Here is a 110,177-nt window from a genome sequence, read left to right on the forward strand (position 1 = left end):
GGGGCTGCTCACCAGGACAGGTTCCTGCCTCTCTTCTGCACTGGCTCATGCTTGGGAAAAACAAGGATGCCCACGGAGCAGCACCAGGGGAGAGGAAAGGGGGAGCAAACACCTGCAGGTGCTGCTGCTGCTGCTGTGGCAGAGATGTCTTGACCTCAGAGAGGAACCTGCTGCATCCCTACAGGGTCTGGAACGAAAACAAAAGCTACAACTTGAAATCAGCTCCAGGGCCAGCTGTGCCTTTACATCACCATGGCTCACAAGTTTCCATCCCATGGCTGTGACTGCCTTTGGTGGTGTAGGTAGACCCTCAGAAAAGCAACAAGGGGTCGAATCCCCTTTGTTCTCCTCACTAAGACTGTCTCTTTTCCTTACCCCCTGCCTCCAGCCAGATGTGCTCACTGCCTCTCTTCTGCCAGCCTTTGCGTTCACCCTGGTGTTCATTCAGCAATTCAATTCAGGAAGCTGATCCAGATGAAATCCTCAGCAAGAAAAAAAAAAAAAGAAGTTTCCAACCAGAATATAAGCACTGTCTTTGAAAACACACACAAAAATACCCTTTCTAATTTGTTTTTTTTTTTTTTTAAATAGAAGAAAGAAAGTGATTGAAGTGTCTTCATAAAAATTTCCTTTTAAGTTGAAGAGAAGTGCCATAAAAATACCAACCTTCTAACACCATAAATTGAGTTGTAGAGAAGATGGTGCCTTTACCAAAAGAGGCTGTATGGAATTCATCACTGGTTTACTCTTTTAAAATAAATCCGCTGGCAAAGTTGTGATGTGACCTACTTAATTTGTTGTCTTGAAACTTGATGAGCATTTAAGATTTGTTCCCAAAGCCTGGAAAATGAGAGAAGGGGGAAAAATGCAGGCACCATATCCAAACCCCTGCATTGAGATGCTGCCTTCTTTCAGACCCTACAGGAGGCAGTGGCTGCAGCAGTGCTGCTCATGAGAGGAAAGCTGGGCTCCAGTGGCTCTCCCTCACAAGGGGGTCCAGTCCATCATCCTGCCTAAAGCAGATCGGACACTGTTTCTAGCAGAGATTTGTTCCATATATTTTGAAAGGTTTCCACCGATGGAGGTTTTACCCCACACCTGAGCAAGCCATCTTTCTCACCGCTAAGTTTTTGCAGAAGCCTCCTCCCTTTCTGCTTCCAAGGCAGCCTTTTCTACAGATGACAGACACAGTGAGCAAAACCTTCCCTGTCTCCTTGCAGACGTCACTGATAGAGCTGAATGTTTTCACTATTCCAAGCCCTTAATCTTGTAGCTCCTTGCACTTTCTCTCTTGCTCTCTTCTCACTTTCTCATTTTTATTCACTTTCCACAAAATGTGGAGCCCAAATCCACGGGGCTTTCTCTGCTAGGGTACACTTTTGTGGACACCTTTTTGTTCCAATGCACCACAGCTCCAACACACTCCTGCACTTGTTTCAGGTTCAGTGCACATCCTCATGCTGTCAACCCACCCTTTGGAAAACTATCCACAACTCACTTAGAATCCATTTGCCTCTGTTATTATTTTCATAAAGTAAGACTATATTGACTGCCATATCCAAAACAACAACAAAAAAAAACTAATCAGACACCATACAGCTCCCTCAAAAATCCCAAATCTCCTCACTCTTTCCCTGGTCAGACACTGAAAAACTCCCCCGCCATCACCAGAAGTGCAGTACTGCACCAAAAATGTGGCTCAAGGGCTCCAGAAAATCAAAGGTTTGGCAAGTAGACCTTGGTGCTTTGACTAAAAATCCTTAAGAGGTTTAAAAGTGTTTGGGTGTTCGGGGATTTTATTTGTAGGGAGAGAAATCAATTATATCTACCTGGTTGTATTTATAGCAGCTTAATCTTCTTTGAGATTTCATACCTTCTCTGATTCGATAAGACTGTGGCCCTTTAACAAGCTGAAGTATTCATATCCTTATGACAATCTGGCACTGGAATTGTTTGCTTTAGCACTGCAGATTGCACAAGAGACATGAAAGGTTTCAGCGTAGCTGGAAAGTCACTTTTGATGAAATCACCCATCGCTCCAGGGGTTGCATTCTTTACAATTTGTGCATACTGATGATATGTGTCTTCAGATTCATTTTGGCAACCCTGTGCCATTTTCAGAAATCCATCTGGGACTCAGGAACAAAGGCACACGAACATGAGGAAGACTGAGCTGGCACAGCTACTGGCTGGAATTTCTTTAAGGAAGCTCAACCGCTTCATTTTGCTGGCAGGAAAAGATAGGAAAATGAGTGTTCCTGTTCTTGATGAACTTTGTGATATTGTTAAATCCCTCAGACAACATATAATTCATGGCAAAGCTGTGGCAGAATTCCTTTACACTTATCCACAGTGTGGATCTCCCCCAAAACACAGATCTCTGCCTTCATTTCATACACAAAAATTGCCCAGATGAACAATAGCTCTAACTTTAGAGAAAAATCAGAACACTTGCCTCTATTTTTTTTGCTTCAACACCACAAAAATGTATTACTATTATTCCATCAGTGCATCTTTTCTTGCACTAAAAGAAAAAAACATGGAAGCAGACTCCATGCTGTGATATGGATTGGCAGGTGACTTTTGAAGAGAGTTTTCCAGGTAATGGCTTGAGCTTTGCCATGGAAACCCTGAAGGGGAAGGCTCAAATGATGCCACATACCTGGCAATGCCCCTCAGCACCAATGGCATCCAGCAGCACTCCCGAGGCAGCATGAGGGCACATCCCTGAGCCTGGAGCAGAATGAGGAGGTGCCACTTACTTGAGCCCAATCTGACCTAAATCTCCTCCATAGGTGCTGGTGGATATTTGAGTTACACCAGCCATGGATTTAGCCCTGGACAGCAAGCTGTAATTAATACCCATCCCAGCTTTGCATTTCTATTGGAGAAGAGCCGTGAATCACTGAAGTGGAGCCTTGCAGAGGAAATCCTCAGCCACAACAAAAAGATTTCATGCTTTATCTCCCCCTCTCAAGTATTTTACCAGACAGACGGAGGATTTTCCTCCCAGTGACAACAATAACTACGCTCATTGAAGAAAAATATGTGGAACAGGAAGAGCTACATTCCTTGTGTGAAAAATAAGAGCGGTCTGTGCCAACTGCATGTTTCAGGAACAACTCATCCACATGAAAAAATGGCTGCTGTGATAGTGTCCTGAACAGTGAGGCAACGGCAATGTGCTACATAACTGACAGATGGGAAAAGTAGAGGAAAAAACGAGGCTTGGTCTTTGTTTATCCCTAAGACTCCATTATTAATATGCCCCTTCGACTCACATCTGAATGACTTGCATCTTCCCCGCTCCCTGCTCCCACTGCTTTGTGTAGCAACTCCACCATATTCCTAGCTGCACCATTCTCAAAAGTTTAATTATTTTGTGCCGAAGAGTGTTCTAGAAATAAATCCTGATGTCTTGGGGTCTTCAGGTCATGGATTTGGAAAGCTTGTCCGTCAGTCATTTAGGTGTAAACTTAACTTCATCTGTATGTCCCTAAATTAATTCAGTTTACCCAAGGGGCATGGCTTAAGTGCAGCCTGGTAGTCTGGAAAACATTATTGTATTTGATAAAGAGGATGATGATGATGATGATGATAATAGTAAATTATTGCTATTGTTGATATTGTTACTACTATTACTATAAGTGGTTGAGGTTATAATTTTAAATTTATTACTATTATTATTATTATTATTATTATTATTATTGTTATTATTATTATTGAAAGAGAACTCAAAAGGGAGAATAAAGAGCTGGGGAATATTTCCAAACCCTAAACCTAACCCTAACTCCAATCCTGACCCTAACCCTAACCATTTCCTAACCCTAACCCTAAATCTAACCCTAACCTGAGTTTAGCTCAGTTGGTTGGAGCATGGTGCTTATAACACAAGGGTTTGGGGCACAATCTCACTTAGGAGTTGGACTCGATGATCCTTTTGGGTCCTTTCCAACTCAGAATATTTTGTGAGTCTGTGAACCTCTTCTAAATGGGAAAAGAATGACAAGGACATCAGCCTTACATGTGCGATAAGGCAGCACCCACATTTTACAAAATCGGGTGTTTAAAATGCAAGGAGAACGCAATTCCCACTTTCTACCTGAGCACTGTCATTCTCAGAGCAGGAGTCCATGGATGTTTCCCAGTTCCAGACTCCCTGATGGTGCCGGTGCAAGTGCATCTCCCACATCCCGTGGGTTTGCTCAAGTCACCCATGGCCATGACAGCAAAGGGCGGTGTCTCCTCCTTTAAACGAGGGTGCTGTGACTCATTGCCATCGTGACAGATCTGCAGGAAACACAGGGCAAAATCAGAGGCAAGAAGAAGAGACTTTGCCGATGTGCCAAGTGTTGGGATGCAAAGGAGGAGGGGCTGCTCAGGGGCTGCGCCATCGCCCGCTGCCGGCAGCCGCGGGCTCGGAGGGCACCTGGCGCCAGCTGAAGGAGCAGAGGCTGAGCCGTGCCAGCCTCACCGAGGAAAAACACTCAGCTCCCTTTCAGCCATTAAAATGAATGAAGAGCAAGACTGTTTGGGTAAACATCGGCCAAAAGAAACCTTGGAGGCAGTAAGAAAGCTACTGCTTCATACAATATAGAGCATGTTTCCAAATACAAATATTGCACTTGGCAGAGACGCTCCTTTGCTTCATGAGTTATGTTGCACTTTTTGTTATGTTTAAGTTTGTGCAAGAGGTATAAATAGCTGGGCTGGTATTAAATGAGCTTTTTTTTTTTTTTTTTTTTTTTTGACAAAATATCAAAATGATCCCAGCTCTTCATGGAACAAACACACACTATATTCCTGTGCCTGAATTTTTGTTGCTAATTACAGAAAATACCATGTAACCGAAAAACAATGTTCAAGAGCCAGACGTGAAAAACACATCTTTCCTATATGAAGTCATTTTTTTCAGAAAGCTGTCTGGAGGACGGCATCTGGATCACCATAGAACTGACGTGTGTGCATACATGCTTAGTGGCCGCAGGGAACAGCAGTTTCTGCTCACACTGTGGCGTGGAAAGCCCCATGCCCAGCTGAGGAAGACTGAGTGAGACAGAGGGACCTGGTTTGGGGTTTTGGCCACAACTGCTTTGGCTGATCCTGTATTCCCCAAGAGCAGAGGTAAGAGGCAGTCCTGATTACAGTCCTGATTATAGACACAAGATGACACTTTGTACTGCGTACAGTGATAATTATGGGCACGAGGCAAATCCCAGCAACCATCCAAGCCTCTCCATCTCAACATGAGAAGATACTACAACCTGAAGGCCAAAAGGCATTTTCATTTGTACTTTGATAAACCTGAGTGTGCATAAACACGAGAGCACAGCAGGGCCCTCACTAGCCAAATCCCCACTGCTTCTTTATCACCACAATGGCAACATCTACCTGGTTTAACCAATTCATACCTGAATGGATAAAAGAGTTACTTTTAAAGATGGATGCAAATTTTAGCCAACATGGATACAACATAAAATGACTGTCTTAGATAAACCAAGGAGAGGAGTTCAAATACTGTTAGTTTAGCATAGAAAAGTGTTATTAACTTCAGACAGCACAAAGGGCTGTCTATTTCCGCTGAAGACAATACTTATTTCTATTTTTAAAAAAGACTCACTAAATATTCCCAAGTTTTTTCGAAATATTTCAAAGACCACCAAACCAATAGAGCAGACATCAACTGAAAATATGAGATTAGTGATTAATGATCACACCTTCTGCAGCCCACAGGAAATTAATAATGCATACTATACAGCTGCTGGGGTTTAAAGGGAATGGCACACAAAATCCTTTGTTAAACAAAAGATATTTTGCTTGTGAGTGGACATGAGGGATGTCATTATTCAATGTGTCATGCAGGGCCTCTCCATCCATTCATCCCACCTCAGAAGTCAGGTGAGAGCAACCAAGGAGACTTTCACCTACACAAATGGCTTGAGGCTCAGATGTTGGAACAGCATCAGATCAAATGCTGTAGATTAACAGTAAAAAGTACAAGAAGAAACACAAAACCATTTTCTCCTCTAATCCTTCATGGTTTTGCTGATGGCCAGACCCACTCATCAGAAGCAGATGAGTGTGCATTGCATTACATCTTTATAAATAGCTCATTGACTATTCTTCTGGTTATTTCCCCTTGTACCAATGTAGGGAAAAATATTGGTCACCACTGATACAGTGGCTGATGGAACAGAGTAAGAATTACTTCAAAACCCCACAGAAGTGTTGGTAATTTTAGCTCCTGACACCACTGCATTTCAGGAAGTGTCTGACCAGCAATAGTCATCCTACAGCACTGTGGCCAATCTCAGTTGAAAGACTTCTGCTTATCTCGCAATCAATGGTTCTTGAGCTCATTTTCAGTTCACATTTTTGGCTGTGAGAAGTAGCTTGTTTTTCAGCCAGCATGATAATCCCCAGAAAACATACTTAGAAAGAACTGAGTTAGACTTACCCAGCTTGGGACTCATTTTCTACAAAAACAGCATCTCCCAAAACAAAGGTGTGGGACAAAGCAAACACACTGTCAACTAGAGAAGAGCCATTCCCTGTGTTTGCTTGCTGCCATTTCTCATTTGGAAAAAAGTGTATTTTTAACAACACAGAATTAGTAGAGGGTGGTGAGCCTTAAGCTGTCATTAGAGGCTGCCAAATGAGCCAGTGTCCCTTGTGCTGGTGAGTAAACAGGGGTGTACGAGGGCTGAACAAACAAATAAACAGAGCAGGCAGGGGTGGCTTTTGGACTCCAGCATAGGTCAGTGGTGTGGGAGTGAAGAGAAACCCTGAGCTATTTTCTCTCTGCTTTCACACCAGACACTGGTACGGGTGCCTGGGGTCCCTGTCTGGACTGGCGAGATCAGCTCAGTTTCCTGTTTCCCTGTGGTTAAACACGTCAAAACATCATTCCACTCACAGAGGAGCCCCTTGCAGTACTATTGAAGAAGCACAACATGAAGGAAATTCAGTCTCTGGATGAATTAATCTGGTCAGTGAGATTCCTTTACCATCCAGGCAGATGCCAGCCCACCAGAGCTGCAAAACATATGAGCAGAGTTTTATCCTTCCTAACATGTATTGCTTGCATGGAGCCACATCACAGCAGGAGCTGGGCCTGGGAGCCCTCCTGTGCAACCAGGGGCATGGTCAGACAAACCTGGATGAACCCTACCAGTGTAAAACTCACATGCAGACCACTCTGTATGAATGGTTTGGGCTCTATGCCTGCCCATGCATGGTGACTTCAAACACTCTCGAATATTGTCTTCTCAATAACTTCCCTGTGAAACCAAATGCGAACAGACTTGTGACACCTCTCTGATGGTGGCCTTGCCAGCTGAGCTCAGACAAACCTCCCTTGCATTCATGTGAAGAAATAAAAATATAATCCTTCAGTTCCCTTCTCCAACCTGCCCACAAAAGCCTACCAGAATTTCTGCTAAAATTAAAACCTGACTCATGCATAAAGGAGGGGGGAAAGAGGAGACTGAGGAAAACACGATGTACACAGACTTGGCAAACACCAGTTTTGGTTTCTGTGTGGGGATTAGGACAGCCCAGCCAGGGTAAGTCCCTCTCTGGGCAATCTTATAGCTATATTTATGGTAGTTGTGATTCTGCTAAAGATTTTTTTTTCACATTCACACAATATTCTGCATCTTCTTACTCCATCTTCACCGTGAATCCAAAATTGCCCATTTGCTTTGAAGCCAGATCTCAACTCCTGCTTCCTCTCCTTGGCTAAGAGCTCTGTTAAGCAAGGATAATACGTTAAACATGCTTTTACTTTGCTTTTTGTACTTACTACGGACTGAAGATACTACAGTTTTCTTCTCATTTTTTAAAGTGTAAAAGTATCATTGTGTTAAACATATCCATCAAAAGCAGTAACTGCTTTCACTTGCATATTGTTACCATAAAATCCCTCTGAATGACCTACAGAACTGATGTTCTCACACAGGCAACAAGGACAAAGAGTATGCCATGAATTTTTGGTTTTTAAGTTATGATCTAAAGGGAGAAAAAAAGCAGCGAGCTCCCAATTGTCTGTTGACATCCTGAGGCTTCTCTCCCTCACTGCTCTGCGTGAAATAGACAGGTGAAAGCAGCCCATAGCCTCCTTCCAGCACCAAGTGTATCCACTGCCAAGAAGTAGATGTGGGACTCACGTTCCCTCGTGTTTGCAGTGGCTGCTGCCTCTCAGAGGCGCAATGCTTGTTTTCCAAGGGGAGGGAGTTCCCCCCCCCTCCACGCACACACATTCCTTTGGCCATGCACTCACAGGCTGCCACTCCTGCACCTCTAACCGATACAGATTGTGCCTGACCTGAGGAGATTCTGCCAGAGGTGGCTGCATTGGGAAGCTCTGCTCACTGATCCGGGTGAGCCTGAGGTTTACTACGCAGTTTTAAAGAAGTTTCCCTGCATAACTCGCAGGCATCATTCAACCAAAGCCAAACACTTGCCTTCTGTATCCTCCTAAACACTGCCCCTGCTCCTGCACCAGGCACACGGGTTCACTTAGGTTACTTGAGTTTAGCAGCCTGTCAGAAAGTTCCCAAAGGTCCTGCATTGTGCAGAGGCGGACGGTGCTGAGGAAACCCAGGAGCTGCACAGCCGAGCCAGGGATGAGCATCACCCCCTGAGACGCCCCACAGCCCCTCATGTTTCCTGTGTTTCTCTTCGTCCCTCGGCACCATGTGGCTCCAAACTCCAGCATGTTCACGAGCCAGTGACATTTCTAGGGGAGAACACACAGAGCATGAGGCAGCCGTGATTTAGCTGGTAAGGAAGTAATGATTTATATTAACATTTGAAGCAGGTCATTAAATATGACCCCCTCACTGCAAACCCCATGCTGAGCAAGATATTTTCTTGTAACTGATTTACCAGCAAGCTTTTCATACTTTTGCCTAGTAGGTTTTCCATAACTGAAGTCAGGCTCACTCACATTTCCCAAGCCCTGGTAGCAGCTTTGCTTCAAACTGTGAAGACATCTGAAGGCTGCTGCAAATTGGTTGGGACAGCTCAGCAAAGAAGCAGAATGTGGGGCTGTTCATGGCTTTCTCTGCCCCAGTTCTGTGATAAGGTGCATGAGAAGCCCAGGAGGTTGTTCTTGGGGCACCTGGGTAACCTCTGGTTGACTTTCTCTGTCTGACATTGCAGGATCTCAATGGATGGACCTCCCACCTGCCAAGGAAGGGATACTGCTTTTCTCTGAACTTTCAGCTCCATGGCCAGCATGATGCTGAGCCTGCAGATGGGTTCCTACCTGTACACAGCCCCTTGTGTCTGCTACATTCCAGTGCCTGGAGGAGTGCAGGGAGGATTTTTGCCGAGGGCTGCTGCTTTTCTCGGGATGGCGGTACCTGCACTCCAGCCAGGGAAACTCAGATTGTGCCAGAGGGCAGCAGCATGGGCAGCAGCTCAGGGGAGGTGATTCTGCCCCTCTACTCTTTTCTGGTGAGACCCCACCCGTGATGCTGCGTCCAGGTCTGGGATCCTCAGTACAGGAAGGACATGGACTTGTCGGAGCAGGTCCAGATGAGGGCCATGAAGATAATCAGAGGGCTGGGCACCTGTCCTGTGAAAACAGGCTGAGAGAGGTTGGATTGTTCAGCCTGGAGAAGAGGAGGCTCTGGGGAGGCCTTCAAGCCCCTTCCACTACCTAAAGGGGGCTTTTAAAAGAGCTAGGAATAAACTTTGCAGCACGCCCTGTTGTGACAGGACAAAACATAATGGTTTTAAACTGAAGGAGGGTTGATTTCAATTAGGTATTAGGAAGAAATTTTTTACAATGAGGATGGTGAAACACAGGCATAAGTTGTCCAGAGAAGCTGTGGATGCTCCATCCCTGGACATATTTAAGGTCAGGTTAGATGGGGTTTTGAGCAACCTGATCTAGGGGAAGATGTCCCTACTCACTGCACAGGAGTGGGACTAGTTTGCCTTTAAAGGTCCCTTCCAACCCAAAGCAGTCCATGATTCTGTGATAATGGAGCACCCAGAGGTGTTCTCCTTGGTGGGGAAACCCCAAATCCTGCTTGCATGCCCTCCTCTGGGAGTGGCCATCTTCAACATGAATTTGCAGAACACCTTCTCAAGGCAGAGAAATCTGGGAAATGGAAGCAACTGCTGCAGTATTCATATCCCACTTTTTCCATCATGAATAAGTTATGCTCATGTCCTTCTGAGAGGCATTTATAGTTTTGCAACCTCGCATCATCCAATCCAAACTCCCACTGAAGTTCATGGAAGCAATCTATCTTGTGTTATGTCAGCTTCAGGCCAGGCTTCAGTCTCCAAAGGACAATCACAGCTGAAGATAAACAAACAAGCTACACAGTTCTGTTTGATTTTGCCTTTTAAGTATAATTTTTCATCTGTGTAACTAGAACTGTTCCTTCCCAAATGAGGTTGGATCATATTGCATGCTGCATTTGATAGCATGAGAAACAAAATATTTGCATTTATTTAGCTGGCAGATTGCTTTCTCCTTTTATGGAGGGGAAAAAAGCCTCTATCAAAAAATCAGGATATTTACTCTCACCATAAAGAATAGTGATTTCTGATATTCTGAACATCTGATGTGCCTTAAAGAAGAAGATCCTTATAAAACCAAATAATATGCATGATAAAAGGATAAATGAATATTTAGATAAAATGTATAGAGACTATATAGAGAAAACATATACGTTATATTTATAAAATATAAAGAATAAAATGAATAAAGCCCCATTCTTGCTTTAGGACCAGCCATATATGAGGTATCAGTACTGAAAACATTCAGTATTTGACGTCAAGCACTGGATGCTCTGTAAGCCGGTTCATACCTACACCACAGGCTGTTGGAAGAAGACAACACTTTCAGGAAGGCAAATAATTATTTTTTTTTAAGCAGAGATTCATATAAATCATACAAGGGAAAACTATTTGCTTGTGAACATGTATGTAACCTTTATCTTTTTAATTGCTCCAGCTTTTGGACAATTCCAGGCAACTGAAGCCACCCTTTTTGATGCCAGTCTCATTCCTGCCTAGTGCAACCCGTGCAGCTGCTCAAGCCCAGCCACAGAGCTGAGCCCGGCATGTCAGGAGCCACCAGGGAGAGGATTGAATGTGCTGGCACTCAGCACTGGGCTCTAGGTCCTTGAAAACAGAAAGAAGTATGTGTTGAATTTCAACCTCGCCGAGCCACAGGGGTTTTGCACAGACCGCTTTACTCTCAGCTCTTCCCCAGGGCAGGGTGGGAAGCAGCCCCGCTCCCCACGGCTGCTGTGCCAGGCGGTCCCAGCTCCTGGTTTACACCTCAAAAGCAGCACGATGGCTTAATCCGGCAGATTCCCAAGAGCTGAGGGAAAAAACTCTGCGAGGGACTCTCCTGAGAGGGAGACACACCAGGCTGATGCTCCGCCCAGCTCGGACACGAGCCCCGCTCACACCTTCGCTGCCTAACTTGCAGCGGAGGGGCAGGAGAGGGAATGGAGCAGCAAGATGTGGTGCTCCTTGCTCCTTGTGTCAGCTCCACTGCTGAAACCGCGTCCCTGTCTGTGGTACCCTCCTGTGGCCAGGTCTGACATAGCAACCGCCCGCCACCTGCCACGCTCACTCCCGAGCATCTCCGTGCGCTCGGAACCGTACAATCCTGGAACGGCTTGGCTTGGAAGGGACATTTACAAGTCATCTGATCCAATCCCCCTGCCATGAGCAGGGACATCTTAAACCAGACCAGGCTGCTCAGAGCCCCATCCAGCCTCGCCTTGAATGTTTTCAGGGGTGCGGAATCCACCACGTGTGTGGGCAGCCTGTGCCAGTGTCTCATCACAGATCTTCATCCATATGACTGCCCTGCAATACTTCATCCCTGGTGATCACCACCCCTTGTGTTCATCCAAGGCAACCTCCAGGCCCCCCACAGCACCGTTTCCTCCCCAGCACCCCCCGTGCCACCCCTGGTCCTTGGCCCCCGGTTTTGGAGCACAGCTCTCTGTGAGCAGGGAGCTCCCAAGGGCCTGGACTTGCTCCGGCACAGGGCACAGCTCCTGGCTCTGCTGCTCACTGGAGGCTGCCCAAAGGAGTGGAGCCGTCCTTTCCGTAGCTGCCAGCTGGGCACAGTCTAGGGATGGCTCCTGCCTCTTTTCTCTTATGATCCAGCTGCTCCTGCAGCTCCCTTCCAGCTGTCTGTGTGCATGGGCAGGACCCAGAGCTTCCACAGCCATTCCACATCGCCAGCCACCGCCATCTTCTCTGCTTCCAGCAAGCACAGCGCTGGTCAGCCCTCGGCAGGAGGTTGCTGCTGCACCTGGTGTGGCAAGTTTGGGCTGGAAAACCAAAGGAAACAGTGTGGGGACACCGGGTCCTCATTGCTGCCCAGATCTGCAGCGTGCTCAGCAGGCACTGGGCACACACTGGATTTTGGGGGATGCTAAAGATGCAGGGGAGGCCAGAGACACAGGAGCTTTCCTGACTGGTTTCAGAGCCCAGCAAATGGTGCCCCATGCCCCACGTCCTTCATCTCCTTCACATTCCAAACAAAAAGGCTGTTCTTGTTGCTGGAGAGGAGGAGGGAGGGGAAGGATTTTAATTTTTTCAGCCTTTTTACAATATGGCAAAGCAATGCCAACAGATGGAGCTGTGCAGAGCAGAGACTGCTTGCTTTGGCAGAGCACGGGGGAAGAAGCAGCCGAGCATGGAATTCTAATTATTAAGCATAATGAGAGATGAATCATGTCCAAGCAAGAGACAAACTCAATTTACTATGCTCAAGTGAAAAATAAGTCTGTCAACAAAGCTATAGCCCAGAATCGGGGAATCCCAGGGTTTCTCCATCCCTCCATATCAGGATGTTCTGTTCCAGGAGAGAGGAAGGGCTCATCACAGCCCTTCAGCACAGGCTGGAGCCTCACAGTCCTGAGCTGGACTCACATCATCCCTCACCAGAGCTTCCCATCAAAAGGATATATTGTAAAGGACTTCTTCCTTCCCCCAGCCTAATCCCAGACTTCAAAGGCTGGACACAACAGCATGTCACAGAGCTTCCACCCACCATCTCCTTGGAGCTGGATCAAAGTTATCAACCCTCTTCCCTAACCCAAGGCCACAAGCACACTATGAAGACTCCATAGCTCACCAGCAAGCAGGAAAGCAAGGATGCAGGAGCAGCAGGCTATCAGGAGGACAGAAAGAGGAAAGAGTCAACAACTGGTGACTGTTTTTGGATTTGCATGCACAGACAGTGAATTTGAGAGCTGCATTGTTTCACCAGAGAACAAACTGGGAGGAAAACTCCACTGTCAAGAGTCAATGCAATTTTTCCTGACAAGATGGACCGAAACAAAATGTACTTGGTATCCTCACTGGCACATGACTAACAAGAACAAGGTCGTGCAGCCTATCTGCATGTGAGAGAGAAATAATTAGAACACTTCAGATGAGGAGGAGATTTCAGCTTTCATTTGAAAGAATTTTTCCTTTTTGTTATTTTCAGGTAAGGAGAATTGGTTACCAGGAAGGGAAAAGGGCTTGTGTCTTCTTTCCAGCCACATGAAAGGTTTCAGCAAAGAAGAAGCAAAAGCTTATGATTTCTTTCTCTTACAAGCCCTGTTCAAAAAAGTCACTGGATCTACTTTTATATAATAGATAGAGGATTTCTCATGGCAAAATTAAATGAACATTGTACTGCTCTTTGCAAAAGGACTGCACGGAGCAACATCTTTGATGGAGAATTTGCAGGGCAGAAAATATAAACTCACCAGAAAGTTCAAAAAGCAGGGATGGCTCCTTTGCCCCCTTCACCAGACCCCTGTTGCTTAGCAGGGATGCACTGCCTTCTTCAGGTGACATTCAGCGTAACACTGGCACTACATTACTGGTGATTTTTACCATGTGAAAAATCTGAGTAGTGAAAAATCTGATAAATTAATTAAGCAAAAAAATGGTGAAAATAAATAGAAATAAAAATTCAAAATTTTTGCACCAGCCTAAAAGGTTCTTATTTGTGAATGAAGCTGCTCTGTAATCACTGGATCAAACAATGCCTGGTTTCTTCAACATTTGTGCCAACAGAGCTCACAGCAACCTACATTTTAGCCCTAACTGGGAAAAAAATCCTGTACAAAGGCTTTTTTGGACATGGATCCTCAAGGGACTCATCAGTCTCCTTTCAATTCAGGAACTTGATGTATTTCCCTGTTCTTTCTAGCCACACACATCCATTTCACAGGGGAAATTTAATTATTGACCCTCTGTTAATAGTATTGAACTGAAGCAAGGGATGGTGCTGCAGAAAGAGAAAATAAAGATGAAAAGAGAGGAGTGAACAGGAAATAAAGTGGACATGAATAGAGACAACACATGTACATACAATCCAGGAGCACACTGGCCTGAAAGAACCTGCACCTAGGATTTCCAAATGAACACAAAATCACACTGACTAGCCAGCCTGGCCACCATCATTACTAAAAAAAAACCCATTAAAATGTAGTTTTTGGACTCTCTGACTTTTTTAGAGTGAAGACCCCAAGCATTTTCCCTGGAAAATTATTCTGCTGACTCTTGGCAGTAATTCAGAAAGGACAACAGCATCAGAGCGATGGAAACAGGCTTCAGTACCCCCAAGTACCCTGAGAGGCAGTCACCACACCGTGGCGTTTGGAAAGCATCCTGAAGACATTGTGACACATCCTCAGGGCAGGGCGTGGGCAAGGTGAGCGGTACAGCTCCCTTTGGGAGCAAAACAAAACCAACAGGGCTGGTTTTCTGCATTACCTCCCCAGGAAGGCTAAAAGGAAGGCTTGTACCACTTTGTGTGTGCCCTTTGTGAGACCACCTTACATGGGCTCATCCTATTGCAGTGACATGGATGAAGGATTGGAATTTGAACTAACCTGAAGACAAAGCACAGGGGAGTGTTGAAAGCCTACCCATTTCTTCAGACACCTGAATGCATTTGGGTGCCATTCTCTGCAGGGTTAGTTCCTGTTGACTACCTGACCTGGGCTTGGCATCCCCACAGCAGTAAAAGCATCTTTGTTTTAATCTAACTTGTGTGACTTTAGAGATACCTGAAAAGAAAATGCTTTAGCAAGGCAAAAAAAAAAAAAAAGGCATCTTAGTTTCAAAATTGAAAACAAGTAAAATAGAAAAGTACCGAAAGAAGAAAACAGCATTAGCTCATACCTAAACTTAAAACTCTGTCCAAGTCACACTTTGGAGAACAGGATAATTCAGTTGCCTTCTGCCCCTGGTGTATTGTTTTTAATGGTGAAGTTTTTGCTGGGTTTCTGTTCATCATTTTTAGTTGGGTGCTTCCTTATTTTTGAGTTCTTTTCTAATTTGGGTTCTTGAAACTTACCTGGGAATAACTATTCTTCTGATGTGCAAAGAAGATACTCGAAATAATGTTTTTTCTATCCATTAATCATTTTCCCTGAGGAATGAATGGAATTGCAGTCATTTAATTGTAACAGTTTGGAAATCGTCTATCATACAGCATTCTCTGCTGTGCCATGGCATTTTCTTCTGGTTGGATAAATTTTCTTTCATGGACATTATGTGACACGTTGATAAATAAAATGGGGTTTGAAACAATATCCCTCCCTTCCACAGACACACAATTATTTTCAAAGGCCATCACAGCACAACACTGACCATTAATTTAATTACCTCGAGCCTCAGCCTGTTCTTATCTCCCCAGAGGAGTTCACTGCCTCCAAACTTTAGAAATTGTTTCTTCATTGGATCAAGAATTGCATTTCACTAGGATTGATAAAATCAGCCACAAATGCAATTTTATAAACACGGTGATACTTTCCCAACAAGACCCATGGTGCATTGTAGCAGCAGCTACTTCCGGGGATGGAGTGGAAGCAGTAAGAGCAACATCCAACATGAAGAAGAATCACAGTGAGTGTGATGATAGGGGCAGTTTCATTTTACACCCGATTTAACATCAGATAAAAGCAAGTGTTTCTGTCTTCCCCATCCCTCTTCCAGCCATGCATTCCCATGTTTCTTTTACAAAAGCATGTAGCTGCAGGGCCCAGAAACATCAGCCCCTGGCCAAAGAGAAAATTAACCTGCCAGAAGAATATCTCCTGCAAAGTTTTACTCTTTGGATTCAGTCCTGAAGGGAATCGTGGCTGCAGGTGTAATTGATACTGGTGCCATCATGGGTAAAAAAACTCAACTTAGGGAAAATTAATTGAATGTCTGGCTAATTAAAATAGGTTTGGATAGTGACAGACAAAGGCAAACTAAAACACCACCTTTCCCCATATCCTCTTTCCCAGGCTTAATGTTACTCCCTCATCCATAAATCCTGCACCCTATCCTGCAAGAAGGGCTCGTGGGGCTGTTTCTCATTTTTTTCTCATTCCTTGCTGCCCATCCTGCTTCTCACAGCCAGTGCCTTGACACCTGTCCCAGTACAATACCAGCGGCGAAAGAGTTTACTCTTAGCTGCAAAAAGCAGCAATATTTTCAAGTATGGACAATTTGATCTCAACTTTAGACCCAATCTCAAGGTGACGGGGAGCAGGACTGGGAGATCTCCAGCACAGAATCACATTGTGTGGCTGCTATCAGTCACAACTCACGTTTTAAGGAGAAAGTTCTAAAAATGATGTTCAATAGGATTTCTATCGCAGGAACAGTACGTACAGAAGATGTTACAGTCCAGGCTGGTATTGTGGCTTATTAGCACTTACCTGGGACACAGCAGTTTGCCACAGGTGAGTTGTACCCTGGGAGTCCTTGCCCAAGGCTGTGCTCTGGTGGTATGCTGTTGATACCATTCACACACATGTCCCTGAAGTGAAACCAGGGCTGCACAAATTATCATCTTTAGGAAAACTCGTGAATTGTAAAACAATGCTGAGAGCCCTTTATCTCCTTTTAGCACAGTCATTGCTTGGCTACAGCAGATTATTTGCTCAGAGGAGTCTGTGGTTTGGTTCTTCTACTTGGCTTGTTGGAGCCCTACACACCCATCAGATATTCCCAGATAATCCAAAAAATGAATCATCTGAACAGCTCACATCACCTCATTTCTGAAGCCTCCAGTACTGGCATTAGGGGACTCATAAAGTTTGAGTCCTCTAAGACAAACACCTCCAAGGGTGACATCCTGGCTCCACTGAAGCTGATGGCTGAGCTCCAAGTGACCTCACTGGGGACAGGATCTCACCTCAGACACTCGCCTTCGTGCGATGCTTTCTGAAAATGGCATTTCACTTTGAAAGGCTTTTTGTTCCAGAAAGATGAGCTTAGTTGGTGCCTATCTGTGAGCCTTAGTGGATACGTGCAGCAAGACAGCAGTATCACTGAGACCTCTGAGGTAAGGGAGGGTATGATGTTTAAGGCACAAGGCCATAGGAAAGCAGGGCTCACTGTACCTGCTGCTCATGCTAACACTATTTGCTTCATTAGGCAGACAGGAGTGGGTAACAAGACACATTTGTTGTGTTTAAATCACTATCAAGTGATGCTAATGGTCTTTACAGGGATTTATCCCCCAGGTTATGAGGAAGATAAATGCTGTGTCACTGTAGAATCTAAAACAAGAGAAGTCAGTGTACCAGTCCTCCTTATCTCTGTGTTATCTCCCAATGGAGTGAATAATCAAGCCTGGGACTATTAGAGCAGCACAACCTCCCACAAGCTTTCCTGTAAAAAAATGAGCAAAAGGAAAAGAGGTAAGTTTTATTAATCAGTAATGCTGTCTCTCAACAGACTACAGGAGTCCTTTGCCACAACCTTCCATATAAAATCTCAACACAATTTCCTGCAAGTTACAGGTTCTCAGCATTTCTTGGCAGAGCTGGCCTCTAGTATGAGGCAGTGGCCCTTTCCCAACCCTCCTGCAAGGAATCTACAAAACCTCTGCTGACACTCCATGGAGGCTAAAAGCCACAGAAATTCTGTGTTTGTCTTCACTTTGCTGTAAACCAAAACAAGTCTTTCACATGAAAACCAAGTGTAAGGGAGCAGTTCATACTTTGTCTCTTCAAATATCCCTTGGAAGACAAGCCCTAACAGCATGTGAAGGATATATCAATTCTTACCCAGGTTTCTTGGTTTCTCTCTTTTTCTTTTTTTTTTCCTTCAAAATAATTTTGGTTTCCCTCTACCCATTTTCCATTGATTTCTGCTCTCCTCTGTTGGTGAACTTATTTTGTATACTCTGCTAACAAGAGCCTTTAATTCCCTAACCTAGCCACAGAATAAACTTTCCCTTCAACTCTTCAATTCCCTCCTAAAACTTCTCCCATCAACCAAGTTGACCTGAAAACCAGGTTATTTTCCTAAGTCATATTTTAATATGAAAAGGTGACTCTCTACTAAGAGGATGGGATTGCAGCCACCCAGAATTACATGGGTCCCAATTCTGTTAAGAGTGGCAAGCCTTTTGAGAATGAGGAGATGGTGTTCAGTTACTTGCACAGACAACGGTATAAAAACTGGCCGTGCAATTCAGTGTCTTTCAACAGACAAATCCTGCTACCACTGACTGACAGAACTCTTCATGTATCTGACTCAAAGTAAACAACTCACATAACAACTCGAAGAAAAAGAAATCATAGTGAAATTGCAAGCTTTCTTTTTTACAAGCATGTAAATACACACTTGACAGCTTCCATCTAATCCTGCATCATTCTGCTCAAAACTGTTACAAAGACTGTCCAGTTGCACTGTTACCCCATGCCACTGTGAAATATTGTACCTGTAATGCCTTAACCATCAACTCCTTTGGCTACTTTGTCTATATTCTGCTTTTAATTCACATTTTAAGTAACAACAGCAGTTACCCAACCTTGCTAGTAACCCTAGATTTATTACCAGCTTTTCTTCTTTTCAGCTTCCTTCTTCTTTGCACAGCACCTTCTGTACTGTCCTTTACAGATGAATGGCTGCAGTTCCCCTAAATCAGGTCCTCTCCTCCTCCACCTCACTCAAATCTCTCATATGTCACAGCAGTTCCAGAGGTTAATTCACAAGCAGAGAAGCAGAGTCTTCATATTTACAGAATATGAAACCTGTAAAGAGTTTTTATTAAAAAAGCCCCAAACCACACAAAAAAACCCTCCACAACTGGAATTCAAATCACCTCTTAAGTTTTTCTAGGGCAACAAGCCTCTCTTCCATAACTTTCTCAGTTGGAGCCCTTTGAAATCACTCATTGTAGGGTCACGCTGTTAAGGCACAGGAGGAAAGGAAGACAAAAAATGGGTTATGTGTCAGATTTGGTTTAGCCTATTACAAACTTTAAGCAAGAAAATTTATTATGGAGAAGACTGACTAGGACTACTGCAGCACTGACCTGTCTGCTACAAAATCCTCTAGGACATATAATTGTGTGTTGAAGTATAAAATCGACAGTATTCAAATTTTACTTCTATGTATTTCACCTGCTCACCCTTCCTTTATAATTTTAGCAGCTATTGCTCTCAACTGTGTTAATTTCCTCCTGGGCTGTATCAGCTTATGCCAGTGGCAATGGTTACTCATCACACACAAGGGTTTACAGACCACATCACTGCAGTGTCCCTCCTCACCATTTGTATTTCATAAGCCTTTTTTAAGCTCAAACTAGAACTAGTAGCACAATTAGACCCATAATTAAAGTAGTGTAAGATATCTCATTGGTTTAAGTGGGAGTTTGATAGGAAATTCTGCTCCTGTCAGTCTTCACAATCACTGATACCAAAATTCATACGTGCTAAGACAGTTTTCTTCTCATATGTACCTTAGGTAGAAAGCTGTGCACCAAAAAAAAGGAAAAAAAATTATTGGGGTATTGTATAGACACAAAAGTAAAGTAAAAACAAACCACAAAAATCCTTCGCTGGAATCCAAAACTCCAAAAAGAGAGATTAAGCAAGTAAGGGGAAGAAACAATTCATCAATTTACATTTTAAAAGGCATTCTGCCATGCTTATTGCATGAAAGAATGAACTTATGCCAAAATTTCTATGATGTCAATACAGAAAAGCACTTTTAGAATAAAAGCAGGCTAACACTGTTCCTTTAGCTTTTCTAATAACAAGGCCATTTTCATATGTGGGTATGCACAAACCCATATTCATTATCTTCAATTTTTCACTCACTACATAGTGAAGGGTCCACACAATCATTTAATCATTAACCATGTGAGAGCAGCTCTAAGGGCTGTGACAACACAGCTTCTGCTGCTTCGTTTCTGGAGTGCTGCAGGACAGTCCTTCATTTCCTCAGACCATGAGTGTATCACTGAGGATCCAACCTGGTATTTCAGCACAGACTATTTCAAGACAGGTACATTCCACGCTGTTGTTGTGCAATCTGGAAAGCTGCTGTTTTATGCTATTTACAGAACTGTATTGAAGTATCTTCAACTATAGGGCTACACTGAGGTCACAATTTAAAAAACCACACACAGATGACAGTATCTCGATGTATGCTGTAGTATAAAAGTGAAAATGAACTCAGGCTATTAAAAAAAATTTATTCTTTTCCATGAAAGATTGGTACTACAATCAATATAACCATTTCATCAGTCAAGTATGTCTGTTATAGGCAGGCACAACATTACAAAACAGGCAAGTACAATGCCCGATTAAGCGAATACAGTCTGAATATCTATTCATCCACTATTTCTGAAAACAGAATTATCAAATATCCACCAGGGAAAAAAAAGATGAACTATTTTAGTTTCTCTTTGGCATACTTATCAGGACAATGAATTAATTACAAAAGTCTTCTATTGCTGCCAGTGCTGTGAAGAAAAAAGGACTGAGTGGAAGGTTGTACGTCAGAACTCACTTTTAAGACTTGGGCAGCCTGGCTCACATATCCAAACTGGTGACACATGACAGTTCAGCTGCCAATGCTTCACGAGGCAGACAAGGATTACATTGTTTTACACTGCAGTTTCGTTGAAGGTATCAAAAGAGTTACAGTAAATTTATGCACAGTACTTACATATTACACACAGTTATATAAATACCCATGCTGTGGCTGGGCTTGAGGACGCTGCTTTACCAATACAAAAGCTCAGTATCAGACCTCCCACAGCCACTTAATACACATTGCACTTCGCATCCAGTAATATGTTCATTTCTGTACCTCTCTTAAAAATAGATTTAAAGCAGAAGTGAAGAATAATATCGAATCTTTCCATAAACTTTTCTTATTTACACTGTAATATTCCATTATACATAAAGACTGCATTACGATACATTATCTTCATATAGCTTTTTGCAATACATACAGCTTGGAGCTATTAACACCTTGGTATGGGAACAGAGATTTGACCTATAAGACTATTTTAAAACAATTTGAGCCTTAATTTTGCTCTAGTTTGTTTCACTGAAACCATTCTTTGAACAAAAAAAAATCCTCCTTATTGGAGAGGAAAAAAACAACTCGTCTTTAAACCACCTCTGGATTTCCTTAAACCACTGAGAAACTTAGAAACCATAATCATTTTTTGCATCATTATAAAGCCACTTCAAAGGCCTGTTACTTTTAAATTTAGAACATGAATGACAATTGTGACCATATCTTTAAATTATTTTTTCTTAACTTTTGGTTATCTTTCAACATAAAAAAATGAGAACAGCATCGTTAATCATACATGATCTTTGCACAACTGGGGAGAGTTCCTATTTTATTCAGGGACAAAATAAACATGCACACAACCCCCATTCACGGAGTGAGAACATAAACTACAGCAGCACTTGTCTCAAGTTATGGTGCACATGGTTGCAATACGGAGTATAAAACAAAAGCAGAATTTCCAACATCTGTTAAAACACAAAAAAAAACCCTATTGTACAAAAAAGTCATTCACATTCTTTGCAATGAAGTGAAGAATCAGCTGCTTTCTGGACTCTCCAGCCTGCAAACTCCTCCTTCTATTGCCACGGACTGTCCTGCCACAGCTCCAGGAGGAAGTCTTGAAATGTGAGTCTGTGGAGGAGTCAAGAGAATATTATGGACTGAGAAAAGGGAAAATTATGCAGGACAAAGTAAGCTTGTAAATACTGAACAATTAAGCTGTTCCCTCACTGAAGTCTGAGGATAAATTACAAAGCAACTTGAAAAGCAACTGAGATTCTTTTTCTTTTTTGATTGCATTAACCTTTAACACATGAAGAGAAAGACCACGACAGATGCATAGAAAAGGTAAACTGGATGAATAAGTGCACTGAAAGTAGAAAGAAATAGCCAGAGTGAAGACAAAAGAAAATCATTCTGGCATTTCATGGTTTACAGGTCTATTTCTTAGGGAGATTCAGAAGTGTTTACTACTGCATACAGAAATACACCTTACAGAAATCTCAGACAGAATTAACTATTTGACAGAGATAAACTAACACTTCAGAGCATAAGGCAACTGCAATGATCTGGATGCAAAGGAGAAATTTCTCTTCATAAAATACCTAGTCATCCACCTAAAAAACTCCAAAGACTTCCTGTTGCCAACTACAAAATAAATCAATCCAAAGAACAACTGTGTTTCTGCCAATAGGCATCTTTTCCACAGAAAGTTTTAAAAGCCTTTGAGAAGGTACTGGAACATTTCAGCCAGGAAGCGGGTGCATGTGTCTGTGTACACAAAGCTCCACTTTATAACTGAATTGTAACTCAGTGGCCCTAAAAATCTGTTAATGATCCTTTATATACTACGGTATGCTTTATTAGATTGGCAAAAGCATCCACTTATGAAAAGATACTTTGACTTACTGTTAAGAGTAATGACTTTTCATCCCCTCTGCACATGTTTTTACACTGTGAAAACAGCTCATGTTCTATTAAATTAGGAACTGGAAATGATTGCTGCTATGGTATAAAGCTCACAACATAAAGTTGCTGGCACTTAGAAACTACAGCTTCCTGTAAGTGCAGCCCACAACATATTTGTTTGTACATACATTATCCCACTTAAAAGATTTAATTGGTGCAACTAAGGCAACGGGTTGTGACAAGAAGTACAAATGTAAAAGTTCAGTAAGAGTAACTTGCATCAATTGAGCAGAAAATTATTTGAGATTCTAAACTCAGTTCATTACACTGAAGAGACATTTTGTGTCTCAGGCAGCTTCTTTTAATTCCTTTCTTGATAAGGGTATCGTGGTGCCTTCACTTAGGTGGTCTTGTTTTCAGTTAAATCACAGAACAAGATTTAATCAAAAACATTTCAATGTTTTCATTTTACTGCTGAAACTTTGATCTCTGGCTTTCCTGCTTGATATATGAACAAGTTCCTACTTTCAGAACAATTTCAGTTACAACTGTGACTTACCACTCCGAGAAGAAAATATTACCTTCAAATCTGTTACAGCTTCCCCCAAAATGTAACTGACAATTTTTCAGTAAATGTCATTTCATAAATTAAAAAAAAAAATAAAAGGGAGAAAATCAAGTGGAAGAAAGGTATTTTTTATTCTGTGACTGATAGATCCATGATATTTCTCCAGGCCTGTGAAAATTTCTAAACGGAAAGGGTGACAGTATAAAAGCAACAGTGTTTGATGGGCATTGGTAGCAAGTTTCCTCAGAGGAAGAATGCCACTGGTTGTTTAGTGAGATACTGCAATCAGAGCAAACCAGTAAGCTAATCCTAATGAATTTTTGAGCAAGGAAAGGAAAGTGTACAAGAGGGGATAAGCAGGTAGTCACTATCTATTAATACATTAGCAAGTAGCTGGGCTTAAATAGCTGCCCAAAACACTTCCTATAGAAAACCTCATTTCCTACGTCAGGAAGAACTTATTTCCCATACACGAGACCCCAAACCACTATACACCAGCATCTGAAGACCTCCATTTACAGAAACACTGAAACCATACATAATAAAACATTTCTGAAAGCCTTTACTTGCATCCTGTTTATTTTCATACTTTCTATGATGGCGTAAATAGAGATCTTGTTTACACTGACTACTTTTTATTACTTACACCAATGGCTGCCTTATGTAGAACAAAAATGAGACAGATCTAAGATAATATTGTTTCAGATGTGACTTAACAAATAATTTGACAGGATAACATTGCCATGTCAAGACAACTTCAGAAAACTCCCAAGCAAATTCTTACAATTACATCTCTCTTGTTCTTAACCATAAGAACAAACTTCAGTAAATAAAAGGAAACATCAAAGAACACTTAATATTTTTAAATTAACCACAGAACTTACTTGTAAAGTTTGTTACATTTTTGTATCCCACCATCATATTTTACATTAAGTCCAGATTGTATAGTCAATTAGGTTTAGCTTTTAAAAACTTAAAAATAAAAAAGCAAACAAAAAATAATGACACTGGAAAGGTTTTAACTGAACTCAATTATTCTGTCAGCTTTACAAGTTGAATGAACCCACACCTGGAAGAAATTGTGCCTGGGACCAGAAAAAAAAAAGGGAAAATAAATAATTTTCCTGAATGAATCCTCCACTCAGCTCCACAGAAGCTCTCTTTGAGGAAAGAGTATGTCAAAGAATGGTAGATTAAGAATGACGGGGCTATCCATATCTTCAGCTTCATATATGGACATTTTACAGTCCCAAGAATATTCTGATGTGATTTGCTTTCCTAGAGAAAAGGGAGGTTGGTGAGGGTCAGGGAGGAGATGAGGTACTGACAACTGGGACGCCAATCAGTCACCACAGATTTTTGCTGCAGCTTAAAGGAGGAACCTCGTGCCCACAGTTCTACAGGAAAACAGGTAAGTGCTGGAAGAAAGATTTGATTTTTTGCTTCCTACCCCCCCCCCCCATAAAGCCCAAATGAGCTAGCCAACCTTCAGACACTGATTCTTGCTCCATGTACTCGACATCCAAACACACAATGTTTCCTTCTTTCCCTCCTAACCAAACCAACATCATGGATCTATCGATCCCCCCAACCCCAGTGCTGCAGACACTGGAATGTTACTCTCTCCCAGTGCTTTTTGATACACACTGCAAAGTTTCCCACTACCTACAAAACTAACAGGTCTGTCTGCTCTGGAATACACGTTAACTCCTACAGGAACAATATATATGGTTTCATCTTTTTGACTTACATTATTTCATGTCTCATAGACAAGGATTCTGAAACAACCTGGAGACCAAGGAACATGAAAAAGGTTTTCTTTTAAAGAGCTAGTCTCCTTTATTCACGTAAAAGTATCAGTTTGTCACAACTACTTAGGACACTTTTCTTTCATTAAAAGCATAAATGCAATGTAAAATGAATATATGAAATTTAAGCCAGGAGACAGACAGTGCTGGATGAGAAAGCTGAAGTCAATCAAACGCTGCCAAGAGGACAGAGTACAACTACCAGATGGCAGCACATTCAGTTCTTAAGCAAATCTAGGGAGTGCTTCATGTGTTTAGCACTCTTATTACACACTCAGGATGTGCTTTAGACAGAATAATTTATAAAACAAACTTTTTCCATTCATTACACTATAGAGATGAAATATAATGAAAGACCTAGGACGCCATATCCTTAAGGAAATTGCTTTCTACAGCTTTGCTCCTTGAAAAAAGCAGTACCACCAAACCCATATATTCTTAAGAAATTTGGAGCCTTCTAGCTGCGTACACACTTCCACCATCAGAACCATCTGACCACACATTCTGAATTTATTTTCTAAGCAGTAAAAGCCCATTTTGGCAGTAGCTCTGCTGCTCTGTCTCCTGGTAATCTCTCCTCCACCATGGTTTGTATGTACACCTGTAGTATGGCAGGAGAAGGTGCCCCACAAAATACTGGCAACTGCTACTATCAGAAAATGCTGTGTGCATCTTGTTTGGTGAAACCTTAATAAAGAAAAAAAAATGGGGAAAAAAATAGAAAGAGGGGCTCCAGAATATTGTCCTTGTTGGGAAACAACTGATGATGGGGTAATTCTGGTCTCACTGCACTGAAAGTAATGATTTAAATACAGGTTGCATAGGAAGTTAACAGTTTTCCAAGCTCAAATTCATTCTGTGATTTAAGTATATTACTATAAACTATTTAGGCCTCTAACTAAATCACTCATACTTGTATCAAGACAGCCTAAAGACACATACCAACCAATCATCTAATCAGCTCAGCACCCCAGGGTTTTGTAGAGGTATTCTAAAACCCTGTCATGTATCTTCAAATGTGATTTGTATCATTGTGAACTGCAGGTGCTAAGTCAGGTTACTGCATTTATATTTGCAAACCTGGACACACAGTCCCATCTTCCCTACCCCACTCTGTCAGCCAAATGCAAGGAGAGTTACAGAACTACTGGCTTTATGCAAGAACTCAATCCAAAAAGTGAACTTATCTTCTCATCTCAGAGCCTGTTAATTTCCATGAAGGTCTACGAGCCAAACATTTTAACTGGTATCTTAGCACTGAAGGTTATTTCCAACAAATAATTATTTTTATGAGAGAACTGGATGGTCCACTGTATGCCCAGAGTACTTTTCAAATGAAAATTTCTGACTGATTCCCTAGTCTCCAGACAAGAGTGAAGATTAAAGAAAATAAGTAGAACAGTGACATATACTTTTCCTGTCTCATGAAGTTAAAAGACTGTCTCTGTAGTCTGAAATGAATGACTGAATTGACTTCGTATTCCTGCTCACTAAACAGGCTCAGTAAATTTTTCCACTAATTTTCAAATTAGAATTAGGATTCTTCCAAGATGTCTTTCTTCACCCAATGAGCACTGGAAAACTGCCCTTCTCCTGACAAAGGGCTTTCACAGACCTTGTACTCACAAAGTCAAATACAGAAGCTCATCCTCAGAAAACCAACAACAATCACTACAACCATTGTTTGTCACATGTATCACTTCAAACATAGAGGGAAGGACTTCTGCTAAATTTTACAGCATCAGTAAAGGCAAATAAATCTGATGATGACAGCTTACATATCCACAGGAAAAGTGAACTGGAGATAGTCTCCCTGTCCACCATGTTTGCTTATACTGGAAAATGAAGTTAACTGTCAAAGATAAAAGTTTCTGTTTGCACATCACAACCACAACATTTGGTGTGGACAGCACTTGCTGCTGATGGATGTTTTCAAGCACAGCAATATGCAACACTCTCCACTACTGCTACACCACGTCTTGCAAAGCAACGTGAATTTGGTTCATTTGAGAATGGAAAGAATGGTTCATGTAGCTTTGCATAATTAAAACCTGCCATAACATAAAGCTTAGCATTTCATGTTTTAAGAACTGAATAGCTGCCAAAAGAGATTTAAACTGGCAACTGAATTGGATTATATTCAATATTGCAACTGGACTTTTAAAATTTGCTGTCTAAGTCATCCAGCTGTTAGGAAAACTAAAACCTATGAGGCTGAACTACAAGGATACCTCAAAAGTATTGCAACATTTACAATAATTGCCAAAGTTTGCAACATTTACAGAGATCATATAGCAGATTTATAAATACTAAGAAATATAGTGAGCTGATAGATTATACTTACACAAAATAAATTACCTAAACTGCATTTTGCTGCTATTGAGGCTGGATCTTGCCCTGGAAAAAAAAAACACTCCGACTTCAAATACTCTTGAAAACACAGTGAGGAATCACCTATCTAGAAGCAGAAACATCAGCCACCACCAACTATTCTCACCATGACAAGACACTTGTCAAATCCAGGAAGAAGTAAGTATCCCAACCACTTACACTTTCTGCATACAGAATATACTGCAGGACTTGAGTACACAAATATTCTGCAGACCCTGTCTGAGATAAAAGGGCTCCTGTCTGATTATGCACAGATACACAACATTAAATCAAAGAAAGGCTGCCTACCCATAGCCAGAAACTTCAAGAGATGCCGTTGGTATGTGAACTCACATTGCAGTCATACGCTGCACTGTCATTTGAGATTGAAGAATTTCTTTTCCTTTGAAGCAACCTCCATTGGGCAAGCAGACAAGGAACAAGAAGATATAAAGTCTTTGTAACTAAGAAGAGTCACTTGACTTGTGCAACCTAAGCACTAACACCCCTTCCTTCCCATTCCTCATTTAAATCTGAAATCACATTATGGGTGAACTGAAGGAATTATTTCTTCCCATCCCAAATTACATGGCAGAAGGTCTGCAAGCCCTTTGTGCAAATTGACACTGAAATTGCTCTACCAAATGCTACATAAACTGTTAAGACCTAAAGTATTACACATCATCCATGGCAGTATGGACAGAGCTGCAAGAAGCAACACCTTAGAGTAGAGCTATTTCCCAGTGCTGACAACAAAAATGCTTAAGCTCTCAAAACACAACCCAATAAATTCAGGAAAATAGGAAATGATAACTGAACCCTGCCAGAGTAACTTTAAAGAAGTCAGAGGCCCAGTAACAGAGTGACCTTCTTAGCTGAAGCTATGATCAGTTGTTGGATCTATTATGGATCCATAAAAAACCCCAAGCATCTGGAAGGTTATTCTGAGAACTAACTAGTATCTCAGAAAAAGAAAATTTGGACTGGAAAAAGAAATAATTGCTTATTGAATATCTTAAATTCATATCTAGTAATTCGTGAGTCAGTAACACAATAACCAAAAAAAAAAGTCTTCCTCAGTTCATGCAGTTATTTAACCTCCCAGTCCTTCAATCTAGAAGTCATAACCTTTCCTGATGCAGCAGTTACTGCTACAAAAGGAGCTGTGTGAGCACAGAGGGCAGCCACAAACTAATGTTTTCTATCTGTTTCTATGTATTCTCATGGCTGCAGCCCAAAACTTGCACTGCAGCCCAGAATATTCCAACAGCCTCACTAACCGATAGAAAGAGTTGAGCATCAGCTACTGTGACAACTCTACCATCACAGAGGTGGCAATACAAGACCTTCCTTAAAGATATCTTGGAAAGCCCATCCATCTTCCCAAAGAACACGTCTGATGCTGAAACAATCTGTCACAGTATTGCTTCAGGAAGGAAGTTTGGGTCCAAAAGCTCCTAAACCAGAGTATATCTGCCCCTTGAGCTCATAACTGAGGCTCCCAAGCACCATCCTGGGTTAGGTGCAGCAGAAGGCGGTGCAGGTTAGTTCAAGAAGTAAAGAGCCAAAATGTTCAGATGAAAAGCCTGTGTCCTTCCACATCCAATTTGTGACAAATGCTGGCACCAAGTGATTATTGAAGCTGCTTGTGTTGAGAAGGATGACAAGAAAAAAAGAAAAGCACAGTTGAACCAGCTAAGATATGCCTTGATTAGCTGTTTGTGGCATAAGAATCTGAGGGAAGCTACTGGGCCATCCACCATGCAGGTGCTGGAGATGACATTGCCAGAACTATGAGTGGTGGAGGAGCTGAAATAGCTCCAGCATCAAGAAAGAGCTGATAGGACACACAACCAGAGGTGACTGTGTCAGTAATAAGGTGTGAACTTAGTTCATCTGGCAAGGCTATGCAGGATTTTTAAAGCAACATTCAACCAAAAACTTTAATCCAACAGGAAATGGTGTCTATTCCAGACAACTGGTTTAAAAAAAAAACAAAAAAAAAAAAACAAAAAAAAAGACTGGACACCTTTCCAGAATGTATGCTTCAAATCAAACCACTATTACTGCACAGCTCTTGCAGGCTCAGCCATCTGGTGCTGGTGAGCTAACATTCAGGCAGTTTGATCTGGAGGTGAGTGGCCAGCTGCAGAACCCAGCCTTCCCTAAACTGGGAGCAAACCAACCCCTGGTGCAAGGGGTCAGTACTTGGAGAGCTAACACTGCTAGAAGCCAGAAGCACCCGCAGGTCAGGGTGTATGTACCACTTCAAGCCAATGATTCCACTTTCCTGTCCCACTGTTCTTTTAAGGAGTTAACTGGTTGTCTCCATGTCTTAGCACACCAGTGTCTGCAGGTGAGCTGCATCTGCCTTGTGTGTTTGCCTTAAAAGAAAGGCATCCTGTACCTCCATAGTTTCCATCTAGGGTTCAGAACCACCTTTGCTAGGTCCTGTTATGAACTGCATTAACCTCCCATGCCCTAAGAACCACACTAAGACTGTAAAGCAGGTTCCTCTTTTCCTTACCATTAGTCTAGTTCATAACAGTAGACACTTAAAAACCTTCTAGCTTTTTAAGTCTTGCTTTTTATTTTTTTATCTTCATTAAATTGTTGATTAAATGAACCAGTCCAAAATCAGCCACTGTGACAACCCCTCAAAAAACAAAAAAACAAAACTCAAGTCCGAGACCGATGAAAGAAATAAAACCTGAAGGTCTTTACCACCCTAGAAAAACAGGAAAGCAAATGTTTCCTTACAAGCTGCTGCCTAATAATTTTGCTATGGTACTCATAAACAAGTGATATTTTATACTTTTATGAACTCTTATCCCATTATTCTTTCATGGCAAGCACTCAAAATTAACTGTAGCAAAACAGTCACTCTGTTAAAGAACAGAGATTTTTTTTTTCACTTGCAATACATTGTGTTCTATTTCAAGCCCAGTTTTCCATCTATAACTTAGTCCTAGTTGTAGCAGAACAAAATTCCAGCTTTTATGGCAGAAGACTTTTTTTGATCAATAGAAGTCAGCAGCAAAAGCGTTTGTGGTTTTTCTCTGGAAAGCATTTGTGACCACAGACTCAAAGAAGGAAGAAAGGGAGGGGGATTAACTCTTCAGTGAAGGTCAAAAACATAATTTAAAAGTGAACCAAGAAGAGCAGCTGTGTCTGTCAGCACAATCAGGATTACCAGCTGGAGAATTTACCAGCAGTATGAAAACAATGCACACCAGATGTCAAATGTTGCAACTGTGAGTAGGAAAGCAACTCTGGGCATGGCACTGTCATGTTAATACTCATTACCAGACAGATTTCATATTTAGCATTTATTTATTAATTAGACACTACCAGGAAGAAACAAAACCATTTTGAGCTTTGCAGTGTAAGTCAGAGGCAGGTGTGCACACTGGAAACATTTAACATCCTTTATTCTCAGTTATTCTTTCACTGCAGACACAAGACAACAATTTAAAAGCTAACTAGCAAGTACTAGAACATCTGTAGCTGAACTTGCTTTAGTTTCACTCATTTCAATCTGAGCTTTTAACTTCAGTTTGGACTTTTCTCAACAAAATCTGAAATAAATATTAAGAAAAGAAGCAAAATCACACTCTCTTCTATGGATAGTTATCTGGAAAGAATTGTACCTAAGTTACACAAAAGCGAAGCAAATACTTCACTTATATCTCTACCAGCACTTCCTTCATCAACTGCTTGTTATCTTTCTTGTCTTTCTGGGGCATTCTTGTCTTTTTTTCCTGCACATTTTATGCCTTGAGGATGAACTCATCCATTCCCAGTGCTTGAAGCAGAGTGTTACACCAGTTTTGCTACGTAAAATACCTGATGATGATCTTCTTCTTTTATACCTTGGTATATTCTTTTATTACCTTGGTCACATCCCCCAATACAAATTCTCCTTAGCTTCTGCACTCATTTTACTGTATTACAGCCTATTTCTCATGGCCTACCTTAGCTTTGCCATCCTGTGCAGACATATATCCAACACACATGCTCTCTGTTGTATGGCTCCACAGAAATTCCACTATAAAAGAAAACGCAAGAAGTTACAAAGAGGCCTAGGTTTAAAATACAAGATGTAATTTAACAAGGCTAGTATCTTGAGGAACAAACATAGCAAGGTTAAAAAACAACAAACAAAAACTACTTACCAGAGTAATTAAGTCTCAAAAGAAACAGCTATTAAACAAACAAGATTTTCCTGACTATTCACAGTCACACACTGCAGAACTAATACCCAGAATGAGAATGTTACTTCAGTGATATGGAGCCTCCAAGATGAGAAATACACCAACTGCAGGTAAAAGACAGGACCAATCTCTAATGCAGTGGCCTGTTCCACCCATGAAGTAAAAGCTGATAGAATGTGTGCTTGTCTGCCTTGAGCCCAGACAAAAGCACCCTACAACAAGCATTTTTTTTCCACAGAACTGAGCATACATATATAAATAGTATATAATTATCACTAGGTAAAGGGGGATTTGCAGCTTAGCTGCCCAAGCAGGATACAGGAAAACATGCAGATATAGTCAAGTCTGCAATATGGGAATTGAAGATATAGAGCAGGCAGGAAAGACATCTGGTAAAAGCAAAATTATCCTACAGAAAAAGCAGGAGAAGTGTCTGATGGAATCAGAGTAACATGCACAATAAGAAAGAAAGATTTCTGGCAAAATTTGAGCAAGTCCTGGATTCAAAAGTATGCTGAATTACAACAGCAGATGCAAACACCCCCTTTCTTTGTGGGGAGTGTAAGGAGCACCAAAGGTAAGAGAGGAAAGAGAGATGGAAAAGAAATCCCTATCAAAGCAGACTCAGGTCTGATTACCTGGACTTCCAGCACCAGGTATAAAGCATCAGCTCTCTGGTCCTGCACTCACCACTAATTTAGGATGTCAGTGTTAAAGACCAACTGTAGTGCTTGCAGTGATAATGATTAAGAAAACTAATCACTGCTCACATGTATTGTTAATGCCTGTTAATCCACTGTGGTGCTGTCCCTGAAGTCTTAAAGTGTCCTGATTTATCAGTTGTTTAACAGCCTGTTCCAGTGATCTTTAATTGCCTGATACATATGCAGGTATCTTTATGCACAAAAACACACTCCTACTCAGCTGCAACCCAAAGTTCAGACAAAGAGCACATTATTCAGATGTTCAGCTGTCAGTGGAGCTTTATAAACTGCCAACTGTTTTCTTCCTGCTCTCTGTCATGGCCATTTTTCTTTGTGTTCATAAAGTCCATAATTTGGAAGGAGGGAAAGAAAAAGAATAGCTGATCAGAATTCAAGGCATTTCACAGAATTCTGTAAAAGGTTTTAAAAAATGCACTGAAGCGCACAAATTCTTCCTCTGGATTATGGAAGGTGTCTTACATGAATTACACAAGATGCCATGAAAAGATATTTCCACATTATTTCTTTTGAGAGTGACTTTCACATACTGCAAAAAAGCATCACTAGATGGGTTTAAAACTTTTACTCATTCCTATTCCTCACGTTCCTCTAACATGGCTGATGAAGGTCACAGCACGCAGAGCACACTGATCCTTTGAACCACTTCTCCTTGCATAGCAATTAAACCAGAGCAGGAGATCAAAGGTTAGATGATCCCAGCAGGACTTGAAGATTCTGACAGATATGCAGATATCATCATAAAAGAAAAATGAACTTCACTGAGGTGTGTGCTCTGCTGTCCCATAACAGATTCATGACTGATACCACCAAAGGTGAGTCAAAAGCTTTCAGAGAGTGAAACATATCCAGCACAATCAATGTGTGTTTGATGGGGCCAGCCTCCCCCTGGCACCCCAAAGGCTCCACTGTCAGTGAAAGCATTTTTTTTCGAGACAAATTTAATCCTACCTTTTAATTTTGAGAAGTTGGGAAACAGTTCAGGTCAAATACCCTCAAAATATAATATCTCTGCCTTTGATAACTACCAAAAGTAGCCTGTACTAGCACGAACCTTGGTAACTGTTAGCCATTACAAGTAGTGGAACTACAATGAAAATTCTAAATTACATGTGAAGATGTAATGATTACATCTTCAGGTAAGTATATTTTCAACCATTTAGTAAGTCACTTCCTTGCCATTTGTTTCAATATTAAAAAGAAATAAATAAAGATGATCCCTGTAATAAAGACATGAGAGTTTCTTATTCTATACATGAAGTTTTTCACTATTAACCAACTTATTTTCAGTCCAAACAACACAAATACTACATATGTTAAATTATATATTATCTCAGCATACATTATAAGGCAGGAAATTTCCATGGTACAGAAAAAGTACTGCACTACAGTTAATCTCAATGTTATTTCAGTGGAAAGAAAACCAAAAATCAACAGACAAATAGTCTTTACTTATGATGTATAAGGGGATTTTAGAAATCAACTTTTGAGGAAAAAATGCCAAACCTTCATTAACAGAATATGTTCTCTTACATGAATGACAAACATTAAATGAATAGAAAAAAATCCTCTCACTTCCAAACCTCAGGAATTGAAGGTTAGGTTGATCTTGTTCTTATTTAATCAGACTTGTATTCTGCATTTTCTTAACTCTTTTTTTAATGATAGAATTTATGTTGTAGGATGCTGTTGCACTAGATAATGTCACAATTGGGTAAATAATAATAAAGCAGAGCATTATAAAATGGAAAAACACTTTAATTCTGGTAACATAACCTCAGCATATATTAGACAGGTCAATGTGACCCAATAAATAAGCACATAGCTCCACATCTGAGGAGCACCACAGGAAAGGAGATGGCACAAGTGTCATCCTGAAGTAATTCATATGCCCCTAATCCCAAATTCCTTCCATTAAAGAGGCTTTACTGTCTCAGGGTTGTATTTCCACCCTGTTCTGCCCATAGTCTAGAGCCTTCCGTTTCCATCTGTTTCTCCCACACAAACCACTTGACAGTTTTCCATAATACATTTTTCTGCTGTAAAGCAGCAAGATAGGGATTGTGTTTCCAGGACAGAAACAGGGCTGAAGAGATGTAAAGCCCTTTTGGAACCAGCCAGCTACTGGTGGAGGCAAAGTCCAGGCTCCTGCTGATTTCAGTATAAGCAGCAGAAAGTCGTGTTTGGTGCAAATGCAAATAGTAACTGCAGCTTATCTAAGCCCATTTTCCTGGCCATTACCAAGAATAAACAACCATAAACAACTTCCCTTACAAATTTTAAGTGTGTCCTCCAAATTCACACACTTTCTTCTGCAAAACGGAGGAATAAAGAACTTTTTAGAAAGCATTTTTCACATATAAGCTACTGAGAAGCAGTAAACAGCTACATGCATTACCCCCAGGTAAAAATGCAATTTTTCCTATGAGGAACACATCCTGCCTCGCCTCAAGCAACTATTATATCTATGCCATAGATTGAGAAGGATCCCACACAACCCTCTGAATGACAATTCTGCTCAGAAATAATGAGTCAGACAGAATGCTCTTTTCCAGAGTTTTATTAGTATTAGCCTTGTTTGTTCCCTATTTCGCTTTCTAGATTTTTATTATTTCAATTTCAATTCTTTTTGTTCTCTCTGTGCCTTTCAAACATGCACAGAGATTTTATTTCACCTGCCACTTTAAGCTGGCACCCAGCTGAAGTAAAAATGAGTAAGAATTTCTTACCTAGTAAAGTTGGCTTTTCCTGTGAGGATTCAGGCTCTGCTGAACACCTGCAAGAGCGGAGAACTATCACACCTCCGAGTACACCATCTTCATTGGCTAGGAAAGGTGAACCTGGGCAAAATCGTTGGGGAGAATTATTTGCAATAGGAAGAGTTTCTTGGGCATTTTTTTAAATTTGACTTTTTGCCTTCCCCTTTTAATCTCGTCACTAAGGGTAGAAAAGACTGACAGGTCAAAAAGTGCTTTTACAAAAGCTTCGGTTCTATTTTTCCTAAGTGTTTCAAAAGAATAATCTTCTAGAATGTTAATCTACTAATCCACCAGTAATCAAAAAAATGAAGAGCTACATGGAAAAAAACAAACATATTGAAAATTACGTTTGTGAGTGCAAACCTGTTTGTTTATGGATCAGGAAAAACATAATGAAAAACAGCGTCAAGCTGAAAAAAAATTGTGACTCAATATTTGGTTCTTTCTGTTCTATAATTAATATAAAGACATATCTAAAAAATCAAGCAAATTTGGGTCATTTTTACAGTTTATTCATTTTTCCAATTTAAAGCCCTTTGTACAGAGATACCATCAAACTGCTATAGTCTGCCTTGCTTGAAAAGTTTGACGAATACTAGCAGAAAAGCCTAAGCACATCCTACTTTTTACAGTAGCTTTTCTGATGTTAATTTAAGACATAGGATATAAAAGTCTTCTATCAGAAGCTGGAAAAGCTTTAGAGTTAGCTGAACCAAGCCTAAGTATTCTTTCTCTGGTTTGAAATTTGAATTAAGATTCCTATAGCTTTAAATGTGGAAACAATGGTACAATTTACATACAATTTAAAATGTCGTGAGCCACAAAATTAATCAAGTTCTTGCACTTAGGCCCACAGACATCCTAGTTACACATCTGCATTATACTGTCATTTAAAATTGAACATACAATTGCAACAGCCATTTCATGTCATTCTCTTCAATTCTTTCTTTTAAATAAATTAGTGTACAGACACTGTAATTTGCCAGCCACAAGAAGTTTAGAGCAGATCTATTCATCAGACTCCTTTAACTTGCCCACAGCTATTTGTATGATTAAAATTACTCCTTTAATGCAAATAACAACAACAAAACAGCCCAATAAAATCCAACTTCAAGCTTTACCATAAGGAAAACTAAAAGCTTTACTGTGTTTTCTCTAAACATTAGAGCAACCACCTTCGAAAGTAATACAAGGTGGTCACTGCAATAGAAGCCCACGCTTCAGGAAGATAATAAAAGCAGTATGCTTAATAAACAGTAATATCTTATTTGATCTAATGCAAACAGATACTATCTTTAAAGTGCCACTTTGTAAAAGAACCATTACCACTTACAGTTACACCTCCTGTATTACTCACTGACTGAGAACAAATCCCTGTGAAACAAGAATCCAGCCCATGATAAGGCAATAGATAACAAAGCAGGAAAATATGTTTGGTTAAAATAGAAACACAAGCCTTGGAAAGTTGTGAAGAGTTTTACCCCCCAAGTCAAAATCAGGCACTTCAAAGACAATGTCTTTACCTGAACTTGGTGTGCAGACCTAATCTTACACTAAACTGCACAAATGATTTAGGCTCTAAGCCATTCTGTGGCGAAAAGTCAGAAAAAGTTCAGGTTTGTTTTTTAATAAGCAGTCTCTCCTTCCCTTTCAAGGGCTGTGAAAGATTCTTCCAAGGTTCTAGTGAAAAATATTAATTTACTCTTTAATTAGAATGGTTAAAAAGTTCTACTTCAGCAGAACACAGCCAGCAAACAGTATTCACAGCTTTCACAGCAGACAGTATATTCAAGGACACAGTAAAACACTAGGACTGTAAGAATGCACATAATACCAGACACCAACTACTGATTATAGCTTATAGAGTTGGTGCTACTGAAGCCTCGCTCTAGAAATGCTTCCATTAGTTTAATCACTTTTTTCATGAGTTTTGTTTCTCCCACGCTCTGCAAAAAATAAATGAAAGAGAAGTCTGTAAATAAGCTAATTACGTATTTCTTCATTTTCCCAGTATTTTTGTCAACTACACCATCATGACTGATCAAATTTTCAGTGATCTGAGTAACTTGTATATGGTCTTTTAAAATCTCACAAGGCTTAGTGTGGTGGTGCAAGTGGCTGCAGCCACCCTGACCCCAGAGGGAACACCGGAATCCACAGTTCGGGGGTCAGGCACCAATGCTTAGAGACCGCCTCGTGGTGAGGGTGAGATCCCATCACCCCTTAATTCGGTGATTTGCCTAATCTAGTCTGGTTGGCTCTTGTTCTCCCCTCCCTGTTTGATGTATAAGTTTGTAAATATTCATTTCCCTTAGTTAAATATGTATCAGTTCTAGAAGTTTCTCTGTTACTCGGTACCGCATTGGCCCTCCCCTGTAATCCCTCCTCTGAGCTCTCCCCATTGGTTACCTCATTGTCAATCCCGCTTCCTTGGCCCTACCCTATTGGCTGAATCCCTTATCCCCGCGTGTAAGATCCCTGGACCCTCTCCAAAATTTGGTTTTCGTCCCTGGAATTTCCACCGCGCTAAACCTGTTCATGGGACCCATATGAAGAGTCACTCCTTCCTTCTTTGCCTCTGCCTGCGTGCCCCCACAGCTCAGCTCAGGATAAGCTCCTTTGTGTGGCGAGCTGCGGGTTTAGAGGGTGCAGCCAGACCTTTGGGCTTCTTGTTTCCTGGCTTAGCGCGCCCTCAGCTTAGCAGTGTATTTCTTTCCATGTGGAGAGTCTGCAGCAAAACACGTAATGTGGTGGCTAACACTATTTTTATCAAAATTCTTCCATTTTTGCAGGGATTTCTTTGCAAGAATGAAATATTCATCTTCAGTGAAACACAGAATGAGAAAAGCAACCGCTCAAAAGCAAGTGTTTTGTGAGACGTATTTTAAAGAGGGTTTAAATAAATAATTTAAAACTTGAGCTTCAAGCACATAAGATGAAATCTTCAGCTTACAGCTTCACCCAAAAAGATGCTCCACCTCTACGTGAACAACTGAGAGCCCCAGTTCTGTCAGCATAAACAGCATTTATTTATTGACATTAAACATGGTGTCCATTACATTGCCCTAAATATGCACACTATTTTTTCTAAACAAATTATTTTCTTCAACAAATATGCACCATGGAAGCTTTATTACAAGTCCACAAAACTCAAAGGCTTTGAAGACCACTCAAAAGCAGGAAAACTGACTGTATTAATTCAGCTTTTGCTTGAGTACACTGCCACCCTACTGCAACTAGAAAACTCCAGAAGAGGATTAACTTAATAGCACTACACCTGATAAAAGCGTGATAAAAGTCTTAACTTCAGCACTCATAAAACAAAATGGGCAAGACACTGACTTCTTTAAGAATGATGCAGGTTGGGCCCTTGGAGTAAGAAGATGTTGGTTATGTCATGTGAAACCAGATCACACTGCACCAACTTTGTAACAGTACTACTGGTGTGAGAGAGAGATGAATAAAATGACTTAAAGTGACTTGTAGCAGGTAATTTGAATGGAGTATTGAACCAAATATCTTAAAAGTTTGTGTTATGCAAACAAAGCAAAGATGATGGGAGACATTATCTCTCCTACAGACAAAAACATAGCATTGCTTGCCCTTTTGATCTTCTACACCATTTCATCATCACCTGCAGAATGAGCATTATTCTGGAATGGTGGGAGAAGTCTGAAAAAAGAACATACCCTTTGTTTTCATCTCCAAACACAAGCAGCAGATGAAGACACAAACACAGTCACTGGCACAACCCCACAACGGTTCAGGATCTTCCCACCCACACCACTTCCAAGGGCCACCCTGCTTCCCCATTTCTGCTGAATGCTGCCATTCCCAGAGACATCAGAAGCAAATTGTGTGACTACACCCTCACCCATCCCGAATGCCTTCAGCAGCAAGTTCAGCTAAATCATCTCAGTGCAAAATCAGCAACAATAGTGTGTCTCCAATTCACTGCCTAAGGTATGGGGAATCAAACTCTAAAAAGTGTCAGTAAAAACCAGTTGCCTACAATAATATTAAAGTATTCCATGTTACAGTAAATTCAGGCTGTTTCTCTGCTCTTAAAAATTAGACTCTCAGCCAAATTAAAAACATGCTGATCAGCTTGTTGTTTAAATGTTACTTATTTTCCAATTAAAGGAATTTTTTAAAAAAATGTTACAAGAGTGATTCAAACATAATACGTTTTTTAAACAAAGATCTTTCTAGATATGCAGTTACTGATGATGATTACAATTACGTTAAAGAGTGCATTTTAACACAGCAATGCAGTGCAAATGAGTAGGTCTACAGTATGCAAAATTCCAGACAGTCGAATGCTATGCATCCATCATTAAACCGGTAAAAATAATGGTACAAAACCAGTATTATATTTTATTTCTAAAGAGAATCCCTGTACCATACACAGGAATTAATCTGAGTGTTCTCAAAACACTGTGAATTCAAAGGTTAGGAACATATTTCACTCATTTAGTTCTAAAACTCATTTTGTTACAGCCAACCCATTGAGAAAAAAAAATAACAGTGCAGACTTCTGTAAAAAATAACAATGTAAGTAATGACTTTTTTATATATACATTACATTTAACTAGTATTTCAAGAGAAAGAGAAAAGGTGGAACTGAAATACTGCCATGCATATTAAAAGCAGAATGTTTCTCACTAGAAGGAAAAAGTTATCTGGCTCCCACCTCCTACACCATTTTTGCTCTCTGTACTCTTCAGAAAGATAGATTTTCCTGTACAAATTCAAAATTTAGTTAAAATAAAACCAAATATGCCTACTAGCCAAAAATACTGTTTTCCACTGCAATAAAATAGAATTGCTAGATAAATCTTTGATCTAATAGCTTGCTGATGACAAAATTACAAAACCTTGGGCTTTAAATACCATTTTAAGTCTCATGAAGCTCGGTCTTCCTTTCCCAGTTACACTGGCATACCACTGAGGAATGCGGCATGAAGAATCCAAAGCAGAACTTCAACTGCAGCATTAACTAATAATGTTAGCACTGACTGGCCACACCAGAGAGAAGGGGTAGGAAAAAAATGAAACAAACCCCCTATTTCATTAGTTTTGGTCTAATCCTCACCTTCCCCAGTCACAAAACTGCATTTTACAAAACACGTTTCTCTCTTTCAAAGCTCAACTATTCTGTTATTGCTATGTGACATACAGAAAGCATTATCACATTTTTATTTGTGTATTTTATTTGTGTATGTTATTAATCTGTAGCAATGGTCTCTCAAAAGCAAGCAAACAGGTCTTCACAGCAACTCCACATTCCTGATCCCATTCAGTTCTGCAAGAGCAGCCAGAACTGAACACCACGACCCAGGTTCAGCCACTGATCAGGGACAGAACTAAAGTGTTAAGGCAAATAACAGCCTCAACATTCAGCCTTGCTCTGGAGAAGCTACACCTACAAGAGAAGAACACTTTTTCTTCAACATCTCTTTTGAATTAAAGCTCTCCCATGATGAGGATTGCTTCCTCCAGATCATGGGATTGATAGGAGTTGTTCACTTCTGATCCTGTGCCTTTTTTCCCCATTTGTAGTTACTGCACAGAACCATTCTAGCACAGATTCATCACTAAGCTGTAAGAGAAGTGGTTTATTTACATTTAACCAGCTTAAGGATGAACCAGCTGTTCATCAGATGTTTTACATTCATACTCTTCCTCAGCAGAGAAACCATTACCAGCTTCATTGTTTACATCAGCTTTCAAAGGCTTAAAACTCAGGTCTAAACACTGACCATGGTGTGGTGTAACCAATTAAGTGCTTCAGCATCCCCCAGTTTTAACAGAGGGCAGCAAAACAGTTCTGAACCTTCTTGTGCATTGTGTGAGTGAAATTCTGACTTTTTCAGGTCAACAGTCTATAGATCACCTCGACCACTGGACTGTCAGCTTGTGTACAGAATGTGTGAAAGTGAAGCTGTTTGCCACTGCTTCTGCTATGTATCCCACTAAACTCCAAGGTAACAACTGAAATAAACATTAGAGGAATATAATAAGCACTAAATGAAGCCTGCTTTTAATTTCATGCACCATTATTTGCTGAACGTTTAAACATAAGCTGTCTCAAATCAGAGGTCTTTTTATTTCATGATACATTAAGTTACAACATCTATATTGAATTTTTAAAGAAGCTGCAAGGGAAAACACATGCACTTTAAAACATTACAGGGAAGATTCTAAGAAATTAAATAACTGAGGATACCACAGACCAGTAAAATCCCAATGCTTTTGACATGGAGAAGCATAAGGAGGACCTAGACAAATCCTTGTGGAACATCACCATGCTGTGTTTATGAAACTTCAGGATCACTTCACTCTCTTCTGAAATCTTTTCCTCTGTGTCACAGAGAAGCATAATAATGCTTCAATAGTTTGTTTCCTCTGCTCGAAAACCACAAAGGATACACCAAAGCTCAAACTGATGCAGCACAAAAGGAAACTATAATGTACTATAAAGTAACTATAACACTGTGCAATGCCAGTCACAGTCTTGTTGCTGTTAAAGTATGAGGCTTTTTCCTCCCCAACAAGCATAACTAATTATCAGGAAATTCATATTCTATAAGTCCTAGCTGTCCAAACTCCTGCTCAGAAGAAAGGATTTTGACACTAGATTTCTAGAAGAGAAAATGTCAGCATTATCCTTCTGGTATTACTTTTCTGCAGACTTCGCTCAACTGAAGCACAGTTTAAAAATACAAGAATAGAGAAACATATTTCCGCTAAGGAAAGAACAAATATCAGATTCCAACTATGTCTTTCAGCTCATTATTTTCTAATACTTCATAAGAAGTTTTAAAGTACCATTGCTAACGTTGCCATTGTTAAATGCCCAGATTTCCCGCCAGTGAGATGACACAAATATTTACTCTAAGTCTACATTCCACAAATTTGGCTGCATTTGAAAGGAATGATGAGTAACAAAATCCTCTGTTCTTCTGTTTGGAAGGTATTTGTGTTTACAGAACACCATTCTTCAATGGTGAACCAAGCCTTTCGTGCTCTTTCCCTAAAGATATGGATCCCATTCCATTTACAAAAGTCTAAATTTAATTTCTCTCACCTCTGATTCAACCATCAGTTGTGCATTCTCCCCAGTAAGCTGGCTCTGAGAAAGGATGAGAGAAGCACATCTGACATGAGTTTGCTCATCACCTGCTGTTTAAACAGCACTCACTGTCTAAGCCAGGCACTCCCTAGCTGGAAGGATTCCCTGAGCTCTGCAGAGACTCAGAGAGTCCTGTAAACAGGAAGCACCAATCTGATGGCAACTGCCAAAATCAGCTGTTCATTCCCCTGATACAAGTAACACACATTTTAACTTCTTGATAAAACGTTCTAGCTCAGCTTTGGTAAAGGCTGGGGTTTTTTCAGCCTTGGTCCAGTATAATTCTGGTGACAGTTTGACAAGACCACAAAAAAGGGCTCTAAGGAAGGCAAGGGAAGCATTCATGCCATCAGCAAGGAGTCTACTAGCCCATTTTATCCTGTTGTTTCACAATAAGAAAGCCTGCAGTACCACACACCCTGTGCTATCAACTAGCACATCACCTATGAAAAGTCACAGCAAAAAAAACCTATTTAGTATAACCCTACTGTTTTAAGTGTAACACACATTTTTAACTGTTGCACTGCATTTGCCACATATAACTTTGCATTCCATCTGCAGAATTGCAAAGATTTCCAAAATTTCTCTACTGGCTACAAACTCAATACTACATCACATGGAACCAGCAAGATGTATCTGGATTGTGATGTTTTCCTTGATCAGTCTTCATTCACAGGACAGCTGAGCACAAACTAGATTTTATGTCTTCTAATCCAAGCACTTCACCTACACAAAAAACAAAGGTGGCTGTCTTTTTTTCCCACATCAGCACTGCCCAGATAGATGACTGAGCAGATAGTACACATTCCTGCTGTCAGGCAGCAAAAGCTTGCAGTGGTTTCTGAAAATACAAGCCAGACCTGTTCCAAATTAAAACATGAAACTCTAAAAAGGAATTACAAAGCCTTTATATAAATGTTATATAAATGTTTTTTTCAATTTTCTTTTCATGAAAAGCATTAATTTTATCCTGTCTCTCACTCTTTTCACTCCCTGCTGTTTAGCTGGGTTTTGTGTGTTTTCTCAAGGCAATAACACATCAAACTGTTAGCCTGGTACCTCCACCTGTGCAGCTCCTCTTTCTCTGCAATTGATAGTTCAGGTGTAACAAAAACTTCAGCAACATTTAATATGCTCTTATCTCCAACAGAAACATTTTCACATTTCCAGTAAAGAACACAACTTATGTATCACATAGGAGCCAGTTAACATTTTAAATGAAAACATCTGTTATGCAAAGTGGTGGCAAAATATGTTTGCATTAAACAGTAAAAGAAGAGTTGCATTTTTTGCTAACCATTACCAAACAGAACAAAGAAAACCCAGAAAACTCAAAGCAACTTAAAGAAGGTACATTTAACTAAAAAATTTTCATTTTGGGGGTTTTTATCACCCAGTCACTATGAATTACTTCATCAGTAGCTTTCCATCTTGTGTGTGTGCCTGCACTAAGGTGAAATTGCAGAAGGCTACATACAATTTGTGCCTGCTTTTAGTACTCTTACCACAAACAGCACAATACATTTTGAGAGTGTGGACTAAAAATCTGACTTCCCTAAAGTTAAGCCACATCCCTACAACACCTGCAAAGCAGGGCTACAAATTAGCACAGCTATCACAAGCAGCCTTCCTAAAGGCTTCTTTTGGGAACACAAATTCCTAATTTTGGGCCACAATGCACTGGAATGAGCGATTAAATATAGAAAGCTACATTTTTCCTGCTTGGATTAGAATCTTTTTGGGGAACACACAGAGTGTTGTGCACTCTTACAACACCTAGAAATGACTGCAGTATGACAGCAGGTTATCAAGTGCAGTCTTCCAATGTGAAGGTGACTTTCACTCAAACAGTCAAATGTCAGAAGCAGAATCTAACATGGATTCAACACTATAAAAAGAAACCAAGAAGTTGCAATGCACTGCTTGCCAAAACTAAGGGCATCAATCCCTAGGACTTCAAAAGGTGTGTATATGTCCCTCTTTCAGTTCTAATTAAAGTATCATAAAATGAGCTGTGCAATACAATATACAAGTATTATGTTGTCTGTAAGAAATTTTGAAGATGAAAATTGTCTGTGGATTCTAAAGCTTGAAAAATTTTAAGGGTTATGAAGCCACTGCAAGTCAACGTATACGCCATGAGCTACACTGGAAAGGGCAAGATTTTATGGTTATTTTAAAATTCCACATTCATATTTTGCTTATGACTTGAGAAAAAAAACAAGATCTATATTTACAAGAAATTGAAGACATATTGTACAGTTCTCTTAAATCAAAGAAAAAAAATTTTTCAAATAAAGTCTGTTTCACTTTTTCAAGAAATTAATTTTATGATGTAAATAACAAACCAGAATCTGTCTGTCCAAGCATTTCATTAGAACATGAAATGGTTTTGAAGTCTACTATTTTTAAAAGGGTTAACATGATGAATAATTTTTACTAATGCTCCTAACCCATCAATTCTAAAATATGCAATTGTACACCACAGCCCATGATTCAGACAGGAAATTCTTTCTTCAAACCTCTCCGGGTATTCTATGACTCACATAACAATTGAGGTATTTCCAAGGGTTTTCCTTTAAATTTCCTAATATATTCTTCCGTAGTTTAACATTTTTCAGATGTAACACAACACTAAATCTGAAGCCAACTGCAACACAAGGCTTCAACAGAAATCATGAGTATCTTTATTTAATAGAGTTACTTGCATTTTCAACAATGTTGGGTGACATTTAAGCAATCAGGACCATATACTTACCAATAAACTTGTTTTGCATAGTCTCTAGGAGAGCTTGGTGGGCATCCTCTGTTTGCAAAGCACATGAACATTCTCTGGCCAGTATGGTCCGGACAAGGTGCTCTCCACAACCTAAAGAAATATTAAGATTGGGAATAGTCAAAATATAGATATCACTATGAGGAAACCCTGTCATTAATTTACATCATCACATTAATTTGGCTGTGATGATGCAAAGTAATGACAGTTTCTTAATAGTGATGCATATGACAAGTTTCTGCCATATATGTATTTTTTTTTTAAAAAAGGTTGACACTGAGTCATGCAAAAATTAAACTAAGTCAGTGGTTCTCTCACAACTTTCCTGAAATTTTGAGTGCACAAAGGCATAAACCAAACAAAATTTACGTACAGAAAGAAGAAACAGCAACACTATCTGTGACTTGTAATCTCTCTCCAGATAGAATCCTCTTACTAATCATTCTCTTGGGAATGATCCTTGCATGCAACTCTTCAAACTGAGAACAGCTTCAGTGACACAGTAACTCCTTTTGCATGACAGAATCTCCTGCTTCTTCTACCATCTGACTCAGCCTTTTTTCAACAAAGGAATACGTGAATTCACCCATGCTTTTTTGCCACAGTGGCTGGTCATTGGACTCCTAATACAAATTCCTGTAATTTTTAAAGGTTTGTCCTTAAGAAACTAAAAAGTTTCTGCAAACAACCACTTATTGCCTCAGTGCTTTCTGTACCTATCCCCTGAAACCTGTTTTTGGTGAAGACAAGCAGGTCATTACTGCTACACTTGTTCAGTAGGAACACTTTCACACCTGCTGTTTTTTCTCCTACACCCTTTTCCCTTCCTGTACTGTGCTTTGGGACATACAGCTGCAGCCAAGTGGCACCATGCATGTTTACTGGATCAACTGGGGTTTTTTGGACAGGAAAACCCACTGCTGATACCTTCTCCATATAGACCAAGGTCATTACACTGCTTAGGCCTCCCACTTGTTGACATTTTTTCTCAATGGCAGGGAAGTAGACAAAGCAGCTAGAAGAGGTCTAACCAAAATCCAGGTGAACTGTGTTATCCAGTTAGGACAGAAAGAAAAGCATAACTAATGTAGAGTTGCAACGTAATAATGACCTCAAATTATCTAAATTTAAGCAACTGCACTTTAATCAGATTTGTAACTTATCAGGGCCTAAGACTGCATTAGACACCAGAGTATACAGAGAGAAATCAGATACAGTCAGTTCACAATTATATATAAATATTTCTAGCATATTTCTCATTAAACATGACAAGATGATGCAAGCACTGGAACCATAAAAAAAAATCTGCTATAATCCAGTTGGACTTATTAGCTCAGGTACAGAACTACATAAATATACCTACGCAGCCTCCAGAAACAAATTTATGGCTGGAAACAATCTAGTTGCTTCCAAGTGGCAAGGAGCTGGAGCTGGTAAGACATCAGACCTAGGCGGCTTCAGAGAATGGCAGCTCAGTCTCCACGGGTAACTCTCACTTTACTGGAAGCACTAACAAGCCCAGAACAGAGACACTGGCTGAAGCCAGCCTAGATGTGGCATAAAGAAAAATTTAATAATTAAACCCAACCCAAAGCAGCTCCAGTGCAGCCTGCTGAGTCTCTCATCGCTGTGCATATGCTGAGTGTAGAGTACTGACTGGTTTGGTTACAACATGGCACAAAGATGTTGGCAGGTCTGGCACTGTGTGTTGGAGCTACTCACAGACTGGTTTCTTTTCTTCTCACCATTTTTAAACCCTAATTAACATGGTAACCCACTCGAAGAATCTCTCTCTCTGGCTACTTGTCACAGAATTATACCCTTTCCCTTAAATGCACAGTGATTTTCCACTGTTCTTCAAAGATTGCTAAAACAGGAAAAAAAAAAAAAATTACCCCCCTCATTTAAAAGATTAGAAAAACTACCCTCTGGAGCACTATGGATACATCAGATGTCAGAGAATCAGTCCAGGGACCAGATTGCTGAAAAACTGTGTACATGTGTCCCAAAATCCTGCTATGTTCAATCATCAAAAAAATACCTTGGTCTTCAGTTATGTGTCCCTGCTAATGGGTAGTGTCTCCTGATTAATACAATTCAGCTAAACTGAGTTGTTTGAAGTGGGACACTTTGGCATTGAATCTACATACAACTGGCACAACAGAAAGACAAAAAATTCTTTGTATAGCAAACAGATTGAGTAAAAACCAGTTACAAATTTAGGGGAAAATGAAAGAGCCAAAACACTACAACAGTTACACAGCCAAGGGAAGTCGTTCTTGAGAGCACAAGGGAAAAAGTGTTTTCATCAAGACTGTCAAGCTCTCAAGTTACTGAGAGGAGTGTCCTGGTTAGGGCATAATCTTCAAGAGGCTCATGCAACAGAGCATCCTCTGCAGCTGCTTACAGGAGGGTCTGTCCATTCATTTGCCTCATTACACCCACACTCAAAAGCTTCTGTCCACAATAGAACTGTGAGTTACCTACTGTTCATTCCAGACAAAGTGATGCATGAAGAACATGAAAAAACCCCACAAGACGCATTTTACCCATAGATCACAACATGGACATCACTTTTTTAAAACTAAGAAGCTTTAATCAATATGAAGTTTTGCTGTAAAGAACAAAACTAAGCAGGCATATGCTCCAGCAAAAACTGAGAAAGCTGTTTTTTTCTTGAAAAAAACCTGTTAGTACCTTTAAATATAACATGCAATAAATTTAAATATAACTATATGAGTAAGAAGCATGGGATTTAGAATAGGAATCAAACAAATGAGACACAGAAATCAGAGTGAGCCTATGCATCTCCAATGCATCAAGTAATAAAACCAGATGTTACTACTTCACAATTTTCAAGTATTTCCTAAATTGGCATCAAAAAAACAATAGCCATTTTTTAGCATGACGTATAATGTTATTTCCCCCCAAGAGAATGACTTTATTGAAGAGTTCCCATAACATCAAGTCTGCTCCAAAAAAAATTCAGAGAGAGAAAACTTAATATGGGTTAAGAACAGCTGCAGCCCACTGATGTGATCCAGGATAAACCACAAGGAAAGCAGCTTTGCAATTCTACAAACACATCACACATCTCTACATCCCCACAGACAAAGTCATTTCTTTTTGTCATATTTATGTCAACCTATAAGGCAGCAAACTTAAGACTGCTGCTGGCAGTGTATGTAAAAATCTTTCAACACATCACTTGCTGGTAATCTGCAGGAACAGATAACTAAGGAAAACAATTTCCCCATTTGGAAAAGAAAAATTTGTTACTGTAGTTTTTGATGTAGGAACATCTATTTTTGAAGAAAAAAAACAAAAAACTAAACAAAAAAAAACCCAAACAAACAAGAACAGAAAACAAAACCAAACAAACCTAAGCAGTGTTTCACATACTTTGACCAGATAAAGGCTGAGAAAAAGAACTACATTTTCTATTATCTCAAGTCAGAACCAAACTTCTTGGAGGTTTAGCAGATCTATACATCTCTGTAGCCTCAAACTGGGGACTCACTGTAGATAACACTAGGACTAGACACAAAATGAATTGATACATTACTGCAGCAATCAAAACTGATTTATAACATACAATATGAAGTCGTGGGTTCAAATTTATAGTTCCAGTCACTTTAGTCTAACTGCCAGCATTAGCCAACTTCCAAAAAACCTTGTATTAACATGACTCAATACAGCAATTACAGTGAAAGCTACTTGAACACATTTCCAAATCATGCACGTAAGTTGATGAAAATGTAAATCTGGTTCATTTGCTTAACTATCTCACATTATACTCACATTACACACATTTAACTGCATTTGTTAATACATTTGGCATTTCTTTCCCTGAATAATACTAAAACCAAACCAAGAGGGAATCCCACTAAGAATTTTTCAATTCTACATTAAAGTCTCAAATACATTCATTTTAGTAACTTTCCTGTACACAGAGTTTAAATCATTTTATTATCCTTTCCCAGTTATAATGATGACTTCTTCAGTAACCTGAAGCTCATTATATTTCAGAGATGAATATTTTGCAATTACAGACAAATGCTTCCCTAAGACTTCACACGAGTGACTCAAATGGAGATGACTAGCTGGAAAAATTTACTGGGTTAAATTAGTGCTTCACACTGAAATAACTGTTTCATATAGTAAACAAATTATTTTCCTAACACAGTAATATTCTGCAAACACCATGCTGTCTACTTGTAACTCCTCCGCTGACAAAAACACTACTGTTGGAACTGCTGTTGTCCGTGTTTGCAGGGCTAAGTACAATTAATTGCCTTCCTCTGGGATTGCTACTGGCAAAGGGAAAAATGCTTCTAACAGAAAACAAATAATTTATAGAGACTATTTTGATAAATCATGTGTGACAAATTTGGTGACCTTCTTCAATGGGGTTACAACATTGGAGGGTAAGGGAAGAGCAACTGGTGCCATCCGCCTGGACTTGTGCAAAGTATTTGACACTGTCCAGCACAACATCCTTGTCTGTACATTAGAGAGACACAGATCTGATGGGCAGACTGCTCAGTGGATAAGGAATTGGCTGGACAGTCACACTAGAAGAGCTGTGGCAATGGCTCCACGTCCAAGTGGACACCAGGGACGAGTGGTGTTCCTCAGGGATCCGTGCTGTTCAATCCTTTGTCAGCAACTGGGACAGTGGGATTGAGAGCACACTCGGCCGATGACACCGCGCTGTGTGGTGCAGTCACATGCTGGAGGGAAGGGATGCCATCCAGGGGGACCTGGACAGGCTGCAGAGGTGAGTCTGTGTGGACCTCTTGGAGTCCAACAAGACCAAGAAGAAGGTACTGCACCTGGGCCAGGGTAACCCCAATCACAAATAGAAGAGGAGAATGGATTGAGAGTGGCCCTGAGGAGGATGTCCAAGTTTTTGGTGGACAAGACACTCAACATGATCTGAAAATGTGTGCTTGCAACCCAGAGAACCAACTGCATCCCAGGCTGCATCCAAAGCAGGGTGGGCAGCTTGGGAGGGAGTGGATTCTGCTGCTCTGCCTGCTCAGGTGAGACCCCAGCTGCAGTGCTGCATCCAGGTCTGGGGTCCCCAGCACAGGAAAGATGTGGAACTGTTAGAGCAGGTCCAGACAAGGGCCGTGAGGATGATCCGTGGGCTGGAGCACCTTTAATATAGAAACAGGCTAAGAGCATTGGCTTTGTTCAACCTGGAGAAGGACAGGTTCCGAGGAGACCTTCTAGCACCTTCCAGTACTTAAATGGGCTACAAGGAAGACAGAGAGGGACTTCTGACAAGAGCTTAACAGGACAAGGGGGAATGTCTTTACAATGAAGGAGGGTAGATTTAAATTAGATATTAGGAAGAAATTCTTTACTGTGAGGGTGGTGAGACACTGGAACCGGTTGCCCGGGAAAGTTCTGAATGTGCCATCCCTGGAAGTGCTCAAGGCCAAGCTGGATGGGCTCTGAGTAACCTGTTCTAGTGGAAGGTGCTCCTGCCCATGGCAGGGGATTGGAACTGGATGGGCTTTAAGGTCCCTCCCAACCAAAACCATTCTAAGATTTTATGAAAATCAAATAGATACATACGTAGATATTTTGATACAAGTTTCTAGCCTCCTAGATTAAAGGGAAAAATATACAGATTCCTGAAGGCTCCAGAGGTATTTGGCAACAGATTCCTATGACAAGGGAAGGAAAGAAGAATGAGGCTTAATAGCCACAACAGCATTATTTTGTAAACAAACTACAAACCCAAACAAAACTCTAAAAGATCCCAGAAAACCTGTCTTCAACCAGAAGCTTCTATTCCTGCCTGAAAATCACTTGAAGATCATATACAGAATCACTTGAAGATCATACAGAAACGTCAACACTGATTTTCAGACACGTATCTTGGATCATGCCACAATACAGTTTTTAATGCAGTGTTTCTTTCAAAGTGCCAGGCAGACCAACAGTGAAATAGAACTCCCCTTTTCTGTGGGTATTCATATGCGTCATTTCTGAGAATAATACAATTTTACCTCCTATTCAAATACTCATTGATTACTGCAAGATTTGCACAGGAACAGTCTGGGAATCTACAACCTTTTTTTTCATAGTCTCTTTTTCTTCTGTTATCCTACTGTAATTTAGTTGTTATGGATGTATCAGTAATCCCCTCAAGTTACTATTTCAGCAGTAGTCGTTTGCTAGTTAGCCTATGCACAACTTCCACAACAACCAAGTTACAAGGGGGGGGTTTTGTGATGTTTTTATCTTCTAAGATTGTTACCATCTTCAATTTTTAGCTATTATATTAGATACTATTTTACACTGCATATGATTCTGAAAAAAGGTAAGAAATCTGAGCTGTAATTTTTAAACGTTAATCTTCCTGTACCAAACAGTAACTAAAACTGTATTAATAAAATAGGTATACAAACCTTAACCTGCCACAGACTTGAATCTTTCATTTGAGTTTCATGCAAGGATCAAATCACTGGGTTTTTTCCTCAGCATAGTGACTTCTCAAGAAGACTTCTAATGCTTGAAATAACCACAACAAGAGGAGAAAGAACCCAGCACAATATAAGCTGAACATCCCATACAGTGCGTGCTCTGCATCTTATAATGTTCCTCCGATGGAACCAAGATGGCAAACGAAAGGAAGGCCTTGTGCAAAGCGAGGGCCTCTGAGCAGCATGTCAGAGAGAAATTGTTTTTCTGCTTCTTTTGATGGGAGATGCTTTCAAGTCAGGAAATTAGAAACAGGTGTGCCAGAGGGCACACACACATCCATGCACCACACTGAAAAACACGCGTTTTCAATTTTCAGACATGAAAGAGGCTCCTGTTGAATGGAAGGAGAAATGAAAATCTAGTTTGCTTTGTGTGAGCCATAAGCAGAGAGCTTATGGAGCTTTGACAGGCTGCTGGAGCCTGTCTAGCTATGAAACACACAGTACCTCGACACAAAGTGTTGGAACTTGTTTTAAAGGAGTATAGAATGGAAACTTGCATTACTCACATTGAGTCAAGAACGGAAAAATTAATCTAGTTTACTCCACTGCCAAAGTATGACTCTTCACTTTTCAGAAGCTAAAGACAGAAGTTACAGGTTATCTGTATTTTATCATCTATTCTACGCAGCAGAGTCTGAACCTGGCCCTGTTGTTTCTGTCCTTTAAGGTTTGATGTTATTTTCAGTTCAATAGCAGTCCTTAAAGTGTCAGTTAACAAGTTAAAGAACTACTATTTCTGCTTTATTTCCTGGATAACTTCTAGTTATGCCTACTGGAAACACAGTGAAACCTGTATTTGAGTAAGCTCTGCTTGTCATTTCCAGCATCTCTAGAAAGAGCTGCCTAAAAACTTGCAAGCCAGTGATTTTAAAAAACAAACTGCAGTACTATAAAAATATTTAGTTGGCAAGACACTGATACAGGTAGTTACATATTGAAATAAAATTTTAATGAAGACATAAAGTACTGCAGTCTAGCAGAATGCACTACAGTATTAAATTAAAGTTACATAACTTTAGCCTTTTTTACTCCTATCAGCTGCTGTATCTTGTCTTCATACTAGCAGGGGAAATTTTTAAATTACTGACCTACTGCCAGAAAAAACACCTGCAAACAAAGTCCTGTCCAATTCCTAAAGCACTGATCCTAGAGGGATCAATGGAGCACATTCTTGCTGCAGACAGAATATTCTTAGATGATTTACCTACTAAGAAAATGCAATGGAAATTTTCCAATAGGTTGAAACTTTAGTAAACGTGGGCAGGTTTCAAAGACAACAAAAGACAAACTCAACATGCAGACAAACTTGTGTCTAAAGTATCTCCTCTAAGAAAAGTCAGGAAAACACTTATGCCTCTAAGTTTTTAATACGGGAAAAATAAACTGAAATCACTCTAAAGAACAACTCATTCACTTTTTCTACAATTTTACAGACGAGAAAAAAAAAGGTTAGAGAGATACAATGCCACATGAATGAATCCTTAAGTTTTAAATAGTGATAAATGGCAGATAATTCATTAAAAAGCTTTTTGTTTGAGTTATTATGAACAAAAAGAATTCCAGATCTACCTCCAAGAGAGGTTAGAATGAAGAAAAAATGTAGATCCCTTAAAGAGGATGTACTTTGTACATTCTTCATTACATTTAATGCATTTTGAAAGATAAATTTCAGTTAAGCTGCAAAGAAAAGCAAACTCTTTTGCCTAGGCCTCCCTCAGAAGCTTTGCTGCTACTGATCTCTGTAAAAACACTACACCTCTCCAAACTACATCACTTTTGTCATATAAAACTTACAGGGTAAGACAGTAGCTTATGTGTTTACTACATTTACTCCCAATCCCAGAAAAGTGTTTAAGACATAGATGATGCCATGATGATTTTTCACCTTTTCTTTTATACCCCTTTTATATACCTTTTTATAGCTTTTGTATTCTTAGTGGTTTTTAGCCTACATTCTTAGATTTATTTTGTTCAGCTAGGAGACTAGACATCTTAGAAACCACAGACCCCAAGGTCCTCTCCAGAACACATTCTGTAAACTAAGATAGAACCATCCAGGGGAAGGCTCCTTGGGGAGGGGGGCTCACTCAAGCCTCTCATTGGGGAATATTTGATAGATATGCTAATTAGTAAGACCTATAATGATATACCAGATCATTTGTGGGTGTGCATTGCAGTGTGCATTTCGGTGCATTCGACCTGGACGTAGTGCACCTAAAGATCCTTAAAATAAATACAGAGGTAAAATCCCTTTTTCCCTTCTAATCATGTTTGATTCTTGATTTTAAGACCAGGAAAAGGCATCACAGAAAGGGAGTTCAGTCTGCCACCATCTCCAATTCACTTTATATCCTTGCACCTATTTCAAGCCACTTGGGCAAGGCACAGGAACAGGGCCAGGACTAAGTGTCCTGAGCAGGAGGAGCTGGTGCTGCAGAGCTGCTGGCCCAGGTTACAAATGTGCTGCTCTGCGAGCACTGGGCCTTCTGCAGGAGGCTACAACTTCCACAAGCCCAAGCTTGCACCTTCAAGCTTAATTGATATTATAACATCAAGTCCAATTAAAATTTCAAGAGGCAATAAGCACTCTGATTATCGTATCCATCCAGTCCTGCTTCCCAACCAGCCTTCCAAACGCAATTCAAACAACCATTTCGATCACTCTGAGGACAAACCTCTCAGCTTTGAACACTGCAGTACTGTGTTTAATTGACTGCTTCTCAGTGCCACCACTCCCACAAATCATCTCTGCCTGGGGCTTCCTCTCTCTGCTCCCAGACTCGTGGTGGTGGTGGTGAGTTAGTTCACATGCTACAGCACTCAAGCCTCCCAGCTGTATCTGGACGCACAGGCTGAATGAACTTTTGACAGAAACATTCACTTCATAGGTAAATACTGATCTGTCTGGAGATAGACCTCTTCTTCCTCCACCCTACCCTCTGGTTCATGGTAACAATGACATAACTCTTCTCTCATATGCAGCTGCTTCATCTGTGATGCATTAAATTACCTCTTATTCCCCAAATCTTACAGGACCAGTCTGATTCTGACAGATAATACATATGCCTACAAAGAGATTAATTGTATCATAATATCTATTTCACACAGTGTAGCTCAATCTGTACAGGATACAAGATTTGCATGTGAAATTCCTCTGGGCATTGGGAGCTTGGACTCAGAGGGACAGGCCAGACAGACAATGCTACACGTGTGTGTTAGATAAGGGCTAATAACACATGCAAGGTTGAAGCGAGATTTATAATCACATTGTAAATGTCATTCACTGGCACAGGTTGCTCAGAGAAATTGTGGCTGCTCCATCCCTGGAAGTGTTCAAGGCCAGGCTGGATGGAGCTTTGAGCAACCTGTTCTAAGAGAAGGTGTCCCTGCCCAGGGTAGAGAGGTTCTATCTATTAAGGTCCTTACAACCCAAACAATTCCATGATTCTTTGAAACAGCACTGGCCAGGTGTCCATTCACTGGATCCTAACACAGCCACTACTGCCCTCAACACAAAGGAATCACAAAGCCAAAGTTATGCATTACAAGCCAATTTATTTGCATTAAAGCTTCCCTGAAAAGTATTTACTGCGTAGATTTGCACATTGCTGTAGTTTGTTCGCAAAAGGAGTTTTCAAGTAGGAATCTACAGATCAGTGGCTTCCATAAGGAGACCACAACGCTGGCTGAGAACATAGCTCAACAACCAATTTAACAACCATAGACCATCTCTGCATAGGTGTCATTCCTATTCCATCCTATTCCACATTACCCATTCCATATTGCCTGCAAAAGCATCCATTAAGACACACAATGGACTGGAAAGAAGGACAGATGTGAACACCAAGTTTGAGCAGGAAAAGGTGGGGCAAGGAAGAATGAATATATTTATTCCCTTATTGATGTGGATTTCAAAAACAAGAGAATACCTTATTGAGCAGAGGGCTGGGCTGGACCTCCAGAGGTTCCTTTCAAACTAAACAATTCTGTGATTCTTCACAACACAGTATGTGCTATTTTTTCCTTCATGGAATGATGCATTTATATATACAAATGTATATCCAACACAGCTTTTAAAGGATCATGATCTAATCTCTAAAATGCCTTTATGAGAATAAAGGCCACTGCTTTTGTTGAGAGACCTTAACAGTCTTTCAGGATCTTGGTGAATTCACCAAGAAATTGTTAAGGAAGTTTACACAGAATAAATACAGTTTGTACACATATTCCTAAAACACTGCTGTTTTCTCTATCTAATCTTCATTCCATTCAAGAAAAGACTCTGTGCAGGGTAGAAGAGCAAGACATCACTGAAAGACTTTTCCCAAACAGAATCCTCAACTACACCTCATAAATAAATCTGGTATCTCCAGAAATCTGATATCCCTGCTACCTTCTCAACAAAACACAACTCTGGCTCAGCCCTGAAACCAAATTATATTTGGCAGCATGCTTAGTTTTTCTGAATAAGCTCAATGTATTTCAAGATTCTACTCCTCCTTCTTCGGGATTATAAATTAGGTTGCATTTAAAATCTCCCTAGGATAAACTATGGGCCTTTCTTGTGTCAAATAGTCTCCTCAAATACATTTTAGTAAAAGCTGGAGATTTTGCAGCTTTGTGTCACAGAATATCTGCATTTTGTAAATAATGCAAGACCTTCTGCCTATCTTCAGAAATGCAATATTAAAGGTTTGCTGGCTTCAATGGCTGGTACCTAGACACAAAGCACACCCATTCTTTGTACGCTTTCTATTTCCTGCTGTTGTAAAGATGAAAGAAATGCAAGACATCATTTTCAGTCTCTACACTTCCACTCAAAAATTCTACTTAGGGCTGCATTTTCAAAGCATCCTGCATTAGCTGTTACTATAATTTTATATTTACCTTTATATTTATAGTTAAGGTTCTGTATATCCGAAGAGAATTATGATTTTTTAATTTATCTCCCAGGAAAGATACAGCCTCCCTCTTACCCCAGCAGTATTACTTTTGGCACAGTTAGTGAATGAATATTCACAATCATCATGGATATTCCAACTGAGGAGGAGATTCAGTGTCACACTTGATATTATTTTGAATAAGAAGAATATGCACAAAGTCCTTGTTTCTTATTATCCCCAGGAAAAAATAGGAAATGTTTTCTTAAAGTACAGCCAAAAAATGGACTATTGTTTCTCCTGCGGTTGGGTTTTCTTCACAAATGTTTTCCCTCCAAATAATACCCATCTTCCTGTGTTTACATTCATATACCAACAAAAACATCGACTAAAGAGTTCCAAGCAGCCTTATGAGTGTGGTTCTGGCCTCTTTTTGGGGGGAGGTGTGGGGGGTGCTTAAAGGGGAGCCTGTTTTGTTTGTGTCTGTGTGCACACATGCACAGAAAAGCTTTTAAACACCACAGATTTGGCTTCTACTACATTGATCCAAAACCCAGTTTAGCTGTTATTTACATTTATAACTAAATAAAGGCCACTGGTCCGCTCATCTCATTTAACAAGCTTTCACTCCATCTCTACCATCATTCCTGCATGGAATGGGCCTTGCACTGTTATTACATGCCACAGTTAAGGTTGCCCAGGTATCTTGGCTATGCCTGCAACTGCAGCATTCTCTGAATTTCTTGAATTTTAATACTGGTTTTGAGATACTTGAATTCCTGTAATGTTTATCCTTCAGCTGCCAATAAAGTCCCACAGCCATTTTTTCCCAACCAAAATATTAATTTTAATATAATTCGGAGTTTATATATCAAAATGCCTCAAAACATTGATGGGGAATAAAACCAGAAAGGCTTCACTTGTTTACACAGAAACTGAATTTTAGACTGAGAGTTACAGAATAAACCTTGGATTTAAAGTCCCTTAAATTCACAGTCATCTCTAAGTTCCACCACCTCCCCCACTGTGTTTTTAGAAAGTCTCCATCTTTTGATTTCAGTTGTCCCAGGCCCTGTTAAACTATAACCATAAAATATGAGTTTTACAATACCCTGTATTTTGTAAACCTTGAAGTAACTTTTGAGAAGCCAAAAAAAAAAAAAAATAAAACCAAAGACATTGTGGTTAAAAAACAAGGCCAAGTGACTGTTAGAGGTATGAAATTACTGTGCAAAAAGTTGAAGTCATGCCCAAACAAGTTCAGAACCACCACCTTTGGCACATTCAGTATAAAAACATGATAATAATAGCCAAAAATATTTAAGAAACAACTTGCTAAAAGGCATAAGAACTAATACCAAATCTTTCCTGAATAGGCAAAAGCAGGAAGCCTCCCAGCAGCCACAGGGCCAACAAATAATACAAAACCATTTAAAGAAAGCTACAGGAACTTGGAATTACTTTCAAGTATTTGTGTGGTGACATCTTCCCCCACCCTGCTTTTTGGTTTTTTTTTAATGAGGCAGGTACTGAAAAACTGAAGCTTCAATTGCAGGATTTTAGAACAAAATTAGTAAAAACTGAAGAATAAATCCTACTGTGTTATTAACTGTGGCATTTAAACTAAAACTTTTCCTTTCCCAAGGAAGTTTCTACAAAGGTAACCACAGAATAAAACTGTTCCCAGCAAAATTTAAATATCTGGTCTTCTAAGAGCAAAAAGAAATGAGAAATCTTCAGAAGTCACCCTGACCTATTAGAACAAATATAGCTCCAGTTTATAAAGTCCCAGTATCACAAATTGCCAGAAGCCTGGACAATGCAATGGAGGTGCTTTTCCCAGTCCTGTACTTTTCCTTGGAGAACTGCAAACACTCTCTATCTGAAACAGGCCACCAAACAGTCTGAAGCTCTGGTTCAACCCAAGGTGTCTCTTCCACATGGATTTCAGTGTGCAAGAGTTTGTACTCTGCCTACTTTGAATTACTATTCCGAACTCTCCTTTCCCCACACCACAGGTTTTCCCCAACCTGTTCAATCTCTAGTTGATCATCACTTCCAAGACCCAAAGACATGAACAATTTCTTAAGTATGGAATGAAAAGAGTTTACAAAACTTGACCCTTCAAAATTGCTTGTATGAAACTAATGCCAAAAAATATCCTTTTTCATGATTGAATATATAGCCTGATATAACAAACACTCAGGGCTTGAATTTCTATTCTCAGCTATCACTGAAAAAAGGTTTAGAAGTGTAAACCAGCACAAATGGGAAACCTTTTACTTCCCAAAGAATTGTGCAGCTAAAATTATTTGGTTTAAAACATATTAATACCAAATAATTTTGAGGATACTTTTGATAAAGCTTTAAAGGAATTAGAGTTGAACTTTTTATTCAAGATTTTTTTTTTAATTCCTAATGTGATTTGATGAGTCAGCTATTCTCTGCAGTCATTTAACAATAAACATTAAACATTACTCAATACCCACAGCAACCACAGTCTAATTTTATTCTTTTTTCTCTTCTCCCCACACAACGGAAAAAAATTCCCTGTAGAAACTATTAGATTTGTGCCAAATTTATGACTCAAAGACAAAGTAAAATAAATAGACATGTAAAATTAAACAATAAAATGTTATATTGTGAAAACCACAGAAATTTAAGCTGACTGTAAACTTCTTTTATGTACACATTTTAAATATGTTTACATACAGGTGAAAATGTCTGAATGTAAAATGAAACAAGAAATGAATGTGCATGTACACCATTTTTATTTATACATAACATGCAAGAGTCATTTGTTGCTGTTTTTTTAAAAATATATGTCCACACAAAGCCCATTTGGAAACCCACAGGAGGGAGTATAATCACTATTACACAGGTCCCATGGGTTAGCAAGCATAGTCCCGGAAATGATGTCCTTGCAAAGGGGTTCTTACAGCTTCCTCTATGACCTAACAGAACCTATCAGCTGGCCAGTTTGAATATGGACAATTCTTTAAGCCACTTAAAGTTGTGACCACCTCTGTGATCCACACTTAAGAATAGACAAACCCCGGGCAGAGTCTCTCTCTCGTTTCCGGTGCTGGGACAGGTGGCTGCGGGCCCCATGTGGGGGTCAGCGGGCCCAGCCCAGGCCCTGCTCGGGCCAGGCTGGGCTGGGCCATGGCCATCCTGGAGCCAATGGGCCTGTTCCACCCGCGGAACCCCCGCCACAGCCCTGCTGTGGGCAGCGGGAGCAGCTCAGCTCCCCCCCTGCCACTTCAGCCAAGATTTCAGCAAAGCGGCACCTCTGTCCGGCAGAGGTCAGGTGACCAACAGTGATAAGCCACATTCCAGCTGCAAGGCCTAGGTGAGATTAACCCTTTTATTGCTGTGAAGAGCTGAAAACCTGAGGGAAGAGAGAGAGAGGAGATGCTTAAAGCTGAAATTCTGTTGTGAAGCTATGATATATCAGAGTACCCGTTGTAATTTCATGAAGATATGGGGGGTGGAGTGTTCAACTCATACTTGTGAGCAAAAGCACCTGTGCTGAGATAGGCAGATGCTGAAGCAGCTGTAATTTCATGAGAAGTTTGAACAGGGAGAGATGGAAGTGATGAGGACTTTTGCTCCAAATGGAAAAGGAGAAAACCTCAGTTCCTAGAGATGCTCCCAGAGATAGTCCTAAAGATGAAGATGAGGAGGACCCTTTGCTCCCAGGGAAGGGGGAGGGCCTCTGTTCTTAGAGATGAAAATGCTCCCAGAGATGGGTGAAGAGAACCTTTGTTTCTGAACAGCTCAACCTTAAAATTGTACCCCAGTAACTCAAGATTGGACCCTCGAAAGCAGTTGTGGGAAAAGCTGCAAGTCAGGGGAAGGGACTCTCACGTGATACGAGCAGAGAACCAACACGGACGGCTATCGCGTTGAAATAATTTCTCCATAGCATGGGCAAGAGAGACTCCTCTTCCTAAATGGACTGAACAAGGTTATTGTGGAAGTGGTAACAGACTGAATATCTTAAGGGTTGTCTTTTTACATTGTCAGTGAGATAAGGGAGAAAGGTGGGGGGAGGAGAAGAGTTCTGAAGGTGTGGTATGATTTTATTTTTTCTTTTTCCCTCTTTTAGGTCTGTTAATAAACTTCTTAATATTCTTTCAAGTTTGATGCCTGCTTTCCTTTTCTCCTAATTCTTATCTCACAGAAGGTAAATAGTAATGAGTATTTTGGACCAAACCACTACAACAGGCTAGTCGGGTTTTAGTTACATCAAGCGACAGTGGTGACATTCTGTTAAGAAGCTCCATCCTGGAGCTTTCCAAATCAAGGCATCTTCTAGAGTTTAGACAATACCTTTACTTTCTAAAAATGTAACAATGATATATTTTAATGCATTATTCTCTTGCTCGGTCATGGCAGTTTCACCTGAATATTTGCAGATGTTTATACCCCCATTCCCATCTCCTGTTGTGATCCAGCCAAGCTGTTTCATTCTTTCAACTTTTCCTACAACTTAATTTTTCCATCCCTTTACTCCTTAATTAAATTCATGGTTCACATTGTTGGATGTTCATATTTTAAACAAGAGTCAGGCATCAATATATTTTAGAACTGCACTAAACATAAAGTACATTATAAAATAAAACATTATGAGCTTCTGAAATGGAAAAAAGAATGGTATTGATTACAGAAGAGTTCTCACTTCCTGTAAACATTTCTATCTCCCTCTCTCTCACAGACATACACAGACTTACTTTAAAGGAAAACCAGAAACAAGAGTTTAATTAAACACCACTAGTCTGATTTTCAAATCAGTGAATGAACAGATGGCCAAGCTTCACAGCCGCCAGCAGGCCACTCCAATTAACTGGGACTGGGATCAGAGTAATGTCATGGAAGCTAGATGTTTTGAACCAAACAAGTATCCATAAATGTGTGTTTGTGACAGTTAAAAATAGCATAAAATTGAAGCATTTAGCACCGTATAAAAGTGGTACCAGCAAAAAGAGAGAAGGCTTCTATTTCAGGCCATCATCAAATCTACTCATCTCCTGTAACTGCACCAGGATGCTTGTCAGTACTCACATAGACTTCAAATCCAGCTGACTTTGCAAAGACCTAAATAAAGGTGTCCTTCTCAGCTTTTCCACAAACAATCTCTAATATTGGACTTATGCTCACTAATCAATATGGTCCCCAATATTTACATATATTCGGTTACATAGGTAAGCATTTATTAAACTAAAATCGATACGGTGTCCCTTGTGCAAGAACATCTACTGACACTCCTGCATTCAGTAGAATCCTTTCTTGAGTACCAAAAAGGACATCTGCTACTACTGACATTGAACTTAAGGGTGAACATCTACAGAAATTTTCAACAGTTCAAGACAGATGTGGATACAGGGAAATAAAAGCAACACAGGATATTCCTGATGCTCTTCAGCCGCTATCAACCAACCCCCCCCCAACTTCTGCATCAGGACTCTAACTCTGCATTGCCCATGGGATATAGCTGACATTACCTAAATTTCACCTCTCCCTGTACTGAATGCTGATAACTCTGCCCACTGAGCAGTGGGATATACCTTAAATTTGCAACCTGACATAAGCACTTATGAAAAAGTGTTATGAATAGTTTTTCTGATTGAGGCTGTTCATACAACTAGGGGAAGAAAAAAAAAAGTAAAAGCAACTCCTACATAACTTCACCTTAAGACTTTTGTGTTCTGCAAGGCATCAAATGAACACAATACTTCTCTGTGTCCAGGACCCTGAGCCTTCCAAAGAGAACAAAAGCTCTCCTAATTCTTACATTGCTTTCACAATTGCTGAATAAATATTTTCTGATACACTTATTCCAGTATTTTGGTTTTCCCTTTTCCCCTTCCCTTCAGAAGGAAAAGAGAGATGAAGAACAAATTCACCTAAATACTCATTTGAAATAGTAATTAAAAGTTTTGGAGGGAAATACACTGCATGTAGCATTTCTGTATCCAAAGGACCCTCTGATTATTAGTCCTTTACACAAGGCTTCCATTCCCAGAGGTATTCTGCATTTAATACAATACTGGGCTGATAAGCACTTTTTCACAGCAGGACAGCTTCCTTAACATCTAACAAATACAGCACGTCCTTTCAGTGCAATACAAAACAGGATAAAAATTCCCATGGTTGCTAATTAAGTAAAAAGGGCAATATAAGCAACCAACAAGAGATCAATCCATGGATTTAAAGACTATACTGACGCACACACACATACATATATATGCAAGTAAATGACAGAAATTTAGAATATGGTCTGGAAATAATGTTGGTATTTTAAATTTGCAAGCTAATTACAGAGAAAGATAGCAACTTCATTAAATATTTATAAAAGTAGTAAATACCTGAAGTACTCACAGCAGTGGAGTAAGGGTTATGAGCTCCTGTATTTTCAGCCCAGCAGCCACAACCATAAAGAGCTGCCTAAGGAAAGAAGCACATTGTTCATAAATTTTAAATGTATGAGATTTTTGGTTTATTCCCTTTCCTTAAAAAACGAAAAATGAAAATACAAAAACAACCTCAAACCAACAACAATAACAAAAAAAGAAACACAAGAAAAATCCAAGTATTAATACAAAAGATAAATAAGAATATCATAACCATATTGTAATTCCACTCCATTTTTCTACGTCCTTTTACTATTCTTGAGATCTGAGTGTTTGTCATAGACACAGTATTCTAGCCTAGCTTAACAGAAAATGAGGGTAGAGATAACCCTGTTCATATAAAGTCTCTTTCACTCTGCTATTCAAAAAAAAAATCCTAAATACATTTCAAAAGAGAACTGCTTTTTGCACAGTGTCAAATGTCAACCAAAAATACAGCTGTACAGCAATGGAGTATAAATTTCTGCTGCACCTCAAAATTCCCTAACAACAATAAGGTGACACATCATAAATATATCATTATTATTAACATTAATAATAAATAGAACTATATATCATTTACAAACAATCGTAATTATAAATAACACATCATAAATATGTGATGTGTTCTTTTATTACTTTTGTCCCTTCCTCCAATTCACAAGATCATTTAAAAATGAATTAGGACAGCTTCCCTAAATATTGAGAGGAATCTTATTTTAAGACTCTAAGCATTTAAGAGACCATTTGTGGTATTAAGGAGGTATTTAAGCCCAAGAAATTAACTTGTTGATATCTCTGGCAAAAGGTAACTAACCACAGAACAATGTCTTACCTATCACTGTTTTATTACACTGATGGAGGACACTAAGAACACTTGCATACCAATGCAGTGAAAATGCCTTCAGCATTTAACAGGAAGGAAGGGAGAACAGAAGTTTGCTGTCACAGCTCTTGCTTGATACCACACCTGCTTGTGACACTGAACAGTCATTCCCAACTGAAAAAAAAAGTACAATAATCACCTGACCAACTCTTCCAGGATGCTTCAGTGCTAAACCTCCACTGGAGACAGCAGCAGCGACATTTCCTTCTTGGTCAACAACAACTGCACCAACTGTATCCAGTGTTCCTGAGTCGTTCTCCTGCAGGACACACAAACAGAAAAAAAATCTAGTAAAAATAGTATATTAAAGTCAGATCATACCTTAGGAGTGTGCAAGTGATAGGCCTAGCAACAAAATGGATTTGTTATCATGCACACTTGTACCCAGTGTGCTGCCATAAATCTGCCCAAAATGCTCTTTTGCCTCAGACAGGGCTTAATAAAACTTCTCCAGTAACAAGAAAGTAATAAACATCTCAGAACTCATCCAGTGCTTAGATCACCTGCTTTTACTCACAGAAGTGCCAAAAGTCATGTTTTCTTAGTGGTTGCCACCTGTCCACTAAGAAATGATTCAGCAACTGATGCTACATCAAAAAGCCTTTCCTAAAAGCCTCAAGATGGCATTTTCAGAGGCTCTGATCTTTAAAGATGTGTGACTAAAAAAAAAGAAATTAAAACAAAATTTAAAAAAACCAACCAAAAACAAAACAAACCCAAAACAAACCAACAACAAAAAAAACAAAAGCAAAAAGTAAAACCAAACAAAAAAATTAAAACAAACAAACAAAACACAAAAAAAAATACCAAAATAATCAATAAGCAGTTTACCAGGTAAAGAGAAAATACTGATATTATGACCAAGGCAATAAATAAAAGCCTCAAGAAAAGTCTCCCCTAGGACAGATTCTTTCTGCCAGACTTGTTCTCAGTTCAGGAATCTTTAGTGGAGGAAGCAATTTACTCTTTGCTCCCTGTAACTAGAGGGTAACTAGAAAAGCATCCTTACTTCCATGACTTCTGAGGTAGATTTACTCTCCCAAGTGCATGGATCTTTCTTTATGTCCTTCCCCCCTTCCTTAATACACCACGTTAAGTCCCTCTTAGAGAAGGAGCAGTTCTCCCCTCTCTGCCCAGGCTCGCCCTAGATTCCCCTCTCTGCAGAACCCAGGGCAAGGCACTCAGACCTCATGCTCCACCACACACACAGCATGCAGTGTACAGAAAATAAAATGAATAAGCAAAACTGGTCCATCATCCATCACATATTCCAGAGATGCACACTGCTGCTGCACAAGCCTCAAGCCTCTTACACAGACTTACCCAGTGAAATAATGCCAAAGGTTATTAAGTTTTTCATATACATGTGAATTTTCTGGACTAGAATTCAGAGGGAGGAATTTAAAAAATATATACACCTAACTATTCAACTTCAAATTATCAAGTTCCCATCATCAATTAAAATTTCCATGGGCATACTATGTCACTTATCAAGCAGGATTTTTAGTACTGCAATGCTGATGATACTCTGTCCACACTTAATTTAATAGAAAACACTTGGGTTAATTCTGTGTCAGTCTTAAAAGGAAAAATATGCAGTGCAGCACTACCATGTTCTACAGTACTTTTCAAGCAACTGGAACTCCTAGGCAGGAGTTTCATCCTTGGATTTCACCCAGAGAAACAGTAAATTTCTTCTCTGCACCCACACCTAGATGTTCCTTAGCAAGTTCTACACTCAGAAGCTGGCACCAACCACACTTAATATTAAAACAAATGGACAGATGTCCCAACAATAAAGCAGAGTAACTGCTTAAAGACAGAGAGGGGTGAAAAGTTAGAGATCCACAGTTTCAACTGGTACTGGGAAGAAGAGTAAGTTGAAAACCAGAGGAAGGAAGGATCAGGGAGCATAGGAAAGTAGAAACAAAAGGAGTTTTGACGATGGGAGCGAAGGGGATAAGAAAAGAGCCAGCTCCCTTCCAAGTTGTAAAGATGAAAGAAAATCAAGGAACCCGTTTTTTACATCTCATATGCAAAAGTACTTTCCAGCTCCCAGGACTCCCAGACACACCCTGAGCTAATACTAACCCAGTTCAAACAATACAATTCAGTGGTTTGAAAAGACCTTAAGCAGCAGAACAGGCTGCTCACTGGAGGTGCAGATTCCCATCTTCGGAGGTTTCCAAGATCAGGCTGGACAAAGCTCTTCCCAACATGAATTCTCTTATGGTTTCTATGTAGAGAAGAACTACTAATATGATACAGGTGTTGCTGTCTACCCCTGCCCCCTTTCATCAAAGGAAATTATACCCACAACAAAAAACTCAACTAATAGACAACTACAGGTATAAAAACCAAGCCTGTCAAAGTTAGGAAATACCAGAATTAAGGCCACCTGAACAATCTTAATTCATATTAAATCAAGCATTTAGGGCTCCTAAAATGAACAGAAATACATGTTAGAGGGACAAGGTTCAGTATGGGTCAGTAAGTTTTTAGTATCATCTAACAGCTTAGAAAAAATGTTTGCAGCCTTCTTTGCAGCACCTGTAAAACTCTCTGCTCAATCTGCCATCCATTTCCACATAGCTCACATGCATAAGTATTTGCCTTCAGTAGCTAAATTACTAACTCCTTTTTCAAAAAGGTATTTTAATCAAAACCCACAAGCACTAACAAGTATACATTGTATGGAAAACTTTCTTCATCATTATTTCACTTCAAAGAAGACCTATTTCCTATCAGTATTTGTTGTTAATTCAGTGGTGTTTGCTTTGACTTACTTTTTTTTTAAATGGGGCAACTTAGAGGCTGGAAATCTTTTCTAAGGAAGGCATTGCTAAGGGAAGGTTAAGTTGGCCCACACAACCTTCTGAAGGAAATCTGTATCACTGAAGCAAAGGAATTCTGTGTTTTTCTTCTTGGTAATATAAATTTGGTGTCAGGGGGCAGTTTGTGATAAGAAAGAGTCACTGATATATAGGTGATGCTGTATTTATCCTTACTCAGCAAACTGAAAACCAGTGATGACCAGTTCTACTCCATATCCCATGGGAAAAATACATTGTCAGTATCTCTGTGTACGTGAACTGTACTGACAATGACTTCCAGTAAAAAAAGAGCTCATTGCAATTTAACAAAGGACCTTCCTGTAATCGCCCTACAGAAAAGCATCATGTGCCTGAGGAGCCACAGCAAGACTACACCTGCTGAGAAGACTTTCAGTGTCACACATTTCATCTCTTCAAATCATATGAATGTTGAAAAATAGAGGATTCTGTCCAGCTAGTATCAGGACAATAAAAACAAGAATGTTAAACACTACAATTCACAAAGTCTAAAACAAGCCCAAACTTTATACAGGTCCTACAGGCACTAAACAAGATCCATCTTGCTTGTCCTTATCTTTCTATTGATTAATTTAGCTACTTAAATTTTAAAATTTTGCAGATTCCAAAGAAAACTTGGTGATATCTGTTACCAAAGTCTGTATCTGACTTCAGCTAGGAATTTATACTTGTTCACAGCAAAAGCAGTTTGGCGTTTTAACAATGTAGCATTACAATCTAAATATAATCTCTGATGTAGTTAATATTTTGCATGGAAACAACTGAAAGTCAGTCCTCACATTATTTAATTTGCACCTTGCAACAGGAAAGGAAATTAATTTATTAAACCATAGTCCAAATAATCAAAATTTTGCTAAGAGCTTGTACACAAAACAGGAAGAAGTTCATCTGCACAAATGCAGAGTTCTATCAAGCATTTTTTAAAACCCCTCCTTCCCTCATGCACATGAAAATTTGTAAATATTCATCACTACAAGCCCCTAAGGAAGCAATTAGCAGTTTAGGAGAGCTCTACCCAGTGCCCACTGAAAGATTCTACACACAAGGCCTTTTCCCTCTCCACTTGAGATGGTTTTGAAATGCCATGAAAAGTAATTACCACTAAATCTCATCTCTGAGTATAACTGACAAAATACAAAATTAATCAGATTGAAACAATTAACATTTATATGCTATTACCCAGCTATCTAATTATACAAAGCTCGATGAACAATCCCAGCCTTCCCAGTTTAACAGTTGTTTGGTGTGTAAAAAAGAACATTTTGTTTGATCTTCATGTGCAAGATGAGGAAGTTAGTCCATACTGTATTTCCACAGAAAATTTTTGTTATTTTGTTTTGGCTTTAACTAGAATGGATGAAAATCATTTAGGTTTCTTTTCCCATATTAAATGGATTTTGAAGTATAGTTTTGAAATCTTTAAGGTATTATTACCAAAGACCACTTCCACACAAATGTGGGATGGAAAATATATTACTTTAAGGAAATTTCCAAACTGAAAGACTAAGTAAGACAGACACTAGGATTGCCATAGTTGACGGCTACACTTACAATTACCCACACATAGACAAAAATATTTTCTAAGTATGTTCAATCTTAATACAGTAACTGAGAAATATGGAACTTGATTCCACCCATAGAATTCCAACCGGTGTACACATATGGGGGTACCTATGTTAAACTAAATAAAATCCAAGCCAGTTTTAATAAAACTCAAACTAAATAATGTTATTTATGGAGTCAAATACCTAGACTATAAAATTCTAACTTATAAACACTGATCTATTAAAAAAAAAAAACATGGGTACTGGGGATTCTTATTGTCACTTATTCAAATCAAGAAGAGGACAACTTTTTACAGATATGCTGAGATCACTTGTAAAAGTTTGTAACAGCAGAAGACAAAATTAGGGCTTCTAGCCAAACTCTGCTAAGCTATTTTCAATGCCAATTTCCTCTGGTAAAAGACAGACTAACAGTAAGCAGACAAATGTTTACTTCTGATATTTACTGGTGCTTGAGGGGAGAATTTGAGAATGGCATCTGGCTGAATGAACACATCATAGTCACCCCCCAGGAGTATGTTTAGTTAATTTTGTTTGTGTGTGAATTATTTCTTAGCTATGTAAATCAGAAAGACTCTACAACTTAAAAAAGACTGAAGTTTTACACCTTCAAAATTTGGTGAAGTTATTCATGGATCTTCCTGTGTGCAAACCCTCTGCAAATCCCACATTGGGTGAACAATGAAAAATACAGCAAAGAGAAAAGTCCATTTACTCAGGTAATAGAAGTCCTTTAGTAAGTTACACTGCCAAGTTTTTCCATACAAACTTTGACAAATCTAAACAGCCTGATTCTTTTTGAGGTTGGTATAATTACATTTTTATTGAAAACTAATTTTAAAGCTTGTATTTTTCTTTTTAGCTGGTGACATTTATCAGTAGCTCAGACTTCCATGTAATTTCAGTCTGTTTTGGTCTGCAATACTATCTCTTCACACTGGTCTACTAGTATTGATCCCATTCAACTTCACCTTTGCTAACATCCTTTCTACCTTGCTCTCCCCACAGCCTGCAGCACTGGCAACAGAGGCACATAAGCTCAGCTGCAGTACTGAGTTGAAGTAGGTGAGTCAAACCAGACAACAAAACAGTTCTGAAGTCCTGCTGAAAGGAATGGTCTGCAGCTCCAGAGAAGCACAGCTGATAAAAAAGTTACCAGTATTTATCAATTAAAATAACTTTGACAAGAAGATTAAATTCTAATTACTCAAGTATTTAAATGGTTTTAAACCAATTATTTGAAAACCTTTTATGAGAGCAAACTTTGACAGTGTGAGTTTTAGGGCAACAAATCACATGCCTCATCCTTGCTAAATGACCCCTTTCTACTAGTCTGGGGAGAAATATTCAACTTTTTTTTTTTCTGTAAGAATTTGATTTTGCATTTCTATTTCATTTTGAAAAATTACTTTGAAAACCTTACTTCCTGTAAGGCTGCAATTATCTTCCACTCTGTGGATAGCATGAGAATTCCATATTGAGAGCATGGGTTGGTATTCACCCCTGCTCCATGGACAGGATGTGCCCTGACAGCTGACAAAACCAGCGTGTTGCTACTGGATTACTTAGCAGGGAGAAGAGCTCTATTTGATCACCTCCTTTACCTACCACCACTGGCCTTTGGGGATCTCCCACAAGCGCTGCACAGGACTCTGGAGCCCTTGAAATTTCAAATTGCAGGTCGGTAAGCTCATGCATTGGCATATGTTTCAAGCATTGACTTGCCCCTTATTACGTGACCAGCAATACTGCACCGAGACCCCTCCTCCCTCAGGTACACTTTCACACTCTCAGTTTCACAAGGAGGTAACTGAAGTCCTGTGAACGGGAAAAGTTCCGAAATGAACAACTAACTTCCATGGCTCCCCCATCCTTAATTTCTTCACAGGTCTTAGCTCCTTGAAAAAAACAAAAATTAGCACCCTGCTGGACAAAACTTCTTATCTAAGAAGACAGAATTAAATTGCCTAATTTATCACTGTTTGCATTTGCAGACTACAGAGAATACACTTTTTCTAACAATTCTCTGGGATTTATACCTTATTTATATCAATATATGTAACTACACAGTGGTCAGACAGCTTAGCAAAGCAAAGAGAAATGGCCAATCTGAAGGTCCCAAATAAAGCACAGGCATTTAATTTAATGAGCTATACTTTGATATTCAACAGTAAGCACAACTACTGTGAATGACTTTCTCACAGGTAACAAAAGCTCCACATTCAAAACTAAGAATGAGGGGAACAGAGGGAATCCTGGTAGTTTTGTAGCACAAGTAATATGGGCCAGGTCAATGCCAGATGCATGCACAGATGCACTGTTTACCTACCTGATATTTTAAATTTCACCAATTCCAGTTCCATAATGCAGTGTGCTCAGGAAACATTAAAAAGTGGGAAACAGTGACAGAGATCCCAAGCTAAAGAAAATGTTTTGGTAAATAATTATCTGTTTGTGTTTACATTTGTCATATTTCCAGTTCAAAATGAACAAAATATTTTTCTTAGCACAAACAAGATATAAAGTGATGGTTTGGTTTTCCAATAGCAAGGCAGAAAGTTTTAACTGCACTAAGTTATCATTATATCATCTAAACATAAAGATGGACAAAGAGAACAGGCTTCTGAGCCTACATCAGTCTTATCATATAAGACATGAAATTTATTAGCAATCAGCTGCAAGTTTAGGATGACACAAGAATTTGAAACAAGAGCTAACCTTTTCATTTGATTGTCTTCTTTTCTTTAGTTGAATGAGATCTGTTTCCACCTTTTCGGCCAACTCCAGCTTCCTCTTGTTCCTCTTAAAAGCTGCTAAACTAAACCCTATAAAAATAGTTCAAAAGCATGTAACTAAGTAAAATTTACTTAATTGAAACAAATATTGATAAGTTGACATTTTGAAGGACACATCCCCCACTTCTTTACTGATGCAAAAAGCATCAGTAAAAAGCCAAAAACTAAGTATTCAAGTTTCAGTACAAGATGTTCACATCATTTCCTACGTTAAAAGGTTCTACGATTGTTCAGCAACGGTGAGGAGTAAAATATCTGGTAGAAACACATTGTGAACACATGGAAGCTGGTCTAAATATCTTTGGCAAAGCAGCAGCACTGCACAGAAGAGTACAGAATAAGTAGCTTGTGTTAAATTGGTTTTGACTGCCGACAAGTAAATAGATACCATGTGAGCTCATTTTGATAGCCATAAAATTAGGCTATATTTTATTACCTTAATCACATATCTGTATGTTTACCAATATATTTAAAGCCACACACAAGTCCAGCAGTAGTTTCTGCTTCATAATCCAACATAGTCTAAAGACCACCTAGGTCTCAAGCAGACAAACATCTACTTTCCACATCTAAGCCTCACATTCAGAAAGGAAGAGCTCACTAAAGTGGACTAAAAAATAAAATTCTTATGCTTAAAAGACCAAAATAACATGTTCCCATTTTAGAACTTCCAGTTCATGAACAAATTGCAGATATTGACATATTTAGTTTAAATTAGTTTTGACTCAGTATCATCCCCAGGCTGTTTTAGCATCCTCTGTAAAATGTAAAGAGGTGGTGAGAAAATGTCTTTTGTCACTTGTTTAACCACACCAAATCAAGCTATTGGGAGAATAGAGAAATTTGAATTTTTTACTGACACAAGTCACAAACTCAATGGAACCTAAAAAGCATAGATTTTTCTACAAACTTCAAAAAAAGAAATTTAAATGAAATTCTGAATATAGCTACATCACTATTATTCAGAAGACTGGAACAGCTGCATGAAGTCTAGTAATAAACTCAATATTGTGGAGCCCATGGAACACAGAGCTTTCATTTACAATTCCCACAAGGTACACAGACAGTCAGCATTTTACTTTGAAACTTCTCCATGCAGGTGTCTTTAATCATGTTTTTAAGTATATAAAACTGGACCTTAAACTACACACAGTTAGTTATTCAAGTATGTAACTCAAAAAGTAATGAGAAAGCTAGCATTTCTCTCCAAAAACCTAATGAATACCAGTTTTTAAAAAATGCAAACACATATTAATCTGCCATCACCAAGAAAGGAATTCCTTCTACTATATAGAGCTGATTAAGGCAGCTACTTAGGACAACACATTTCTGTGTTTGAAATGAGGATCTGAACAGGTTCCTCACTTCAGAATCAAATGTTAGCAGTGTCCTGAAACCTTCTGCAGTATTTCCATGTTCATCAGTTCAAATACATGCACAAAGATCACATCAAACATAAAGAAAACATGGACTAGTTCCAAGCTGCCCTGCCAGCTGCACAGAGTGCTGCTATATGGCCTCTCAGCATCTCCACTCCACCTATACCTTGGTAGCATATTTATCCTGCCATTTTTCCACAACACACAAAATTCTCCAAGCTTGAGAGATATTTCATTCACTCAAGACTGCAGTCCCTAGCTAAGCAATTAATTTTCAGAGGCTACCCTGTGCTTTAAGATTGTCTTTTCAAAACAAGAAAAAACCTGAAGATTTAGTCTGAATGCTCTGTTAACATTAACTTCTTCTCTGCATTGTTAGTTCAAAGTGCTATCAGTAAGTTGTGAAATACAGGGCAGAAAACATGTCATTATTAACAAAGATGTACAGATACCTTGGGCCATGTCAGACAGACAGATGAAGACAGCTTTCTAGTAACATCTAATGATGTAGGTTGGAAGGGGTATTAGGAGGTTGTGTAGGCCAACCTCCTAAAAAATCCAAATTCAATTTAAAAGGACTTGTCCGGTTGTGAGTATTTTCAATGATGGAGATTTCAGAGCTACTCTGGGCCTCTGCTTCAATGTTTGATCAACCTCAGGTTTAAATAAATAAGGTATTAGTTCATACTCTCCAGTTTTGTTCAGTGTACCATGAAACATCATACCTTTCCATACTGTGAGGGAATGTCAGTCTAGTCAGACATTCCCTAAAAGGGAAATTCTTGTGCTCAGGCTACATTCAACTTTCAATAGTTATCAGGATTAACTTTAATCTGAAGGGTGAAGATTTTGTTTTAGCAAAGACTCATTATTTAAGGAAAATAATTACTAGCAGTAATTATCAATGACCAAATAACCATGAAATAAAGGACCAGGTTACAACTCAAAACCTGGCAATCTTTTCCTCTGATAGCTTTAAGCCCAACTTCAGTTAAAAATAAAATGTCTTGAATCTTAAATTTGATTTTTTTTCTCCCCAGAATAAGGGAATAAAGACTAAAGCAAGTGAAAGGCTGCCTGCCCTCAGTTTATTCCTGCCTTTGTGATGTTCTATCTACGTAAAACCACTATGAATGCCATTAAAATGAGCAGTACTCTCATTGCTTCATCATGGTCTCCTAGTGACAAAAGAAACTGAAAAACACAAGTGAGCTTCAAACTACACACATGAAAGATGAAATTAGAGTTTTCTGAAAACAGCCTCTAAGTTTGGTCCTTGACAAAGAACATATTAAAACATTAAATTAAAACATTTCACAAACTAAAATACAATCCAGCATTCAAATGTGCTTGGTTAACAACACACACACAACATGGAAAAACAACCCACAGAAAATTTATTTTGCAAATAAGCACTATATGCAGAAGGAAAACACCTATACACAATTTGAGTTCATAGTTCACACTAAATCTAAAACAAAACCCGAACTTTGCAGTGCAAGGACACTAAGAAATTTCATTTGTCCTTAATGACAGTATAAAAGCCACTCTCACCTTCTCCAAAAAGACATTGTATTACAAGCTTTAGAAAAGGAAAGGGTCACAACACAGTGATGAAGACAGGCATGTTTTCCTAAAACAAATGCAATATAGCTACATCAGCCTGATGGTGCCTGGGTCAAGGTGAAAGGGAAGTAAGAGAGGCAGAGCTTACTGACTGGGGAGGAAGCTAGAAAGAGAGGTAAGGCAGCTGATGGAACTTTAGCTTGAAAAATTTTTGGATCACAGCCCAGAGGTATTGTTGTTGAAATCTATGGAAAGGTATTTAGCAAAACATCCTTTGATTTTGTTCAAGAATTTAAAAGTTTAGATGTAATTCCAACAAGTGCTTTCAGATAAAATCCCTGGCAATTACTACCCTACCCAGTAACTGCATGTACACTCCACGTCATGCTTACAAGAATTGAGAATTGGGTCTTGGGAGCCTCAGAGTACAACCAGTCCATCTGTTCTGCTCCCTCATTTATGCACCTACTGACATAAATAAAACCTCCTCAGAGCTGCTGGGAGGAAGGAAAAAAAAAAGAAAAAAGCCCCACAGCTTTACAAAATGACTGTTCATGTTTAAACGCCACTCTCAGGCCTCATCCAGACTAAAGACTTAATGACTGACAACAGTGGCACATCAGAACTAAAATATTATAAATAGATCCAACCTCATTTACAGTACTTATCACACATCCCTGCCTTGCAGCATGGGGTGCCTCTTCTGGAACAAATAATCTTCAAGACCTGGAAACACCTTCCAAATCCTCCACATTCCCCCTTCAGCCCCCGAGGTACCAACGGGAGCAGCCCACGTGTACTCTGCAATTTGGGTGTAACCGTGGCAGACAGTGGAAGCACTGGTGGAATACTTGGTCAGGGCAGAGTTGAGACAAGTGTAGGGGTTTCCCTGGGAGAAGGTTCAGTGTCTGAGCACAGAACAGGAAGTAGCTCCTACTCAGCACCAGTCGCCTGCAGGAGAGGTTGGCATTAGTGGATGTGGTATCAGAACATGCACTTGATAATATTTATCTGTAAATGCAGAAGAAAAATCTCACAGGCTCATCTTATTCAAAACTAAGACTGCTGAGATGTTCAAAAGGTTCTGATGTTCCTGGATACCCTGATGAGAAAGGGCCACAAGACCTTCATTACATAATTAGCACAAGATTAATCTCCTAAACAATTACTGCTAGACAATAAAGACACCTTTTTTACAGGCTTTTTTCATTGTTATCACCACCTAACAAAGAGATTAGAAAGTAATTCTCAGCAAGCAGGTCAGTGGAAGAGATTCATCTGTGTGCCACTTGTTTGCCATAAAACTTCCACATAATTTACTCATCTCCTGTACTCTGATCATTCCCTTAACTCATTTAACCATTATACTATGTACAAGTAAAAATTTAATCAAAAATCTTGACAATTCTATTAGACAATGATGCAATGACTAAGTAAATGAAAGACAACTGTATTCCCCATTCTACATAGTTCTTCAGAACATTTTCTTAGTCATCTTTCATAGCCCATTAGAAATGATTCAGAGAGCAGAGGCAAATGAAAAGCAGACTTGTCCTATACATGGAGTCCTTGAAACCACTGAATCGTACATACAGACCTAAGTACAACACTAAGACACCATTTCATTTTTTAAATAATGGTACAATTGATACATATCTACTTGTTAATTCTAGCCCTGTGTACTTTAAACAGGCCTGCAGCTGACAGGCTGTTTATTAGAATACACTATAATTTCTTGCCCAAGGTTAATGCAAAACATTTTTACTACAAATGGAAAAGCATGTTTCCTTAAAATCCCCATGCTTTTATAAGCCACATCTATTCCCTTATTTATTTTCAGCAAGGTAGAAAATTTAGAAAATGGCTCGGTGAACAACTATATTTTCAAACAGAGGTAGGAAATACAAATTTTTAGCACCACTAAATGACAAATCAAGTTCAGGACAATATTCAAGCCTTCTTGGTTACAGTGGTGGAACAGCAGGCTGGGAGACAAACACCAAATACAAATTTTCTATCACACACATTACAAATTATTTTGTAGCTAAACATTACGCAACCTGTAAGTGTACAGCAATCCTTGTTTAAAATCAAACTATAAATTGAAAATACTAAGAAAACTCCAAGAGTATTTTTAAATGTTTTAAATAGAGCTAGAGCTCTGACCAATCATATAGCACCCCCTGGCAGACAGTGCTTAGTCAGCTGGCAGAAGCTTTCTGCATTTTATCTTTCTATTCCATATTAAAAGAGAATGCAACTATTGGAGAAGAGAATTAAAAAGGAATATACTAGCAAATTAGTTAACCCACAGGAATTCAAATGATCTTGTGAAGAATTCTGCTGAGCAGTTGCTAAAATAAATTACACAAATGAAAACAGACAAATGAAAATAAATTTCTTTTTAACAAAGCTATTTTAAAGGACAAATTAATGCCATTTAGGCTTGTGTCAGGACTAAAAAACTACTAGAGATAGCTTCCATGTTGCCATACTTTGACAGAAATAGCAATATGAGTGGGGGGAAAAGGCACTCAGCAAAAGCATATTAAAAAAATAACTTCTCTCTCAGAGCACTACTCTATAGATCTGTTCTTTAAAACACAAACTCACAATGCTGCTGGATATAGCATTTCTTACTACTTCCTGCAAGAAATCCCTTTTTTCATCAAGCAGCCTTTCCTGAGCCTGGAAGATTTTCATTCAAAGCATCTTCTGGGCACTTTGGCCCAACCTTTTTCCTTTTTTTTAGAGCCGTTCTCTTGGCTGCACTCAGCTGTTCTGATTTCAGAACAGCAAGTGTGACCCTACAACACTATCTCCAAATCCAGGGAGGATTTACATCATGTACTCAGATTAACCAAGCTTTCTAATCGAATCCCCAAAACCCTTCTCTCCAAATCTTTCATTCTCCCCTTAAAAACAAAGAAAACATGGTCTGAGCCACTGCCTGAAATTCCTAGCACAGTTCCAGCAATATGGCAAATGTTTTTCTTAATACAATAATAATGAAGTAATGAGAGAACTGGGAGTGAGGTGACATTTGGGGATTTGAAGGAGAGGCAGGCAATACTGGTGGTCAGGGAGACATACAGCATCACTAGAAATAGCCAGTCTGCACAACACTCATCCAGAAAAGACTCTCCCTCATTAAAGAATCCAAGAAGCCCTAAGATAAACAGGAATTTCCTCGCATGCACAGTTAGTTAAAAAACAGTAACAAAGTACAAGAAATGGTCTGTTACAAGTAGAATTTCAAACCAACCCACAGCAACCCTGAGTCTTTTGAACACAATGTGATTTTACTGATGACACCAAGTTATTCAAGGTAACAAGGGAATTTGACTGAAAAAGGATTCTGAGCAGAGACCTGACCATAAAGCAGCAGCTTTTTTTCGGCAAGTCTCAAAATGATGACAATGAGGAAACTCATCCTTGTAAAGGTTTTTGCAGATGCTCGAAACTAACGTGGGTTCAAAAGGAAACAAAAATTTCATGCCAGAAAATGCCCCTGTTTACTTTCCATGTATGCAGGAATCACTAAGGAGTCATGAATTTAGAGTCTGGAACAATATAAGGGATAGGGGAAGGGAAGCAAATATTTGCTCTGTTCTTACATTCTTCCCTAAGCATCTTATTTGTGGCTACTTTAATTGCAGTTAACAAGTATGTGGATACACTGCAGCTGTTTTTGTTCTTATGTAACATCATTCATTGAGGTGCTTACAGTCACTTCCACATAGAGTTACAGGTTTGCTGCATGAGTAGGCGCCTTCCTTCTCTTTCCCTTTGAAAACTTAACATTGCAAGCAAATGCAAGATGCTTACACCATGCTATCTTTGTCAAAGATAATTTGCATCTATAATAGGCTGAACTGATCATTTCAGATAGAAATGTTTTGGTTATTACTAGTGCAGGCACCAATATTGGCAGTCGAGGCTGTACCTCAAATTTGTGTTCCATATTTAAAGTGTACTTTCAACATTTGTAAAAGACTGCATTGTACAGTAGTTCAGCATTTCTAAGGTGTAATTACACTCTTAACACTTGGATTACACTTTCAAAGCAGTCTCTCTAGCACAGGTAACAAAGTGCTGGGATAAGCCAGTATGGGCTCTGTACTGGCAGGCTCTAGTTTGGGCAGGAATTAATAAATTCAGCTTCCTTGCAGACTGTGGGCAATACAGACATTTCAGGTGTTTGGGTATTTTTTAAAACCACCCACTCACTGGAAAGTCACCAGGTTTCTACATACAGTAGAAATCACATTTCCTCACACACTTGACAAACCAAAGACGACAAAGCAGGTGAGCCTTGACAAAACCTTGATGTAATTCAACAAGTAACATGGTTTAAAACATGCTTCAAGTTTGGTGCTCAGATACTTTGATAGTTCTGAGAGAATTATGGAGTGTGACTGCAAAGCTAATCGTGACCCTTTCTTTGATACTGATCACAGGGAAGCTCCATCCGTGCAAACCAAGCACCCAATCCCCCAGCCTTACTTACAGCAGCTATACCATTATTCTTCTCATCTCAGGTCCAAGAAAAGGGAGACAAAGACAGCTTCAAGAATATCTATTCCATGTGCAGCACAGAGAAACCAAAACATGCACACAGTTCTCCCTGCCAATACTTACAGCAAGTACATGTCTAAATTTGGATTACAGGTTTTTGGGGGGGATTTCAGTTTGGTTTTTTGTAAATAAGTTACTAAACATATTTTCCTGATGTTTGGCAATTAGTTCAGTGCTTCATTTTACTGAGCTATTCAGAAGTCATGTAATTTCTAGTTAATTGACCCCGAGTTCTCCATCCAAATTTTACCACAGCAATTGTAGCAAGCCCAATCAAAAAAGTATCTTTTTTTGAAGATTGTTACATTATCTAACAAAACAGCTCACTTCAGATGAGATCTCGTTGAATTTACCTGAAAACATTCTCTTTGATTGTTTCTTAAGCATATCTAACTTTCCTTTCCACGGTAACATTGGATAAATTTATTTTGGCTTCATACATGTTACCTGTGAGAGAGTTCCCAATTTCTTTACAGTTGTAACAATCCCATGTTGTTACACACAATGTTAAAGGTCATTTTCCAATCCCACTGCCCAGAGGTCAATGCAGTACAAGACTTACTTTGCCATGGACTGGGATGAAAATCAGCATACCTTTTTCTGGAACTGATTTTTCAGGTTTTTATTTACTCTTGCATTGTTTTTTTCAAAGGAAAACATCAGATATACTACCATTAATGATTATACTACAAAATTAACTTGTCAGTCCTGGTTGTTACAACTCTTTTAACGCAAATTGTTTTGCTAAACAGAAGTATGCTGAATGTACTGCGGAGACAAAAAGCAATCAGTGGTCTTTTGGAGCAGGATTGTGAAAATACATTGGCTGGGATTATTCTTCTGATGTTTCTCCAATGCAAATTCATAGTATGGATTAGGCAAAGCAAACTAGCAGTGGTCATCCCTATTTTTAAACTGTAATGTGCAGATTTGCTCTGGTGGGGTACATTGTAGCTAGCAAACGTATCCTCTGGCAATTAATGTCACAACCTAATCATCTCTGTCACAATACAAACACACTGGTACTAGAACAGTTGAAACCTCTGCATGCAAACAGAATTAGTCAAGGCACCTTCTTCCTGAAGTGTCTCCTGCATGAAAGTAGCAACTACTTCCCTAAAAAGAAAAACAAACAAACAAACAAACAAAAAAAGAAACGCAACCCACACACCCCAAAAAAAGGTCAAAGCTTTAAGTGTTCTTTCTCTTTCTAGAGCCACAGAAATAAAGGTGTTCTGCTCAACTCAGCACAACAGTTGTTCTGTGAATGCTGTTTTGGACAGCAGATGGATAGAGCAAAAGTTTTAGTCATGTGGAGCTAGAGATCAAAACTTTCTGCTCAAAATGAAATGTGTTATGAGTATGTAGGAAAATTGGCACAATCAAATAAAACAGTGCCACTGTTTCATGAGTTACACTTCAGCACTGAGTATCAACAATTCTGAACTGCAGTTTCTAGGTATTTATCTACATTTAAAATTAGACCAAATAAAAGGCTTAATGGGAGCCCGGGGTTTCAACCTCTGATCTAGGGACGAGTCAGATATTTGAAGTAGTAATACTGTTTACTGTAAAATAAACATTCCTAATCTTCTGCATTCTCCTTCTTTGGGTAATAACCTCTGATTTCTTTCCTGAATAACCTCAACAGGCAGCACAGAGCATGGTCTCAGCTACAACAAACTAGAGACTGGTAGTAAAGGCCCTTTCCAAAAGGGAGGGGAACTGAAGAAGAGAAGAAAGGGAGCCACATCCTCCTTTCCATGGGTAAGTGGACTCATTTTTAGCCTAGTTCATAGATGACATATCAATGTAACAATCACTTATCTTAAGACAAGAAGCTTTTCTAAGAAAAGAGTGTTAGTATACAGTATAATCCAAGTCTATTTTCCAGAATGAGTTATTCTATCAGATTTGGTGAAGAGAAGCCTTAGGTTTAAAAAAAAAAAAAAAAAAAAAAAGGCAAATTAATTTCACAGTCTGTTTAGACAAGCAGTTCTGGACAAGGACCCAGAGATGGGTATAAACTACAGAATCTCAGAGACAAACTGGCACCTGCTGAATTTTCATACATGGCTAGTTGGTGCTGTTACGATCCAAGATGGATCACAGCTGTAGACTTGTAGGACTGAGCTTTTGAAGAGACTACATTTTGGTTAAAAAGAGTCCATCATTGGATTTAGTCCTAGAATCACAGAATCACTTAAATTAGATGTTGCTAAAATGCAGCTAAAGTAATAGTTTACAATTCTTTCTATTTAGATACTTATTAGAAAATTAGTAAACTTAAACAACCCTTACAGACCATAACACCATAAGCTAGCTGAATGTTAAGAACAATGAAGTGATGTACACCTCAAAAGATGAGGCACCATTTAAAGTTACTCTGTCCTGTTCTTCCTACTGACACCACCAGTTTACTCACTTGTAGCCATGATACCTGGAGGACATGCTGGTATCCCGTGATCAACTGCCCATCTGTAAGCTCCTTCACCAACTAAAAAGCTAGGAGACACAGAAGAGGGAGTTTAAACAAAACCATATAACAAATCCCCCTTTGCTTGCAATTATTTTTTCTATTTGGTTTGGTCATTTTTAAATCATAAGCTGTCTATATTTCACAGCACTGTCTGCTAAAATTACATTTGGCAACCTTATGTAGTTTCATTAAAAGATTATGCAGCTCTGACATTAAGTTTATTACTGTACAAAACCAAGTGCTATTAAATTTAAAATTCACTACCAAATAGCACCAGCTTCAACTGCAGCTAAAACAGGACAGAGCTGTCTCGAGTCTTGCTCTCTGTAACAACTTGGCAAGATCCTAAAGACCAAAAATATGGGATGGGTAAGGTGAGAATGGTAAGGTATTTCCAGTAAAGTCAGCAAGTGCCAAAGGAATACCAAGAATTATTTTGAGAAGTGCAACACAAGCTAAAAACTAACCTCATTTAGAAGGATTAAGCTCTATTTCATGGAGTTTTATCAAGCACTTCCAAATGAGACTAGCCCACTAAATTTTAAATACACTTGTAAAAAAACTCGAGCCATCTGAGAAGCTGTTTTCTAGTCAGTACTGAACACTTTACCATAGTGAGACAGTACACACTGCTGTGACAACAAACAAGAGCAAAAAATATACACACATGGAACTTTTAGGGATAGAAGAAAAAGCAAACCTCAATTATCTATGATGTTTCCCCTAAAGAAATTAATCTTATTGCCTGAAAAAGAGTATGTAGTAGCCAGAAACAAGACACTTTCATAAAGCTGCTGTGCAACACAATAGAGGACAACTACTTCCAATCTTATTTCAAAAATGGATGATGAAGTTAAGAACAACACAACTGCCTAAGGGACACAAGAAGCAAAGACTAAGAATTTTCAGCAAATTGGGAAAAGTTGTACAGAAATACCAGAGTTATGAACATGAGTCTAAAGAAGTTATTCCAGCTACAAAGTAGTCCCTGGGGCCATGCAGTTCTTCTCAGTTTCTGAGAACACTATTGAGACAGCAAATTGGTTGGCATTACTGCTGCTGCAAGTTTTCTTGACAGTGCTACAGCCAACACCTGCAGCTTTCATTATGTAGTATTTTGTGGTATTTTCTATCTTCTATATGATTTAAACAATCCAAGAGGTGTGCCCAGTCTTTCTTTACAAAAGTCTCAAAAAAAGGCTGATCTAAATGAGAATTTGAATTGTTAAGTGCTTATTTCTTACCATTGTTAGTGCAGCTCCAGGTAAGAATTGTTCACGTTGCAAGATACTGTAGGATAAGTTATTGGGTACTTTGGGAGAGCTCAAGCATCTACTGTTAGGTAAGTTAGTGCTCAAGAAACAACCTGGCACTGACACGTAACATAAAAAACTTTCAATTTTAACATAAAAAAGATATGCACACTGTAGCCAAACCTTATTTAGCAATATTCTTCATTGTCTAAAAGAAGGTGGTTTTGGTCTTTATCAAACAATACATTTTTGGGAAGTATATAAGTACTTCCTTTTCAATAAAGCAATTTACACAGAGAGAAGGGTTACGTGGGAAAAGCATCAAACTCAACACTGGGAGTTTGATATATGGTAACTCAAGCACAGGTCAGTCAGAAACACTGTGTTTTACAAGCAGTTTCACAACTGCCTTTTTAATACTTAAAAACAGAAAATATCACTAGTATTTATGAAGAGTGCAAAAAAGCACCCAAGAGTGTCTCCTAACTTATGTGATGTGACTTTTAGTTTGTTCACATTTCTGTCCTTAATTCCTAGATTCCCTTCCCTCCTGTAAGACTGACACAGTTTTAGTCCCAAAGAGTCATTAAATTAGTTAGAGCAGAAAACTAATTGAGGCTCCATATCACCACAGAGATCATCCACCTTTTTTAAACTGTTCAGTTCGGATCTTTAAAGGACACTGTAATCACAGAAAAGTTAAAATAAACTGTTTACAAGACAAATAGCATCAGGATCTCAGTGCTGTGTTGTCTGTACATAAAAACAAAACTACCACCAAGCTTGATTTACTGGAGGAGAGAGAGGAGGGAATAAAGCCAGTGCATTATAGAAAGCAGTCAAAACCACCCCCAGTTTCAAAAGCCTTTAGGCTAATCCAAAATATGATTTTCCAAAGGGAGGGAAAATCAAAAACATAAACAAAGGATAAATGAGTTTACTCTCTGCTGCTCTGAAAGTTGGGTCTGCACAAACAGGACAAAGAGCTTTCCTGCAAATATATCAGACAGTGTACTGTGTAGTTCTTACAGGCTCAGAACACAGAAGATGAAGACACCCTCCCAGCAAGGAGGCGGTGCTCGGATGTGTATTCCCGTTCCAGGCACACTAGGCTATGTTAATAGAAAATATAAGTAAAGGCCTCTAAAGTGGTCTTTTTAGGCAATTTTCTCCAAGAACATGATCATGCTGGTGCTGAATACTCCAAACAGGGCCATTTAATATGGGCTGTAGGGAACTAGGCTGCTCCAAGCTAAACAGAAGTGTCAGAAGGTTTGGTTCATGGTCAAGCTGATCCTCCCTGTAATAAACACACTTGATAACATTTTACCATAAAATGTAGCAATCACTCTGAAATCAGTGTTACAAAGACGAACTTGTTCTGAAGAAATACGGAACAGAAATAAAACGTGGTGCAAGTCTTCACTCACTCTGGGAACTTTCCTCATTACGCACTGCCCTACAAGTTACACAGTGTTTGTATCCTGCACACAATATTGTAAAGCTGTGAAGCGATTACAAATCCCTGTATATATAAATGGGGGGGAAAACCTAACAATAAATTCTTTCCCATATGGCTTATTATCAGTAAAAGGGATATGAAAAAGAGATGTGGACATGGACTTGATGTCAGTACTACTAAGGAATTCTAAGAAAGGAGACATTGAGGTGTGTTTGTGCTGCCCTGCAAATCTTACCAGCATACCTTTAAGAGCAAACAGATGTAAATAAGCCTTTTTCCTTAGGTCAAGGTGTCACAGTCGGAAACAGAAAATCTTAAACTTATTACTACAAAATATCTAATCCATTATTCTATGACCAAAGACCTCTTTTAAAAGTTCATCCAGCTTGTAACTGTGCAATTACAACAGTGCTTCCTTTTGTAAAAGTTATACAAGGAATCTTACATGAGATTATGTAATATTTACAAATTGTTTTCTGTTCCTGCATCAGAGAACATCCTGACAACACCAAGTTGAATAAAGTGTGACAGAAAGATGTAAGGACCTTAGAGGTTTCAACAAATGCACCATGTATTCAGGGTTTCTCTAAACGTTTTAAATTCTGATTTGGATAGTGGAATTTTGTGTTTTAAATAACACAACAAGAGATCGATCCAGAAAGACACACTCTACAGAGCAATTTACAGCACACAGGATACATCAGTTCAGACACTTGATCCCTTCTTCCCATCTTCTTACCATCTCTGAATAACTTAACTCATACTCATTAGAATTTCTTCTAGTGAAAATCAGAACTATACCACTTGGAATTGGTTTTGAACTGCCGCTATAAAAATGTATGCTGTGCCAGGGTAAGCAGGCCAAGCAAACTGTCTCCACGTGTTCTTTCATAGTGAAAAAACTCCCTAATGCCACTTCTACTAACCTCACAGCTCCTGAATTTTTCCTGTTTGGTCATGTGCCAAACATTTTTGGCAAAAAACATTAAGCTAGCTTAGATCATGCTATGGAAACAGTCTCTACCATAGGTTTCTTTAACAAGCAGGTTCTAAGGCTAAGCAGTACCTGGAAGATTCCCCAATACACTACGCGCTAACAAGAAACAAGATGAAAATCGTGTATCTTTACAATTAAAAATCATTTACTAGAATACTGACACATCCTGGGAATGCCAAAATATGGCTACTCTCTTATCATTTAACTCTAAGTATTCCCAGCTTGGGCAGGAACATATTTCGGTCCCAAAACAATGTGTCATGCCAAGCCCAGCCAGAAAGGCAAGGCATGAAATTCTCCATACCATCACCTTCAACGTACATGAGCTTTATTATTGTGAACTTGGGATACCCTGTGTGTATAGAAGCACCCACCACAGCAAGCCCAAAGCATAACCCATCATATCCCACTAGTATAGACTGCTTCCAGGGTAAAAAATTTGCTTTAATAAAACATTCATTCAAAATCCAGAAGGGGGAAAAAAGGAAATGAAAATATTTCAGGTACCCCAGGTGCACAGCATTTGCACAATAAACTGTGTGCGTTGGCTGCAAAGACAGCTCATCTCACCTCGAGATTTGAGCTAGCCTGTCTTTAAAAGCATCTGCTAGCCTTGCATAGCCCCAAAATATTTAGTCTTGCCCTTGGAGGGCAAGAGGATAGCTCCTTTTCCACTCAGTATTTTTAAAATAATAGCAGCATAAACTAGGTCATAAAGTCACAGCAAAATGCCCAAGTGCTCTTCCTTATAATAATTCTAGAACACTGATGATACAAGTAAAACAATCCCAAGTCCTTGCTCCTGTAGCTGACTTCAGTACTACTTCTGGAACACCAAAAACCACCTCATTTCACACTCGAATGTACCTCAGCGAAGCCTCATTTTCTCCTGACAACTAAAGAAATTTGTTACTAACAGCTATTGAAATTAAAGTTCCTATTCTTTAGTAAACCTCTCCACAATCACTCTGTTCTTTATCCATTAAAGAAAAGAGTTTAAAATGCAAAATCTGTCTATTGATGATTTGATTTCAAGGTGGCTTTTTTTGATCTATGAACTTCTTTTGCACATGACAGAACACTGAAATCCTCACTGTTTAAATTGGAATACTATACCATCCAGCTACACACTACTCAGCTAATTTTACAGAACACTACAGTAAGGAAAGCAAAATTTCTGAATTTAAATACCCATTTTTTTAAATTACATAAATGCTGGTTTAATACTTCTGAAAATACATTAGTTAGCAAAGGGCAGTAAATTCTGCCACAGGTACAATAACTGATGATAGCAGTCAAGTAATATGAATGAATTATTCAATTTCTCCACCTGTCATTTTAAACTGCTAATGAAAATAAGATGGTTTTAAGAGCAATCAACTCTGACACATTTCTTGGATTCTTTCCAAAGTGAGGCAGTAACATTTGATGTTATTATGCATTTAATACTTACCTCTTCCATCTAAGTTTTATATCCATGTCAATGAGGGAGTGCTTGTTTTCATTTTTGTTGTAAATATTATTAAATTTATCTTTAAAATAAGAGGAACTTACTAAACACTGCACATTTCCACAAAGCCAGTAAAATAGGATCTTTTTCTATACTCATTATAAACTGTTGCTTTTTGTTAAAGCTAGACAGAGGCAAAGGCAGTAGAATTTCCCTCTAATCTTGATGTTTTTTGAGATTTTTCAGAAGGCTACAGTAACAAACCTAAGAATTAAGTACGACAACCAGAAATAATCAGACAGACAGAAACTATGACAAAATGCTGTTGCCATCTGTATCTAATACTTCCTTCCTCTGAGTGCATAAGACATTTCAAGATCAGAAAACAAAGCTTGTCTTCTTTTTAAAGGCTGTATGTAAAACAGCACCAGCCTTCCTGGGTGAGATAAAACCTTCAAATATTGCATATCCATGCAGTAGAGACGAAAGACGGAAGAAAAGTCAAGCAGAACAAAGCAATTACCAAGGTGGAATTCTGCCAGCAGAGAGTTTCCCCTTCTGCCCTTCACACAACAATCTATTTGCAACCGAAACTGGATTCTTGATTCCTAAAAAAGAAAAATTAGCAAAAAATGGGAACAAAACATTAAAATATTTTTCCTCATAGCATTGTAGTGTTCTTTTTGGCAGTGGAACTCAGCTTCCTTTAATTTCCAAGGGTTTGTCAAGTCATTAAGAGACACCTTATGTTTCAATGTAGTAGCAAATTTTTCTGTTTTCCCTTCACGTCCTGTTAATAGTGACAAAGCCTTCTAGTCAACACCTCCCCCACTTTTTTAAGAGAAAAACAAACCATGTTGAAATAGGAGGAATGATCTCCTATCACAGAAATCTCATGTAAAATCTATTGTATCTAAGGGTCAAAGATGTTTATAAGCATTAGTTTTTCTAGGTGGAATTTTCATTTGGATCTATTTGTCCAGACCAGAATTACAGGATTCAGGTTTAGCTGTCTCTCACTCTCTCATTTCCTCCTTCCCCATGGTTGGAAGGATACATTTTGTAACAAACAAGGCTTGAAACACTTAATTTTACTATTTATTTTAGATTTTTATCTACATGAGGAAGCTATTACCACAGTTTTGAAATATTCTAGGATAAAGAACAAAGCTCGAAATCTTGTCAGAAATTCAATAGTAACAGCTAAGGCTGTTCATGAACTTAGACTAAAACCTCAACAATCCCTGTTTGGGACTTTACATCTCTATTTGTTTTATACTGAAAGCTAAAACAAGACAAAAGAGAGAAACACATTAGTTCTCATATTAAATAAGTCCCATATGCAAATAAATGCCTGAGCACAAAACCAAATAAAAAACCTAATTTAAATGCTTGTAATATTTTTTAACAACTGAATTTTATTATTAAATTACCATTCTACAAATTCATCTGAGCAAACTCAGTCCCACTGTGAATACTGTGTGGTATCACACAATTGTGCTGCGTCAAAGGATTATCAGTGAACTAATAAGACAACATGTTACACAAAGAAATTAACACAAACCAGCATTTCAGGGAGCAGGAATGCCTCCCCCTTTTTTAAAGGGGCAGAATTTATTTAAACAAGGCAGAATTTACAATATGTCCCCCTTCAAAACAGTAACAAAAAACCCCCCAAAACTGATCTTTGCACTCAAATCAGTAGTTAGCTTCATAATATACAGTGAACATACCACTCAGTGCTCCAACTGCTCCAAAATTCAATGACTTTCCATCCATTATACTGGCATCACATTCTATCTCACCCAGAAGGTTTAGGTTAGATCCCAATCCTGCATTTGTAAAAGGAGAATCCTAAAAATAAGAACAACACACTATAAGGCCACATCCGTAACAGACTAGATCAAAACCTCTGTACAACTGATCTGATGACACTGATCTTGGTGCAGTGCATTTTCTTATTTTAGTAGTTTAATCTTCCACAACAAAAACAAGGGCAATTTGAACAGAGCATGTAAAATTACTATAATGGATAGCTTTCACCTCTATAGGGTGTGATATACCTCAAATGTGATAATGCACTAACACAAAATTTAAGATGATCATTTCCATGCAAGCAAAAGCCTTACAAGTGAAAATCTCTCCCTCCCCCAAAGTACACACTTCACTTGGTCCTTAAACCAACAAGTAATATTTAAGTAACATCTTACAATCACTGCACAGACCAGTCTACCTTTGAAACTCCTAAGTATAACACTACACCAAAACAGAACTGGCCTTTTTGTGAAGATTCTAACGCCATGACTGCAGCTCCACGTGCAGAAATGAAGAACTGGCATCACTAACAATTCACTTTGTAAAACTTCTATTTGACCATTAGCACAAGGACTGTAGTCTGGAAGCTTCTTGGCTAAAAACCAATTCTTATTTCATAGAAAGTATGGAACAACATTTTAACAACATGATAAACCTAACTCCTTTTTTGTTAATGCCTTCTGTGGCTTTTAATAAACCCAAGATTCTCAATGAGTAAGTTCTGTATGCTAGAACTAAACCCCATTTTTACCTTTCCATTTCATCAGAGCATCTCCATGACTTTAAAACCACAAAATTTCAAAGTAGCACAGTTCAGCAGTTGCACTGCCAGCTCAATACAATCCCCTCTTCTAGATGCAAGCACAAAAGGAATACAGGACAAAGAGAGATAATAGCTAAATTAAATTTCAGAGAGATGCTGCAGGCTTTCAGAGTGTCCTATGTTTAAATTACAACAATGTAACCACCTGATGTGACAAAGAACAATGTTTGTCTAGACCACGTGTGAACAGGTACTGTAGAAGTATGACATCTCATTTCACTGATGAGTAATAAAAGCTGAATCAGGAAACAAATAACTGGAAACAGCTCAAAGTTCTGTCTTACACGTTAAGTGAACTGGTTGGGTTTTGTACTTACTAATTTGCAACGAATTCAAAGAAACAAAAGAGAGATAAGCACACAGAAATGAAAAATAAACCCGGTGTCAGCTTTTATTAACTTTCAAATGAGCAAGTAGTGAGTAAATTCAAAATCTGTTCTGCAAGATGTTGATTCTAATTTACAGAGATATGTAAAGCATTCTCAGTGTTTGAGTCACCAAAATGCTATCTTCCTGAAGAATCATGAATACAAGATCCCTGATTAATACATAATCATGAAACGGGCCTTCATTTTCTGGTATTTCCTTCTGAAGCAGCACAAGATTTTATCCTATTTTATTCCACACTGCTTCTTCCAATTCAATGTGTGTATTCATTTTGTTATTCATTTCGACAGCTACAGCTCACAGCAAATGAGTAAAGTTGAAAAGATTTTAGGATAATGAAACATTTACAGCTTAAAGCGCACAAATAACTTTCCATAGAAGGGGGATGGACAGGGGAAAATATGTTTAAAAACAGATGATGGCCTTGAAAAGGAAGAAGACTCAGAGTAGCCGCTGGCTTAACTGCCTTCATTGCTCCCCAGGCTCTACAAATACGAAGAAAATTAAGTTCAGAAAAAAAGGGAGCAGAGAAGTGGAGGAAGGAATTGAAAGAGAACAGTGAAAGGTACTTGGAAGACACAGTAAAACCAGGAATGCTTAGGATGAACAATGCTTGCTCCTAGTGCTGTCCAAGTTCTTCGCCCCTGGGTAATCAGAGTGCAAAGACCTGTGAGTCTGGAGACAAATCTCTAATGCTCTGTTCCAAAAACATTCACTCAACACATTATACTCAAAAGAAATAGAAAAGAGGAAAAATGCTGCGCTCCACAGATTTGCCGCTGTCACAAAGCAGAGACAGCTGTTATCTTAAGAGTAGATGTCACGGCCAAATAAAGGGAGTAAGAAAGACCCACCAGAGAAGAAGTCCTGATAATACTGTCTAGAACGCTTCTGCACTCAAGACACAAAAGGTTTCTACCACCTGGTAAAGGAAATAATAAAAAGAGGGTAGGGAAAAAGTACAGGATACAGAGTTCACTTTATTTCTAAGGATCTAGATGTGCTACATGCTTTGGCATAGCACCTCCACTGGCACAAACCCAAGGATGCACCAAGAGATAACTTACTCAGAGCATCTAAAGACAACAGGAATGTCACTTATTTCCCCCTACAGAATATTTATCAGAATACCACAGAATTTTTGATAGATAATAACTCCACACCAAATTGCAGACATCTCTTCGGTGGAGTAACTCTCATATTAGGACTCAGAAGGAATCTTACCAGTACAATCAGTCACAACACGAGTAACTTCTCCAGTAAAAAGAAATAAAGACCAAATTCCAAGCATCTGTTCAAAATTTCTGTGGAGTTTCACTTAGCTTTAGAATTAGATTGCATTCAATTAAGAAAACAATCTCAGAATTCCTAAGAGGAAGATGGTTCAACTTCACACATCTGAAAAGCAATCTGAAAACAGCTTTAGAGAAACTGGGTGTGAACCCATGGAATTTTTGATATCTACCCGAGTGTCTCTGAGGTGAGATAAAAGCCTTTGAAACAAGGTAGGTGAAAAACCTTTATAAAAAAATGGAAACAAGGCATTCACACCTACTTCTATGAATAGGCAAAGGCATGAAATACACCACACAAATACAATCTCTTTTTGAAAACATGAACCTCTGCAAAGTCTGATCAAAAGATTTCAAGAGTCTGATATGCAAGTGGAGGAATATAATGAATGTATGAACATTAAGGTGTATTTTGAAATCAAAATTCAAAACTTTCAAGGAATGCAGAAACATTAAAACAGAACCAAGAACGCCTTCAAAGAGGGAAGAAACAAACTGACCTAAGTAAAGGTCTCTTCATACCCTCAGACAGAAAAATGCAGCACTGCAAGACCTGACTGCCATAAAATGGGGAAGAACCCAACCAAAGCATGTGTCCTGGAAAAGGGAGGACAGGAAAAGAGAAAAAGGTATCTTCAGGAATACACTTTTATTTAAAACCACAAGCAGCAATCAGCCTTTGTGTTTCTAAGGAAACTGAAAAAGACAAGTAAGCAAACCAAGCCTGAGCTTGGCATGTAAACAGCAAGCCTTGCTACCACAGAAGAGTAAGTAGGAAGAGAGAAAAAACAAACAGCTATTCAAAGCATTTTAACAAAATGTAAGTCTTCAATTATGTGAAAAATACTAGGCTTCCTAGCAATTACTCCACAAAGTATCTCTAACTAACCATGTAAACCTGTAGCAAAGGAGGCAAGAGCTTAAAGATGTGAAAGAAGAGTTTCGTTTCCCCAAGTTACCCATCCTGCAAAACTCTCAAGCTTCTGAGGGTATCATTCTTATTTTTAGAATCCTTTTTACTTCAAAATGTATTATAAATGTTCAGGCAGCAAATACGGGCATCCTGAAGTTTCTAGCTGTGGTCAAAGATGGAATGCTTGAAGAAGTTACCCAACTCTCTAACACTTATACCTAGGCAAATAGTTAAAATGCTCGGTTTTCAATCAACACAAAAGAACATCCCATCCATCTTGGATACAGTTTTGGTCATGGCTTATTTGTCACTTCTAAAACAAATTCAAAGTGTACAGGCATTTCTTTTCAAATATTGTAATTTTAAGTTATTTTTCTGTGGGAGTTTTGTGACAACAATCAATAGTCTACAAAGATGAATCCCATCCCTTTCAATTAAACCAGCAAAAATGTTTTCAGACAACACTTTTGTCACAAATTACTGTCGGTCACTCTGCAGCAAAACATCATAGTACTGTTTTTAACTAGAATTAACAACTTCCAGTTCATTATCCATTAAAAGTTCATCTATGGTGACCGCCTTAATACAACAAGGCTGCTTCTGCTTGAAAGAGAAGTCCTTGGGACTAAGACTGTATACTCAAAAGCCTTAATTACAAGGAAAAATTTAAAAAAACAAACAAAAAACAGAAAAAAAAAAATCAAGAAAAAGGTTCTTTCACTGCAAAATTTTGCTGACAACCACAGAAACACACTGATTGAGTATAACAACAGGTACAAAACATTCTTTGCATTGATCCACAACAACAACATGCAAAATAAACTGAGTAATTTCAGTAGCAAGGAGATTGGAACCAAAAATGGGACATCCGCTTCCCCACTAATGATATTAGCTGCCAATTTAAGTGATGCTCATAAAGAACGTTCTACTGAAGTCAGATAAAGAAACAAGTAATCTACACACATATTAATAACAGATTATACTAAACTTAGAAACAACTTGAAATCATCATTTACAACCACCTTGTGTTCCTGTCTCTAGTACCTGATCAGAAGACTTCCTTAAGTACTCTATAGTCAAAGAAAAGCTTGAAATCACGTAATTTTCTCACAGCCAGACATAAATGCAAATCAGCATGTGGTTTTGCTGAAAACAGCACATTTCAAGTGGGTTGTATGGGGTCTACTTCCCCCCCCAAAAAAAACCCTGTTTAATAGTTCCATTGTGTTTCAAGAAAAATCCAGGCATCATATGGTGGCTGATAGCAAGAGTGCGAAAAGTAACAGTACTGTAATAATGTCTTTGTAGAAGTAAATAAAGAGTAAATTTTATTACCAAAAGCTGATAGAGGTAACATTTCTCTGCAATGACAGAGCTCTCAAACCAGAAAACATACCTGCCTTAATGACCTTATCAAATACAGCTGATGCTTATGAAGCCCAGCACAATTGTTTTAACAGCATTCTTTGTCAGTCTTGTATCTTTGCAAAAGAAATCCACCTTTTCCTCTATTTAACTATTAGCATTATTATTGTATTCACAGAACACCATTACACTTGAGAGTCACACAGTCCAACACAGAAAGGCTTTTCTTTCTGCACTTAAGAGCCTGAAAAAATAAAACACAGACAGCATACCACAAGCAAATTGTCAGCTTGCTCATAAAAGATCAAGAGCAACTCTTGTGCCTCAACAAGTCTTTGAAGTGATGCCTTTTGGATGAGCTGAAATCCTGTGTAACAGGAGTTGTGTAATTGAGCAGAACAGAGGAAAAAAATTCAACTTTTTGTGAGATTTCCACTAAAAGATATTTGTGCCTTGCAAAGACTATGAATTTTTGGAATACAGCATTAACAGTCTGAGAGAACCTTAAAAGTGATTAAATATTTCAGATAAACTCATAGCAATGTGCCCTACAGAAACCAAAACATCAAGAAGTTACAGTCAGTATACTTTACAATGAAATCTGTTATCATTTAATACAATCTTTCATTGTTCTGTATCTTCATTTGTGTTACAGGGAGACAAGAAAACAAACATAGTTTCACACAGATTTTTGTTATGTACTTGCCAACTTCAAATGCTAAAACACTTTACCTTTATGCTGAAGCATAAACAAAAGGAGTGACAGCTCACTAGAGAGACCATCAACACAAACCTATACTTTTATTCATAAAATCTTGCACTTGTGAGAAACACTATTCTGGTTGTTTTGTTGACTTGCCACGTGATTTGTTTTCCACAGAGCAACAGAAAAACCACCAGTACTAAACCAGAAGATGCAGCTACAGAAATGGCAGAGATGTCTGGAGGTGGTTCTCAGAACAATGTATGAGTAGATACAAACCTTTCCATATTTTGGAAGCTGACAGTCTAACACTTGGGAGTTTTTCATACCAAATCCAAAAAACTGCCACTGCAAACCCCACCATTTTCTGTTTTGAGTATAAATTTGACTTTTCCTCAATGTAACTGCAAAACTAACTAATTTAATCTAAAAGAAGCCCAAATCCCAAACCCAGTATTCCCTATTCCAGTAACAGACAAGAGCCCCAATTAAGAGATTATATAAATCACTTAATGAATAAATGAAACCAAATAATTACATTAATGACTGCAGTACAACCTGAACAAAATAACATTTTATCTTAAGCACAGGAAAAGGGGGAAAAAAAAGCTTAGTGCAACAGAACACATAAAAAAATGACCTAATACAATTCAGAAACAGAAAGTAGAATGATGGCAGGCATCAGCACAAAAGTAGCAAGGCAGATAAGGAGAAAAAGGGTTCTGATTGGAGTAATTGGAAAAAACTTTTTCATTTCGTCTTACAGCCATAACTTGTTCTACAGAAGCTACTTCAGAGTATTTAAATCTAGTGAAGTAGAAGAAAAGTCTCTTGGGGATAACAAAAACACATAAAATATTTACCCCAGACATAGCTGCAAAGTGATCTATAACTGTTCAGTTAAGCTTCTCAAAATACGTTTTCCTTTGTAGCTCAGGAACACAATAAAAATCACAACCCAAAGTAGATTTTTATTTTTGTTTTCCACTGAGGAGAGAGCTGACACACAAACCATTCTCGTGGAGTGAGAGCAGCCTCAGTGAGCTTAGGGAAGTGCATCGTAAATAATTCCATTTGAGAGATACCTGCTGCTTTCTGTGAGCCATACCCTAACGTGGAAGATAACACATGAAAGCATATTTGAATGGCTCAGTGAGACCCACAGGAGTACTAAAAGCCAAGGCACTTGCCAAGTTAGCAGTGTGACCGAAGCCTTGGCTCCCAGTCAGCATGTCTAACACATACTGAAGTATGCACTTACTGCCTGCCTTACGCTAACCCCATCGAGTACATTAATGGACACTTTCCCAACATGTGGGTAAGCAAATCCACTGCTAATCCTCTTGGAATACTACCATAAATTCCAAAGGCAGGAAATTATTTTTACAGCACAACACTTACCTTGCCTTCCATTTTTTTTACTAATAAAGTTGGAGAAGAAGCAGCAATTACTACTTACAGGAGAAGAAGAATACCTGTTTCCATCATTACTGTCATGAGGGATTAGCGGATCTGGGACAATGACCAAACTGCCTCCTTTACATCCCAGAAATGTTTAGCTTTATGCACTTCTACATTATTTCATGGGGACCTTCACTGAAGGCAGATGACATAAAAATCTCATCACTCCAAAAAGATGCTTTTCCAAAAACCTCACAAACAGCTGCTCATCAAGATGTTCTCTCTTAATTAACAAGTACTGTTTTGAAATAAAAGCATTACTTGCCCTATTCATCTGCACAAATTTTGTCATAAAAATCAGAACCAGTAACATATTTTTTCCCCTCTCTAAGAAGCAGAGCCAGAACAGTCTGTCTGTAGCTCAGTAAGTCAGAAATAAAGTTCCTTACAAAGTGTTCAGTAAGTCTTTAATCACTGCATTTATTCTTAAAGGGTAAAGACTATCTGATAAGGCACACCCAAGATGACAACCAAATTGTACTAATTAGAAAACTTTTATTCAGTTTGCATTTTTATAAAGCTCTTAAACACATTTACATCAAAATATAGTGGAAAAGCAAAAGATAAAATAGTGTAGCACAAAAACAAAAATCCACTGAGACTTCCCATTTCATAACTTCCGACAGAAAAGTCTTGCAAGGTTCACCCAAGAGATATATTTACTACCAGTCAGAATTCATACCTCTAATTCTATAAGTGCTGCAGTCACTGCATCTGTTGCAAGAGCACCAGCCTGTAGCTTTTCAATTGCCTGTAAAACAGAAGTTTTGGTTGATTTTTAGAAAACTCTTATTATTCTGTGACTGAGCCCTACATTTTCCTAGTCCTGTATAAAATAAAATCTTCACCAAATTAGTTTAAAATGTAAGAGGGTGTAAGAACAAGATGCACTGGAAAAAGTCAGTGTGAATCATATGAGGGCAGATCTGAAGGTATGATTTTACTACCATGACATTGTGACACTGCATTTAGTAGCAGATTTCTGCACAGTCCAATTTATATCAAAATAACTTCTTATACTTGATGTCCTCAAACACCAAATGTTTCACTCAACAAGTTTCAAATTTTCCTTCCAAGATTCAACAAAAATTTCCAGTATCACATACAGCAATTGTCATAAAATTGAAGAGAATTTCACAACCTCATCTAAAAGCCAACACAAATCCAGGAATATAATGTTACCTTCAAATTATATACACACAGAACAATGAACTTCTAGAGCCTAATAGTATTTATTAGATCCATACTGAACAAGATCTTACAGTCAAGCTCCCTCAGGGAACCCCAGAAAACAACTACGGCTGCAAGACAAATTTGAAACTGTTTGTTCTTCACAGAAGTTATTTATGTTGGCTACTCATCTCAAGAGTAGCCACACAGAATCTCAAATTGGACTTGAATTCAACAGTAGATCTCACACAATTAGCTGGAAATTTACTTTCACCAGAGCTAATAAAGCCAGTGTTAAGTTTGGATGATTTGTGAGGCCTCTCATGACAAAATTAGATTGGTATTAGGATTGAGCAACAAACTGTAACACAAAGTGATAATTATCAGAGACCAACTCAGACTCTTCTAAAAATCCTGCCAAGCTCCCAAGCTCCTTCTCCCTGGAGAAAGCAAAAGACATTAAAAATTCTAGAGAGAGGTCTTCCAGCTACTCATTCAACACTTAATAGACAGGACTTGCCAGTTCCAAAGCAAAGTTCTTGGAAGAGATGAAAACATATTAGTTTCAATGGAAATTAAAGTCTTGCCATTTCTCCCTTTCCAGCTTTGATTTTTTTTGTTTTGTTTTTCCTGTTTCTACCTCCCTTCCTATTAAGAGGGTAAGAGCTATCAAGAAGAAAATAATTCTGGAAACCCCTGCGTTCACAGAGCAACTGGGATGCTAGAGTTTAAATAAACTCCAAAGAGTGGACATGGATGAAATCAAAATACAGACACCATATTTAGCTCCAGAAACCCTGGAGCAGTGCAGGAAGCCTTAGGAATAGTCCTTGTAGGTACCACTGTGACCTTCTCTTGTTCTCCCACTGTTCCTTTGGTGTCTGCTATTTGCCAGCACTGATGAGAATGTTGCTGCATCTCAGGGCCACACACTGCCCTGTCTCTGTATCATGTTAACTGTTTCTGCTCTGTTTTCCCTCATTTCCCTCAATAAACACATAGAGCCCGAGCAGCTCAGCCCAGATTTGTCCATTCCTACAGAAGGGACAATGCTACCAAAGGTGTTTCTTGTGTACCCAGTACAGGACTGTGGAGCTGGGAACACATACCTTCTGGCAGGCTCTTTTGCACACATGCTTGTACTCTTTAGCTTTGGATTCAGAATGATAACCTGCACCTGCAATTGAAGCAAAAGGAAAATATATTATAGCACCTGGCAAACTACAGCCTGTAGTTCACACAGAGATTTAAGACACAGGCAGATACAGCATTTCTTATTCTGGATTACATTGGCATTTCCTTTTTGCACCAATGATTGACAACTTTATGCATTCCAACATAGACTCAAACAGACCCAGTAAAATACAGGATACAGAGCATATATCCAGAAGCATGCAGGTATATACATCAGCATCAATCTCTTCCTAAAAACACTTTCTAAGAGATTCCAGTTTCACTCATTCTTGGAGGATTTCCAGAGTAGCTTTTTTCTTTACTCTTCATTATTGGGCAAAACTCACAGTTTTAAGTCAAACTCTGATTTTCCTTTTACCACAATTACCATTCTGCTCATTTTCTCACGTTTATGCTACATTATTAGAGCTTGTTACTCCCGATTTAGAATAAGCAGTTCCTTGCAATGAAGATCATACAGATTTTTTCACCTTTTTCTTATTTTTAGTCTTTATATCTATCCTGCTGTATTGAACCATTCATCTACTTCCATACCTGAAAAATTTATCAATGCCACGACTCAACTAAATGCAGCATCAGAAAAACAAGAGTGGCACACTTATATCTAAAAATCTACTTCTGTTTTACCAGGTTTTGCACTTAAAAATGTGCTTGTATTTACCTCAATTTCCCTTTGCTGACTTGTAGAAATATTAGTTTTGAGAAACTCGAATAAAATAAGCTTTAATACTACTACCAAAGTGACCCAGTAAAGGACACTATATTGAGCAATTCCATTTGCCCTTAAAATAGAATACCAGGGTCATCAAATATCAACCCAGAATAAATTATTTGAGGTTTGGGTTTGGTTTTTTTTAACCTTAATGATTTTATAAAGCAAGTAACACATTGGCTTTTCAAATATTTTAGGCATCACCAGGCCACTTTCCCATATTTCACCTCATGTTCTCACACAGATGCTCAAAACAAATATACACCCAGATATAAGCATTGTTAACTTCATGATTCATAGTATTTAATAAAGAACCTGTGAGAAAAGAATTTATGAGCAAGACACACATAACACATAATTTTTCTATCAGATCTCAGTAGAGGAGCGGAATGAATAAACAGTAACTCACTTAAACAAGAACAAGATCAAAAAAATAGACTTGGAAGAAAAATCTCAAAAGAGTAAAAAGAGTTCTGCAACAAAGAGCCCAAGGAGGTTTCAGAAGGTCTCAGCTGGACTGTCCTCACGAACAAGTTAGACAAGAAACCATCACTAATGAAACAACTGTATTTGATCCTTCCAAAGATAAAGAAACAGACTGAAGTATCTCCCCCATTTTGTAGGTTTGCCAAGCTTAGCAGACAACTGCAGAATATGACATTTTTAATCACTTAAATTTAGGGGTTTTCTTTGTCAAGGATAAAAAAAATACCATCCAGAATACCCAAATAGCTACATTTTGATTAAGAGTTTCCAGTGCAACTTCCAATCAAACTCCCCATTCCCAGATTTGCACACAGAGTTAATGTCACTTTTTTAGCACACTAGTAGTCCAAAACCACTATAAAATTTTTGTTGATATCTAGTTTGATATCAAAATATGCATTATTTGCATTCCCACTGTTCTGCTTCCACACCTTACCTGCATGGACAAGCACAAATCCCACTCGTTTCCCTCTTTGGGTTTGCTTTGTTTCGGGCTCTTTGACCACCACTTTTACAGCTGTAACCTGAGATGATTTGGAAGGTAACACTTCTACTGAACTTATCCCCTTCTCCATGATCATACATTAGGATCACCATCTTCTACTGGGAAGGAGCACAATTCCATTCAAAAATAAACTCTGGAGAGAAATCATCCTAAAACCAGATCAGATATATATGTTAGGCACTGATTTCAAGAGATGAATTTCACACAAATAACCTCAGAATGAACTTTTGGGAGACGGGTTTGAACCAAGGGGAACACACCTCTCCAAAGGAGGGCTTCTGAGTTCTGCCTCTTCCCCAGCCAACAGCATTAATGAGACTTAAAATAATCAAAGTTCATGTTGCAAGCTGAAAGCAGCCTTTTCACTACAACATAACTTGAACCTCATGATCTTGCCAGACACTGGAAGGAATTGTTAATATAAGTTTTGCTTTCCATGGTGTCCTGTTTTTCAACAATACAACTTATTTCTCTACCCATCTTACTAGCACATGAGTAACCCTTTAAAACACCATACCTTTTCCTTTTTTTTGCAAGGAATAGCTGTTTAAAATCCTTTAATGAACTCCTATTCTTCTATACTGTTTCATCCCATCTCCTCATAATTACCCACTAATTTGCAGCAGGAAAAGAAAAAAAAAATAACTTTTTTTAAATGACAAAGTATTTCTAAACCAAAACCAAATAAGCCTGAAACAGTGAAATAATGTTTGCCTGGGTAAGCAGAGCTACCATGATTACTAGTGAACCACAACATGCTTAAGTCAAGCTCAAATAACTTAGTAACTCTATTGGTTTTGATGGTTACCCTTAAGATTTTAAAGAAATTTAGTGTTTATATAAAGCTAATGGAAATATTGTCAATAATGTCTACTACATGAAACAAAAAAGTAACAATATAGAATGATGTATATATCAGGAGCTGCCAAACAAACTCTTTGTATTTACTGCTGCTCTTACCCACAGCTTTTACTGCACATTAATCCTGACACAAAACCATTTGTCTAGTTTAACAGGCAAAATAGAGACATTCTACATGTTGAATTACTTAAGGAAGTGAAAAGCACGTAGTGTTAATGCAGAAATGGAGAAAACCTTTGTAATACATTAAGATAGGTTATATATTAAGAACTAGATTAATTTTAAGGTCCCTTTCAAGCCAAACCATTCTCAGACTCTACACCACTATATTCCAGTATAACATCTATCACTCCTACCATCTCGAAAAGGACTTTGCAACCCAAGAACACTGGAAAGTGTTTTTCCACTTCCACAGAAGTGGAAAAATGAGATGTTTAATGCATAAGACTTAAACCACTGACTTTGCAAATGCTATATGGCTTACTCCAGTAATTAAATACCACTCCATTTACATGACCCAAACCATGCAAATGATGTTTAGCAAGATTCAGCACTGCCACAGAACAAACCGGCTGGTTTGCCATAATTATTCTTTTGATAAGAAGAATTAGCACAGCTCTAGAGGAAGTTATTTATTTACCATCATTTCTTCTTAAATGCTAAACATACATAGTAATCTTCATACATTTATAGATCTACTTTTCAAAATTAAATATGAACTTATTGTTATAATTATATATGTCTTGATACAAAATGAAAGGCCACTACACAATACACAGGCTCTGCAGAGAGAAAGAGAATTTATGGATTACATCCAATTGTAATGGTCACTGGTATATACCTCAGAGCTAAAATTAAAGTTTTAATCACTGCATTTACTTCCTTTTTACTAGTAATAGTAAAGAAGGCTCCAGCAACTATTGGTCTTCTTTGTTGCATCTTGTTACACCGTACAGAAACAAGGGTACAGCACAGACTTCAGTAAAGTGACAGAGGAGCAAGTAAGGAATTTAAACTCTCACAGGAATGGAAGAAATAGTGTGGTGGTAGGGAAAGCAATGATGATGATTAAATGGCTTTTGAAAATTAAGATGGAGATGTCACATAAAGACTTACTAACAGTGTAACTGCAGGCTGAAAATCCTAATTAGGCTTTTGCATACAGCTGGGTCTAAGGATGTTTTTGTTTCTACCAGAGAACACAAATGCAACCTATCTCTCTTGTTTTCTTCAGTTTGTAACACCTCCTCCCCACCAACTCAATTTCCTCAAACCCCTCCCACCTCAAACTCTTCTTCAAGTCCTTCTACATCGCATTCACAAACCTGCTGCTTCCACTTCTTAAGCTCCCACTCTCCCACTAGACTCAACTTTTCCCTTTCAAGCCTCTTCTAGGATTTCTCAGTTCTCCCTCCTGGCTGTCAAACTTCCACCGCTCCTGATTTCACTCCTCCTTGCTACACGTTCCCTGCTCTCCATCTGTACAGCGACAGAAACGGTGCAAGAATACACATCAGCGTGACTGCTGGAGAACAGGAAGCACAATGATTTTACCAAAGCACCCAGAACTCTGACTGCACGGCAAAAGTAACTCGGAATCCTGAACAGGCGCTCGGAGAAACACAAACACACGCGAGGGTCCCGCCGAGGCAGCCCGCTCCCGCCCGGGCCGACGCCGCAGAGTCCCGCCGGGAGCGGCCGCGGAGCGAGCGGAGCGCGGGGGCCCCAATTCCCTCGCGCCCACCCCGATCCCGGCGGCGCGGCGCTCCCGCCGCCCGGCCCGTGACGTCACGCGGGGCCGCGGCCCGTGACGTCACCCGGGGCAGACCCCGCGCGGCGGACGCGCGGACCGCCCGAGCCCGCACGCGGCCGCCTCGCGGCGCGGCGCGTTCCCAGCCCGTGCGGCCCCGCGGCAGGGCGCGCGGGCGAGGCCGCGCCGGGGCAGGCGGGAGCGGCGGGGCAGGGCAGGGCAGGGCAGCCCCGCGGCGCCGCACTCACCCTGCACCGCCGCCATCCGGGACCGCCCGCCCGCCCGTTGCCTCGGTGAGCATGAGGCGTCCCGCCCCCGCCCCGCGCCCATTGGCCGGGGCGCGCCCCGCGCCGGAAGTGGCGCCAGTGCTGATTGGCGTTCCGCTGGGCCAATGGCGCGCGGGGCGCGCATGGCGGCGGGCGCGGGCCGCGCTTCCCCGTCCGGCCCGGCCCGGCCCGGCACTGCCGCGCCATCGGCGCTGGGCACGGCTTCCTGAGAAAGCAGCTCAGATGCGATCTGTGTCTCAAGCGGGTGAATAGCGGCCTCCGGTGTTGTTACCCCCAGGGCAATATATATATCTCATATCAATATACATATATATCATATCGATATATATAGCCAATATACAGATCATACAGTATATAATGTACCTATATATATATGCAATATACATATATATCATAATATATCATACAGTATGCAATGTACAAATATACAAATGTGCTTCATAGTCATATGAATACACATATTTATATCCATACGCAGATACATTCTATCAATACACATAAATATCATCCAATATGTAATACATCTATATAGCAACATACAATGTAGATATACATCATCAATATGTCAGCCAATATGCAATATACATCTATTAATATGAAATATACATATGTATAATATCACTATACATATATACACAGTGTGCACTATATAATACAATGCACAATACACACATATGTTGATATTCAGGATACATATATATCTACACATGTGACTTCTGATAGCTAATCAAAACTCAACTTACTGATTAAAAATACATTTATTTCATAATGGACTTGGTAGGAAATTCTTGGAACAATCAGATACTTTACATCTTTCTTCTTCAATGAGCATTTGACTATTGTGTTCTGCTAGAGATACTAAGTTTTTATTATTTTCTGTCCACTTCGTTGTAGAGGTGACACACTGTTTTCTAAAGCTGCCTTCCCAGGATCGAGGGCAGCTGTATATGAATCCCATTTCCCTGATACCTTCTCTGATGGTCACTATCATCAGTCCTGGGAACCAGCTGTGTATGCGTGAGACATTTCATTATCCCAGTCCACACTCTCCCAAAGTGCCTCCCCACTTCCAGGCCCTGCTCCTCTTCTTTGTAGATCCATGATGAGTCCAGATGTCCTTATGGATTTACTTATATTGTAAATTTATTTTAGCTGACACCTCAAATTCTCATTTGCAAAGCTCAGCCTTTTAAAGTTGAAACTCTAAAGCTTTTATTAGATCAAGACAAGGTTATTCTGTTTGCAGAATTCACTTGATCTCTTGCTCAAGCTCCACCATGAGAAGTGAAAGGATATCTTTTATGTAAAAGATTATCCACATCCCTCTAGATGAAGCAGATTTTAACTTCTCACTTTCATTTTCCTAGAAGTAAGCCCAGCATGTAGCTGTTACACTTGTTCCTGCAACAGCGGAGAGTACCATTCATTCTCTGCAAACAAGCTGACAGAAAATCACCTGCTTCAGCCAAACTACAATTTTTACAATTTTTACCACAATTAAATTTCTATGGTATCTCTCTGACAACAAATTCATTCACTACTAATAAAAGCTGTCTTTCTAAATAAATAATTTTAATAATAAAAAAGCTGGATTGGAAATCTTGCAGTATACTGCTCCATTTGCCTAGCAGGTGTTGTTTTCTCTATCAGAGAAAAGCGCTGCCTCCTCGTCTAAGTCCTTCCACGCTTTCTTGTTCCTTCCTCTCTGGAGCACGTCCCCCCGCAGGCAGCGCTGGCGCAGGTGCCTCAGGTAGCTCTTGATGGAGGCAGAGTTCTCCTCCTGCCGGCCGATCACCTCGTCATGGAGGGGGGGGCAGTCAGCCAGGCAGCAGGTCCGTGGCCCAGCTGAGCGTGTCCAGGCCTTCTCCTGGGAGACACGGGGCAGGGAGCACGGTGAAAGGGGCAGAGGGGACTCGGGGGGCTGAGCCCCTTGGGCTCTCCTGGGGAAGCTGGGGCCTGGCTGGGCTGCCCCAGGCCACAGCTTGTGTGGAGAAGACCTCGGGCGGGATCTGTCTTGTTCTTGTGGCTCAGCCTGTCCTTGTTTCCTCCTGGGAGGAAGGGGGCTGAGCCCCACCTCTGCCTCTGGGCTCGGGCACAGGGCTGGGGAAGAGGCAGAGGACCCTTGGTGCCTGCTCAGGCTTTCCTTTCCACAGGGGCTGGCAGTCCTCACCCTACACATTGTAGCTCCCGGCCCCCTGGCACCATCCCAGCTGCCTGGTCCCCATCCCTCACCTCTCTGCGCTGCCTCTCGGCTTTTCTCCGGAGGCTGCATCCAAGGCAAAGCACGGCGAGCAGCAGGGACAGGGCTAAGAAGGTGCAGCAGTGCACCTGCACCAACCACAGGCTGGCACTGCCTGTGCCAGTGTCCGGCTGCTGCACGTCCTGGGCTGGCACGTGCAGCCGGGCTGTGTTCCTGGTGGGACAGCTGTGAGCTCTGAGGGTGCTGGGGAGCAGCGAGGCCACGCAGAGCCCCAGGAGCAGGGAGAGCCCCGGGCGGAGCATGGCGGAGCTGCCTGAGGAGCTGCGATCTCTCGCCCTCACCCTGAGCTGAGCCGGGCAGTGCCCACGGGGTCTGTGCAAGGTGGTGGCATCCAAGATGATCAGAGGGATGAAGCAGTTCTCCTTGAGAAGAGGCTGAAAGAATTTGGGTTGTTCAGCTTGGAAAAGAGAAGGCTCAGGGGTGACCTAACTGTGGCCTCCCAGTACCTGAAGGAGCCTACAAGAAAGATGGAGAGGGACTATTCACTAGAGCATGGAGTAACAGGACAGGGAGGAATGGCTTTAAACAGAGCATAGGTTCAGATTAGATATTAGGAGGAAGTTTCTAGCTGTGAGGGCGGTGAGGCACTGGCACAGGTTGCCCAGAGAAGCTGTGGATGCCCCATCCCTAGAAGCATTCAAGGCCAGGTTGAACGGAGCTCTGAGCAACCTGGTCTCGTGGAAGCCGCCCAAAGCCCTGACTGCACTGCAAAAGTAACTCTGAATCCTAAGCAGGCGCTGGGAGAAAGACAAACACACGCGAGGGTCACGCCGAGGCAGCAGGGGCCGCTCAGTCGCTCGCAGTCCCCTCCCGCCCGGGAGACCCCGCAGGGCCCGAAAGCCCGTCAGGGAGCGGCCGTGGAGCGAGCGCAGCGCAGGGCGGCGGGGCCGACACGCCGATGTCTGTGCCTCAGCACCCGCAGCGCGGTGCTGTCCGTGGTCAGGCGGGGTCAGGTTTTACAGCGAGGCCTCACCCGGGCAGAGCGACCGAGGGGCGCCGCGGTGCCGCCTCCTCCCGCCGCCTCCTCCCGCCGCCCGGCCCTGACGTCACCCGGACAGCCCGGGCGCGGCCCCCTCACGGCGCTGCCCTCAGCGCCCTCAGCCGCGGCCTTCGTTTCCCCCCGACAGCCGGCAGGAGCTCGCCCGCCAGACCTAAGTTTTTTAAGCGAATTTTTACAAATTATGCTTCTGCAGCACTGACTACAGGACTTCCTATAACACCAATTTCATTCACTAGCCAAAATAGATTTCGTAGCAAATAATAACTAGTAACAGATTGCTTACACTTCATGCCATCATCAAGAAAAGCGTCATTTGCTTTCATGTTTGTGGCGAACACAGGTTATATTGTGTATTAGACATTAACAGGAACTTGCACTGAACTGGCGAGAACCAAAAAAACCCCCGTAGAACCATAAAATGGTTTGAGTTGGATGGAGCCTTAAAGAACATCTAGGCCAAATGCCCCTGCTGTGGATAGGGACATCTGGAAACTAACTTTTTCACCCCCAGATTTTATTTCATCTCCACCACATCCTAATCGTCCTACACAGGATCTCCCCCAGGAATTCAGAAGGCTCCTTCCTGGCCTGCCTAATAGTGGCAGAAACACTTACTATGGCTTTTTTCCCAATAAAAATGTGCTTCCACTTTTGTATTATTGACTTCTTTTTTCAAAGACCAGCCTTAGATTTTTTTAAAAATGCAAGATATGTCAGGAACAAATGCAAGTCTTTTTCAGCACAAGTTTTTGGCACACAAAACTATGTGGCTTTTGGAGAGCAGCTTTTGTCTTCCACATTACCAGGTGCTTCCTATTCTGTTGAACAAAACTACAAGGAAATATGCAGTCCACAAACCCTCAGAAGATCTTTGGCCTTCTTTCACAGATTTTAACCTGAGGTCCAAATCCCAGTTGTGAGTTGCTTTGTTTCCATTTTTTTTTTTTAAAAGCCCTTGTTATTCTTGACAGTGCTGAAGTGAACCAAGGAGATTCCTCAAAGTACTTTTTTTGCTTCTCAAATGGCAATAGGTACATTTCAGCTAGGACAGACTGATTTGAGGGAAAAGGAGGGTGTTGTGGAAGTGTTGCAACGCATTTGCCTTCGGGCTGCAACCCTTCTTCGATGCACAGCATTGGCCACCACCAGGGCAGCTTTGATTTTGACCTTGTGCGTTCACCTCTCTGTCCTGTGTAAGGTCCTAAGCACCTTCTGTCTCCCATTTTCCCTTTCTCTGTCCAGCTGTTCCGTGTGTAGCTAAGAAGGAGGCAGCACAAGACGTGTCTGACTCAGCTACACATATTTTGACTTGACCTGACTGTCAAATCTCCTTGAAGTTGGCAATAGGTTCAAATTCCAGAGGTAGGGCTGTCACACTGATAGATAGACAGTATCACGGAGCCCTTCGTTCTTTAGGGGGGAAGCTAAAGCCTTGTCAGCATTTGGTCCTATACCATTTTCCAGAACTGGATTTCAAATCCAAATGTCTGTTTTCACTTGTTTTTTGATGCCTTTACTTAACTTGTCCTCTGCTGCCAGTGGCAGTTTTCAAACTGGCCAAATATTTCTTGGGGTTCTTTTCCTGTTTTCTGGTCCTTACCTTTCTGTAGATTTGTGTTGCTACTCCAATAAAAAGGTGTTCTCATTCTGTAAATCATTCCAGAGCATCCAGGTTTGAAATGAAAGGTTTTCTTTATTCCTTTTACAAAGATTCCAGCTGTGTTTTAAAGCCTGTGGGGTTTTTTGTTCAATTTCTTGTTGATTATTTTAGATTTCTTCTTGTGCTTTGTCTTTTGAAGCACACTCTACTGGTTTTACTTCCTAATATGATAAAGAGCTTATCTGCTCATTTAATTTATTCTGGGTAAAAGTGGCTATTGATGTCCTTAGACTTCAGTGAGGTTTTACAAAAGATGGTCCAGGCAAGAAGTTCCTGAGCCTTTGGTTTGGGAGGCTTCAGTGCTTTCAGAGACCTGTTAAGGACAGAGATGCTGGGAAAGGGCAGTAGAAGAGGAGAAGACTCACATCCCTTTTCTATCCTTTTTAACCCAGGTGAGAGGACACCCTTAAACAATCAATTCAAGACAACTTTAATGCTTTAATGAAGGATGTGTCTGGGAAGTGGTCACAAGGAAAAGAGAACAACAACAAAAAAGGCAAGTACATAGAAATACAGCCCTATATCAACCATTCCATCTTCAGTTAGGAACTTTGCAACTCAATTCTACAGTCAACAGAAAAAGAAGCTGAATGCACCAAGAAATACAAACAGGAACTGTTACCTGGATGATTGCATGCAAGAGGAGAATAGCAACTGAAGGCTGGAATCAATCCACTCAAACACCACATCATCAATCCCCCTGAAAGACTGGCTGATCTTTGCAGGTAGCATAAATAAGCCTGCAGTCTCCTCCAGGCATGCTTGTTGCTTCCTCTCCATATGAAGAGGCCCCTTCTTTGACTTCCAGCCAGTAAAATAATGTTTTTTCCAGATAATGAGCTACTTCAGATGAGGAAAATACTCCAGCATCCTGGACCTGTCTATTTAGCATTCCACATACTCCCGGCTGCTCAACACCCACACGCGATTATTTCCAACGCTCATTCCATTGCAGCTCAGAAAGCTCTAACTCGGTGTGATTGCAATCTGTCAGCCAGCTTTTCAGGGGGGCCAAATCATAAGACATGGGACTTTTGAGAAATGCAACTTCAAAAATGCAGTCATCACTTGTTGCCAAAATAACCACAAGTAGTAAATCCCTGCAAGGTTTTGTCTTTATTCCTTGAACAGTGAGGTAAATGCGTACTGGGTAGATACTGGCCACTGCAGTAGGTAGGACAGTCATCTCCCAGTGACAGCTACAGGAAATCAGGAAGCCAAGACTCACAGAAAAGTGGTTTTCAGAATCAGCAAACATTCTTCTTCATGCCCACAAAGTATGGTGAAGGTTTAAATATGACAGTTTAAGAATACATATTGTGGCAAAACAGGTCAAGTTGGCGACTAAGTAACTCCTGAACTAGGCTTTCTCCACAGGTTAGATCATCTCATTATTGTTACGGATTTCGACCTGCTTGGTTGCTCTCTGCAGTTCTCCATGGCTAATGATTTTGTCCAAGCCCAAACTGGCTTACTGCACTCAGGGTATGATACAATTTCAGTAGGCAGTCTTCACAGCATCCTACTCTTCAAATTCTGTGATACTGATCCCATTGCAACAGAGAGACTTCAAGATTCCTAAGTTCACTATGATGTAAGAATAATTAGCAGAATCATTCTCTTACTGGGGAAGTTCTGATCTTCAAGATTCGAAACGAGGAAAAAAAAATACCCATTTTCATCCCTCAGACAAGCTCATGAGCTCTATCAGCAAATTCACATTTTGGTGAAGTTGAGATCAGTACAAAAATCAATGCAGGTTTATCTTAGGACAGAATTTGCATTTTGAAACTACATCTTAATACACAACTAAATTCATTACTGTTGCCCTTTTTCTGTATTTGGTACTTTTTGTCTTCAGAAAATGTAACTCACAGAAAAACAAGGTTGTTATTCTGTGACAAAATCATCTTTGTTTACCAAGTCAACTTACTTTGCCATCAAAGGTAAATTTTGGGCCTCTTAAGAAAAGCAGATAACCTAAGTGATAGATTTATATTCCTTTTAAGTGTGGTCTGCTGCACCTATTTTGATTTTACTACACGAGTGCTGCAAGTAGCGGTATGCCACCACCCTGTGAAGCATTTCTACTCCTCCTTAGAGGGCATACAGAGCACAGAATTGTTCCCTGCTTACACTTGGGATGTTCACTGAAGTGCCCAGTCTCCTCTTCTGGATTGAGATGATGGTTCCATCTATGATACAGATGAGCTTCTGTGGAGCATAAAGGTTGTGGCTTTTATTTCATTAAAATAAATTAAAATTAATACCCTGCTAACAAAACAGTTATTTTGTAAAGTTGAGCACTTGGACACCAAAATACAGAATGATGAAGACTGCTTCCCTTAACATGGTATTTTCACATCCGATTAGAGCTTAAAGAAAAAGATCTGTTTAGGTAACTGCAACAAATGCCAGAGCTAATTTCACATGTACTGTGCTTGATTTTCACTCTGACGTGGTTTTGGTTCCGACGCACTTGTATTTAGTTTCCTGATAAAATTCACCAAACAAGAAATGTGTGAAAAAAATGTCTAACTTCTGCTTGGTTCAGGAATTACAGACCTTCTTTCCCCCTCCAACTGCAAGGACACTCTTAAACTCTTGGCCAACACCAGAGGCATTGCTCATCCCTGCACATCCTGCTGATGCTGCTCAGTCATTACTTATGCTAAGGAAAAGGACCAACCTGTCCCTAAGTCCTCCAAAGCCCAAGGCATCCATTCTTGGGCCAGCTCATGGATCTACTCCCTTTGAGAGCCCAGGCATTAACCTAAGGGGAAAAGCAGACAGGGCAATGAGGAAGGGAAGCAGCTTGTGCTTGAGCGTTTTACATTCCACAGAACTGATTTCAGCGTTAATCATGTGTGGCAATCACAGCCACCCTAAACCAGTCCCTTTGCTGTTCACAGTCCTTTTGGTAACTTGCATTTTTCACAGACCACCTGCCAGCCCCTTTGAGCAGCGGTTCAGCCACACGCATTGCTGACTGCACTGGGCAGTTTTTCTGCTCACACTTACAATGCCCATCTTTGATCCCACTGTCAGAAGTCACTACACACCCCATCTGCCTCAGTCATCCTTTCCCTCCTTCCTTGTCCCAGAAATACAAAAGGAGAAAGGTCTAAGTGCACTGGGCAGGTATTTCAATGCGAAAGGATTTGTGCAGTGCCAAGGAGCTCATGGGATGCAGTCCAGGAGCATTTGCCCACGAAAATGTGGCAACCAGCTGTCAGATCGGGTGTCTATGAGGATGGGAGAGGAGCAGGGTTTGCCAGTGGGCTCACTGGAGGCTACAAGCAATGTTGTTTAAAACTCAGCAGTGTTGCATGGCTGAAATACAGAGCTGGAACAGCCCTGAGTAGGGATTACTCATATGTTAGTGATGAGGGACAAAGTAGTAATGACCTTAGGTG

The 110,177-nt window shown here is 39.7% G+C and overlaps 1 protein-coding gene across 9 annotated transcripts; it reads right to left on the bottom strand.

Moving 5' to 3' along the window:
- Nucleotides 1-20,450: 20,450 nt before the first annotated feature.
- Nucleotides 20,451-101,850, bottom strand: TASP1 (taspase 1). 9 transcript variants are annotated; one of them, XM_069009003.1, is made up of 14 exons: nt 101,803-101,850; nt 98,875-99,092; nt 97,156-97,223; nt 95,559-95,627; nt 87,851-87,971; nt 86,641-86,725; nt 80,917-80,981; nt 70,877-70,983; nt 63,881-64,000; nt 62,832-62,910; nt 45,060-45,170; nt 35,137-35,247; nt 31,446-31,519; nt 20,451-21,948 (listed from the first exon to the last, which is right to left on the bottom strand). In XM_069009003.1, the coding sequence occupies exons 2-14, from the start codon at nt 99,017-99,019 to the stop codon at nt 21,853-21,855; spliced, it is 1,251 nt and encodes a 416-aa protein (XP_068865104.1). In that variant the 5' UTR covers nt 99,020-99,092; nt 101,803-101,850; the 3' UTR covers nt 20,451-21,852. The 9 variants fall into 9 exon arrangements, with proteins under 9 accessions (XP_068865104.1, XP_068865101.1, XP_068865102.1 ...); XM_069009000.1 differs by having other exon boundaries at nt 80,902-80,981; XM_069009001.1 differs by lacking the exon at nt 101,803-101,850 and adding an exon at nt 101,359-101,547 and having other exon boundaries at nt 80,902-80,981.
- Between the last annotated feature and the right edge of the window lie 8,327 nt (nt 101,851-110,177).

Source organism: Aphelocoma coerulescens, chromosome 3 (assembly GCF_041296385.1).
Source record: "Aphelocoma coerulescens isolate FSJ_1873_10779 chromosome 3, UR_Acoe_1.0, whole genome shotgun sequence".
Classification (NCBI taxonomy): Eukaryota; Metazoa; Chordata; class Aves; order Passeriformes; family Corvidae; genus Aphelocoma; species Aphelocoma coerulescens.

What these genes read in the sequence shown, in the direction of transcription:
- TASP1 (XM_069009000.1), bottom strand. Translation starts at nt 99,019, where the DNA reads ATGATCATGGAGAAGGGGATAAGTTCAGTAGAAGTGTTACCTTCCAAA. An exon ending in CACTGCTGTGAGTACTTCAG is followed by an intron (nt 45,171 to 62,831) that starts GTATTTACTACT and finishes ATATTTCTTTAG; the next exon opens with GTTGTGGAGAGCACCTTGTC. An exon ending in TATGCAAAACAAGTTTATTG is followed by an intron (nt 35,248 to 45,059) that starts GTAAGTATATGG and finishes GATTTTGCCCAG; the next exon opens with GTTCACCTTTCCTAGCCAAT.